Source organism: Dermacentor variabilis, chromosome 3 (assembly GCF_050947875.1).
Source record: "Dermacentor variabilis isolate Ectoservices chromosome 3, ASM5094787v1, whole genome shotgun sequence".
Lineage (NCBI taxonomy): Eukaryota > Metazoa > Arthropoda > Arachnida > Ixodida > Ixodidae > Dermacentor > Dermacentor variabilis.
Genome location: NC_134570.1, coordinates 79,636,849 through 79,765,500, shown reverse-complemented (window position 1 = coordinate 79,765,500; position 128,652 = coordinate 79,636,849). Strand labels below are relative to the sequence as shown.

At 44.8% G+C, this 128,652-nt stretch overlaps 2 protein-coding genes, 76 non-coding genes and 3 pseudogenes across 78 annotated transcripts; 79 read left to right on the top strand and 2 right to left on the bottom strand.

Annotated features, from left to right (window-relative positions):
• Nucleotides 1-8,724: 8,724 nt before the first annotated feature.
• On the bottom strand, nt 8,725-19,469 carry LOC142574010 (chitinase-like protein 3). The gene is made up of 6 exons (XM_075683204.1): nt 19,222-19,469; nt 18,026-18,126; nt 16,649-16,754; nt 14,460-14,657; nt 10,978-11,100; nt 8,725-9,903 (listed from the first exon to the last, which is right to left on the bottom strand). The coding sequence occupies exons 1-6, from the start codon at nt 19,456-19,458 to the stop codon at nt 9,748-9,750; spliced, it is 921 nt and encodes a 306-aa protein (XP_075539319.1). The 5' UTR covers nt 19,459-19,469; the 3' UTR covers nt 8,725-9,747.
• A 2,146-nt stretch (nt 19,470-21,615) lies between these two features.
• Nucleotides 21,616-119,121, bottom strand: LOC142574577 (uncharacterized). Its single transcript, XM_075683627.1, has 3 exons — nt 118,860-119,121; nt 111,590-111,693; nt 21,616-21,896 (listed from the first exon to the last, which is right to left on the bottom strand). The coding sequence occupies exons 1-3, from the start codon at nt 119,027-119,029 to the stop codon at nt 21,616-21,618; spliced, it is 555 nt and encodes a 184-aa protein (XP_075539742.1). The 5' UTR covers nt 119,030-119,121.
• TRNAL-AAG (transfer RNA leucine (anticodon AAG)) lies at nt 27,006-27,087 on the top strand. Its single transcript has one exon. It is a non-coding gene; the product is annotated as a tRNA-Leu (tRNA).
• Nucleotides 27,752-27,833, top strand: TRNAL-AAG (transfer RNA leucine (anticodon AAG)). Its single transcript has one exon. It is a non-coding gene; the product is annotated as a tRNA-Leu (tRNA).
• Nucleotides 28,501-28,582, top strand: TRNAL-AAG (transfer RNA leucine (anticodon AAG)). The gene has a single exon. It is a non-coding gene; the product is annotated as a tRNA-Leu (tRNA).
• Nucleotides 34,133-34,214, top strand: TRNAL-AAG (transfer RNA leucine (anticodon AAG)). The gene has a single exon. It is a non-coding gene; the product is annotated as a tRNA-Leu (tRNA).
• On the top strand, nt 34,947-35,028 carry TRNAL-AAG (transfer RNA leucine (anticodon AAG)). The gene has a single exon. It is a non-coding gene; the product is annotated as a tRNA-Leu (tRNA).
• Nucleotides 35,695-35,776, top strand: TRNAL-AAG (transfer RNA leucine (anticodon AAG)). The gene has a single exon. It is a non-coding gene; the product is annotated as a tRNA-Leu (tRNA).
• TRNAL-AAG (transfer RNA leucine (anticodon AAG)) lies at nt 36,443-36,524 on the top strand. The gene has a single exon. It is a non-coding gene; the product is annotated as a tRNA-Leu (tRNA).
• On the top strand, nt 38,687-38,768 carry TRNAL-AAG (transfer RNA leucine (anticodon AAG)). The gene has a single exon. It is a non-coding gene; the product is annotated as a tRNA-Leu (tRNA).
• TRNAL-AAG (transfer RNA leucine (anticodon AAG)) lies at nt 39,435-39,516 on the top strand. Its single transcript has one exon. It is a non-coding gene; the product is annotated as a tRNA-Leu (tRNA).
• TRNAL-AAG (transfer RNA leucine (anticodon AAG)) lies at nt 40,183-40,264 on the top strand. Its single transcript has one exon. It is a non-coding gene; the product is annotated as a tRNA-Leu (tRNA).
• TRNAL-AAG (transfer RNA leucine (anticodon AAG)) lies at nt 40,928-41,012 on the top strand. Its single transcript has one exon. It is a non-coding gene; the product is annotated as a tRNA-Leu (tRNA).
• On the top strand, nt 41,679-41,760 carry TRNAL-AAG (transfer RNA leucine (anticodon AAG)). The gene has a single exon. It is a non-coding gene; the product is annotated as a tRNA-Leu (tRNA).
• TRNAL-AAG (transfer RNA leucine (anticodon AAG)) lies at nt 42,426-42,507 on the top strand. The gene has a single exon. It is a non-coding gene; the product is annotated as a tRNA-Leu (tRNA).
• Nucleotides 43,174-43,255, top strand: TRNAL-AAG (transfer RNA leucine (anticodon AAG)). Its single transcript has one exon. It is a non-coding gene; the product is annotated as a tRNA-Leu (tRNA).
• On the top strand, nt 44,669-44,753 carry TRNAL-AAG (transfer RNA leucine (anticodon AAG)). The gene has a single exon. It is a non-coding gene; the product is annotated as a tRNA-Leu (tRNA).
• On the top strand, nt 45,421-45,502 carry TRNAL-AAG (transfer RNA leucine (anticodon AAG)). The gene has a single exon. It is a non-coding gene; the product is annotated as a tRNA-Leu (tRNA).
• Nucleotides 46,168-46,249, top strand: TRNAL-AAG (transfer RNA leucine (anticodon AAG)). Its single transcript has one exon. It is a non-coding gene; the product is annotated as a tRNA-Leu (tRNA).
• TRNAL-AAG (transfer RNA leucine (anticodon AAG)) lies at nt 47,661-47,745 on the top strand. The gene has a single exon. It is a non-coding gene; the product is annotated as a tRNA-Leu (tRNA).
• Nucleotides 48,413-48,494, top strand: TRNAL-AAG (transfer RNA leucine (anticodon AAG)). Its single transcript has one exon. It is a non-coding gene; the product is annotated as a tRNA-Leu (tRNA).
• Nucleotides 49,554-50,862, top strand: LOC142574009 (uncharacterized; annotated as a pseudogene).
• TRNAL-AAG (transfer RNA leucine (anticodon AAG)) lies at nt 50,961-51,042 on the top strand. Its single transcript has one exon. It is a non-coding gene; the product is annotated as a tRNA-Leu (tRNA).
• On the top strand, nt 52,454-52,538 carry TRNAL-AAG (transfer RNA leucine (anticodon AAG)). The gene has a single exon. It is a non-coding gene; the product is annotated as a tRNA-Leu (tRNA).
• On the top strand, nt 53,206-53,287 carry TRNAL-AAG (transfer RNA leucine (anticodon AAG)). Its single transcript has one exon. It is a non-coding gene; the product is annotated as a tRNA-Leu (tRNA).
• On the top strand, nt 53,952-54,036 carry TRNAL-AAG (transfer RNA leucine (anticodon AAG)). Its single transcript has one exon. It is a non-coding gene; the product is annotated as a tRNA-Leu (tRNA).
• TRNAL-GAG (transfer RNA leucine (anticodon GAG)) lies at nt 54,704-54,785 on the top strand. The gene has a single exon. It is a non-coding gene; the product is annotated as a tRNA-Leu (tRNA).
• Nucleotides 56,200-56,284, top strand: TRNAL-AAG (transfer RNA leucine (anticodon AAG)). The gene has a single exon. It is a non-coding gene; the product is annotated as a tRNA-Leu (tRNA).
• Nucleotides 58,166-59,399, top strand: LOC142574007 (uncharacterized; annotated as a pseudogene).
• Nucleotides 59,498-59,579, top strand: TRNAL-AAG (transfer RNA leucine (anticodon AAG)). Its single transcript has one exon. It is a non-coding gene; the product is annotated as a tRNA-Leu (tRNA).
• Nucleotides 60,991-61,075, top strand: TRNAL-AAG (transfer RNA leucine (anticodon AAG)). The gene has a single exon. It is a non-coding gene; the product is annotated as a tRNA-Leu (tRNA).
• Nucleotides 61,743-61,824, top strand: TRNAL-AAG (transfer RNA leucine (anticodon AAG)). The gene has a single exon. It is a non-coding gene; the product is annotated as a tRNA-Leu (tRNA).
• Nucleotides 62,489-62,573, top strand: TRNAL-AAG (transfer RNA leucine (anticodon AAG)). The gene has a single exon. It is a non-coding gene; the product is annotated as a tRNA-Leu (tRNA).
• On the top strand, nt 63,241-63,322 carry TRNAL-GAG (transfer RNA leucine (anticodon GAG)). The gene has a single exon. It is a non-coding gene; the product is annotated as a tRNA-Leu (tRNA).
• Nucleotides 64,737-64,821, top strand: TRNAL-AAG (transfer RNA leucine (anticodon AAG)). The gene has a single exon. It is a non-coding gene; the product is annotated as a tRNA-Leu (tRNA).
• LOC142573808 (uncharacterized) lies at nt 66,703-67,927 on the top strand (annotated as a pseudogene).
• Nucleotides 68,036-68,117, top strand: TRNAL-AAG (transfer RNA leucine (anticodon AAG)). Its single transcript has one exon. It is a non-coding gene; the product is annotated as a tRNA-Leu (tRNA).
• Nucleotides 69,532-69,613, top strand: TRNAF-AAA (transfer RNA phenylalanine (anticodon AAA)). The gene has a single exon. It is a non-coding gene; the product is annotated as a tRNA-Phe (tRNA).
• Nucleotides 70,278-70,362, top strand: TRNAL-AAG (transfer RNA leucine (anticodon AAG)). The gene has a single exon. It is a non-coding gene; the product is annotated as a tRNA-Leu (tRNA).
• TRNAL-AAG (transfer RNA leucine (anticodon AAG)) lies at nt 71,030-71,111 on the top strand. The gene has a single exon. It is a non-coding gene; the product is annotated as a tRNA-Leu (tRNA).
• On the top strand, nt 71,780-71,861 carry TRNAL-AAG (transfer RNA leucine (anticodon AAG)). The gene has a single exon. It is a non-coding gene; the product is annotated as a tRNA-Leu (tRNA).
• TRNAL-AAG (transfer RNA leucine (anticodon AAG)) lies at nt 72,529-72,610 on the top strand. Its single transcript has one exon. It is a non-coding gene; the product is annotated as a tRNA-Leu (tRNA).
• On the top strand, nt 73,278-73,359 carry TRNAL-AAG (transfer RNA leucine (anticodon AAG)). Its single transcript has one exon. It is a non-coding gene; the product is annotated as a tRNA-Leu (tRNA).
• On the top strand, nt 74,776-74,857 carry TRNAL-AAG (transfer RNA leucine (anticodon AAG)). The gene has a single exon. It is a non-coding gene; the product is annotated as a tRNA-Leu (tRNA).
• TRNAL-AAG (transfer RNA leucine (anticodon AAG)) lies at nt 75,526-75,607 on the top strand. Its single transcript has one exon. It is a non-coding gene; the product is annotated as a tRNA-Leu (tRNA).
• TRNAL-AAG (transfer RNA leucine (anticodon AAG)) lies at nt 76,275-76,356 on the top strand. The gene has a single exon. It is a non-coding gene; the product is annotated as a tRNA-Leu (tRNA).
• On the top strand, nt 77,024-77,105 carry TRNAL-AAG (transfer RNA leucine (anticodon AAG)). Its single transcript has one exon. It is a non-coding gene; the product is annotated as a tRNA-Leu (tRNA).
• TRNAL-AAG (transfer RNA leucine (anticodon AAG)) lies at nt 77,774-77,855 on the top strand. Its single transcript has one exon. It is a non-coding gene; the product is annotated as a tRNA-Leu (tRNA).
• Nucleotides 78,523-78,604, top strand: TRNAL-AAG (transfer RNA leucine (anticodon AAG)). Its single transcript has one exon. It is a non-coding gene; the product is annotated as a tRNA-Leu (tRNA).
• TRNAL-AAG (transfer RNA leucine (anticodon AAG)) lies at nt 79,272-79,353 on the top strand. The gene has a single exon. It is a non-coding gene; the product is annotated as a tRNA-Leu (tRNA).
• On the top strand, nt 80,021-80,102 carry TRNAL-AAG (transfer RNA leucine (anticodon AAG)). Its single transcript has one exon. It is a non-coding gene; the product is annotated as a tRNA-Leu (tRNA).
• TRNAL-AAG (transfer RNA leucine (anticodon AAG)) lies at nt 80,770-80,851 on the top strand. Its single transcript has one exon. It is a non-coding gene; the product is annotated as a tRNA-Leu (tRNA).
• Nucleotides 81,519-81,600, top strand: TRNAL-AAG (transfer RNA leucine (anticodon AAG)). Its single transcript has one exon. It is a non-coding gene; the product is annotated as a tRNA-Leu (tRNA).
• On the top strand, nt 82,268-82,349 carry TRNAL-AAG (transfer RNA leucine (anticodon AAG)). Its single transcript has one exon. It is a non-coding gene; the product is annotated as a tRNA-Leu (tRNA).
• On the top strand, nt 83,017-83,098 carry TRNAL-AAG (transfer RNA leucine (anticodon AAG)). The gene has a single exon. It is a non-coding gene; the product is annotated as a tRNA-Leu (tRNA).
• On the top strand, nt 83,766-83,847 carry TRNAL-AAG (transfer RNA leucine (anticodon AAG)). Its single transcript has one exon. It is a non-coding gene; the product is annotated as a tRNA-Leu (tRNA).
• Nucleotides 84,516-84,597, top strand: TRNAL-AAG (transfer RNA leucine (anticodon AAG)). Its single transcript has one exon. It is a non-coding gene; the product is annotated as a tRNA-Leu (tRNA).
• On the top strand, nt 85,265-85,346 carry TRNAL-AAG (transfer RNA leucine (anticodon AAG)). The gene has a single exon. It is a non-coding gene; the product is annotated as a tRNA-Leu (tRNA).
• TRNAL-AAG (transfer RNA leucine (anticodon AAG)) lies at nt 86,014-86,095 on the top strand. Its single transcript has one exon. It is a non-coding gene; the product is annotated as a tRNA-Leu (tRNA).
• On the top strand, nt 86,763-86,844 carry TRNAL-AAG (transfer RNA leucine (anticodon AAG)). The gene has a single exon. It is a non-coding gene; the product is annotated as a tRNA-Leu (tRNA).
• Nucleotides 88,261-88,342, top strand: TRNAL-AAG (transfer RNA leucine (anticodon AAG)). The gene has a single exon. It is a non-coding gene; the product is annotated as a tRNA-Leu (tRNA).
• TRNAL-AAG (transfer RNA leucine (anticodon AAG)) lies at nt 89,010-89,091 on the top strand. The gene has a single exon. It is a non-coding gene; the product is annotated as a tRNA-Leu (tRNA).
• On the top strand, nt 90,507-90,588 carry TRNAL-AAG (transfer RNA leucine (anticodon AAG)). The gene has a single exon. It is a non-coding gene; the product is annotated as a tRNA-Leu (tRNA).
• On the top strand, nt 91,256-91,337 carry TRNAL-AAG (transfer RNA leucine (anticodon AAG)). The gene has a single exon. It is a non-coding gene; the product is annotated as a tRNA-Leu (tRNA).
• TRNAL-AAG (transfer RNA leucine (anticodon AAG)) lies at nt 92,005-92,086 on the top strand. Its single transcript has one exon. It is a non-coding gene; the product is annotated as a tRNA-Leu (tRNA).
• On the top strand, nt 92,754-92,835 carry TRNAL-AAG (transfer RNA leucine (anticodon AAG)). Its single transcript has one exon. It is a non-coding gene; the product is annotated as a tRNA-Leu (tRNA).
• On the top strand, nt 93,503-93,584 carry TRNAL-AAG (transfer RNA leucine (anticodon AAG)). Its single transcript has one exon. It is a non-coding gene; the product is annotated as a tRNA-Leu (tRNA).
• Nucleotides 94,252-94,333, top strand: TRNAL-AAG (transfer RNA leucine (anticodon AAG)). Its single transcript has one exon. It is a non-coding gene; the product is annotated as a tRNA-Leu (tRNA).
• TRNAL-AAG (transfer RNA leucine (anticodon AAG)) lies at nt 95,001-95,082 on the top strand. The gene has a single exon. It is a non-coding gene; the product is annotated as a tRNA-Leu (tRNA).
• TRNAL-AAG (transfer RNA leucine (anticodon AAG)) lies at nt 95,751-95,832 on the top strand. The gene has a single exon. It is a non-coding gene; the product is annotated as a tRNA-Leu (tRNA).
• TRNAL-AAG (transfer RNA leucine (anticodon AAG)) lies at nt 96,500-96,581 on the top strand. The gene has a single exon. It is a non-coding gene; the product is annotated as a tRNA-Leu (tRNA).
• TRNAL-AAG (transfer RNA leucine (anticodon AAG)) lies at nt 97,249-97,330 on the top strand. Its single transcript has one exon. It is a non-coding gene; the product is annotated as a tRNA-Leu (tRNA).
• Nucleotides 97,999-98,080, top strand: TRNAL-AAG (transfer RNA leucine (anticodon AAG)). The gene has a single exon. It is a non-coding gene; the product is annotated as a tRNA-Leu (tRNA).
• On the top strand, nt 98,748-98,829 carry TRNAL-AAG (transfer RNA leucine (anticodon AAG)). The gene has a single exon. It is a non-coding gene; the product is annotated as a tRNA-Leu (tRNA).
• Nucleotides 99,497-99,578, top strand: TRNAL-AAG (transfer RNA leucine (anticodon AAG)). Its single transcript has one exon. It is a non-coding gene; the product is annotated as a tRNA-Leu (tRNA).
• On the top strand, nt 100,246-100,327 carry TRNAL-AAG (transfer RNA leucine (anticodon AAG)). The gene has a single exon. It is a non-coding gene; the product is annotated as a tRNA-Leu (tRNA).
• On the top strand, nt 101,744-101,825 carry TRNAL-AAG (transfer RNA leucine (anticodon AAG)). The gene has a single exon. It is a non-coding gene; the product is annotated as a tRNA-Leu (tRNA).
• Nucleotides 102,493-102,574, top strand: TRNAL-AAG (transfer RNA leucine (anticodon AAG)). The gene has a single exon. It is a non-coding gene; the product is annotated as a tRNA-Leu (tRNA).
• On the top strand, nt 103,241-103,322 carry TRNAL-AAG (transfer RNA leucine (anticodon AAG)). Its single transcript has one exon. It is a non-coding gene; the product is annotated as a tRNA-Leu (tRNA).
• On the top strand, nt 103,991-104,072 carry TRNAL-AAG (transfer RNA leucine (anticodon AAG)). The gene has a single exon. It is a non-coding gene; the product is annotated as a tRNA-Leu (tRNA).
• Nucleotides 104,740-104,821, top strand: TRNAL-AAG (transfer RNA leucine (anticodon AAG)). Its single transcript has one exon. It is a non-coding gene; the product is annotated as a tRNA-Leu (tRNA).
• Nucleotides 119,122-128,652: the final 9,531 nt, after the last annotated feature.

The following is a 128,652-nucleotide window of genomic DNA, read 5'->3' as shown; positions in this document are numbered from 1 at the left end:
AATGGGCTTCAGCCCCACCCCCTGAAATGTTTTGTGTTGTCATGCAGAACCGACCAGAACAACCCCCGGCGCCAGAAATCATTCTGGAGTTTGTCTAGAATGCCTTTTCTCGCGCACAAAAAGACATTTCGGCACGAACATTGCGAGCTCGGGCTGGATTTCGTGGCAACGCCCAAGAACTGGTAGTCACATAACACAAGAAGCCCCATCCGAGCCCAATGTTTCCTTTTTGTTTTTGTTGCGTTTCGCCTGCAACACATGGTTTTGCCGGCGCGACTGCGGCGGGGCGGCAGACATTTTGGCCCGATCGTCGTCGCCGCAACGCTCATCGGCAGGTGTTTCCAGGCGCGACTGCGGCGATGCGACCGCAAAGGATCACCCTCTCATTCCAGTCATTGTGCCCGAACCAGGCGATGCGACCGCAAAGGATCATCCTCTCATTACAGTCATTGTGCCCGACCGGCAGCGCTACGACAGGGTGCTACGAGATCGTGCTCGACATGGTGCTACGGCAGCGCTACGACAGGGTGCTACGAGATCGTGCTCGACATGGTGCTACGGCAGCGCTACGACAGGGTGCTACGAGATCGTGCTCGACATGGTGCTACGGCAGCGCTACGACAGTGTGCGTCACCATTAGCCCATTGTACATTCACGTGCTCGTCTTTTGAGGGGTTCCTTCTTGCCCTCAACTGCGAGAGTATAAAAACAGCTGCCCCCGGACGCCAAAAGGAGGGCTCCGATTTCTTCTGTTGAGTAAAGTGCTCTCCCGTCTCTCTACTTCGGTCAACCTGACCGCCAACTCTTTGCGATGTTAAAATAAACAAGTTGTTTTGTTGTTACCAGTCGACTCATGCTTTGCCGGGACCTTCGGATGCTTCCAGTTGTACCCCAGGCCGCCAGGCCAACGCTACCCTTGGGGCTTGCGACCCACGTACAACCACGGGCGTCAGCGCCGAGTTCCCAACAACCGATCGTACCAGCGGTGCGATCAAAACATCTGGTTGCCAGCGGTGAGATCGCCTACGACTTCAAACAACTGTCTGCCAGCGGTGAGATCGCGACAACGGAGGCCAGCAGCGAAGAGATGCAGTTGACTGTATGCTGAGCAGCTCAACGACGATCCGGGAGCAGTGCAACGAGCCCTGTGTGACGACTGGTTGCCTGCAGCGGAACGACTGCGCGGAATTCCTGCCTGCAAGGTTTGGTGAGTGCGGGACTTTCTTCTTCTGAGCTTTGCCAGGCTTTTGTTAGTGTCAGAAACAGAGCTGGTAATTGTGGTTGTCGTTGCTGCCGGGTTAGTTTACGGCAAGACAATAGTAAGCAGTAGAGAAAGCAGCATTCAGAGCAGCCATGGATTTGAAGTCGTTGCGCAAACCGAAATTGTTGGAGCTTGCAAGAGAGTTGGGTCTGGATGTCTCAGACAAACTAAGAAAACCTGAACTGCTAAAGGCTATTCTTGAGTTAGAGGCTGAGGATGACGAGCTGTCGGAATGCCTTGAGACCATTGAAGAGAGGGAGACTGCAAAAGAAAAAGAAGAGCGTGAACGTAAAGAACAGAAAGAGCGAGAGCAACAAGAGCGTGACCGTCAACACGCTTTGGAAATGAAGCGTCTTGAGGTAGAGATGGAACGCGCTCGTAATGGAAGTCAGGCACACGGTGCAGGAGAACGCGTATTGTTCAAAATGACTGACCTAATGCGGCCGTTTAAGCTTGGAGAGGACATTGGTTTGTTCCTGGTTAACTTTGAGCGAACGTGCGAGAAGCAGGGGTTCTCTCGGGAAACGTGGCCACAGCGCTTGCTCACTTTGTTACCCGGCGAGGCGGCCGACGTAGTCGCTCGCTTGGATAGAGAGGAAGCAGAGGATTTCGACAAAGTAAAATCGAGTCTGCTAAAAAAGTACCGGCTGTCTGCGGAGGCGTTCCGTCGGAAGTTTCGGGAAAATGAGAAAGGCAGAAGTGAGTCATATACAGAGTTTGCGTATAGGCTTATGTCGAACATGCAGGAGTGGCTCAAAGAAGAGAAAGCGTTTGGTGACCACGATAAAGTTCTGCAGTGTTTCGGGCTAGAACAGTTTTATAGTCGGTTACCGGAGAACGTGCGATACTGGGTCTTGGATAGGCCAGACGTTTGTACGGTGGCTAAAGCCGCTGAGCTAGCCGAGGAGTTTGTGACGCGTCGGGCTCGCGGAGCTAAGGACGGTCAAAAGGGTGAATTTGGCTCGAAGTTTGAGAGGCCGAAGTTCACGCCCATGAGATTAAAGGGGGACACGCGTAGTGCGGATGCGAGTGAAAGCAGTCCGACCAAACGTAAAGAGACGGCGGCAGCCAAACGCAGAAAGCGGTTCGAGATGAGGCGAGCGGGCGTTTGTTATACGTGCCAGAAGCCGGGTCACTTTTCGGCGCAGTGTCCGGAAACAACACCAAAAGTTGTGTTTTTTTCAATAGGCAGCACTGACGAGAACATGAAGCTTCTCGAGCCTTACATGCGAGACCTCCTCGTGAACGGGAAAGAGTGCCGAGTGCTTCGCGATTCCGCAGCTACGATGGATGTAGTTCACCCGTCCTACGTAGAAACCCATATGTTCACGGGCGAGTGCGCGTGGATCAAGCAAGCCGTGGAAGCTCATAGCGTGTGTCTGCCAGTAGCAAAGGTGCTTATTGAAGGACCTTTCGGAGCGCTTGAGAGGGAGGCGGCAGTGTCATCTATGCTGCCACCCCAGTACCCGTACCTATTTTCAAACAGGTCCGATCACCTCCTGCGCGAGAAGGGGCTTTTGTTTGGTGAAGCTAGTGTTCAGGCCTTAACCAGGTCGAAGGTTCGGGAGCTCGCTGCAAAGGCGGTAGTTGCGGGGCCGACGTTATCAAAGAACGAAAAAGGGTCAGAGGCGCAGCAAGCTGATATTCCGAGCACGCCCGAACTGAATAAACTTGAGTCTGTAACGTTAAAGGCGCCAGATACTGGAGAGGAAACGCCCGACGCGGGAAAGTTAGAAGAGCTATCTACTGATTTGCTCATCGCGCCTACGTCAGACGGACTTGATAGGTTGCTAAAAGTCAGCCGGACGGCTTTGATAGCCGAGCAAAAAAAGGATGGCAGCCTGGAAAACGTGCGCTGCAATGTCAAAGAAGGTATCGCCAGGAAAACTGCGCGTTTTGTGGAAAGAGGTGGAGTCCTGTACCGGAAGTATCTAGACCGCAGAGGAGTGGAGTTCGATCAGCTGATCGTGCCTCAATGCTATCGTCAGGATCTGTTGCGCTTGTCACACGGGGGTTCGTGGTCCGGACACCTTGGAGTTAAGAAAACTAAGGACCGTCTCTTGCAAGAGTACTATTGGCCAGGGTGTTTTCGGGACGCAGACCATTTCGTGAGGACATGTGACACTTGTCAGCGGGTGGGCAAACCAGGGGACAAATCGAGGGCGCCGTTGAAATTGGTACCTATCATTACGGAGCCTTTTAGACGGCTCGTTATTGATACTGTGGGACCTCTGCCGGTAACAGCCACGGGGTACAGACACATTTTGACTGTGATCTGCCCAGCGACAAAGTTCCCTGAAGCAGTGCCGCTTAAAGAACTCAGCTCAGTTGAGATAGTTAATGCACTACTGTCCATATTTGCGCGAGTTGGTTTCCCTGCGGAAATCCAATCAGATCAGGGCACAGTGTTTACTAGCGCTTTGACGACAACTTTTCTCGAAAGGTGTGGGGTAAAGCTGTGACACAGCTCAGTGTACCACCCACAGTCGAATTCCGTTGAGAAGCTCCACTCCGTCATGAAGCGCGTGTTGAGAGCATTGTGTTTTGAACATCGAACTGACTGGGAGCTGTGTCTGCCTGGGGTGATGTTTGCTTTAAGGACCGCGCCGCATGCGGCTACGGGGTTTTCGCCAGCTGAACTGGTGTACGGTCGCTCGCTTCGATCTCCGCTTCGCATGCTTCGAGAATCGTGGGAAGGTAGGGGCGACGACCCAGTCGTGGTGGAGTACGTACTTAAGCTCCTCGAACGCTTAAGAAGGGCACAGGAGTTGTCAGGTGAAGCAATGACAAAGGCCCAGCAGAGGGCCAAGGTTTATTATGATCGGACAGCCAGGGCCCGTCGTTTTGAGGTGGGCGATGAGGTCATGATATTGCGCACATCGCTAAACAACAAACTAGACGTGCAGTGGGAGGGCCCAGCACGAATTGTTCAGAAACTGTCGGACGTTAACTACGTGGTAAGTCTGCCAGGAAAGCGGAAAGCACAGCAAGTTTACCACTGTAATCTGCTCAAACCTTATAGACAAAGGGAAGCAGTGGTGTGCATGATGGTAAACGTTCCTGAAGAGCTTCCGGTAGAGCTTCCGGGACTAGGCTCAGTGACGAACAGGGAAGACACCGGTCAAGTCATTAGTGACCTTATCAGTAAAGCACCGCTGTCGCCTGAGCAGAAAACCGAACTACACCAGCTATTACATGAGTTTCAAGGTCTGTTCTCTGAGAGGCCTGGTAGGACTTCTGTACTTACTCATGATATAGAACTTACCTCCCCAGAGCCAGTACGATCCAAGGCGTATCGGGTGTCACCCCGCCAGAGCGATATTATGGAGGCTGAGGTAAAGAAAATGCTACAGCTCGGTGTTATTGAGGCAGGTGAGAGTGATTATACCTCCCCTTTGATTTTAGTTGAGGTACCGGGCAAGGAACCTCGTCCTTGCGTCGACTACCGCAGGCTTAATTCCATCACTAAGGATCAAATTTATCCGATCCCTAACATCGAGGAGCGCCTTGAGAAAGTTAGTAGCGCTCAGTTTATTTCCACCCTAGATCTTGTCAGGGGTTATTGGCAGGTTCCACTTACAGAAGAGGCTAGTAGGTATGCGGCGTTCATTTCACCAATGGGAACATTCCGTCCTAAAGTGTTGAGTTTTGGTTTGAAGAACGCGCCATACGGTTTTTCAAGCCTCATGGATAAAGTGTTGCGGGGACAGCAAGAATTCGCTTTACCGTATCTAGACGACGTAGCGATATTCTCCGCATCCTGGTCTGAGCATATGGCACACTTGCGGGCAGTGCTAACCCGCCTGCGCGAAGCGGGCTTGACAGTAAAGGCTCCTAAGTGCCAGTTAGCACAGGCCGAGGTTGTCTACCTCGGTCACGTGATTGGTCAGGGTCGTCGCCGCCCCTCTGAAATAAAAGTGGCCGCTGTGCGAGACTTTCCGCAACCGCGCACCAAGACCGATATTCGGTCGTTCTTGGGTGTCGCCGGCTACTATCAGAGGTACATCCCTAGGTACTCTGATATCGCGGCTCCCCTGACGGATGCTCTAAGAAAAACAGAGCCTCAAACAGTCGTCTGGGACGAGACAAAGGAAAGAGCTTTTAGCGCCCTAAAGAGTGCCCTAACGAGCCAGCCTGTGCTACGATCGCCAGACTATACAAAAGGGTTCGTTGTTCAGTGCGATGCTAGTGAGCGAGGCATGGGCGTTGTACTGTGCCAACGGGAAAATGGAGAAGTAGAACACCCCGTCCTGTATGCTAGTCGTAAGCTGACCAGTCGTGAGCAGGCGTATAGCGCCACCGAGAAAGAGTGTGCGTGTCTCGTGTGGGCCGTTCAGAAATTGTCATGCTATTTAGCCGGCTCGAGGTTTATCATTGAGACGGATCACTGCCCTCTCCAATGGCTGCAGACCATCTCTCCCAAAAATGGCCGCCTCCTGCGCTGGAGCCTCGCTTTACAACAATATTCCTTTGAGGTGCGTTACAAAAAGGGGAGTCTCAACGGTAACGCCGATGGCTTAAGTCGAAGCCCCTAACGTAGGAATCAGCCTCAAAATTGTTTGTTACTGATGTTTTTCTTCCTGAGGCAGGATTTTTTTTTAACATATTGCTTTTGTTTAGTGTTTCAAAGTGATGATATGCTTTCTAGTGCAATTTTTCAATTTGTGGACGCGTTCTGAGTGATGCTAGACTACTGTAAGGAACTAGGCAGTGGTATAAAAAGGGGAAAGAGCCTGGCAGGGCTTAGTGAGGGTTGTGCCGTGCTTGCTGACTGAGCGGTTGAGTTTCAGCGTAGTTCTAACGCTTGCCGGGAACGAGAACAAAAATGTGAACTCTCCCGAAGTCACTTTGCAGTGTCCCGTGCGAACCTGAACGAGAGAACGAGGCCTTCTCTGTGCGCTGCGCTCAAGAAACGTCGAGGGACGCCCGACTTCGGTTATGAGCATCATCGAGCGACATCCCTCCGGACAGCGGATGCAGTCCCCTGTCCATCGGGATCTCCTTCCCCCGGCGGGGCGGTCTGTTGCGTTTCGCCTGCGACACGTGGTTTTGCCGGCGCGACTGCGGCGGGGCGGCAGACATTTTGGCCCGATCGTCGTCGCCGCAACGCTCATCGGCAGGTGTTTCCAGGCGCGACTGCGGCGATGCGACCGCAAAGGATCACCCTCTCATTCCAGTCATTGTGCCCGAACCAGGCGATGCGACCGCAAAGGATCATCCTCTCATTACAGTCATTGTGCCCGACCGGCAGCGCTACGACAGGGTGCTACGAGATCGTGCTCGACATGGTGCTACGGCAGCGCTACGACAGGGTGCTACGAGATCGTGCTCGACATGGTGCTACGGCAGCGCTACGACAGGGTGCTACGAGATCGTGCTCGACATGGTGCTACGGCAGCGCTACGACAGTGTGCGTCACCATTAGCCCATTGTACATTCACGTGCTCGTCTTTTGAGGGGTTCCTTCTTGCCCTCAACTGCGAGAGTATAAAAACAGCTGCCCCCGGACGCCAAAAGGAGGGCTCCGATTTCTTCTGTTGAGTAAAGTGCTCTCCCGTCTCTCTACTTCGGTCAACCTGACCGCCAACTCTTTGCGATGTTAAAATAAACAAGTTGTTTTGTTGTTACCAGTCGACTCATGCTTTGCCGGGACCTTCGGATGCTTCCAGTTGTACCCCAGGCCGCCAGGCCAACGCTACCCTTGGGGCTTGCGACCCACGTACAACCACGGGCGTCAGCGCCGAGTTCCCAACAACCGATCGTACCAGCGGTGCGATCAAAACATTTTGTTTTTTTGTTTCTTTCCTGGTAATAATTAGAGCAATTCCGTGCTTTCAGCTCTATTCACTCAAACTTTGTGACAACGTACTTTGTAAGGTGCAATAAGCCTATGTATGCATAAACTAAAGCGGCTTGTTGCATGTATTCTACAAGAGTTTGCGATTGACTATGAAATTTGCAGCACGTTGTATCGCGTTAGTGTGCGCACTCTCAAAGGGACGATTTCATTAGGAACCCTACCGGACTTCCCTGGCCATGACTGCTGGGTACTGTTGAGTGGTGCTAGTTTTGATGAATAGCTTACAACTGAAAAAAAAAGCATTAATTACGCGCACGATGGTGGAATCGAGTCTCTGTCTCCCGGCACAGCAGCCCCATGCTTTAACTACTAGCACAGTGGCTTGATGCTAGCACGGGTCAATATAGCACATTGTGTAGCATGTGTGTGACAGCACGCGAGTGCGTGCCGTTTTCGCCTACACTGAAGACGCAGGAAGGAAATGTGGAAATTTAGATTACCTGACTAAGCGCTCCGCGAAAACTCAGCTACATAGGCTCCAAGGTGTGTGTTGGACCTGCGAAAATTGTTTTTCTATATTCAACCCTTCTATCCCTAGTATCATCTTTTATTTCCTTTACCCTTTATTCCAGCACAGCGTGGCCCACCATGTACACTGCCTAATTGCGCTGATGTTCCCTCTTCTTTTTTTTTTCTACTCCTTGGTTTCTTGAATCTTTTGGAACAAAGGCATGCAAGACAATGTGTGAAACTAAACTATATTAAGCCCTACTTAGCTGAAATATGGAAGATGGGCATGTTTTTGGCAACTTAACCACCACGGGGAAAGAAGTCTGGCGTAATCCCCTTGGGTTGAAGATATGAGCTGTGTCCGACTAGTAATAATATTGCCTTTATAACAAATGCTTTCATTATGAAATCTTATAAAATGAGTACCTCCTCCAATCCCACAAAGTAACATCTTCGAAAATTATCGCCGCGGTTCCAGTGACTAATACATTATTCGTAGCAAAGCTGGAAGCTACTTTCCGAAATATTTAGCGCATTCATCAACAAAGTTTTTGTGTGTTCGAAGGTTTCAAGATGACAACCCTTCAGTTGGGACATGAGAAACGCAAAAAAGATAATAATCAGAGGCCAGGCCAGGTCTGTTCTGGCCTGTATGAACGGTGTAAGAACGTTGCCATAGATTTTTTCCGTAAAAAAATTGCGCATGGCCAGAGAGGCTGGACTGAAAGCATTGTCATGGTAAAGGACAATGGTCTCTGAAGGTTGAGCACCAATCGCAAACTGTTCGTCACTTGCCTGACTATTAAACGTCCCCTTAGTTTCCTGAATATTAATATCCAATATAAATGACGAAATTATGCCCGCTTTCGAGTAAGAAAAAATGGCAGAGGACACAATTACGCTGTATCTTGCGCAATGTATCCGAGTTCTTTTTCTACTAAACGGTTGCGTACGTCCCTTAGTGATCTCGCCATAACGTTTTGTTGACATTTCTATTGGAATATAATGATCCTACCATATGACAATCGGTTATCGTTCAGGTAAAGTGCTACCCAAATTATCCTGTAAGTTGTCGCTGTGCGTATTGATCCTTTTTTTTTTGAACAAGTAAAAAAAAATATACATTAATGACCTGTGACATCAATTCGGCCTTACGACGAATTTCTTACGACAGACGTCTCGATGGTCAAATAGCTAATTATTTAGGGATTGTCTTTTTAACCATAAGCTACGAAACATAAATATTGATAAGTAAAAGACAGGTGGTAGGGAAGTCAAGTCTGCTCGGCAGAAATGGTTCGACTGGGGTGAAACTTGAGGCGCAAATCCCGAAAATCTGCTACAAAACTGACGCAGCCTGACGCATGCCATGAGAAATATATTGAAAGAGTGTGGAGGGATACTTTATCACATTTGGCACTTTTTAACGCGCTAACCTGTGGGAGCCCCGAAAGCGTAGCTCAGCAACGTCCCATATTGTCCCACACGCAAGTACACAGGGGCACGACAACGTACGCCTTTTCTACAGCTGGGTAAGGCCTAGTGCACCTCAAGGAGCATCGCGTATTCTGCGTAACTCAACAAAGCAGTCATGACAATTGGCCTGATTTTGCTGCCACACTTTTTTTTCATTGACTCAGGTACTGAAATCAACATAAACATAGTTGGACCAACAGCCCATCTGACTAATTCCTGGCTTGAAATGTGCTGAATATATTCTTAGTCAGCCCTGGAAATAGAATATGGTAGTTACACACTACATTGCAATAACCCTTTGCTGTAAACCAACGCAATCAAAATTTCGTCAGGGCAAAAATAACATCTTACAAGCGATATCACAAAAAAATTGCAGCTCAATGATAAACACACGTGTTCAGTAAGGTAGCACTTCCGATGACAGACTAAAATTTAGGAGCAATCTTAGTCCTAGTGGTATATATGTGCCATATTTTCGCGCCGATATATTCAGTAAGGCTTTCGTCACAAAAATTTACATCTCAGGTTATTTATACGCGCTGTTCGATGCTTCTGCGAAAATTCGATAGAGCGCACGTAAAAAAATCGCTAATAATGTTGCGGTTGTTATCTTTCACGTTAAGAAATATTGGCAAGGAATTAACTAATTTGGCGCTCCCATCGTATCCCTCCTCTTGGATGGCAGTCAGTGGTTAGATGGTCACTGTTTGCGTCTTGGCATGACTCGACAATGTTTCATCTGCTGGGCCACCGTCTTCGTGAGCACCATCCTTCGTTTGCATACTGTGTTCCAGTCGTCCATCTCCATGTTCTTGATGGCTATGCCCGCCAAACCACGATCGAGCGCATATATAACCTGCGTTCGGCAAATAACGACATTCGTCCGGCAAACATACTTATGAAGAAACACTGCTCCCAATAATAACGCAATAAAGCACAACCGGCCTTTCCAAGTTTTATTACTATGCACTCCTACAACGCTTTGCTTGGAACAATGTTTGACAACTTGAATCTATAATAAAAAAGAAACGTCTATGGCAAACACTTATTTGAGTTTGCTGGAACAAAAGGGTGGTGTAGCATCCCGCACGAAATTAACAACACACAAAACTTGCTACGGAAACTGGAAAAGTGTTACTTTGAACCATTACTTTCTTCCTGCTGGGTTGGCGGGGTTATTGCATTCAAACTTTCATAATAGCTGTGTAACTCTTTTTAACCTGTCAGAATGTGCTTATTGCCAAGTGGTTTATTTTGCTATCACTCAACTAATTTTATTTTTTGAAGAGCTTCATTCTGACGTCTGTAAGCTTTGCTGTAATATTTTATTTTTCGCAGTTGATGTTGTGCCCTATATGTTCTTTTTTATATTTTTTTCCCTTAATCCCAAGTTCATTTCAACTCAGCGATGTACTGACAATTTCTTGCTATATTTTTAATGGCCCCAGTACACATTGAATATGGGGTCATGCATATTGTGCTTATTTCGTGAATATTACTACTCAATAATAACTACGAATTCAGAACTCGCTCAGCGATGGAATCACGTGTCTTGCCGCACAAAGGGAAAAAGATAACGTGAAGAAAACAAACGAGATAGTTGGAAATGGAAATGGAATTTATTGAGAAACAGATATAGTGAAAACTTGATTTAACGAACCCCGATTCTACGACATGTTCGACCTAATGAAGGGTGGTCAGTTCCCCGACGCATATTGAGAGAGCCTAATGCGCAGAAAATGTCGAATGGACAAATTAAACTGAACCTCTCGCCCCGTTGACCAAAGCGTAGAGGAAGAATACGGGCGAAAAAACACAGGTCCCAGGAAAAAAAATGCTGTGTTCTAAGCGCCTCGAAAAGTATTCAAGTATTGCTACAGGAAACGCATTATACGATGTCGGTTTTAGACGGATTATCTACGATACTCACCTTCTGTCTGATGCTCCAGGCATTGTCGTAGCCCACCCAGTAGAGACCCCTGTTGGCTACGGGGCAGCTGGCATCCCTGTTGACTGCGTGCTTCCACGGCTCACTGTGGATCATCACGCAGATCTGCGGGGCGTATGAAATACGGTGTTTTAAAGCTTTTAGCCGGGAAAGGAGCGCGACTCCAAAGTTTACGCTTTAGAAGCCGACGAGAGCTTTAGCTCGCATGTCAGATTCTCGTCAGGGACGTCCGCCTTCCGATTGGAGTGAAATGCATGCGACAGCGCTCGTATACCGGGGGTTTGGATTTCCGTCGATGGTCAGGATTATCTCCAAGACACCTCCACTATGGCTACCCTTAAAGCCAACAATGCAGCTTCGTGACGTCAGGCCCCGTGTATGCTCACTGCCGCATGATTGAAAGGTGGGCAAGTTGGTGTTGATGCATATCGATGCTTGGGTAGCACGGCCTCGCACGGACAAAAGAGGATAGGAGAGAATGCATTTAACACGATAGACATTGCTTGTGCGGTGTATATTCGTCCTCTCTTTTATTTTTTGCACGTGTTACGTCACCCTGTCAAGACGTACCCGTGAATGCGCAATATTTAAGCAGATCACGCAGCCTTGCGCCAGTTACCGCCATCCAGGTGCTCCGGTCAGCGAATATGGCAGTGCACTTGGACGCTTCAGGTTGAACCTGTTCTTGCTTTCGTGTTATTTGCGTTTGTAGTCAATAAAGGTTCCTACGCGCTGTCACCTTAGTTCGTTTTTTTAAATCCATAAGGAACAATAGGTGAGTCACCGCACTCTCCGAGGTCAGAGCTCAATTTTAACGGTTATTAAGCGACTGCATGGGAAGGGGAGGGGATGACGCGCTTGGCTTTTCCATTTGCGCAACGGTTGTCGTGACAAAATTGATCCGCTGGTAGGCTCTCGGCGCAATGCGATAAACAGGCGCTGAAACTGACACCTGGTGCATAGTTTTATTTATTGATTCGGATTACTAAATAGAGAAATGACTATGCGGCTTCAGATTGATACAGGAACTATAAGAAAGAAAAAAAAAACATGCGCACACTTTACATCAGGCGATTAACGCGAGGCGAACGTCAGACGGCGCAGACATGCTGCTCCCGCAAGAAGGAGAGCGCCTTCCTATAGACCGGGCAACGGAGAGCCGCCGACGATTACGTAATTTATCGAAGTGATTCTTTAATTAGCTGTTTCCTATGACAATTAACTTACGACGTGAAATCTATTCGTGTTCTACGTTTTCAAACGTCCTGCGTCTATGTCGAAGGACGCCGTCGGCTGTTTACAAGTGAAAACGATACTTGGGGGATAGAATTCGGATACTATGGCAGACAACTCGAGTTAGCGTCATCCCCACGTTTGGCGCCGTTCGGATTAATTCTTTTTTTTTTACCACGTGGGAGCTTTTAGCCTCCGCCCTACAGCTTTGGTGCACGAGCACATATTGTATTCGCATTCGAATGTGGCCGCCACAGCTAGAAATGGAAGGCGCGACTTCACGTTTAGCCGCAGGACACCGTTAGCCCCCGTTGGGGGTGCAGAGTGAATCGCTGCGCGTATCGCTGAGCGTGAATCGCGGTGAGATCGCGGGATTCGCTGAACACTTGTAAGTAAACAAACACATTAGGGAGCCTTAAAATTGTAGCCTACTCAAGCTACATACGCACCCAAAGCCTGTTTCGGTCACTTTGTAATTTTGTTTGTGTGTGTGTCTGTGTGTGTTCTTCTTACCTCAGCCTAATAGCATCTCCCAACGTTGGGCCCATATAGTATCAGTATGGGTCTAACGTTAGAGGGCGCTTTAATTAGGACTTCCACATTCGGCAGACGATGCGGCAGCTTTTAGTTGCGTCGTCTGCTTGGGTCAAAGGAAAGAGCATTTCAGTAAGTTACATGTTCGGACACTTTCCTGGTTCGCACTAGCTGCGCACGTTATCTTCTGCGTTCTCATACCTTTGCCTGCAGAGTTTAGCTCTCATGCATCCCGCGGATATGAATATTCCCCTATGTGAATCAGTGGCGATCATTCGCTTCATTCAAAAAATGAAAGTGTCAATTCATTCTCATATATTGCTTTAACAGAAGCAACTTCTTCCCATGGCATCACGGTAGCATCTAGATAACTTAAACATGGCATCCACATAACGCGACATAATATGCCTACATTAATGTAAAGTCACACATTGTCAGAAATACATGAATTCAACAGATATTGAAGTCCTGAGGGAAAGCACAGAAGTAATTGACTCTTCTTTTCCCCCTATGCTTTCTTTGGTTTCATTGTGTGTTGGCTTCACATCGTTGGAACCAACAAGAAATCGAGAGCCTGGGTTGTCTCTATCCGCGTATCTCATCACATAACACTTAATATTAGCACTTAACAATAAATCGACCTTACATTCTTAGACAAATGTGCGCCCTTTGGGGTGTATATTTGTCACACAACGAGTATCGTCATCTGTCTTGCATGCATCTCCTTTCTTGAAAACGCTGCACTCGCTACGTTCCCGTCGAGAATATTCTGTCATGCTGATAGCGCGCATGCTGTTCGTGACTTGGAAGTACCGGGCTCGCAGCGTTAAGGAAAGGAAATGCGGACAAGACAGACGACGATTATCGTTGTGCGGCAAGATACGACCCAAAGGGTGTAATCTTGTGTAAGAGTCTAGAGGAAAACATTAAACCAGCCTAAACGGATAAAGTATTCTTTTTGAACCCCGTATTCGTTAACTCTATGGCTAGAGGTTGGTTATTACAAAAGAAAATGAAGGCGAAACGTTATTCTTTAATTTCATGCCCAAACCTCAACGCCGGTATGTCCGTGTGACGACATGAATTTTAGAATACTAAGCTGTTGGGCTAGTTGGTTTGACATGATTTTTGCGCTCTCCTTTGCAAAAAAAGTCATGGATCTTGAATTGTTTTCTCGTATTTGAGCCGTTGTTGCTCAGTAAACGTTCTTTCGCTAACTTGCTAAGTTCAGTCCTTGACTCCTTTGCGATAAATTGTAGCTAATCTTTAGCGATAAAAAGTTACCTAGGCTCAATCAGTCGGCGTAACCATTGACGACGCCATGGTGAGCTGGAACGGAAACTTCAAGGTGGCGTCGATACCTGTATTTCGTTCTTGCGCCTTTTCTAACTTACCAAGCCACCCCAGCGCCTTTCTTTCTTTCTTTCTTTCTTTCTTTCTTTCTTTCTTTCTTTCTTTCTTTCTTTCTTTCTTTCTTTCTTTCTTTCTCTCTCTCTTTCTTTCTTTCTTTATCTCGCAGACGGGTAGTTTACTAATACAAGTCAAATCTTTTTTCTCTTTGGTGTCTATCTAGCACAACCATCTATATACCCCAAAAAATAGCTTAGCGCCCACCGATTTCAACAGTGCGCGGTATTCCACTGCACGTTCTTCGTTTTGGTTCCAAGCTGCCGAGTTTCGACTGCAAGGCCTCGTACCTCGAAGAACGACAGAATCCCTCTGATGTGCGTGTAGGGGCCGCCGACGCTCATGTTCGAGGCGAGCTTTCCCGGCACGCCGAGCTCGGCATCGTCGATGCTCTTGTTCAAAATGAACTCGTGGCCAGAGTAGGAGATGCTGGCCACCAGGCGATCCGTGCTGCCGGTGGCGGTCACCACGGTGTCGATGACGTTGTCCTGCGCGTCCAACACAGTGCACGGAGCATTGTGACGAGACGAACTCAGGGGCGACGCTCCACTGCATTGTTTATTATTATTATTATTATTGTTATTATTATTATTATTATTATTATTATTATTATTATTATTATTATTATTATTATTATTATTATTATTATTATACAGAGGAACGTCCTAACTATAGTCACTTATAATCAATACGGACGCCCTGTGAATGTCTTAAACTCCACAACCAAATGTCCCACAAACGTACTTTGGACGATTGGTAACACAGAACGTCCCAGAAGCGTCCTACATCTTGACAAAAATGTCTCTAGTATGTACTCGGGATTATGCAATAAAAATAATTCATATTTGAACATCTCTTGGACGTCCGAATATACCAATAGGATGTTCGTGGGACGTTTCTATGAACGCCAATCCGCGTCCATGGGACGATCCCATGGACATCCAAGAATGATCCACAGGTTTCTTAGATATGTCCTGGGGACGTCCGAATGCCCCTTTTCGGATCTCTGCTGGACATCTGTAGGACGTTGATGGTCCAATGGGATGGTGCCCAGAATTTCGCATACATGGCGCCCATAAGTCATTTACTTACTCTCCAAGCCTGGCGTGCGATTTCGAAGAGTGCGGGAAACAACGCAATTGAAGCCATGAGCGCGTCGTACCTGTGCTTTTCGTGCCTGCCGATGGGCGGTGATATGAGTATGCACAAGCGAGACGTCCCGCGCCTAGCTCACGACCTCGCCGTTAAGTGGCGCTGCAATCCCACAAGTTTGTCTTTTTAGGTTTCGGAGCGTACGAAATGAGAAGCGACCTAGGAAACTCCGCGACGTTATCCGTAATAATCTGTCGTCGAACAGGCCTGAGACTGAGCGGTAGCCGTTTTACACAGTGATTCGCTGCGAACGAAGCGAGCTCCACAACGGCAACGCCAAATTCAGTTCCAAGCGTTGGGCAGGATCGCCGCCACGTTGCCATAGTGTTTACGTAAACCGCGCAAAAGCTGCTAACGTTAAATCTGAAAAATAGCTTGTGTGATCAAAACGTTATGGGTTGGTTAACTTTTCGAGCCCACCACTCCGCAAGCCAGTTATTACCCTAAACACGCTAAACTAAAACAGTTTATTTTCTCACTGCCTCTACCAGCGTTCGCAAGCGACTCCGCCTCAGGCTTCTCCCTTATCGAAGCCCAGGACCCACGTGACATTCACGTCATAACAACGCCCACTTTATAATTTTTTCTTTCATTCCGCACCTTTCTTTTTTACTTTTATTTTCCTTTTATTTTTTATTCTGTGCGGCGCATTTCCAGAGCTGGTTTCGTACGCTCTGCGTTTTACAAGAATACCAGTTCGCGTGGCTGCTTATCTGTACTGGTTATCTGGCGGCAGCTACGACTTATCTCTGCTGACGGGGAGAACGGCTCTCCCCAGAAGAAACGGCGCAGGCCGAAGAACAAAGCAGACCGAGCCTACTGGACATAATGCAACTACGATATATTGCATCAGAACATGGGTGCCACCAAAAACACAACGAGAAGGCCTGATCTTGCTTACGCGCCTCAAGAATAACCGAAATTTTTTATACGCTTCTTACAGGTACAATAAACACCCAAAACCGTTTCTTTTTTACAACACAGCTTCTGCCACGCGTGTAATGTGTGCGCGTGTAAGTTTGCGTAGAGTTTCCCAAGATTGTTATTTATTTATTTATTTATTTATTTATTTATTTATTTTACATTGTCTTACACGCAGATAAGGTATTGGATGGCAAATCTGAAGAAAGAGAGCAATGTGCCTCACGTATATACATAGGTTGTACGTAGGCCTAAGGCAGGATCCTCCAGCACTTTACCGCCACATGAATTAAACTAGAATTTCGAAACAATATTTCACTGATTTAAAAAGTTTCGCAGTCGCTCTTAGGTGTCCCTTAAGAACCGATCAAATCGCAGCACGCGGGTGGCAGTTGTTCGGACGCACCCAAGAGATGTCGCTTGGCTTCGGCCCGTACAGAGGGCTCGGGAACGCAGTTATCTTGTCATCCTTGATCAGGTTGTGAGTGCCCATGATAAGTATGTCGACGTTTCTGTTGGAGAGCGCAAATTTGAAACGTCTTACACAAGTCGAATAAGTGTGCAGTGTGGGGAACGCGAAAGAAAACAACTAGTCTATACAGAATTTCTCACGCGCGCACAGTCCCAAAAACTTATGTGAACGGTCTACACCAAAGGGCGCAGATTTTCGTTATTTTCTAGTATGTATATCTATGAAAAAACAGGCCATAGCCTCTTACAGCCTTGTACGTTTCCGTTGACCGTTTTTGAAAACTTTATCCACGCGAGACATTTGGAAGCCTCACGTAATACACTAGGCCGAAACAAGTGGCCACGCTAGCGATTTTTTTTGTATACAAGTATATCGCCATACATTCCAGAGTGCGCGTGACAATACGCCTTTCTTTCGCAATGCCATTAAATTATAGGGTTTCACGTGCCAAAACCACTTATTATGAGGCACGCCGTAGTGCAGGACTCCGAAAATTTCGACCACCTGGGGTTCTTTAACGTGCACCTAAATCTAAGTGCACGGGTGTTTTCGCATTTCGCCGTATCGAAATGCGGCCGCCGTGGCCGGGATTCCATCCCGTGACCTCGTGCTCAGCAGCCGAACGCCATAGCCACTCAGCAACCACGACGAGTTCGCAATGCCATTGCGAAAGCGACAAAGGTCAGAGTATAGACATACAAAGCGTGCGCCAATTTGAATACCCTGCGCTTATTAAGAGTGGAAAATCGATGTAATACAACAAGTGGTGTTAAGTGGGCGGGGTGACAGGCTCGGAATCAATTTTGACGACCACTTCATTATATGACGTCCTGCTCTATCGTCCTAAGTATACTAGTTCTTGCAATACGCCCGAATCGGAATGTAGCCTCCTCGGCTGGAATGGAACAGTCGACCTCGTAGCAACGGGACGACAGCCACTCAGACACCGCCGCGCGGTGTGTAATGGAAGAAATCGACTGAAACTGGAACAACAAAAGCAGTGGACACCTGGCATAAGAACATCGTCGATGCGGTCCGATTGCAACGTGCGGCTCATGGTATAGCTCGAAATAAAGGGCAGTTTAAGACTGCTGTTCCGTGCGTTTTTTCTGTCTTTGATTCTTCAGCTCACAAAACTATGTCGAACAAACGAACCCTTACTGAGTTGCTTGGGAATCATGACGCATTGCAAGTGTAAGCGTGAGGGGGGTTAAACATTGATTTTATCAAGAAGCAAGTGAAAAACATTCTGCGTTGATTTCCCACCGGGATCACGATTAACACCTAAAGAAAACGCATATGAATGCTCACTTCACGAGTTCTTTGTAGTCAAGTCCATCGTTGAAACCTTTGGTGAAATACACATTCGCTGCCAGTAAGTACTTGTGCTGGGACAAGCCTGGTTTCAGACCCTGAAACAGCGCCGAATTTAACAAATTTGAGAAGCAAAGTCATCAGAGTGGTGATTGGGGATGTGATATGTCCTAGCCTTCTCGGGATGCAAACACGCACACACACACGCACGCACGAACAGACACACACACACACGCACACACAAAAGGCGAAACGACAAGATCAAATATTAGCTGTATACATGCACTTTACGTGCATGTATACTCCAAACTGGGAGCGCAGCGAGGTTTGGTCGCTAGACGGTCACGGGACCGTCTAGTGGTAACAGTGGTAACCGCGCCTGGCGACCGGTGTGCCAACGCGTCCGCAGCGACAGCATAGTTGGACTAGAGTGCACGCGCGTGGTGCATACGCATAGCAGTCTGGCCGTGACAATAGCTCGCTGTGACATTGTTTTCCCCCGGTTGTGGCTTCTTTCAGCGGCGCTGTGGCCTGCTTACGCCAAACAGGGGCGGCAGTGTATCATTGTGTCACGTCGAATTGAAGGTTGATACACGGAGAGCAAGGCATCTGCTTGTGCTAATCCGGCGCCTAAGAGTTTCGTCGGAAGTATAGTTCCGATGAAATCTGTCACGTTTACGCAATAACTAGCTCTGCAAGGCGTTTCTTCTGCGGGGGCAATGTGTCGAAGCCAGATGCCACCGCTTGTCGATGTCGGGCTTAAACGTTCAGTGGAGCCACACCACGGTGCCCAAGCTAACGTGATGCTTGCTCCGAGATAGCGTAAAGAAAACGTTCAATCGGGAAGTTGGAGCCTTGCTTGGATTTCAAGCGACCTATGCATCTATCGGTTCTAAACAAAAAGGATCAGAGCGTGACCAATCGAATACACCATTAATAAATTTCCCCGTTCTCTCTATGAACAGTGTAATCTACAAGGCAGCGCCGCTTTTAGAGAAAAGTGATCGCTGGTCTTAAATAACAGTTTTGGGTGAACTGGCGACGCGTAACACTAACCGTACCGTATATACTGAGCGTGCAGAATACGAGAACGCGTCTTCGGCAATGTTACAACCGGGAAAGCGCAGTATACCGAGGGACGTAATAACGAACTTGTGCGGCATTGCGCATTTGCACGCTCTTCCAGGGCTCACCTTGATCATTTGCATGTAATGGTTACTGCTGTCAAGTTTGCTGGAAGGGTTGTAGACGTCCAGGCTTAGTCCCAAGAAGCCGTAGCTCTCCAGGAAGGCCTGCATGGCGCTTGCGAACATGTCGAGTTTCGGCGACTCCGAAGGAAAAAGGGTCGCCTCTATGCTCTCGGTGTCTTTTGGATTGCGAGATCGTAGCTCGGCCAACACGGTGGTTTGTGTGTGTGTCGCCTGTTCCATGAACTTCGGCAGCAGCTCTGCGCAGGGCGTTAGCGATTTCCGTCACGAATTAGGAGCAGCAGCCATTTATGCAGGCTGATCTTTCTTCAGCGCTGGCTCGAATGGCTTCGAGTTCTTTCTGGCTTAGTAAATCCGTGAGAATCATAACAATAACCAACTTACAATTTCAGCACCGTGTACTGCAGACCTAGCGTAACAGTAAGCTTGATCTTGGGCACAAATCGACGTTTTACGACAAAGCACAAAAGAACATTATACGCCTGTTCTCACGGTTTTCAGAAAAGAAAAATGAAGAATTAGATCACTGACGAGGTTTCAATTTTAAGGGAACGTGACGAATGCCATGAACAATGTCACGGGAAATTTTTACCTGTGTGCGTCAGTTATCGGTTAAGAAAAACTCACACACCCTAATTTTTGGATCATTTAAGAGGCGTTATATAAAACGCTTCAAAAGTTTCCCCGCTTCCGGAGAAGTGCCAACAATACAGGAGATATCATACTTAGCAGAAATGGTGGCCGCCTAGCTCTAAAGGGACGTGTTCCCGAAGTTTGAAATGTGTAGGTGAATGTATTTTCAAGATAGTACTTGCTGAATGCTTGCCTTCTCCCGATTTTTCCGCGCTGTGCGAGGCATGTATATATTTGCTTTTCATCTGTCACTTCAGTGAACTATGCGAGGCATGGTGTTTAACATTTCGTTGAAGTACCAAGCATGTTGCGAGTTACGAACAAAAGAAGTGAAATTCGGGGTCGGGAACAAACAGCGCTCGAACGAGATGAAGTGAGGGCGATAGACAAACCGCGGATCTAACAACCCCTGGTTTAATGCGGGTGAATGCAGTACATATAAAACGCAGGCTCAGCGCAGAAGACCAACAAAAACACGGCATCTGTGCCGGGATAGCAATGAAATCACCCCATCGGGTGCATCCTCATAGCAAGCTGCCACGTCTTTAACGAACAGTTAATGCCAAGTTTTAACAAACAGTTACGCAACCCAGCTGTGTGCAGCTACAGCTACGTGCCAACCAGCCAAGACCAGCGCACTCCTTCTCTGCACTCGTTCTCTGCATAGTAGAGATAAACGGTCAACACAAATGCCGACTATCTAGAGGTTTGCGAGGCTTAGGTATTCGAACTGCGGTAGTCTATTTCCGTATAGGCGGAAGTGCTCCGCTTTTCTATACTTTATTTAGGTAGGTGACAAGTTAGCAAAAATCCGGCTGAGTAAAGTTATGTACAAAGGTATATTGAATATTTTTTGTGCCAGAGACTGTATTGCACCTTATCGAATTTAGTGCTGCTTTAAGCTCCGTATGAGTGATCGAGCCATTTAAGTAGTCTAGATTATTGCGTTGACCAGAATAGTTCCGATATACTGGGGTATCGGGAGCAGGAACCTAACGCTACTGCAGGTGCCCCACGCATTCTGGTCAGCCATGCATGTTTTTTGTAGTGAGCGACAAATATATCTAGAACGATCTGAGCCAACTGAGCGCGACATTCCAGGTTGTATATGACGAAAAAGAATACCCCAAGTGCGGGTGGTACAAAGTGTGCAACGAAGGTTGTTACAGACAGTGTACCAGTCAATACTAGTTAGCTTGATAGCATACTGAGAAACCTGCAATGCGTTCTGTTCAATTATTTGCTTCAGTTTGCAGTTATAACGCGGAAAGGAGGGTGTTATTCGGGTCCCTCAAGAACACAGGACTTCCTCACAGTTCTCTTCAGGACATTGCTTTCCCGCGCGGGAACCGATTGTGTAGGAAGGAGGTCTCTCGCCTTCTGTTAAATTACCTACAGGACACGGATTTGGCTTCCACATGGTGAACTGAGGAGTGACCATTTGTAATTGGGAGGTCTGTGTCTGATTATGTGATTCATTTATTTTAAGCGTCGCTACGGTGGAGCAATTGCCGGCAGCAACTGCAAGGCTAATCCCACCAGTAGCCTACAACTCAACTCAACTCAACTATGACGTTGTCGACATCTGCGAATCGGTCCATGACGGGCATCACACAGTTTCAGCACAGTTGACATCGGGGGTGTCCAGAGTGGTTGCGGGGAATCGGAAGGACTCACAGTTTCCCATTTTAAAATCAATCAATCAATCAATCAATCAATCAATCAATCAATCAATCAATCAATCAATCAATCAATCAAGTCGTTCAATGTGAGCTCACTGATGGCCAGGTCCGTCCTGCGGAAATCTAGGACCCCTCCCGCGTCTTTGTCGATCACTACGTCCGAGTAGACCAGGTGAGTGCAGGCCTCCGAGAACGGCGCTCTCTCCAGGTCCATCACCACGCTGGCATCCCATTCGCTCGAGGTGGGGTCGTAGAAGCAGACCACGAGGCACTCGCCCTGACTTCCATCGCCACCTGGACGCTCGATTACCTCGTGAACCTCGGACTGGAAGATCTTCCACTTCACTGCGTTGGAGCCAGACAGCAAGATTCGAGGACAGCGAGAGCTGAGCGCCCACTGGTACAACGATCTATTACGTAGTGCTTATTGAAAAACTGAAGTTGTACAGCGAGAACAGGCAAGACATTTAGGTTTACACAGACGATGTACACGGGCATTGTTTTGAAAGCGAAGCCTACTTTTCCCACCCTCCCGGGTTTCGCCTGTCTACTGCCGGATCGGTCAGTACCTTGGCGATAATTCTTGTGGATATACCGAGGTTATGTGAGTGCCGAATGCAAATACTAGCAAATGAACCTATATAATCCCTGTACTCGAACCAACCAACCAAGTGCCTCTTTGTTCTGCGTAATAAAGAAAATTATATAACAGCTAAAGAGATAACGTCGGTTCATAGGTATCTCTATATCCCACTTAATTCTTAATGAATTAAGGCATTATATTCAATGTATTATTTGATTTACTTGATATTCTTCGTTTTAACCATTCAGTACATGCTACTGCGCATGTGCTTATTCTTGGCCAATCCTCCAGCACTATAGGTGTATGCCACGGTGACACAGGAGGCACAAAATCCTTAAACGTATTTACGCATGCATCTTACTCGTCTGTGCCTGTACACCTGTCATCATCATACCTTCCTCGGAATACGTCGTCTTCGTCCAAAACACATCGCCTGAGTAGACATATTGCACTCTGGATGCGCCTGATAGTTCGGCAGAGCTTGTGACCGATGTAATGCATGCATGCATGCACTTCGCTCCACATTGATTCTAACATCTGCGTTGGATCGGCAGTTTCTTTCTTTCTTTCTTTCTTTCATTCTTTTCTTCTTTCTTTCTTCCTTTCTTTCTTTTTCTTTCTTTCTTTCTATTCGCGCTACACAACCTTAGCCCGCGAACGAATTTCATTGGAGCGCTTACGTGAAACAGCTAGGTTACCATGGTTATAGTTTTCTACAGGTAAACATGTAGCTGAAAAAAAAAAGAATGTAAAGCCGATGCAAGACGACCACATGAGGCTGCATGGAGTACTTACCGTATCGACGAGTTCTTGCGTAGAAACAGCGAATGTGGCTTAAATAAGAGCCGGTTAGACAGGGCTCTTGCAGCTAAACTTGATTCTAGCTCACTCTTGCTCATAATTCACTCATTATAGCAATTAGCAATAACAGCTGTAGAAATTAGTATTAGCAATCAGCAATAGTTTACTGTGACAGCAGCATTCCTGCCAGCCACCGCTTTTTTTCTTTTGTTTTTCTGTCAGCAGTTGCTTATCGCAAACGCACGACGCTTTTTGACACCATACGCGGTGTGGTAGCTCAGATGCCGATAGATTTAAAAGCAAGCGAAGTATATTGTTAACATCAACCTGAAAAAGGCTTCCTGTAGCTTTCCTCTCTTTCATCCCCATTCTCCTTCGTTCCCTAACATAATTAGCTACCTAAATATCCTATCTAATAACTAACTTCACAAGAATGTGCTGTTGGGCTAGGCTTGCCCGTATGGCGCACGAGACGAATCTGAAAGTAACGAAACCTCTTCTTTCTTTTAAGGCAGGTGGGAGGGACGCGGAAGCGTGCGCCACACTACAGTCGCCATCGGCACACCAAGCAGCGTCCTCGCGTGAAGTTTTTGTCTGCTCGCTGGTTTCGATTTATATTGAGCTTCTGTCACCGCCTGCTTTGCTTTTGTGATGGTGAATGTCATGGAAAATCTGTGCATCAAGATGTGTTCTCTACTGGAAAATTTTTTATTATCAAAGATCTCGTTCCTTTCCAATTTGAACCACGAGGTTCAGGCAAGCAGCCGGCATTTTTAAGTTGAAGTGCCCAAGCGGTCGCGGGATGCAGTTTGATGAAAACTCCACAACTTTAGGAACCCCGGCGAGTGGCTCGGGCATCACGTTGTTACCACCCACACTTAGCATTGCGACTGCAGCACTTTTAGACAAAAAAAAAATGATTTGACAACGCCGTCTTGCCTAACCCTTTACTCGATCGCCGTATTTTGCCCCTTGAGCCTTATTTCTAAGGCTGAAACGTGAGCTTAAAGATAAGCGTTCTCAAGATGTGAAGGAGATGGACAAGAAAATAACTGAAGCGCTGAGGGTCATCAGTGTGCAAATATCGCTGAACAGTTGTGAACAATGAATAACGTGCCGGGACAAGTTCATTGCGTCCCAGAGAGAGTACTGGGCAAATGAATAATGTCTGGAATGTTTGAAGAAATATTGCAAATAAAAATAAACTATTGTCGTTACTTCTGGGTTCCCCATTGTCGTGCTATCTTTCGGCGCAAGAACGGGACAAATAGAGAAGACAAAAGAGAGTGTTTCGCCTTGCGTTTTGTCTATTTGCTTGTTCCGTTATTGCGCTAGAAAATTATTTGCCTCCAATTATTATGTTTACGGCCATGATAGCAATAACGATCATTTAGGCCCATTTGAAAAGACCACCTTCATTTGTTTGCCACCCACGGCCTTAGCTACAGCTGTTCTCGTCACGTATATATATATATGAATGAGAAGAAACGACGTTAACCTAAGGGCCCGATTTTTATAATTCATACGAAGCCAACAAAGACACAAAGGACACCATAGGAGAAATTACTTGTACTTACTAATTGAATTAAAGCAATTATAAATTAATGGCAACGAGAGCCGGTGACAAAGCAACTTGCCGCAGGTGGTGAACGATGGATCGAGCGAAAGCGTCGGATCGTTCCCCACCTGCGGCAAGTCGTTTTTTCATGTGGTGACGCATGCGGTAGACAGGATGTTCGACATGCACTACCATGGGCGTCTGAAGTGGCGCTCGTTAATACTCCGAGGGTAAGTTCTAGCAGATAAGCATGAATACCCCAGAAAGTTGACGGGAAAACGGTGCCGCGGTAGTTAAGTTGGTAAGAGCACCGCACGGATAATGCGATGACGTGGCTTCGTATGCCACCTCCAGTTATTTTCTCATCTACCTTCATTTCCATTTATTTATCATTTCTGTAATTCATATAAAAACTGCAGATAATTTCCCCTATACTGCACTTGGTCTCATTGTTTGCTGGCTTCAAAAAATTTCACTTTATATATGTATATAGTGAGGCAGTACCTTCTCTCTCTATATATAAATAAATCATTACCTCTGGTGATTGCTCCCGAGATCTGAATATGCGGAAGTGTAATTTCACATAGAATGCTGCATGTGCTTTATTATAAAGAAAAATCCGGTAGAGTTTTTCTACTCTCCCTATTTCTTTTGTAACAATGGCGTAATATTCCAGAGATGACTCAAAACAGATATCTTTCAGCAATGCGGAAAAGCCATGACGAACTTCTACAGCACTGGTAAGCTTAAGATACCGTAAGGCCCCATACTGAAACAGAACTGTGCATGTATTATTGCATACTTACGTATTTGCGGTCCGCCTGCAAAAGAAAACCAAACGGGGTTCGCGTAAGACATTAACATTCTGCATGCGACAGTGAAAGCACGCCGGAAGCGCACAGTAAATGTAACTAATGCTAGTAGCCGCATTTAGCTGCGTCATAGTCACTAAGTGGAGAAACGTCGCGATGAGTCGTCAGCGGCTCTAGCCGGTGCTCACGATTTCCCGATATTAGGCGCCCCAGTCCTAAGCTCCGCAATTGAGACTGGATGCTTAGGGGAAAGAAAGCTTAGCACATCGGGGTTCCTGCAGCCGCCATTAAAATAATTATCAGCAAATATTACGAGAATCCATGTCTATTTTTGTTCCAAATCGCATGAAACCTTGTATAGCCGTGTGAAGAGCTCTCATTTAAACCTTACCTCTGTGCCGTTATAAGTAGTCACCAAATATACAAAACTTCCAAGCCTTCGTGTGGCGTGTGTATGTGTTTTCGTGGGCTAACTGCAACTGACATGTTTTTTTTTCTTTATGAAATCTAGCGTCTGCGTGTGTAGCGCGTGTAAGATATGTCCTGTGCAATTAAAGGTAAACTTGATTTACATATACAGCAGTGATTAAAACTGTTTGAAACCCGCTCGTGTATTCGCAAATACTTCTTCTGGATCCGGCAAGGTGAACGATGGTTAATCAAAGGGAAAACTGTCATCCACACAAATGGAGCACGAAGCTACCGAGGAGGAAAATCCGCGCGGATTACTTTTAATTAATTTCTGGGGTCTATCGGTGCCCTTAATAAGCTTGTCGATGGCTTTGTTGCCAACAGGCGTTACCGGCCTATTTCAGTGGGCAAAACCGGGATCTTCTATGTAACTAGCGAAAGGCTGTGTACAGTTTCCAAACTGTGGAAAATTATATTCGATGGGGCAGGGGTGTGACTAAGGCTATAAATCTGACTCAACTCGACTATGCATTCTTAAAGATCCCTTTATTATGCCTTTCGATTTAAAGAGCTCTGCTGCTTGCGATCGAGCGTTTCACGCGCCATTTCCTGCGCACATTCGTCCAACCCTGTAATAGTAAACACTTATGAAATGTGCGAAAACCTGCGCTTGTGTTAGGCCCTTCTGACTACAAACAACCTCGTTTCGGTCGTCGCTGTTCTGTCAGATCACGAAACTCTCCCATAATGAATTGTGAACGCGTTACTCGAATATCGCTTGTTCAATTATGTGCACATATGTTTACTCACATAATTTTTTTCACACAGAGTAAATAAACTTTTACTAAACGCTCAAGTTTTTCTAAACACTCACGCGCTAAGAAACCTGCTCCGTAGTGCCTAGGCTGAATCATATATTCCAGGAGCAAAGGCCCCCAGATTTTCTCTCTCACGCCCGCGTTAACTAGCGCCTCCGATCAAAGGGCTGGGGAACCCCCAAATGAACGTCTCGAGCAGTGGCCTGCAATTGTCTAGTACACTCTAGCTGCCGTCAACCGCCTCTGAACGTGATCCACTTGGCGCCAAACTGCGACACTCCCCGGGCAGGGTGCCCGACCTTGTTTTCTTCCAGCTCCGAGAGAAGGCGCGACAGGCGCGACAAAAACGAGGTCGCGTGGCGTGCGACTCGTTGCGTACAGCCGCCAGCGACACGTGTAGCACGCCACGCGACACGTGTCGCGAGCGGCTCCAGGCAAAGAGTCGCACGCTCCGGCAACTGCGCACATGGCGGTAGCGTGGCCGAGCGGTCTAAGGCGCTGGTTTAAGGCACCAGTCTCTTCGGGGGCGTGGGTTCGAATCCCACCGCTGCCAACAACATTTTGCTTGGACGCCTGAATTTTGATTACAGCGGCATGTCGTATCTTGGGTCTTTGAATGTGGGGCGGGAACGGAAATGCCATTATAATACTGCACTATTATTAGTAAGCACAGCATCGCCATTCTCACGTCTACGTTACTTTGTTTAGCGCAATGCACAGCTCCAGAAGTTAATCTCTAAAGATGAACGAGAAACACCTTTGAACTAAGTCCAAAAGATTGTTGTTTAGATACTTTTATTGCATTCAAATCCGTGCATGTCACCTGACGTAATTACGCTTATCTAATGATTGGAATATTTTATTTATCTTTAACTATGAAGATTATGTTTATCTGCAACCCCTACGAAACCGGGCGGTAACATATAGCCACCTTGCCAGGTTGAGCTAATCAGGTTTTACTGCATCTTTGGCAGTCTATATGATTTTGCGTAGCTCTTCTTGATGTTTCGTAATCAAAACCGTTAAGCAGCTAAGCGTACTAAAGTCGTGTATTCATACTGTGGAGAGCTGTCTTCCGTAGGTATTTGATATATTTCCCGTGCATTTTTTACTATTGAGAAGGAGCACACAAAGTATTTCTTCAGCGCCTTGTTTATAGGCGTTCGAGGCCAGCAAACATTGGAATTGCAATAAAATTCATTTAAGCCGCTGTTGGCGGTAGCGTGGCCGAGCGGTCTAAGGCGCTGGTTTAAGGCACCAGTCTCTTCGGGGGCGTGGGTTCGAATCCCACCGCTGCCAACAACTTTTTGCTTGGACGCCTGAATTTTGATAGCAGCGGCATGTCGTATCTAGGGTCTTTGAAAGTGGGGCGGGAACGGAAATGCCATTATATTAGTGCAATATTATGATTAGTAAGCACAGCATCGCCATTTTCGCTTCTATGTTACTTTGTTTAGCGCAATGCACAGCTCCAGAAGTTCATCTGTAACGATGAACGAGAAATACCTTTGAAAGCAGTCCCAAAGATTGTTCTTTAGATATTTTCGTTGCATTCAAATCCATGCAAGTCACCTGACGTATTTACGCGTATCTAATGATTGGAATATTTTATTTATCTTTAACTATGATGATTATGTTTACCTGCAACCCCTACGAAACGGAGCGGTAACATAAAGCCACCTTGCCAGGTTGAGCTAACCAAGTTTTACTGCATCTTTGGCAGTCTATATGATTTGCCGTAGCTCTTCTTGATGTTTCCTAATCAAAACCTTTAAGCAGCTAAGCGTACTAAAGTCGTGTAATTATACTGTAGAGAGCTGTCTTCCGTAAATATTTGATATATTTCCTGTGCATTTTTTACATTTGGGAAGGAGCACACAAAGTGTTTGTTCAACGCCTTGTTTATAGCCGTTCTAGGCCAGCAAACATTGGAATTGCAACAAAATTCATTTACGCCGCTGATGGCGGTAGCGTGGCCGAGCGGTCTAAGGCGCTGGTTTAAGGCACCAGTCTCTTCGGGGGCGTGGGTTCGAATCCCACCGCTGCCAATAACATTTTGCTTGGCCGCCTTAATTTTGATAGCAGCGGCATGTCGTATCTTGGCTCTGTTAATGTGGGGCCGGAAAGGAAATGCCATTGTAATAGTGCACTATTATGATTGTTAAGCACAGCATCGCCATTTTCACGTCTATTTTACTTTGTTTAGCGCAATGCTCAGCTCCAGAAGTTCATCTGTAACGATGAACGAGAAATACCTTTGAAAGAAGCCCCACAGATTGTTGTTTAGATATTTTCGTTGCATACAAATCCATGCATGTCACCTGACGTATTTACGCTTATCTAATGATTGGAATATTTTGTTTATCTTTAACTATGATGATTATGTTTACCTGCAACCCCTAGGAAACGGGGCGGTAACATATAGCCACCTTGCCAGGTTGAGCTAACCAAGTTTTACTGCATTTTGGCAGTCTATATGATTTTCCGTAGCTCTTCTTGATGTTTCCTAATCAAAACCGTTAAGCAGCTAAGCGTACTAAAGTCGTGTAATCATACTGTGGAGAGCTGTCTTCCGTAGGTATTTGATATATTTCCTGTGCATTTTTTACATTTGAGAAGGAGCACACAAAGTATTTCTTCAGCGCCTTGTTCATAGGCGTTCTAGGCCAGCAAACTTTGGAATTGCAATAAAATTAATCTAAGCCGCTGATGGCGGTAGCGTGGCCGCGATTCTGCTTCCGGCAGCCGAGCTGAGCGGTCAGCAGAATCATGGGCTCCAGTGGAGCAGCGACAGCGGCCACTTCTGGCCGCGGAACCAGGCTAAACGACGATAAGGATTATGCCTTTATTTTGCCGCAACTGCCTAAAGGTCAAGTAGTGATTAATACCGTCTTTTTGCACGGTGATGTACGTGCGAGACCGTACAAGGTGGAAGATTTCAGGGACGCCCTTCTGTCGACGGGCCTGCTGCCTAATGTGGTATGCATAGGGGCGTACCAGATCAACCACGTCTGGGCAGTGACCTTCAACGATGCGACTGCCACAAGAAGAATGCTGGACCTTAAGGAACTTCAAGTTAAGGGACGACGATGCGTCATCGTTGACCCGCAGGATCAGCAGGTGAAGCTAAGGCTTCACTGGCTGCTGTACGGCGTTGCCGACGAGGACGTTCGGACGGCATTCGCGGCGTTCGGCAAGGTGGAGGAGGTGAGCCGGGAGCGATGGCGCGTCGAAGGCATGGCAACGAAGACCTCAACCACCAGGACCGTCATTCTCAAATTGAAAAGCGGCATGAAAGTGGAGGACCTGCCACATCAGATACGCGTCGGCGGAGAGTTGGCCTTGATCGTCGTGCCCGGTCGAGCGATGCAGTGCCTGCGCTGCCACGGCACGGGACACGTCCGCCGTGAGTGCAGAGTCCCCCGATGTACCTTATGTAGACGTTTCGGCCACGTAGACGATGACTGCGTAAGATCTTATGCCACCGTAACAGGTCCAGTAGCTAGTGACGTTGCGGCAGAGCACGTCATGGACGTGGCCGAAGCGGAGGACGCTGCTAAAGGAACGCTAGACAAGGTCTCGACAGCGACAGCCAGTGGGACGACGCCTTTGGGCGTGGTCAGCAAGGTGGCTGATACTACCGTGAAGCCGAGTGGGATGCTGCAGGTCGCGACCGCTGAGGTCCAGTCTACGCGGAGCAGTAGTGAGGACCCGCCCGACAACGATGCGACGGCAATGCAGCAGGAGGAGGCCGTCCTCGACTGCGACCGGACTTCGACTCTTGGAGCGCCAGTCAAGCGCCCCCATGACCAGACTAAGGACCGCAACGACGGTGCGACCGGCACCAGCGAAGGGCCGCCGACAAAGACACCTCTTGGGAGGCGCACGAGCTTGAAACCAAAGCCGAACGTCCCACCTGAGAGAAAGCCTGCGGACAAAGTGGCGCCCACAAACAACGCCGGGAAGGCGGGAGGTCCCGGAGGCGGCTTGCCGAGGGCTGGTCGTGAACGGTAAGCACCATGCTCCGGGCCTACTTTTTTCTTTAGCTCAACATGGCACAGATACCGTCCCTTAATATTGCCACTTTAAACGTGAGAGGGTTGGCGGCTAGTCGTAGGCGAAGTCAGGTGCTACGGTTGGTCACTGACCACGATATAGACGTACTAGCCGTCCAGGAGACTAAGGTTGACGGGGAGGAGGAGACCGGGAGCATGGTGCGCCGTTTCACGACCAGGTATTTTGCGGTGGTAAGCCATGCCTTAGGCACCGCTGGGGGGTGCATTCTTTTTGTGAAGAAGCTGCCTGGACTGCACATTCAAAGTATTTTTCTTGTCAGTCTGGAAGGCTTGTTTTTTGTGATATTATTTTGTGTGATGTTCAGTTCCGCGTCATATGTGTATATGCGCCGAATTCAGTAGACGAGCGCGCCCTTTTCTTTTCGAACCTTTCGCAGTATGTTCGATGTGATAAGCGCGTTATACTGCTAGGAGACTTTAATTGTGTAATGAGCGCTAGAGATAGAGCCAATAATGCTGGTGTGCGGGACAGAAGCAGTGAAATCTTATCAAAACTAATTAGTGAAAATGAACTTGAAGACGTTTTTGAGTGTCTGGAAGGGGGGCGTGATGTGACTTTTACACGTTTTCAGGGCAGTAGCCATGCGCGGTTGGACCGAATCTACATTTCGCTGGATACAATTCCAAGATGCCACGGTTATTGTGTAGTACCCATATCGTTCTCAGATCATTGTCTCGTAAAATGTAATGTCGGTATAGGGAAAAGCAAACATGCGTTTAATTGGGAGATCTGGAAAATGAATGCGTTGTTATTAAATGATGAATCTTTCGTAAAGGGAGTACGGGATGCTGTTAATGAAATACGCGAAGATGCAGCTGAAACAATAGCAGAAAAGTGGGAATGTTTTAAACAAAAGGTTAAAATGAAAGCCATAGAAAGGTCAAGTTGTCTTAAATTTGAGAGGGAATATAATGAAAAGGGTTTGCGAACACTACTTCAGCAGCTGATAACGCTTGAGTGCAGAGAGCCTGGTCTGTACAAAGACGATGTGCGCAGCGTCAAGGAAAAGCTTGAACAGATCGACAAAGAACGTTACCAAGGTGCCATCGTGCGAGCAAGAGCAGATTCACTAGCGGCAGGGGAGACGCCCACTAAAAGGGCGCTCGGGTTAGAGAAGGCTCACGGACGACAAAACCATGTCGATAACCTTTTAATCAATGGAGCCGTTGTTGACGATAACGAGAGCATAGCCCACGCCTTCTTCCAGTACTACCAGTCGCTCTTTGCATTTCAGGAAGCGAATTTAGAGGGTTTCAAAGCAGACTTTCTGCATCGCATGCCGCGTTTGAGTGATGAAACTAAGGAGCGATTAGAAGGGAAGATAAGGGAAAGGGAAGTCGAAAAGGCAATCGACGACTTGAACTTGGGCAAGTCACCGGGACCAGACGGACTCAGTGCGGCGTTATATAAGACATTTAAAAGAGAACTGGCCCCTATATTAGTAGGAGTATTTAATGATGCGTACGTGCAGAAATCATTGCCACCTTCTTTTGGGAAAGCGCACACCATTCTAATTCCGAAGAATGATAAATTAGATAAACTGAGATTAGTATCATCCTACAGGCCCATATCACTAACAAACATTGATTATAAGATATTTATGAAGATCTTAGCGACTAGACTTCAAGGCGTAATAAAGGAAATAGTCGCAGACCATCAAACATGTGGAATCAAAGGGCGCTCAATTTTTTCGAACATCCATAAGATGCGGTGTGTGCTCGAGTGCTGTGACGTCACTGGTGGCGGCGTTGCAGTTCTTCAGCTTGATCTTGAGAAAGCGTTCGATTGTGTTGCTCACGTTATTTTGTTCGCCATACTGGATCATGTTAATGTCGGTACCATCATCACTGAGGGCGTGGCCTTGGCGTACCAGAACTGCACTACAAGGTTAATTGTTAACAAGTCTCTGGGGGCCCCCATTAACATCATGCGTTCAGTGCGCCAAGGCTGTCCCCTCAGTACTCTGTTATTTGCTATCTACATAGAAGCAATGTGTGTAGCGATCACCGCAAACAACAATATACGTGGTTTTAGATTAGCAGAAACCGAAGTGAAGCTGCTAGCGTATGCTGACGACGTTGCAGTGTGTTGCACAGACGAACCAAGTGTGACTGAAACAATTGCTGTAGTAAAACATTTCTGTGACGTCACGGGCAGCAGAGTCAATTGGGGCAAATCCCTCGGGCTGTGGCACGGGGAGTGGTTTTCAGCACCGGAGTACTTCGCTAATGTCAAGTGGGTGAAAACTCCGACGAAGTATCTTGGTGTTCCCCTCGATAGGTACAAGAGCAGCGATGAGTACTGGAGGAACCAAACTAATGAAACGAAACAAAAAGTGGACAAATGGACAAGCACTAACCAGTCTATTTTTTCAAGGGCAACAATTTGTAATATGTTTTTTATAGCGAAGTTATATTATGTTATGCAAGTGCTGCATTGTTCTAGAGCAAATGTGCAAAGGCTGCACAGAGTGTTTGCGGTCTTCATCTGGAGTTCATCATGGGAGAGATGTAGCCGAACAAATTTGTTCAGAAGGGTGAAGGACGGGGGTGTGGGCTTGATGCATCTTTTTGTTCGACAACTTGTCAACCGCTTTTTGTTTTTTCGAGATGTGCGAGATCCGTTTCTGCGCACCGTATGTCAGATCAGGTTGAGCGACGCATTGCCGACACATGTTGTTAGTACGGCAAGCATGACCGGAAAACTTCGAGGTTATTTTAAGGAAGTGGTCGACAGCGTGCGTTTCCTGTCAGTTCGTTTTTCAAATGATTATCTGTTTGAAGTTAAAAGGAAAAAACTGTATAATGATGTGTGCGACATTGTGTTCCCAGTGCCGTTATACAGAACCATATACAGTGGAGGGCCAGGACAAGACGTCCTTAAACGGGTGAAACGAATGCAGGTGCCACCGGGGGTTAAAACCTTCTTTTTTAAGCTCCACACAGGAACGCTCTCTGTGAAAACGTTTGTGGAAGAACGAGGCTGTCTTGTGCCGTGGGGATCCCACTGCTTGATCTGTCAGAAGCCGGAGACCATTGATCACGTTTTCTTGCATTGCTGGGCGGCTGTTTTCCCTTGGGACGTGCTAAAGCGAACGCTGAAAAAGGAGTTACCGGTGGACCCCCAAGGGATCAGGTATCTGCCAATTAAAGATGAAGACGGAGTACCGTATGATCTTATTATGCTGAACGCCCTCCACTCTATATGGCGAGCTCGCATGGCCGGGTACCATTGCGACGTCGACGCTCGGCCAGCGCGTATGTATTTCAGAGAGTGTATGTCCTTATTTATTGAAATGCAGAAAATGCAGAAACCGGATTGGCTGTCGAGGCTCGAACCTCTGACAGTCATGAAGGAATTTTAATTTGACAACGTCAGTCCTATGCGGATAGACGGCTTTGTAGCGCTTTTTTGTTTCTCGCCTTCGTTTTCTCTTTCAAGAGGCTTGCATTTGTGTCATGAGTGTGAAATTCATATGTACGATGTTATATTGAAAACCGGTAATAAATAAAATAAAAAAAAGTAGCGTGGCCGAGCGGTCTAAGGCGCTGGTTTAAGGCACCAGTCTCTTCGGGGGCGTGGGTTCGAATCCCACCGCTGCCAATAACTTTTGCTTGGCCGCCTTAATTTTGATAGCAGCGGCATGTCGTATCTTGGCTCTGTGAATGTGGGGCCGGAAAGGAAATGCCATTGTAATAGTGCACTATTATGATTAGTAAGCACAGCATCGCCATTTTCACGTCTATTTTACTTTGTTTAGCGCAATGCGCAGCTCCAGAAGTTAATCTGTAACGATGAACGAGAAATACCTTTGAAAGAAGTCCCACAGATTGTTGTTTAGATACTTTCGTTGCATTCAAATCCATGCATGTCACCTGACGTACTTACGCTTATCTAACGATTGAAATATTTTATTTATCTTTAACTATGACGATTATGTTTATTTGCACCCTCTACGAAACCGGGCGGTAACATATAGCCAACTTTCCAGGTTGAGCTAATCAGGTTTTGCTGCATCTTTGGCAGTCTGTATCATTTTGCGGAGCTCTTCATGAAGTTTCCTAATCAAAACCTTTAAGCAGCTAAGCGTACTAAAGTCGTGTAATCATACTGTAGAGAGCTGTCTTCCGTAAATATGATATATTTCCTGCGCATTTTTTACATTTGGGAAGGAGCACACAAAGTGTTTCTTCAGCGCCTTGTTTATAGCCGTTCTAGGCCAGCAAACATTGGAATTGCAATGAAATTCATTTTAGCCACTGATGGCGGAGCTGATTCTCTTTTCACAATGTATTCGCATGGCATTTCTGTAACGAGGAAATAAAGAAAAAAAAAAGTAGCGTGGCCGAGCGGTCTAAGGCGCTAGTTTAAGGCACCAGTCTCTTCGGGGGCGTGGGTTCGAATCCCACCGCTGCCAATAACTTTTTGCTTGGCCGCCTTAATTTCGATAGCAGCGGCATGTCGTATCTTGGGTCTTTGAAAGTGGGGAGGGAGCGGAGATGCCATTATAATAGTGCAATATTATGATTAGTAAGCACAGCATCGCCATTTTCACGTCTATGTTACTTTGTTTAGCGCAATGCACAGCTCCAGAAGTTAATCTGTAATGATGAACGAGAAATACCTTTGAACTAAGTCCCAAAGATTGTTCTTTAGATATTTTCGTTGCATTCAAATCCATGCATGTCACCTGACGTATTTACGCGTATCTAATGATTGGAATATTTTATTTATCTTTAACTATGATGATTATGTTTACCTGCAACCCCTACGAAACGGAGCGGTAACTTATAGCCACCTTGCCAGGTTGAGCTAACCAAGTTTTACTGCATTTTGGCAGTCTATATGATTTTCCGTAGCTCTTCTTGATGTTTCCTAATCAAAACCGTTAAGCAGCTAAGCGTACTAAAGTCGTGTAATCATACTGTGGAGAGCTGTCTTCCGTAGGTATTTGATATATTTCCTGTGCATTTTTTACATTTGAGAAAGAGCACACAAAGTATTTCTTCAGCGCCTTGTTTTTAGGCGTTCGAGGCCAGCAAACATTGGAATTGCAATAAAATTCATTTAAGCCGCTGATGGCGGTAGCGTGGCCGAGCGGTCTAAGGCGCTGGTTTAAGGCACCAGTCTCTTCGGGGGCGTGGGTTCGAATCCCGCCGCTGCCAACAACTTTTTGCTTGGACGCCTGAATTTTGATAGCAGCGGCATGTCGTATCTTGGGTCTTTGAAAGTGGGGCGGGAACGGAAATGCCATTATATTAGTGCAATATTATGATTAGTAAGCACAGCATCGCCATTTTCGCTTCTATGTTACTTTGTTTAGCGCAATGCACAGCTCCAGAAGTTCATCTGTAAAGATGAACGAGAAATACCTTTGAACTAAGTCCCAAAGATTGTTCTTTAGATATTTTCGTTGCATTCAAATCTATGCAAGTCACCTGACGTATTTACGCGTATCTAATGATAGGAATATTTTATTTATCTTTAACTATGATGATTATGTTTACCTGCAACCCCTACGAAACGGAGCGGTAACTTATAGCCACCTTGCCAGGTTGAGCTAACCAAGTTTTACTGCATTTTGGCAGTCTATATGATTTTCCGTAGCTCTTCTTGAGGTTTCCTAATCAAAACCGTTAAGCAGCTAAGCGTACTAAAGTCGTGTATTCATACTGTGGAGAGCTGTCTTCCGCAGGTATTTGATATATTTCCTGTACATTTTTTACATTTGAGAAGGAGCACACAAAGTATTTCTTCAGCGCCTTGTTTATAGGCGTTCTAGGCCAGCAAACATTGGAATTGCAATAAAATTCATTTAAGCCGCTGATGGCGGTAGCGTGGCCGAGCGGTCTAAGGCGCTGGTTTAAGGCACCAGTCTCTTCGGGGGCGTGGGTTCGAATCCCACCGCTGCCAACAACTTTTTGCTTGGACGCCTGAATTTTGATAGCAGCGGCATGTCGTATCTTGGCTCTGTGAATGTGGGGCCGGAAAGGAAATGCCATTGTAATAGTGCACTATTATGATTAGTAAGAACAGCATCGCCATTTTCACGTCTATTTTACTTTGTTTAGCGCAATGCGCAGCTCCAGAAGTTAATCTGTAACGATGAACGAGAAATACCTTTGAAAGAAGTCCCAAAGATTGTTCATTAGATATTTTCGTTGCATTCAAATCCATGCAAGTCACCTGACCTATTTACGCGTATCTAATGATTGGAATATTTTATTTATCTTTAACTATGATGATTATGTTTACCTGCAACCCCTACGAAACGGAGCGGTAACACAAAGCCACCTTGCCAGGTTGAGCTAACCAAGTTTTACTGCATCTTTGGCAGTCTATATGATTTGCCGTAGCTCTTCTTGATGTTTCCTAATCAAAACCTTTAAGCAGCTAAGCGTACTAAAGGCGTGTAATCATACTGTAGAGAGCTGTCTTCCGTAAATATTTGATATATTTCCTGTGCATTTTTTACATTTGGGAAGGAGCACACAAAGTGTTTGTTCAACGCCTTGTTTATAGCCGTTCTAGGCCAGCAAACATTGGAATTGCAATAAAATTCATTTAAGCCGCTGATGGCGGTAGCGTGGCCGAGCGGTCTAAGGCGCTGGCTTAAGGCACCAGTCTCTTCGGGGGCGTGGATTCGAATTCCACCGCTGCCAACAACTTTTTGCTTGGACGCCTGAATTTTGATAGCAGCGGCATGTCGTATCTTGGCTCTGTGAATGTGGGGCCGGAAAGGAAATGCCATTGTAATAGTGCACTATTATGATTATTAGGCACAGCATCGCCATTTTCACGTCTATTTTACTTTGTATAGCGCAATGCGCAGCTCCAGAAGTTAATCAGTAACGATGAACGAGAAATACCTTTGAACTAAGTCCCAAAGATGTTCTTTAGATATTTTCGTTGCATTCAAATCCATGCATGTCACCTCACGTACTTACGCTTATCTAACGATTGAAATATGTTATTTATCTTTAACTATGATGATTATGTTTATTTGCACCCTCTACGAAACCGGGCGGTAACATATAGCCAACTTTCCAGGTTGAGCTAATCAGGTTTTGCTGCATCTTTGGCAGTCTGTATGATTTTGCGGAGCTCTTCATGACGTTTCTTAATCAAAACCTTTAAGCAGCTAAGCGTACTAAAGTCGTGTAATCATACTGTGGAGAGCTGTCTTCCGTAGGTATGTGATATATTTCCTGTGCATTTTTTACATTTGGGAAGGAGCACACAAAGTATTTCTTCAGCGCCTTGTTTATAGGCGCTCTAGGCCAGCAAACATTGGAATTCCAATAAAATTCATTTAAGCGGATGATGGCGGTAGCGTGGCCGAGCGGTCTAAGGCGCAGGTTTAAGGCACCAGTCTCTTCGGGGGCGTGGGTTGGCATCCCACCGCTGCCAACAGCTTTTTGCTTGGACGCCTGAATTTTGATAGCAGCGGCATGTCGTATCTTGGCTCTGTGAATGTGTGGCGGGAACGGAAATGCCATTATATTAGTGTACTATTATGATTAGTAAGCACAGCATCGCCATTTTCACGCCTAGTTTACTTTGTTTAGCGCAATGCGCAGCTCCAGAAGTTAATCTGTAACGATGAACGAGAAATACCTTTGAAAGAAGTCCCAAAGATTGTTCTTTAGATATTTTCGTTGCATTCAAATCCATGCAAGTCACCTGACGTATTTACGCGTATCTAATGATTGGAATATTGTATTTATCTTTAACTATGATGATTATGTTTATTTGCACCCTCTACGAAACCGGGCGGTAACATATAGCCAACTTTCCAGGTTGAGCTAATCAGGTTTTTCTGCATCTTTGGCAGTCTGTATGATTTTGCGGAGCTCTTCATGAAGTTTTCTTATCAAAACCTTTAAGCAGCTAAGCGTACTAAAGTCGTGTAATAATACTGTAGAGAGCTGTCTTCCGTAAATATGATATATTTCCTGTGCATTTTTTACAATTGGGAAGGAGCACACAAAGTGTTTCTTCAGCGCCTTATTTACAGCCGTTCTAGGCCAGCAAACATTGGAATTGCAATGAAATTCATTTAAGCCGCTGATGGCGGTAGCGTGGCCGAGCGGTCTAAGGCGCTGGTTTAAGGCACCAGTCTCTTCGGGGGCGTGGGTTCGAATCCCACCGCTGCCAACAACTTCTTGCTTGGACGCCTGAATTTTGATAGCAGCGGCATGTCGTATCTTGGGTCTTCGAAAGTGGGGCGGGAGCGGAAATGCCGATAAAATAGTGCGATATTATGATTAGTAAGCACAGCATCGCCATTTTCACGTCTATGTTACTTTGTTTAGCGCAATGCACAGCTCCAGAAGGTAATCTGTAAAGATGAACGAGAAATACCTTTGAGCTAAGTCCCAAAGATTGTTCTTTAGATATTTTCGTTGCATTCGAATCCATGCATGTCACCTGACGTATTTACGCGTATCCAATGATTGGAATATTTTATTTATCTTTAACTATGATAATTATGTTTACCTGCAAACCCTACGAAACGGGGCGGTAACATATAGCCACCTTGCCAGGTTGAGCTAACCAAGTTTTACTGCATTTTGGCAGTCTATATGATTTTGCGTAGCTCTTCTTGATGTTTCCTAATCAAAACCTTTAAGCAGCTAAGCGTACTAAAGTCGTGTAATCATACTGTGGAGAGCTGTCTTCTGTACGTATTTGATATATTTCCTTTGCATTTTTTACATTTGGGAAGGAGCACACAAATCATTTCTTCAGCGCCTTGTTTATAGCCGTTCTAGGCCAGCAAACATTGGAATTCCAATAAAATTCATTTAAGCGGATGATGGCGGTAGCGTGGCCGAGCGGTCTAAGGCGCTGTTTTAAGGCACCAGTCTCTTCTGGGGCGTGGGTTCGAATCCCACCGCTGCCAACAACTTTTTGCTTGGACGCCTGAATTTTGATGGCAGCGGCATGTCGCATCTTGGGTCTTTGAAAGTTGGCGGGAACGGAAATGCCATTATAATAGTGCAATATAATGATTAGTAAGCACAGCATCGCCATTTTCGCTTCTATGTTGCTTTGTTTAGCGCAATGCACAGCTCCAGAAGTTAGTCTGTAAAGATGAACGAGAAATACCTTTGAACTAAGTCCCAAAGATTGTTCTTTAGATATTTTCGTTGCATTCAAATCCATGCATGTCACCTGACGTATTTACGCGTATCTAATGATTGGAATATTTTATTTATCTTTAACTATGATAATTATGTTTACCTGCAACCCCTACGAAACGTGGCGGTAATATATAGCGACCTGGCCATGTTGAGCTTATCAGGTTTTACTGCATCTTTGGCAGTATATATGATTTTGCGTAGCTCTTCTTGATGTTTCCTAATTAAAACCTTTAAGCAGCTAAGCGTACTAAAGTCGTGTAATCATACTGTAGAGAGCTGTCTTCCGTAAATATCTGATATATTTCCTGTGCATTCTTTACATTTGAGAAGGAGCACACAAGGTATTTCTTAAGCGCCTTGTTTATAGCCGTTCTAGGCCAGCAAACATTGGAATTGCAATAAAATTCATTTAAGCCGCTGATGGCGGTAGCGTGGCCGAGCGGTCTAAGGCGCTGGTTTAAGGCGCCAGTCTCTTCGGGGGCGTGGGTTCGAATCCCACCGCTGCCAACAACTTTTTGCTTGGACGCCTGAATTTTGATAGCAGCGGCATGTCGTATCTTGGGTCTTCGAAAGTGGGGCGGGAGCGGAAATGCCACTGTAATAGTGCACTATTATGATTATTAAGCACAGCATCGCCATTTTCACGTCTATTTTACTTTATTTAGCGCAATGCGCAGCTCCAGAAGTTAATCAGTAACGATGAACGAGAAATACCTTTGAACTAAGTCCCAAAGATGTTCTTTAGATATTTTCGTTGCATTCAAATCCATGCAAGTCACCTGACGTATTTACGCGTATCTAATGATTGGAATATTTTATTTATCTTTAACTATGATGATTATGTTTACCTGCAAACCCTACGAAACGGAGCGGTAACATATAGCCCCCTTGCCAGGTTGAGCTAACCAAGTTTTACTGCATCTTTGGCAGTCTATATGATTTGCCATAGCTGTTCTTGATGTTTCCTAATCAAAACCTTTAAGCAGCTAAGCGTACTAAAGTCGCGTAATCATACTGTGGAGAGCTGTCTTCCGTAGGTATTTGATATATTTCCTGTGCATTTTTTACATTTGGGAAGGAGCACACAAAGTATTTCTTCAGCGCCTTGTTTATAGGCGTTCTAGGCCAGCAAACATTGGAATTCCAATAAAATTCATTTAAGCGGATGATGGCCGTAGCGTGGCCGAGCGGTCTAAGGCGCTGGTTTAAGGCACCAGTCTCTTCGGGGGCGTGGGTTCCAATCCCACCGCTGCCAACAACTTTTTGCTTGGACGCCTGAATTTTGATAGCAGCGGCATGTCGTATCTTGGCTCTGTGAATGTGGGGCCTGGAAGGAAATGCCATTGTAATAGTGCACTATTATGAGTAGTAAGCGCACCATCGCCATTTTCACGTCTATTTTACTTTGTTTAGCGCAATGCGCAGCTCCAGAAGTTAATCTGTAACGATGAACGAGAAATACCTTTGAAAGAAGTCCCAAAGATTGTTCTTTAGATATTTTCGTTGCATTCAAATCCATGCAAGTCACCTGACGTATTTACGCGTATCTAATGATAGGAATATTTTATTTAGCTTTAACTATGATGATTATGTTTACCTGCAACCCCTACGAAACGGAGCCGTAACATATAGCCACCTTGCCAGGTTGAGCTAACCAAGTTTTACTGCATTTTGGCAGTCTATATGATTTTCCGTAGCTCTTCTTGATGTTTCCTAATCAAAACCGTTAAGCAGCTAAGCGTACTAAAGTCGTGTATTCATACTGTGGAGAGCTGTCTTCCGTAGGTATTTGATATATTTCCTGTACATTTTTTACATTTGAGAAGGAGCACACAAAGTATTTCTTCAGCGCCTTGTTTATAGGCGTTCTAGGCCAGCAAACATTGGAATTGCAATAAAATTCATTTAAGCCGCTGATGGCGGTAGCGTGGCCGAGCGGTCCGAGGCGCTGGTTTAAGGCACCAGTCTCTTCGGGGGCGTGGGTTCGAATCCCACCGCTGCCAACAACTTTTTGCTTGGACGCCTGAATTTTGATAGCAGCGGCATGTCGTATCTTGGGTCTTCGAAAGTGGGGCGGGAGCGGAAATGCCACTGTAATAGTGCACTATTATGATTATTAAGCGCAGCATCGCCATTTTCACGTCTATTTTACTTTATTTAGCGCAATGCGCAGCTCCAGAAGTTAATCAGTAACGATGAACGAGAAATACCTTTGAACTAAGTCCCAAAGATGTTCTTTAGATATTTTCGTTGCATTCAAATCCATGCATGTCACCTGACGTATTTACGCGTATCTAATGAGTGGAATATTTTATTTATCTTTAACTATGATAATTATATTTACCTGCAACCCCTACGAAACGGAGCCGTAACATATAGCCACCTTGCCAGGTTGAGCTAACCAAGTTTTACTGCATTTTGGCAGTCTATATGATTTTCCGTAGCTCTTCTTGATGTTTCCTAATCAAAACCGTTAAGCAGCTAAGCGTACTAAAGTCGTGTATTCATACTGTGGAGAGCTGTCTTCCGTAGGTATTTGATATATTTCCTGTGCATTTTTTACATTTTGGAAGGAGCACACAAAGTATTTCTTCAGCGCCTTGTTTATAGCCGTTCTAGGCCAGCAAACATTTGAATTGCAATAAAATTCATTTAAGCCGCTGATGGCGGTAGCGTGGCCGAGCGGTCTAAGGCGCTGGTTTAAGGCACCAGTCTCTTTGGGGGCGTGGGTTCGAATCCCACCGCTGCCAATAACTTTTTGCTTGGCCGCTTTAATTTTGATAGCAGCGGCATGTCGTATCTTGGCTCTGTGAATGTGTGGCGGGAACGGAAATGCCATTATATTAGTGCACTATCAGGCTTAGTAAGCACAGCATCGCCATTTTCACGTCTATTTTACTTTGTTTAGCGCAATGCGCAGCTCCAGAAGTTAATCTGTAACGATGAACGAGAAATACCTTTGAAAGAAGTCCCAAAGATTGTTCTTTAGATATTTTCGTTGCATTCAAATCCATGCAAGTCACCTGACGTATTTACGCGTATCTAATGATTGGAATGTTATATTTATCTTTAACAATGATGATTATGTTTACCTGCAACCCCTACGAAACGGAGCCGTAACATATAGCCACCTTGCCAGGTTGACCTAACCAAGTTTTACTGCATTTTGGCAGTCTATATGATTTTCCGTAGCTCTTCTTGATGTTTCCTAATCAAAACCGTTAAGCAGCTAAGCGTACTAAAGTCGTGTATTCATACTGTGGAGAGCTGTCTTCCGTAGGTATTTGATATATTTCCTGTGCATTTTTTACATTTGGGAAGGAGCACACAAAGTATTTCTTCAGCGCCTTGTTTATAGGCGTTCTAGGCCAGCAAACATTGGAATTCCAATAAAATTCATTTAAGCGGATGATGGCGGTAGCGTGGCCGAACGGTCTAAGGCGCTGGTTTAAGGCACCAGTCTCTTCGGGGGCGTGGGTTCGAATCCCACCGCTGCCAACAACTTTTTGCTTGGACGCCTGAATTTTGATAGCAGCGGCATGTCGTATCTTGGCTCTGTGAATGTGGGGCCGGAAAGGAAATGCCATTGTAATAGTGCACTATTATGATTAGTAAGCACAGCAGCGCCATTTTCACGTCTATTTTACTTTGTTTAGCGCAATGCGCAGCTCCAGAAGTTAATCTGTAACGATGAACGAGAAATACCTTTGAAAGAAGTCCCAAAGATTGTTCTTTAGATATTTTCGTTGCATTCGAATACATGCAAGTCACCTGACGTATTTACGCGTATCTAATGATTGGAATATTGTATTTATCTTTAACTATGATGATTATGTTTATTTGCACCCTCTACGAAACCGGGCGGTAACATAGAGCCAACTTTCCAGGTTGAGCTAATCAGGTTTTGCTGCATCTTTGGCAGTCTATATGATTTGCCGTAGCTCTTCTTGATGTTTCCTAATCAAAACCGTTAAGCAGCTACGCGTACTAAAGTCGTGTATTCATACTGTGGAGAGCTGTCTTCCGTAGGTATTTGATATCTTTCCCATGCATTTTTTACATTTGAGAAACACCACACAAAGTATTTCTTCAGCGCCTTGTTTATAGGCGTTCTAGGCCAGCAAACATTGGAATTGCAATAAAATTCATTTAAGCCGCTGATGGCGGTAGCGTGGCCGAGCGGTCTAAGGAGCTGGTTTAAGGCACCAGTCTCTTCGGGGGCGTGGTTTCGAATCCCACCGCTGCCAACAACTTTTTGCTTGGACGCCTGAATTTTGATAGCAGCGGCATGTCGTATCTTGGCTCTGTGAATGTGGGGCCGGAAAGGGAATGCCATTGTAATAGTGCTCCATTATGATTAGTAAGCACAGCATCGCCGTTTTCACGTCTATTTTACTTTGTTTAGCGCAATGCGCAGCTCCAGAAGTTAATCTGTAACGATGAACGAGAAATACCTTTGAAAGAAGTCCCAAAGATTGTTCTTTAGATATTTTCGTTGCATTCAAATCCATGCAAGTCACCTGACGTATTTACGCGTATCTAATGATTGGAATATTTTATTTATCTTTAACTATGATGATTATGTTTTTCTGCAAACCCTACGAAACGGAGCGGTAACATATAGCCCCCTTGCCAGGTTGAGCTAACCAAGTTTTACTGCATCTTTGGCAGTCTATATGATTTGCCGTAGCTGTTCTTGATGTTTCCTAATCAAAACCTTTAAGCAGCTAAGCCTACTAAAGTCGCGTAATCATACTGTGGAGAGCTGTCTTCCGTAGGTATTTGATATATTTCCTGTGCATTTTTTACATTTGGGAAGGAGCACACAAAGTATTTCTTCAGCGCCTTGTTTATAGGCGTTCTAGGCCAGCAAACATTGGAATTCCAATAAAATTCATTTAAGCGGATGATGGCCGTAGCGTGGTCGAGCGGTCTAAGGCGCTGGTTTAAGGCACCAGTCTCTTCGGGGGCGTGGGTTCGAATCCCACCGCTGCCAACAACTTTTTGCTTGGACGCCTGAATTTTGATAGCAGCGGCATGTCGTATCTTGGCTCTGTGAATGTGGGGCCTGAAAGGAAATGCCATTGTAATAGTGCACTATTATGAGTAGTAAGCGCACCATCGCCATTTTCACGTCTATTTTACTTTGTTTAGCGCAATACGCAGCTCCAGAAGTTAATCTGTAACGATGAACGAGAAATACCTTTGAAAGAAGTCCCAAAGATTGTTCTTTAGATATTTTCGTTGCATTCAAATCCATGCAAGTCACCTGACGTATTTACGCGTATCTAATGATTGGAATATTTTATTTATCTTTAACTATGATGATTATGTTTACCTGCAACCCCTACGAAACGGAGCGGTAACATATAGCCACCTTGCCAGGTTGAGCTAATCAAGTTTTGCTGCATCTTTGGCAGTCTGTATGATTTTGCGGAGCTCTTCTTGATGTTTCCTAATTAAAACCTTTAAGCAGCTAAGCGTACTAAAGTCGTGTAATCTAACTGTAGAGAGCTGTCTTCCGTAGGTATTTGATATATTTCCTGTGCATTTTTTACATTTGGGAAGGAGCACACAAAGTATTTCTTCAGCGCCTTGTTTATAGGCGTTCTAGGCCAGCAAACATTGGAATTCCAATAAAATTCATTTAAGCGGATGATGGCGGTAGCGTGGCCGAACGGTCTCAGGCGCTGGTTTAAGGCACCAGTCTCTTCGGGGGCGTGGGTTCGAATCCCACCGCTGCCAACAACTTTTTGCTTGGACGCCTGAATTTTGATAGCAGCGGCATGTCGTACCTTGGCTCTGTGAATGTGGGGCCGGAAAGGAAATGCCATTGTAATAGTGCACTATTATGATTAGTAAGCACAGCAGCGCCATTTTCACGTCTATTTTACTTTGTTTAGCGCAATGCGCAGCTCCAGAAGTTAATCTGTAACGATGAACGAGAAATACCTTTGAAAGAAGTCCCAAAGATTGTTCTTTAGATATTTTCGTTGCATTCGAATACATGCAAGTCACCTGACGTATTTACGCGTATCTAATGATTGGAATATTGTATTTATCTTTAACTATGATGATTATGTTTATTTGCACCCTCTACGAAACCGGGCGGTAACATAAAGCCAACTTTCCAGGTTGAGCTAATCAGGTTTTGCTGCATCTTTGGCAGTCTATATGATTTGCCGTAGCTGTTCTTGATGTTTCCTAATCAAAACCTTTAAGCAGCTAAGCGTACTAAAGTCGTGTAATCATACTGTAGAGAGCTGCCTTCCGTAAATATGATATATTTCCTGTGCATTTTTTACATTTGGGAAGGAGCACACAAAGTGTTTCTTCAGCGCCTTGTTTATAGCCGTTCTAGGCCAGCAAACATTGGAATTGCAATGAAATTCATTTAAGCCGCTGATCGCGGTAGCGTGGCCGAGCGGTCTAAGGCGCTGGTTTAAGGCACCAGTCTCTTCGGGGGCGTGGGTTCGAATCCCACCGCTGCCAATAAACTTTTGCTTTTCCGCCTTAATTTTGATAGCAGCGGCACGTCGTATCTTGGGTCTTTGAAAGTTGGCGGGAACGGAAATGCCATTATAATAGTGCAATATTATGATTAGTGAACACAGCATCGCCATTTTCGCTTCTATGTTACTTTGTTTATCGCAATGCACAGCTCCAGAAGTTAATCTGTAAAGATGAACGAGAAATACCTTTGAACTAAGTCCCAAAGATTGTTCTTTAGATATATTCGTTGCATTCAAATCCATGCAAGTCACCTGACGTATTTACGCGTATCTAATGATAGGAATATTTTATTTATCTTTAACTATGATGATTATGTTTACCTGCAACCCCTACGAAACAGAGCGGTAACATATAGCCACCTTGCCAGGTTGAGCTAACCAAGTTTTACTGCATTTTGGCAGTCTATATGATTTTCCGTAGCTCTTCTTGATGTTTCATAATCAAAACCGTTAAGCAGCTAAGCGTACTAAAGTCGTGTATTCATACTGTGGAGAGCTGTCTTCCGTAGGTATTTGATATCTTTCCCATGCATTTTTTACATTTGAGAAGCACCACACAAAGTATTTCTTCAGCGCCTTGTTTATAGGCGTTCTAGGCCAGCAAACATTGGAATTGCAATAAAATTCATTTAAGCCGCTGATGGCGGTAGCGTGGCCGAGCGGTCTAAGGAGCTGGTTTAAGGCACCAGTCTCTTCGGGGGCGTGGTTTCGAATCCCACCGCTGCCAACAACTTTTTGCTTGGACGCCTGAATTTTGATAGCAGCGGCATGTCGTATCTTGGCTCTGTGAATGTGGGGCCGGAAAGGGAATGCCATTGTAATAGTGCTCCATTATGATTAGTAAGCACAGCATCGCCGTTTTCACGTCTATTTTACTTTGTTTAGCGCAATGCGCAGCTCCAGAAGTTAATCTGTAACGATGAACGAGAAATACCTTTGAAAGAAGTCCCAAAGATTGTTCTTTAGATATTTTCGTTGCATTCAAATCCATGCAAGTCACCTGACGTATTTACGCGTATCTAATGATTGGAATATTTTATTTATCTTTAACTATGATGATTATGTTTTTCTGCAAACCCTACGAAACGGAGCGGTAACATATAGCCCCCTTGCCAGGTTGAGCTAACCAAGTTTTACTGCATCTTTGGCAGTCTATATGATTTGCCGTAGCTGTTCTTGATGTTTCCTAATCAAAACCTTTAAGCAGCTAAGCGTACTAAAGTCGCGTAATCATACTGTGGAGAGCTGTCTTCCGTAGGTATTTGATATATTTCCTGTGCATTTTTTACATTTGGGAAGGAGCACACAAAGTATTTCTTCAGCGCCTTGTTTATAGGCGTTCTAGGCCAGCAAACATTGGAATTCCAATAAAATTCATTTAAGCGGATGATGGCCGTAGCGTGGTCGAGCGGTCTAAGGCGCTGGTTTAAGGCACCAGTCTCTTCGGGGGCGTGGGTTCGAATCCCACCGCTGCCAACAACTTTTTGCTTGGACGCCTGAATTTTGATAGCAGCGGCATGTCGTATCTTGGCTCTGTGAATGTGGGGCCTGAAAGGAAATGCCATTGTAATAGTGCACTATTATGAGTAGTAAGCGCACCATCGCCATTTTCACGTCTATTTTACTTTGTTTAGCGCAATACGCAGCTCCAGAAGTTAATCTGTAACGATGAACGAGAAATACCTTTGAAAGAAGTCCCAAAGATTGTTCTTTAGATATTTTCGTTGCATTCAAATCCATGCAAGTCACCTGACGTATTTACGCGTATCTAATGATTGGAATATTTTATTTATCTTTAACTATGATGATTATGTTTACCTGCAACCCCTACGAAACGGAGCGGTAACATATAGCCACCTTGCCAGGTTGAGCTAATCAAGTTTTGCTGCATCTTTGGCAATCTGTATGATTTTGCGGAGCTCTTCTTGATGTTTCCTAATTAAAACCTTTAAGCAGCTAAGCGTACTATAGTCGTGTAATCTAACTGTAGAGAGCTGTCTTCCGTAAATATCTGATATATTTCCTGTGCATTTTTTACATTTGAGAAGGAGCACACAAAGTATTTCTTCAGCGCCTTGTTTATAGGCGTTCTAGGCCAGCAAACATTGGAATTGCAATAAAATTCATTTAAGACGCTCATGGCGGTAGCGTGGCCGAGCGGTCTAAGGCGCTGGTTTAAGGCACCAGTCTCTTCGGTGGCGTGGTTTCGAATCCCACCGCTGCCAATAACTTTTTGCTTGGCCGCCTTAATTTTGATAGCAGCGGCATGTCGTATCTCTGGTCTTTGAATGTGGGGCGGGAACGGAAATACCATTGTAATAGTGCACTATTATGATTAGTAAGCATAGTATCGCCATTTTCACGTCTATGTTACTTTGTTTAGCGCAATGCACAGCTCCAGAAGTTAATCTGTAAAGATGAACGAGAAATACCTTTGAACTAAGTCCCAAAGATTGTTCTTTAGATATTGTCGTTGCATTCAAATCCCTGCAAGTCTCCTGACATATTTACGCGTATCTAATGATTGGAATATTTTATTTATCTTTAACTATGATGATTATGTTTACCTGCAACCCCTACGAAACGGAGCGGTAACATATAGCCACCTTGCCAGGTTGAGCTAACCAAGTTTTACTGCATCTTTGGCAGTCTATATGATTTGCCGTAGCTCTTCTTGATGTTTCCTAATCAAAACCTTTAAGCAGCTAAGCGTACTAAAGTTGGATAATCATACTGTGGAGAGCTGTCTTCCATAGGTATTTAATATATTTCCTGTGCATTTTTTACATTTGGGAAGGAGTACACAAAGTATTTCTTCAGCGCCTTGTTTATAGGCGTTCTAGGCCAGCAAACGTTGGAATTCCAATAAAATTCATTTAAGCGGATCATGGCGGTAGCGTGGCCGAGTTGATAGACCTTCCTTTAATTTTAGAATACTGTAATGACCTAGGTGAACACTGTGCCATGTTACAGTTAGATATGCAAAAGGCTTTCGACCGTGTGGCCCATAAAATTCTTTTCAGTATTCTAGAACACATAAAGGTAGGGGATTTGATCTTAGATGGGGTAAAGATGTGCTATCAAGACTGTACCGCCAGCCTCATTATAAACAAGGAGGTTACCAAAACCTTTAGTGTCCGGTCATCTGTGCGCCAGGGGTGTGGTTTGTCGCCTCTTTTATTCGCGATTTACCTAGAGCCGCTTTGTAGGAAAATCAAGAATGACAATAGAATATCGGGTTTCAGAGTGCAGTCCGCGGAAGTGAAAGTGCTGATATACGCGGATGACATCGCGTTGTTTTGTCGGGATAAAGAAAGCATCGAAATCGCGGTCGCAGAGGCTTTATCATACTGCAGAATGACAGGCAGTGCTATAAACTTTGATAAATCCCTAGGGGTATGGATCGGCAACTGGGAAGACCATCCGAGTACGTTTGCAAATATCCGCTGGTCAGTCACGCCGGCAAAGTACCTAGGGGTGCCGCTTGAGCACTACCGTGACGCCGTTGATTACTGGAATGCCGAAACTGAAAGGGTTCGTGAAGGTACACTTAAATGGGGAGGCCGCAATTTCTCTATGTTTGCTCGTGCGACAGTGTGCAACCTGTTTGCCGTCGCTAAAATTTCTTACGTGCTCCAAGTGTTGTGCATGTCAAGGGCTAACATACAACGTTTACACAGAGTACTCGCAGTGTTTGTATGGGGTTCAAGCTGGGAGCGCACGAGTCGCACTAATCTCTTTCGTTCGGTTAAAAATGGAGGATTAGGTCTGGCACATTTGTTCATTAAGCAGATTGTGTCGAGGTTTGTTTTCTTACGGGACCAAAATGACCCATTTTTATTAACTATGTTTCAAACAAGGCTGAGCGAAGCTATACCTGAGTTTATTGTATCGTCACATCGGTGCAGTCAAGGCAGAGCGCGTGGTTTCTTAAAAGAGGTAGTCTTGGCTTTTCAGCTGTTAAAGGTTCGGTTTTCCATGGAATACTTAAGTAGGGTACCACGAAAGCGCTTATATAAGGACCTGGTAGACACAATGTTGCCGGTGCCATTGTATCGCTCGATGTTCTGCATTGGACCTGAAAAGGACGTACTAAAAAGAGTAAAACGAATGCCAGTACGCCCGTCGGTAAAGTCCTTCTTTTTCCAGCTTCACACCAATACTTTACCTGTGAAACCATGGCTAGATGAAAAAGGCCTTTCCGTGCCTTGGAGCGTCAACTGTTTACTATGCCAAAAACCCGAAACAGTAGAACACATTTTTCTTGACTGCTGGGATGCTGTGTTCCATTGGGACATCTTACAGAGAACACTAAGGAAGGACTTGCCGATTACTCCATATGGGATTCGTTTCTTGCCTACTCTAAATGAAGACAATGTACCCTATGACATGTTCATGCTGGTGTCCTTACATAGTTTATGAAAAACTAGAATGGCTGTGAGACATGCTGAAGTAAATGCCCGGCCTGTTAGAGAATACTTCATTGAAAGCATTTGTCATATTAAGGAAATGTATAATTTGCAAAAAGAAAAACCAACATGGCTCAGTGTGATGACTGAGCTAGCGAATTTCAAGCGTTTTTAGCCCTGTGACTGCCAACCAGTGGCGGAGTTTTTGTCGTGTCCGTTGTGTATTGATAAAATGTCTTGTTTTGTAGCCTTGTTGCCACGTCAGTAATAAAGAAAAAAAAAAGTAGCGTGGCCGAGCGGTCTAAGGCCCTGGTTTAAGGCACCAGTCTCTTCGGGGGCGTGGGTTCGAATCCCACCGCTGCCAGCAACTTTTTGCTTGGACGCCTGAATTTTGATAGCAGCGGCACGTCGTATCTTGGGTCTTTGAAAGTTGGCGGGAACGGAAATGCCATTATAATAGTGCAATATTATGATTAGTAAACACAGCATCGCCATTTTCGCTTCTATGTTACTTTGTTTAGCGCAATGCACAGCTCCAGAAGTTAATCTGTAAAGACGAACGAGAAATACCTTTGAACTAACTCCCAAAGATTGTTCTTTAGATATTTTCGTTGCATTCAAATCCATGCAAGTCACCTGACGTATTTACGCGTATCTGATGATAGGAATATTTTATTTATCTTTAACTATGATGATTATGTTTACCTGCAACCCCTACGAAACAGAGCGGTAACATATAGCCACCTTGCCAGGTTGAGCTAACCAAGTTTTACTGCATTTTGGCAGTCTATATGATTTTCCGTAGCTCTTCTTCATGTTTCCTAATCAAAACCGTTAAGCAGCTAAGCGTACTAAAGTCGTGTATTCATACTGTGGAGAGCTGTCTTCCGTAGGTATTTGATATCTTTCCCGTGCATTTTTTACATTTGAGAAGCACCACACAAAGTATTTCTTCAGCGCCTTGTTTATAGGCGTTCTAGGCCAGCAAACATTGGAATTGCAATAAAATTCATTTAAGCCGCTGATGGCGGTAGCGTGGCCGAGCGGTCTAAGGAGCTGGTTTAAGGCACCAGTCTCTTCGGGGGCGTGGTTTCGAATCCCACCGCTGCCAACAACTTTTTGCTTGGACGCCTGAATTTTGATAGCAGCGGCATGTCGTATCTTGGCTCTGTGAATGTGGGGCCGGAAAGGAAATGCCATTGTAATAGTGCACCATTATGATTAGTAAGCACAGCATCGCCGTTTTCACGTCTATTTTACTTTGTTTAGCGCAATGCGCAGCTCCAGAAGTTAATCTGTAACGATGAACGAGAAATACCTTTGAAAGAAGTCCCAAAGATTGTTCTTTAGATATTTTCGTTGCATTCAAATCCATGCAAGTCACCTGACGTATTTACGCGTATCTAATGATTGGAATATTTTATTTATCTTTAACTATGATGATTATGTTTACCTGCAAACCCTACGAAACGGAGCGGTAACATATAGCCCCCTTGCCAGGTTGAGCTAAGCAAGTTTTACTGCATCTTTGGCAGTCTATATGATTTGCCGTAGCTGTTCTTGATGTTTCCTAATCAAAACCTTTAAGCAGCTAAGCGTACTAAAGTCGCGTAATCATACTGTGGAGAGCTGTCTTCCGTAGGTATTTGATATATTTCCTGTGCATTTTTTACATTTGGGAAGGAGCACACAAAGTATTTCTTCAGCGCCTTGTTTATAGGCGTTCTAGGCCAGCAAACATTGGAATTCCAATAAAATTCATTTAAGCGGATGATGGCCGTAGCGTGGCCGAGCGGTCTAAGGCGCTGGTTTAAGGCACCAGTCTCTTCGGGGGCGTGGGTTCGAATCCCACCGCTGCCAACAACTTTTTGCTTGGACGCCTGAATTTTGATAGCAGCGGCATGTCGTATCTTGGCTCTGTGAATGTGGGGCCTGGAAGGAAATGCCATTGTAATAGTGCACTATTATGAGTAGTAAGCGTACCATCGCCATTTTCACGTCTATTTTACTTTGTTTAGCGCAATGCGCAGCTCCAGAAGTTAATCTGTAACGATGAACGAGAAATACCTTTGAAAGAAGTCCCAAAGATTGTTCTTTAGATATTTTCGTTGCATTCAAATCCATGCAAGTCACCTGACGTATTTACGCGTATCTAATGATTGGAATATTTTATTTATCTTTAACTATGATGATTATGTTTACCTGCAACCCCTACGAAACGGAGCGGTAACATATAGCCACCTTGCCAGGTTGAGCTAATCAGGTTTTGCTGCATCTTTGGCAGTCTGTATGATTTTGCGGAGCTCTTCATGAAGTTTCCTAATCAAAACCTTTAAGCAGCTAAGCGTACTAAAGTCGTGTAATCATACTGTGGAGAGCTGTCTTCCGTAGGTATTTGATATATTTCCTGTGCATTTTTTACATTTGAGAAGGAGCACACAAAGTATTTCTTCAGCGCCTTGTTTATAGGCGTTCTAGGCCAGCAAACATTGGAATTGCAATAAAATTCATTTAAGCCGCTCATGGCGGTAGCGTGGCCGAGCGGCCTAAGGCGCTGGTTTAAGGCACCAGTCTCTTCGGGGGCGTGGGTTCGAATCCAACCGCTGCCAACAACTTTTTGCTTGGACGCCTGAATTTTGATAGCAGCGGCATGTCGTATCTTGGGTCTTTGAATGTGGGGCGGGAACGGAAATGCCATTATATTAGTGTACTATTATGATTAGTAAGCACAGCATCGCCATTTTCACGCCTAGTTTACTTTGTTTAGCGCAATGCGCAGCTCCAGAAGTTAATCTGTAACGATGAACGAGAAATACCTTTGAAAGAAGTCCCAAAGATAGTTCTTTAGATATTGTCGTTGCATTCAAATCCATGCAAGTCTCCTGACATATTTACGCGTATCTAATGATTGGAATATTTTATTTATCTTTAACTATGATGATTATGTTTACCTGCAACCCCTACGAAACGGAGCGGTAACATATAGCCACCTTGCCAGGTTGAGCTAACCAAGTTTTACTGCATCTTTGGCAGTCTATATGATTTGCCGTAGCTCTTCTTGATGTTTCCTAATCAAAACCTTTAAGCAGCTAAGCGTACTAAAGTTGGATAATCATACTGTGGAGAGCTGTCTTCCATAGGTATTTAATATATTTCCTGTGCATTTTTTACATTTGGGAAGGAGTACACAAAGTATTTCTTCAGCGCCTTGTTTATAGGCGTTCTAGGCCAGCAAACGTTGGAATTCCAATAAAATTCATTTAAGCGGATCATGGCGGTACCGTGGCCGAGCGGTCTAAGGCCCTGGTTTAAGGCACCAGTCTCTTCGGGGGCGTGGGTTCGAATCCCACCGCTGCCAGCAACTTTTTGCTTGGACGCTTGAATTTTGATAGCAGCGGCACGTCGTATCTTGGCTCTGTGAATGTGGGGCCGGAAAGGAAATGCCATTGTAATAGTGCACCATTATAATTAGTAAACACAGCATCGCCGTTTTCACGTCTATTTTACTTTGTTTAGCGCAATGCGCAGCTCCAGAAGTTAATCTGTAACGATGAACGAGAAATACCTTTGAAAGAAGTCCCAAAGATTGTTCTTTAGATATTGTCGTTGCATTCAAATCCATGCAAGTCTCCTGACATATTTACGCGTATCTAATGATTGGAATATTTTATTTATCTTTAACTATGATGATTATGTTTACCTGCAACCCCTACGAAACGGAGCGGTAACATATAGCCACCTTGCCAGGTTGAGCTAACCAAGTTTTACTGCATCTTTGGCAGTCTATATGATTTGCCGTAGCTCTTCTTGATGTTTCCTAATCAAAACCTTTAAGCAGCTAAGCGTACTAAAGTTGGATAATCATACTGTGGAGAGCTGTCTTCCGTAGGTATTTAATATATTTCCTGTGCATTTTTTACATTTGGGAAGGAGCACACAAAGTATTTCTTCAGCGCCTTGTTTATAGGCGTTCTAGGCCAGCAAACGTTGAAATTCCAATAAAATTCATTTAAGCGGATCATGGCGGTAGCGTGGCCGAGCGGTCTAAGGCGCTGGTTTGAGGCACCAGTCTCTTCGGGGGCGTGGGTTCGAATCCCACCGCTGCCAGCAACTTTTTGCTTGGACGCCTGAATTTTGATAGCAGCGGCATGTCCTATCTTGGCTCTGTGAATGTGGGGCCGGAAAGGAAATGCCATTGTAATAGTGCACCATTATAATTAGTAAACACAGCATCGCCGTTTTCACGTCTATTTTACTTTGTTTAGCGCAATGCGCAGCTCCAGAAGTTAATCTGTAACGATGAACGAGAAATACCTTTGAAAGAAGTCCCAAAGATTGTTCTTTAGATGTTTTCGTTGCATTCAAATCCATGCAAGTCACCTGACGTATTTACGCGTATCTAATGATTGGAATATTTTATTTATCTTTAACTATGATGTATATGTTTATTTGCACCCTCTACGAAACCGGGCGGTAACATATAGCCAACTTTCCAGGTTGAGCTAATCAGGTTTTGCTGCATCTTTGGCAGTCTGTATGATTTTGCGGAGCTCTTCATGAAGTTTCCTAATGAAAACCTTTAAGCAGCTAAGCGTACTAAAGTCGTGTAATCATACTGTAGAGAGGTGTCTTCCGTAGGTATTTGATATATTTCCTGTGCATTTTTTTACATTTGAGAAGGAGCACACAAAGTATTTCTTCAGCGCCTTGTTTATAGGCGTTCTAGGCCAGCAAACATTGGAATTGCAATAAAATTCATTTAAGCCGCTGATGGCGGTAGCGTGGCCGAGCGGTCTAAGGAGCTGGTTTAAGGCACCAGTCTCTTCGGGGGCGTGGTTTCGAATCCCACCGCTGCCAACAACTTTTTGCTTGGACGCCTGAATTTTGATAGCAGCGGCATGTCGTATCTTGGCTCTGTGAATGTGGGGCCGGAAAGGGAATGCCATTGTAATAGTGCTCCATTATGATTAGTAAGCACAGCATCGCCGTTTTCACGTCTATTTTACTTTGTTTAGCGCAATGCGCAGCTCCAGAAGTTAATCTGTAACGATGAACGAGAAATACCTTTGAAAGAAGTCCCAAAGATTGTTCTTTAGATATTTTCGTTGCATTCAAATCCATGCAAGTCACCTGACGTATTTACGCGTATCTAATGATTGGAATATTTTATTTATCTTTAACTATGATGATTATGTTTACCTGCAACCCCTACGAAACGGAGCGGTAACATATAGCCCCCTTGCCAGGTTGAGCTAACCAAGTTTTACTGCATCTTTGGCAGTCTATATGATTTGCCGTAGCTGTTCTTGATGTTTCCTAATCAAAACCTTTAAGCAGCTAAGCGTACTAAAGTCGCGTAATCATACTGTGGAGAGCTGTCTTCCGTAGGTATTTGATATATTTCCTGTGCATTTTTTACATTTGGGAAGGAGCACACAAAGTATTTCTTCAGCGCCTTGTTTATAGGCGTTCTAGGCCAGCAAACATTGGAATTCCAATAAAATTCATTTAAGCGGATGATGGCCGTAGCGTGGTCGAGCGGTCTAAGGCGCTGGTTTAAGGCACCAGTCTCTTCGGGGGCGTGGGTTCGAATCCCACCGCTGCCAACAACTTTTTGCTTGGACGCCTGAATTTTGATAGCAGCGGCATGTCGTATCTTGGCTCTGTGAATGTGGGGCCTGAAAGGAAATGCCATTGTAATAGTGCACTATTATGAGTAGTAAGCGCACCATCGCCATTTTCACGTCTATTTTACTTTGTTTAGCGCAATACGCAGCTCCAGAAGTTAATCTGTAACGATGAACGAGAAATACCTTTGAAAGAAGTCCCAAAGATTGTTCTTTAGATATTTTCGTTGCATTCAAATCCATGCAAGTCACCTGACGTATTTACGCGTATCTAATGATTGGAATCTTCTTTAACTTTAACTATGATGATTATGTTTACCTGCAACCCCTACGAAACGGAGCGGTAACATATAGCCACCTTGCCAGGTTGAGCTAATCAAGTTTTGCTGCATCTTTGGCAATCTGTATGATTTTGCGGAGCTCTTCTTGATGTTTCCTAATTAAAACCTTTAAGCAGCTAAGCGTACTATAGTCGTGTAATCTAACTGTAGAGAGCTGTCTTCCGTAAATATCTGATATATTTCCTGTGCATTTTTTACATTTGAGAAGGAGCACACAAAGTATTTCTTCAGCGCCTTGTTTATAGGCGTTCTAGGCCAGCAAACATTGGAATTGCAATAAAATTCATTTAAGACGCTCATGGCGGTAGCGTGGCCGAGCGGTCTAAGGCGCTAGTTTAAGGCACCAGTCTCTTCGGTGGCGTGGTTTCGAATCCCACCGCTGCCAATAACTTTTTGCTTGGCCGCCTTAATTTTGATAGCAGCGGCATGTCGTATCTCTGGTCTTTGAATGTGGGGCGGGAACGGAAATACCATTATAATAGTGCACTATTATGATTAGTAAGCATAGTATCGCCATTTTCACGTCTATGTTACTTTGTTTAGCGCAATGCACAGCTCCAGAAGTTAATCTGTAAAGATGAACGAGAAATACCTTTGAACTAAGTCCCAAAGATTGTTCTTTAGATATTGTCGTTGCATTCAAATCCCTGCAAGTCTCCTGACATATTTACGCGTATCTAATGATTGGAATATTTTATTTATCTTTAACTATGATGATTATGTTTACCTGCAACCCCTACGAAACGGAGCGGTAACATATAGCCACCTTGCCAGGTTGAGCTAACCAAGTTTTACTGCATCTTTGGCAGTCTATATGATTTGCCGTAGCTCTTCTTGATGTTTCCTAATCAAAACCTTTAAGCAGCTAAGCGTACTAAAGTTGGATAATCATACTGTGGAGAGCTGTCTTCCATAGGTATTTAATATATTTCCTGTGCATTTTTTACATTTGGGAAGGAGTACACAAAGTATTTCTTCAGCGCCTTGTTTATAGGCGTTCTAGGCCAGCAAACGTTGGAATTCCAATAAAATTCATTTAAGCGGATCATGGCGGTAGCGTGGCCGAGTTGATAGACCTTCCTTTAATTTTAGAATACTGTAATGACCTAGGTGAACACTGTGCCATGTTACAGTTAGATATGCAAAAGGCTTTCGACCGTGTGGCCCATAAAATTCTTTTCAGTATTCTAGAACACATAAAGGTAGGGGATTTGATCTTAGATGGGGTAAAGATGTGCTATCAAGACTGTACCGCCAGCCTCATTATAAACAAGGAGGTTACCAAAACCTTTAGTGTCCGGTCATCTGTGCGCCAGGGGTGTGGTTTGTCGCCTCTTTTATTCGCGATTTACCTAGAGCCGCTTTGTAGGAAAATCAAGAATGACAATAGAATATCGGGTTTCAGAGTGCAGTCCGCGGAAGTGAAAGTGCTGATATACGCGGATGACATCGCGTTGTTTTGTCGGGATAAAGAAAGCATCGAAATCGCGGTCGCAGAGGCTTTATCATACCGCAGAATGACAGGCAGTGCTATAAACTTTGATAAATCCCTAGGGGTATGGATCGGCAACTGGGAAGACCATCCGAGTACGTTTGCAAATATCCGCTGGTCAGTCACGCCGGCAAAGTACCTAGGGGTGCCGCTTGAGCACTACCGTGACGCCGTTGATTACTGGAATGCCGAAACTGAAAGGGTTCGTGAAGGTACACTTAAATGGGGAGGCCGCAATTTCTCTATGTTTGCTCGTGCGACAGTGTGCAACCTGTTTGCCGTCGCTAAAATTTCTTACGTGCTCCAAGTGTTGTGCATGTCAAGGGCTAACATACAACGTTTACACAGAGTACTCGCAGTGTTTGTATGGGGTTCAAGCTGGGAGCGCACGAGTCGCACTAATCTCTTTCGTTCGGTTAAAAATGGAGGATTAGGTCTGGCACATTTGTTCATTAAGCAGATTGTGTCGAGGTTTGTTTTCTTACGGGACCAAAATGACCCATTTTTATTAACTATGTTTCAAACAAGGCTGAGCGAAGCTATACCTGAGTTTATTGTATCGTCACATCGGTGCAGTCAAGGCAGAGCGCGTGGTTTCTTAAAAGAGGTAGTCTTGGCTTTTCAGCTGTTAAAGGTTCGGTTTTCCATGGAATACTTAAGTAGGGTACCACGAAAGCGCTTATATAAGGACCTGGTAGACACAATGTTGCCGGTGCCATTGTATCGCTCGATGTTCTGCATTGGACCTGAAAAGGACGTACTAAAAAGAGTAAAACGAATGCCAGTACGCCCGTCGGTAAAGTCCTTCTTTTTCCAGCTTCACACCAATACTTTACCTGTGAAACCATGGCTAGATGAAAAAGGCCTTTCCGTGCCTTGGAGCGTCAACTGTTTACTATGCCAAAAACCCGAAACAGTAGAACACATTTTTCTTGACTGCTGGGATGCTGTGTTCCATTGGGACATCTTACAGAGAACACTAAGGAAGGACTTGCCGATTACTCCATATGGGATTCGTTTCTTGCCTACTCTAAATGAAGACAATGTACCCTATGACATGTTCATGCTGGTGTCCTTACATAGTTTATGAAAAACTAGAATGGCTGTGAGACATGCTGAAGTAAATGCCCGGCCTGTTAGAGAATACTTCATTGAAAGCATTTGTCATATTAAGGAAATGTATAATTTGCAAAAAGAAAAACCAACATGGCTCAGTGTGATGACTGAGCTAGCGAATTTCAAGCGTTTTTAGCCCTGTGACTGCCAACCAGTGGCGGAGTTTTTGTCGTGTCCGTTGTGTATTGATAAAATGTCTTGTTTTGTAGCCTTGTTGCCACGTCAGTAATAAAGAAAAAAAAAAGTAGCGTGGCCGAGCGGTCTAAGGCCCTGGTTTAAGGCACCAGTCTCTTCGGGGGCGTGGGTTCGAATCCCACCGCTGCCAGCAACTTTTTGCTTGGACGCCTGAATTTTGATAGCAGCGGCACGTCGTATCTTGGGTCTTTGAAAGTTGGCGGGAACGGAAATGCCATTATAATAGTGCAATATTATGATTAGTAAACACAGCATCGCCATTTTCGCTTCTATGTTACTTTGTTTAGCGCAATGCACAGCTCCAGAAGTTAATCTGTAAAGACGAACGAGAAATACCTTTGAACTAACTCCCAAAGATTGTTCTTTAGATATTTTCGTTGCATTCAAATCCATGCAAGTCACCTGACGTATTTACGCGTATCTGATGATAGGAATATTTTATTTATCTTTAACTATGATGATTATGTTTACCTGCAACCCCTACGAAACAGAGCGGTAACATATAGCCACCTTGCCAGGTTGAGCTAACCAAGTTTTACTGCATTTTGGCAGTCTATATGATTTTCCGTAGCTCTTCTTCATGTTTCCTAATCAAAACCGTTAAGCAGCTAAGCGTACTAAAGTCGTGTATTCATACTGTGGAGAGCTGTCTTCCGTAGGTATTTGATATCTTTCCCGTGCATTTTTTACATTTGAGAAGCACCACACAAAGTATTTCTTCAGCGCCTTGTTTATAGGCGTTCTAGGCCAGCAAACATTGGAATTGCAATAAAATTCATTTAAGCCGCTGATGGCGGTAGCGTGGCCGAGCGGTCTAAGGAGCTGGTTTAAGGCACCAGTCTCTTCGGGGGCGTGGTTTCGAATCCCACCGCTGCCAACAACTTTTTGCTTGGACGCCTGAATTTTGATAGCAGCGGCATGTCGTATCTTGGCTCTGTGAATGTGGGGCCGGAAAGGAAATGCCATTGTAATAGTGCACCATTATGATTAGTAAGCACAGCATCGCCGTTTTCACGTCTATTTTACTTTGTTTAGCGCAATGCGCAGCTCCAGAAGTTAATCTGTAACGATGAACGAGAAATACCTTTGAAAGAAGTCCCAAAGATTGTTCTTTAGATATTTTCGTTGCATTCAAATCCATGCAAGTCACCTGACGTATTTACGCGTATCTAATGATTGGAATATTTTATTTATCTTTAACTATGATGATTATGTTTACCTGCAAACCCTACGAAACGGAGCGGTAACATATAGCCCCCTTGCCAGGTTGAGCTAAGCAAGTTTTACTGCATCTTTGGCAGTCTATATGATTTGCCGTAGCTGTTCTTGATGTTTCCTAATCAAAACCTTTAAGCAGCTAAGCGTACTAAAGTCGCGTAATCATACTGTGGAGAGCTGTCTTCCGTAGGTATTTGATATATTTCCTGTGCATTTTTTACATTTGGGAAGGAGCACACAAAGTATTTCTTCAGCGCCTTGTTTATAGGCGTTCTAGGCCAGCAAACATTGGAATTCCAATAAAATTCATTTAAGCGGATGATGGCCGTAGCGTGGCCGAGCGGTCTAAGGCGCTGGTTTAAGGCACCAGTCTCTTCGGGGGCGTGGGTTCGAATCCCACCGCTGCCAACAACTTTTTGCTTGGACGCCTGAATTTTGATAGCAGCGGCATGTCGTATCTTGGCTCTGTGAATGTGGGGCCTGGAAGGAAATGCCATTGTAATAGTGCACTATTATGAGTAGTAAGCGTACCATCGCCATTTTCACGTCTATTTTACTTTGTTTAGCGCAATGCGCAGCTCCAGAAGTTAATCTGTAACGATGAACGAGAAATACCTTTGAAAGAAGTCCCAAAGATTGTTCTTTAGATATTTTCGTTGCATTCAAATCCATGCAAGTCACCTGACGTATTTACGCGTATCTAATGATTGGAATATTTTATTTATCTTTAACTATGATGATTATGTTTACCTGCAACCCCTACGAAACGGAGCGGTAACATATAGCCACCTTGCCAGGTTGAGCTAATCAGGTTTTGCTGCATCTTTGGCAGTCTGTATGATTTTGCGGAGCTCTTCATGAAGTTTCCTAATCAAAACCTTTAAGCAGCTAAGCGTACTAAAGTCGTGTAATCATACTGTGGAGAGCTGTCTTCCGTAGGTATTTGATATATTTCCTGTGCATTTTTTACATTTGAGAAGGAGCACACAAAGTATTTCTTCAGCGCCTTGTTTATAGGCGTTCTAGGCCAGCAAACATTGGAATTGCAATAAAATTCATTTAAGCCGCTCATGGCGGTAGCGTGGCCGAGCGGCCTAAGGCGCTGGTTTAAGGCACCAGTCTCTTCGGGGGCGTGGGTTCGAATCCAACCGCTGCCAACAACTTTTTGCTTGGACGCCTGAATTTTGATAGCAGCGGCATGTCGTATCTTGGGTCTTTGAATGTGGGGCGGGAACGGAAATGCCATTATATTAGTGTACTATTATGATTAGTAAGCACAGCATCGCCATTTTCACGCCTAGTTTACTTTGTTTAGCGCAATGCGCAGCTCCAGAAGTTAATCTGTAACGATGAACGAGAAATACCTTTGAAAGAAGTCCCAAAGATAGTTCTTTAGATATTGTCGTTGCATTCAAATCCATGCAAGTCTCCTGACATATTTACGCGTATCTAATGATTGGAATATTTTATTTATCTTTAACTATGATGATTATGTTTACCTGCAACCCCTACGAAACGGAGCGGTAACATATAGCCACCTTGCCAGGTTGAGCTAACCAAGTTTTACTGCATCTTTGGCAGTCTATATGATTTGCCGTAGCTCTTCTTGATGTTTCCTAATCAAAACCTTTAAGCAGCTAAGCGTACTAAAGTTGGATAATCATACTGTGGAGAGCTGTCTTCCATAGGTATTTAATATATTTCCTGTGCATTTTTTACATTTGGGAAGGAGTACACAAAGTATTTCTTCAGCGCCTTGTTTATAGGCGTTCTAGGCCAGCAAACGTTGGAATTCCAATAAAATTCATTTAAGCGGATCATGGCGGTACCGTGGCCGAGCGGTCTAAGGCCCTGGTTTAAGGCACCAGTCTCTTCGGGGGCGTGGGTTCGAATCCCACCGCTGCCAGCAACTTTTTGCTTGGACGCTTGAATTTTGATAGCAGCGGCACGTCGTATCTTGGCTCTGTGAATGTGGGGCCGGAAAGGAAATGCCATTGTAATAGTGCACCATTATAATTAGTAAACACAGCATCGCCGTTTTCACGTCTATTTTACTTTGTTTAGCGCAATGCGCAGCTCCAGAAGTTAATCTGTAACGATGAACGAGAAATACCTTTGAAAGAAGTCCCAAAGATTGTTCTTTAGATATTGTCGTTGCATTCAAATCCATGCAAGTCTCCTGACATATTTACGCGTATCTAATGATTGGAATATTTTATTTATCTTTAACTATGATGATTATGTTTACCTGCAACCCCTACGAAACGGAGCGGTAACATATAGCCACCTTGCCAGGTTGAGCTAACCAAGTTTTACTGCATCTTTGGCAGTCTATATGATTTGCCGTAGCTCTTCTTGATGTTTCCTAATCAAAACCTTTAAGCAGCTAAGCGTACTAAAGTTGGATAATCATACTGTGGAGAGCTGTCTTCCGTAGGTATTTAATATATTTCCTGTGCATTTTTTACATTTGGGAAGGAGCACACAAAGTATTTCTTCAGCGCCTTGTTTATAGGCGTTCTAGGCCAGCAAACGTTGAAATTCCAATAAAATTCATTTAAGCGGATCATGGCGGTAGCGTGGCCGAGCGGTCTAAGGCGCTGGTTTGAGGCACCAGTCTCTTCGGGGGCGTGGGTTCGAATCCCACCGCTGCCAGCAACTTTTTGCTTGGACGCCTGAATTTTGATAGCAGCGGCATGTCCTATCTTGGCTCTGTGAATGTGGGGCCGGAAAGGAAATGCCATTGTAATAGTGCACCATTATAATTAGTAAACACAGCATCGCCGTTTTCACGTCTATTTTACTTTGTTTAGCGCAATGCGCAGCTCCAGAAGTTAATCTGTAACGATGAACGAGAAATACCTTTGAAAGAAGTCCCAAAGATTGTTCTTTAGATGTTTTCGTTGCATTCAAATCCATGCAAGTCACCTGACGTATTTACGCGTATCTAATGATTGGAATATTTTATTTATCTTTAACTATGATGTATATGTTTATTTGCACCCTCTACGAAACCGGGCGGTAACATATAGCCAACTTTCCAGGTTGAGCTAATCAGGTTTTGCTGCATCTTTGGCAGTCTGTATGATTTTGCGGAGCTCTTCATGAAGTTTCCTAATGAAAACCTTTAAGCAGCTAAGCGTACTAAAGTCGTGTAATCATACTGTAGAGAGGTGTCTTCCGTAGGTATTTGATATATTTCCTGTGCATTTTTTTACATTTGAGAAGGAGCACACAAAGTATTTCTTCAGCGCCTTGTTTATAGGCGTTCTAGGCCAGCAAACATTGGAATTGCAATAAAATTCATTTAAGCCGCTGATGGCGGTAGCGTGGCCGAGCGGTCTAAGGAGCTGGTTTAAGGCACCAGTCTCTTCGGGGGCGTGGTTTCGAATCCCACCGCTGCCAACAACTTTTTGCTTGGACGCCTGAATTTTGATAGCAGCGGCATGTCGTATCTTGGCTCTGTGAATGTGGGGCCGGAAAGGGAATGCCATTGTAATAGTGCTCCATTATGATTAGTAAGCACAGCATCGCCGTTTTCACGTCTATTTTACTTTGTTTAGCGCAATGCGCAGCTCCAGAAGTTAATCTGTAACGATGAACGAGAAATACCTTTGAAAGAAGTCCCAAAGATTGTTCTTTAGATATTTTCGTTGCATTCAAATCCATGCAAGTCACCTGACGTATTTACGCGTATCTAATGATTGGAATATTTTATTTATCTTTAACTATGATGATTATGTTTACCTGCAACCCCTACGAAACGGAGCGGTAACATATAGCCCCCTTGCCAGGTTGAGCTAACCAAGTTTTACTGCATCTTTGGCAGTCTATATGATTTGCCGTAGCTGTTCTTGATGTTTCCTAATCAAAACCTTTAAGCAGCTAAGCGTACTAAAGTCGCGTAATCATACTGTGGAGAGCTGTCTTCCGTAGGTATTTGATATATTTCCTGTGCATTTTTTACATTTGGGAAGGAGCACACAAAGTATTTCTTCAGCGCCTTGTTTATAGGCGTTCTAGGCCAGCAAACATTGGAATTCCAATAAAATTCATTTAAGCGGATGATGGCCGTAGCGTGGTCGAGCGGTCTAAGGCGCTGGTTTAAGGCACCAGTCTCTTCGGGGGCGTGGGTTCGAATCCCACCGCTGCCAACAACTTTTTGCTTGGACGCCTGAATTTTGATAGCAGCGGCATGTCGTATCTTGGCTCTGTGAATGTGGGGCCTGAAAGGAAATGCCATTGTAATAGTGCACTATTATGAGTAGTAAGCGCACCATCGCCATTTTCACGTCTATTTTACTTTGTTTAGCGCAATACGCAGCTCCAGAAGTTAATCTGTAACGATGAACGAGAAATACCTTTGAAAGAAGTCCCAAAGATTGTTCTTTAGATATTTTCGTTGCATTCAAATCCATGCAAGTCACCTGACGTATTTACGCGTATCTAATGATTGGAATCTTTTTTAACTTTAACTATGATGATTATGTTTACCTGCAACCCCTACGAAACGGAGCGGTAACATATAGCCACCTTGCCAGGTTGAGCTAATCAAGTTTTGCTGCATCTTTGGCAATCTGTATGATTTTGCGGAGCTCTTCTTGATGTTTCCTAATTAAAACCTTTAAGCAGCTAAGCGTACTATAGTCGTGTAATCTAACTGTAGAGAGCTGTCTTCCGTAAATATCTGATATATTTCCTGTGCATTTTTTACATTTGAGAAGGAGCACACAAAGTATTTCTTCAGCGCCTTGTTTATAGGCGTTCTAGGCCAGCAAACATTGGAATTGCAATAAAATTCATTTAAGACGCTCATGGCGGTAGCGTGGCCGAGCGGTCTAAGGCGCTAGTTTAAGGCACCAGTCTCTTCGGTGGCGTGGTTTCGAATCCCACCGCTGCCAATAACTTTTTGCTTGGCCGCCTTAATTTTGATAGCAGCGGCATGTCGTATCTCTGGTCTTTGAATGTGGGGCGGGAACGGAAATACCATTATAATAGTGCACTATTATGATTAGTAAGCATAGTATCGCCATTTTCACGTCTATGTTACTTTGTTTAGCGCAATGCACAGCTCCAGAAGTTAATCTGTAAAGATGAACGAGAAATACCTTTGAACTAAGTCCCAAAGATTGTTCTTTAGATATTGTCGTTGCATTCAAATCCCTGCAAGTCTCCTGACATATTTACGCGTATCTAATGATTGGAATATTTTATTTATCTTTAACTATGATGATTATGTTTACCTGCAACCCCTACGAAACGGAGCGGTAACATATAGCCACCTTGCCAGGTTGAGCTAACCAAGTTTTACTGCATCTTTGGCAGTCTATATGATTTGCCGTAGCTCTTCTTGATGTTTCCTAATCAAAACCTTTAAGCAGCTAAGCGTACTAAAGTTGGATAATCATACTGTGGAGAGCTGTCTTCCATAGGTATTTAATATATTTCCTGTGCATTTTTTACATTTGGGAAGGAGTACACAAAGTATTTCTTCAGCGCCTTGTTTATAGGCGTTCTAGGCCAGCAAACGTTGGAATTCCAATAAAATTCATTTAAGCGGATCATGGCGGTAGCGTGGCCGAGTTGATAGACCTTCCTTTAATTTTAGAATACTGTAATGACCTAGGTGAACACTGTGCCATGTTACAGTTAGATATGCAAAAGGCTTTCGACCGTGTGGCCCATAAAATTCTTTTCAGTATTCTAGAACACATAAAGGTAGGGGATTTGATCTTAGATGGGGTAAAGATGTGCTATCAAGACTGTACCGCCAGCCTCATTATAAACAAGGAGGTTACCAAAACCTTTAGTGTCCGGTCATCTGTGCGCCAGGGGTGTGGTTTGTCGCCTCTTTTATTCGCGATTTACCTAGAGCCGCTTTGTAGGAAAATCAAGAATGACAATAGAATATCGGGTTTCAGAGTGCAGTCCGCGGAAGTGAAAGTGCTGATATACGCGGATGACATCGCGTTGTTTTGTCGGGATAAAGAAAGCATCGAAATCGCGGTCGCAGAGGCTTTATCATACCGCAGAATGACAGGCAGTGCTATAAACTTTGATAAATCCCTAGGGGTATGGATCGGCAACTGGGAAGACCATCCGAGTACGTTTGCAAATATCCGCTGGTCAGTCACGCCGGCAAAGTACCTAGGGGTGCCGCTTGAGCACTACCGTGACGCCGTTGATTACTGGAATGCCGAAACTGAAAGGGTTCGTGAAGGTACACTTAAATGGGGAGGCCGCAATTTCTCTATGTTTGCTCGTGCGACAGTGTGCAACCTGTTTGCCGTCGCTAAAATTTCTTACGTGCTCCAAGTGTTGTGCATGTCAAGGGCTAACATACAACGTTTACACAGAGTACTCGCAGTGTTTGTATGGGGTTCAAGCTGGGAGCGCACGAGTCGCACTAATCTCTTTCGTTCGGTTAAAAATGGAGGATTAGGTCTGGCACATTTGTTCATTAAGCAGATTGTGTCGAGGTTTGTTTTCTTACGGGACCAAAATGACCCATTTTTATTAACTATGTTTCAAACAAGGCTGAGCGAAGCTATACCTGAGTTTATTGTATCGTCACATCGGTGCAGTCAAGGCAGAGCGCGTGGTTTCTTAAAAGAGGTAGTCTTGGCTTTTCAGCTGTTAAAGGTTCGGTTTTCCATGGAATACTTAAGTAGGGTACCACGAAAGCGCTTATATAAGGACCTGGTAGACACAATGTTGCCGGTGCCATTGTATCGCTCGATGTTCTGCATTGGACCTGAAAAGGACGTACTAAAAAGAGTAAAACGAATGCCAGTACGCCCGTCGGTAAAGTCCTTCTTTTTCCAGCTTCACACCAATACTTTACCTGTGAAACCATGGCTAGATGAAAAAGGCCTTTCCGTGCCTTGGAGCGTCAACTGTTTACTATGCCAAAAACCCGAAACAGTAGAACACATTTTTCTTGACTGCTGGGATGCTGTGTTCCATTGGGACATCTTACAGAGAACACTAAGGAAGGACTTGCCGATTACTCCATATGGGATTCGTTTCTTGCCTACTCTAAATGAAGACAATGTACCCTATGACATGTTCATGCTGGTGTCCTTACATAGTTTATGAAAAACTAGAATGGCTGTGAGACATGCTGAAGTAAATGCCCGGCCTGTTAGAGAATACTTCATTGAAAGCATTTGTCATATTAAGGAAATGTATAATTTGCAAAAAGAAAAACCAACATGGCTGAGTGTGATGACTGAGCTAGCGAATTTCAAGCGTTTTTAGCCCTGTGACTGCCAACCAGTGGCGGAGTTTTTGTCGTGTCCGTTGTGTATTGATAAAATGTCTTGTTTTGTAGCCTTGTTGCCACGTCAGTAATAAAGAAAAAAAAAAAGTAGCGTGGCCGAGCGGTCTAAGGCCCTGGTTTAAGGCACCAGTCTCTTCGGGGGCGTGGGTTCGAATCCCACCGCTGCCAGCAACTTTTTGCTTGGACGCCTGAATTTTGATAGCAGCGGCACGTCGTATCTTGGGTCTTTCAAAGTTGGCGGGAACGGAAATGCCATTATAATAGTGCAATATTATGATTAGTAAACACAGCATCGCCATTTTCGCTTCTATGTTACTTTGTTTAGCGCAATGCACAGCTCCAGAAGTTAATCTGTAAAGACGAACGAGAAATACCTTTGAACTAACTCCCAAAGATTGTTCTTTAGATATTTTCGTTGCATTCAAATCCATGCAAGTCACCTGACGTATTTACGCGTATCTGATGATAGGAATATTTTATTTATCTTTAACTATGATGATTATGTTTACCTGCAACCCCTACGAAACAGAGCGGTAACATATAGCCACCTTGCCAGGTTGAGCTAACCAAGTTTTACTGCATTTTGGCAGTCTATATGATTTTCCGTAGCTCTTCTTCATGTTTCCTAATCAAAACCGTTAAGCAGCTAAGCGTACTAAAGTCGTGTATTCATACTGTGGAGAGCTGTCTTCCGTAGGTATTTGATATCTTTCCCGTGCATTTTTTACATTTGAGAAGCACCACACAAAGTATTTCTTCAGCGCCTTGTTTATAGGCGTTCTAGGCCAGCAAACATTGGAATTGCAATAAAATTCATTTAAGCCGCTGATGGCGGTAGCGTGGCCGAGCGGTCTAAGGAGCTGGTTTAAGGCACCAGTCTCTTCGGGGGCGTGGTTTCGAATCCCACCGCTGCCAACAACTTTTTGCTTGGACGCCTGAATTTTGATAGCAGCGGCATGTCGTATCTTGGCTCTGTGAATGTGGGGCCTGGAAGGAAATGCCATTGTAATAGTGCACTATTATGAGTAGTAAGCGTACCATCGCCATTTTCACGTCTATTTTACTTTGTTTAGCGCAATGCGCAGCTCCAGAAGTTAATCTGTAACGATGAACGAGAAATACCTTTGAAAGAAGTCCCAAAGATTGTTCTTTAGATATTTTCGTTGCATTCAAATCCATGCAAGTCACCTGACGTATTTACGCGTATCTAATGATTGGAATATTTTATTTATCTTTAACTATGATGATTATGTTTACCTGCAACCCCTACGAAACGGAGCGGTAACATATAGCCACCTTGCCAGGTTGAGCTAATCAGGTTTTGCTGCATCTTTGGCAGTCTGTATGATTTTGCGGAGCTCTTCATGAAGTTTCCTAATCAAAACCTTTAAGCAGCTAAGCGTACTAAAGTCGTGTAATCATACTGTGGAGAGCTGTCTTCCGTAGGTATTTGATATATTTCCTGTGCATTTTTTACATTTGAGAAGGAGCACACAAAGTATTTCTTCAGCGCCTTGTTTATAGGCGTTCTAGGCCAGCAAACATTGGAATTGCAATAAAATTCATTTAAGCCGCTCATGGCGGTAGCGTGGCCGAGCGGCCTAAGGCGCTGGTTTAAAGCACCAGTCTCTTCGGGGGCGTGGGTTCGAATCCAACCGCTGCCAACAACTTTTTGCTTGGACGCCTGAATTTTGATAGCAGCGGCATGTCGTATCTTGGGTCTTTGAATGTGGGGCGGGAACGGAAATGCCATTATATTAGTGTACTATTATGATTAGTAAGCACAGCATCGCCATTTTCACGCCTAGTTTACTTTGTTTAGCGCAATGCGCAGCTCCAGAAGTTAATCTGTAACGATGAACGAGAAATACCTTTGAAAGAAGTCCCAAAGATAGTTCTTTAGATATTGTCGTTGCATTCAAATCCATGCAAGTCTCCTGACATATTTACGCGTATCTAATGATTGGAATATTTTATTTATCTTTAACTATGATGATTATGTTTACCTGCAACCCCTACGAAACGGAGCGGTAACATATAGCCACCTTGCCAGGTTGAGCTAACCAAGTTTTACTGCATCTTTGGCAGTCTATATGATTTGCCGTAGCTCTTCTTGATGTTTCCTAATCAAAACCTTTAAGCAGCTAAGCGTACTAAAGTTGGATAATCATACTGTGGAGAGCTGTCTTCCATAGGTATTTAATATATTTCCTGTGCATTTTTTACATTTGGGAAGGAGTACACAAAGTATTTCTTCAGCGCCTTGTTTATAGGCGTTCTAGGCCAGCAAACGTTGGAATTCCAATAAAATTCATTTAAGCGGATCATGGCGGTACCGTGGCCGAGCGGTCTAAGGCCCTGGTTTAAGGCACCAGTCTCTTCGGGGGCGTGGGTTCGAATCCCACCGCTGCCAGCAACTTTTTGCTTGGACGCTTGAATTTTGATAGCAGCGGCACGTCGTATCTTGGCTCTGTGAATGTGGGGCCGGAAAGGAAATGCCATTGTAATAGTGCACCATTATAATTAGTAAACACAGCATCGCCGTTTTCACGTCCATTTTACTTTGTTTAGCGCAATGCGCAGCTCCAGAAGTTAATCTGTAACGATGAACGAGAAATACCTTTGAAAGAAGTCCCAAAGATTGTTCTTTAGATATTGTCGTTGCATTCAAATCCATGCAAGTCTCCTGACATATTTACGCGTATCTAATGATTGGAATATTTTATTTATCTTTAACTATGATGATTATGTTTACCTGCAACCCCTACGAAACGGAGCGGTAACATATAGCCACCTTGCCAGGTTGAGCTAACCAAGTTTTACTGTATCTTTGGCAGTCTATATGATTTGCCGTAGCTCTTCTTGATGTTTCCTAATCAAAACCTTTAAGCAGCTAAGCGTACTAAAGTTGGATAATCATACTGTGGAGAGCTGTCTTCCGTAGGTATTTAATATATTTCCTGTGCATTTTTTACATTTGGGAAGGAGCACACAAAGTATTTCTTCAGCGCCTTGTTTATAGGCGTTCTAGGCCAGCAAACGTTGAAATTCCAATAAAATTCATTTAAGCGGATCATGGCGGTAGCGTGGCCGAGCGGTCTAAGGCGCTGGTTTAAGGCACCAGTCTCTTCGGGGGCGTGGGTTCGAATCCCACCGCTGCCAGCAACTTTTTGCTTGGACGCCTGAATTTTGATAGCAGCGGCATGTCCTATCTTGGCTCTGTGAATGTGGGGCCGGAAAGGAAATGCCATTGTAATAGTGCACCATTATAATTAGTAAACACAGCATCGCCGTTTTCACGTCTATTTTACTTTGTTTAGCGCAATGCGCAGCTCCAGAAGTTAATCTGTAACGATGAACGAGAAATACCTTTGAAAGAAGTCCCAAAGATTGTTCTTTAGATGTTTTCGTTGCATTCAAATCCATGCAAGTCACCTGACGTATTTACGCGTATCTAATGATTGGAATATTTTATTTATCTTTAACTATGATGTATATGTTTATTTGCACCCTCTACGAAACCGGGCGGTAACATATAGCCAACTTTCCAGGTTGAGCTAATCAGGTTTTGCTGCATCTTTGGCAGTCTGTATGATTTTGCGGAGCTCTTCATGAAGTTTCCTAATGAAAACCTTTAAGCAGCTAAGCGTACTAAAGTCGTGTAATCATACTGTAGAGAGGTGTCTTCCGTAGGTATTTGATATATTTCCTGTGCATTTTTTTACATTTGAGAAGGAGCACACAAAGTATTTCTTCAGCGCCTTGTTTATAGGCGTTCTAGGCCAGCAAACATTGGAATTGCAATAAAATTCATTTAAGCCGCTCATGGCGGTAGCGTGGCCGAGCGGCCTAAGGCGCTGGTTTAAGGCACCAGTCTCTTCGGGGGCGTGGGTTCGAATCCAACCGCTGCCAACAACTTTTTGCTTGGACGCCTGAATTTTGATAGCAGCGGCATGTCGTATCTTGGGTCTTTGAATGTGGGGCGGGAACAGAAATACCATTATAATAGTGCACTATTATGATTAGTAAGCATAGCATCGCCATTTTCACGTCTATGTTACTTTGTTTAGCGCAATGCACAGCTCCAGAAGTTAATCTGTAAAGATGAACGAGAAATACCTTTGAAAGAAGTCCCAAAGATTGTTGTTTAGATACTTTCGTTGCATTCAAATCCATGCATGTCACCTGACGTATTTACGCTTATCTAAAGATTGGAATATTTTATTTATCTTTAACTATGATGATTATGTTTACCTGCAACCCCTACGAAACGGGGCGGTAACATATAGCCACCTTCCCAGGTTGAGCTAACCAAGTTTTACTGCATCTTTGGCAGTCTATATGATTTTCCGTAGCTCTTCTTGATGTTTCCTAATCAAAACCTTTAAGCAGCTAAGCGTACTAAAGACGTGTAATCATACTGTGGAGAGCTGTCTTCCGTAGGTATTTGATATATTTCCTGTGCATTTTTTACATTTGAGAAGGAGCACACAAAGTATTTCTTCAGCGCCTTGTTTATAGGCGTTCTAGGCCAGCGAACATTGGAATTGCAATTAAATTCATTTAAGCGGATGATGGCGGTAGCGTGGCCGAGCGGTCTAAGGCGCTGGTTTAAGGCACCAGTCTCTTCGGGGGCGTGGGTTCGAATCCCACCGCTGCCAACAACTTTTTGTTTGGACGCCTGAATTTTGATAGCAGCGGCATGTCGTATCTTGGCTCTGTGAATGTGTGGCGGGAACGGAAATGCCATTATATTAGTGCACTATTATGATTAGTAAGCACAGCATCGCCATTTTCACGTCTATTTTACTTTGTTTAGCGCTATGCGCAGCTCCAGAAGTTAATCTGTAACGATGAACGAGAAATACCTTTGAAAGAAGTCCCAAAGATTGTTCTTTAGATATTGTCGTTGCATTCAAATCCATGCAAGTCTCCTGACATATTTACGCGTATCTAATGATTGGAATATTTTATTTATCTTTAACAATGATGATTATGTTTACCTGCAACCCCTACGAAACGGAGCGGTAACATATAGCCACCTTGCCAGGTTGAGCTAACCAAGTTTTACTGCATCTTTGGCAGTCTATATGATTTGCCGTAGCTCTTCTTGATGTTTCCTAATCAAAACCTTTAAGCAGCTAAGCGTACTAAAGTTGGATAATCATACTGTGGAGAGCTGTCTTCCGTAGGTATTTATTATATTTCCTGTGCATTTTTTACATTTGGGAAGGAGCACACAAAGTATTTCTTCAGCGCCTTGTTTATAGGCGTTCTAGGCCAGCGAACATTGGAATTGCAATAAAATTCATTTAAGCGGATGATGGCGGTAGCGTGGCCGAGCGGTCTAAGGCGCTGGTTTAAGGCACCAGTCTCTTCGGGGGTGTGGTTTCGAATCCCACCGCTGCCAATAACTTTTTGCTTGGCCGCCTTAATTTTGATGGCAGCGGCATGTCGTATCTCTGGTCTTTGAATGTGGGGCGGGAACGGAAATACCATTATAATAGTGCACTATTATGATTAGTAAGCATAGTATCGCCATTTTCACGTCTATGTTACTTTGTTTAGCGCAATACACAGCTCCAGAAGTTAATCTGTAACGATGAACGAGAAATACCTTTGAAAGAAGTCCCAAAGATTGTTCTTTAGATACTTTCGTTGCATTCAAATCCATGCATGTCACCTGACGTATCTACGCTTATCTAAAGATTGGAATATTTTATTCATCTTTAACTATGATGATTATGTTTACCTGCAACCCCTACGAAACGGGGCGGTAACATGTAGCCACCTTGCCAGGTTGAGCTAACCAAGTTTTACTGCATCTTTGGCAGTCTATATGATTTGCCGTAGCTCTTCTTGATGTTTCCTAATCAAAACCTTTAAGCAGCTAAGCGTACTAAAGACGTGTAATCATACTGTGGAGAGCTGTCTTCCGTAGGTATTTGATATATTTCCTGTGCATTTTTTACATTTGAGAAGGAGCACACAAAGTATTTCTTCAGCGCCTTGTTTATAGGCGTTCTAGGCCAGCAAACATTGGAATTGCAATAAAATTCATTTAAGCCGCTCATGGCGGTAGCGTAGCCGAGCGGCCTAAGGCGCTGGTTTAAGGCACCAGTCTCTTCGGGGGCGTGGGTTCGAATCCAACCGCTGCGAACAACTTTTTGCTTGGACGCCTGAATTTTGATAGCAGCGGCATGTCGTATCTTGGGTCTTTGAATGTGGGGCGGGAACGGAAATACCATTATAATAGTGCAATATTATGATTAGTAAGCATAGCATCGCCATATTCACGGCTTTGTTACTTTGTTTAGCGCAATGCACAGCTCCAGAAGTTAATCTGTAAAGATGAACGGGAAATACCTTTGAAAGAAGTCCCAAAGATTGTTCTTTAGATATTGTCGTTGCATTCAAATCCATGCAAGTCTCCTGACATATTTACGCGTATCTAATGATTGGAATATTTTATTTATCTTTAACTATGATGATTATGTTTACCTGCAACCCCAACGAAACGGGGCGGTAACATATAGCCACCTTGCCAGGTTGAGCTAACCAAGTTTTACTGCATCTTTGGCAGTCTATATGATTTGCCGTAGCTCTTCTTGATGTTTCCTAATCAAAACCTTTAAGCAGCTAAGCGTACTAAAGTTGGATAATCATACTGTGGAGAGCTGTCTTCCGTAGGTATTTAATATATTTCCTGTGCATTTTTTACATTTGGGAAGGAGCACACAAAGTATTTCTTCAGCGCCTTGTTTATAGGCGTTCTAGGCCAGCAAACGTTGAAATTCCAATAAAATTCATTTAAGCGGATCATGGCGGTAGCGTGGCCGAGCGGTCTAAGGCGCTGGTTTAAGGCACCAGTCTCTTCGGGGGCGTGGGTTCGAATCCCACCGCTGCCAGCAACTTTTTGCTTGGACGCCTGAATTTTGATAGCAGCGGCATGTCCTATCTTGGCTCTGTGAATGTGGGGCCGGAAAGGAAATGCCATTGTAATAGTGCACCATTATGATTAGTAAGCACAGAATCGCCGTTTTCACGTCTATTTTACTTTGTTTAGCGCAGTGCGCAGCTCCAGAAGTTAATCTGTAACGATGAACGAGAAATACCTTTGAAAGAAGTCCCAAAGATTGTTCCTTAGATATTTTCGTTGCATTCAAATCCATGCAAGTCACCTGACGTATTTACGCGTATCTAATGATTGGAATATTTTATTTATCTTTAACTATGATGTATATGTTTATTTGCACCCTCTACGAAACCGGGCGGTAACATATAGCCAACTTTCCAGGTTGAGCTAATCAGGTTTTGCTGCATCTTTGGCAGTCTGTATGATTTTGCGGAGCTCTTCATGAAGTTTCCTAATGAAAACCTTTAAGCAGCTAAGCGTACTAAAGTCGTGTAATCATACTGTAGAGAGGTGTCTTCCGTAGGTATTTGATATATTTCCTGTGCATTTTTTTACATTTGAGAAGGAGCACACAAAGTATTTCTTCAGCGCCTTGTTTATAGGCGTTCTAGGCCAGCAAACATTGGAATTGCAATAAAATTCATTTAAGCCGCTCATGGCGGTAGCGTGGCCGAGCGGCCTAAGGCGCTGGTTTAAGGCACCAGTCTCTTCGGGGGCGTGGGTTCGAATCCAACCGCTGCCAACAACTTTTTGCTTGGACGCCTGAATTTTGATAGCAGCGGCATGTCGTATCTTGGGTCTTTGAATGTGGGGCGGGAACGGAAATACCATTATAATAGTGCACTATTATGATTAGTAAGCATAGCATCGCCATTTTCACGTCTATGTTACTTTGTTTAGCGCAATGCACAGCTCCAGAAGTTAATCTGTAAAGATGAACGAGAAATACCTTTGAAAGAAGTCCCAAAGATTGTTGTTTAGATACTTTCGTTGCATTCAAATCCATGCATGTCACCTGACGTATTTACGCTTATCTAAAGATTGGAATATTTTATTTATCTTTAACTATGATGATTATGTTTACCTGCAACCCCTACGAAACGGGGCGGTAACATATAGCCACCTTCCCAGGTTGAGCTAACCAAGTTTTACTGCATCTTTGGCAGTCTATATGATTTTCCGTAGCTCTTCTTGATGTTTCCTAATCAAAACCTTTAAGCAGCTAAGCGTACTAAAGACGTGTAATCATACTGTGGAGAGCTGTCTTCCGTAGGTATTTGATATATTTCCTGTGCATTTTTTACATTTGAGAAGGAGCACACAAAGTATTTCTTCAGCGCCTTGTTTATAGGCGTTCTAGGCCAGCGAACATTGGAATTGCAATAAAATTCATTTAAGCGGATGATGGCGGTAGCGTGGCCGAGCGGTCTAAGGCGCTGGTTTAAGGCACCAGTCTCTTCGGGGGCGTGGGTTCGAATCCCACCGCTGCCAACAACTTTTTGTTTGGACGCCTGAATTTTGATAGCAGCGGCATGTCGTATCTTGGCTCTGTGAATGTGTGGCGGGAACGGAAATGCCATTATATTAGTGCACTATTATGATTAGTAAGCACAGCATCGCCATTTTCACGTCTATTTTACTTTGTTTAGCGCTATGCGCAGCTCCAGAAGTTAATCTGTAACGATGAACGAGAAATACCTTTGAAAGAAGTCCCAAAGATTGTTCTTTAGATATTGTCGTTGCATTCAAATCCATGCAAGTCTCCTGACATATTTACGCGTATCTAATGATTGGAATATTTTATTTATCTTTAACAATGATGATTATGTTTACCTGCAACCCCTACGAAACGGAGCGGTAACATATAGCCACCTTGCCAGGTTGAGCTAACCAAGTTTTACTGCATCTTTGGCAGTCTATATGATTTGCCGTAGCTCTTCTTGATGTTTCCTAATCAAAACCTTTAAGCAGCTAAGCGTACTATAGACGTGTAATCATACTGTGGAGAGCTGTCTTCCGTAGGTATTTGATATATTTCCTGTGCATTTTTTACATTTGAGAAGGAGCACACAAAGTATTTCTTCAGCGCCTTGTTTATAGGCGTTCTAGGCCAGCGAACATTGGAATTGCAATAAAATTCATTTAAGCGGATGATGGCGGTAGCGTGGCCGAGCGGTCTAAGGCGCTGGTTTAAGGCACCAGTCTCTTCGGGGGCGTGGGTTCGAATCCCACCGCTGCCAGCAACTTTTTGCTTGGACGCCTGAATTTTGATAGCAGCGGCATGTCCTATCTTGGCTCTGTGAATGTGGGGCCGGAAAGGAAATGCCATTGTAATAGTGCACCATTATGATTAGTAAGCACAGAATCGCCGTTTTCACGTCTATTTTACTTTGTTTAGCGCAGTGCGCAGCTCCAGAAGTTAATCTGTAACGATGAACGAGAAATACCTTTGAAAGAAGTCCCAAAGATTGTTCTTTAGATATTTTCGTTGCATTCAAATCCATGCAAGTCACCTGACGTATTTACGCGTATCTAATGATTGGAATATTTTATTTATCTTTAACTATGATGTATATGTTTATTTGCACCCTCTACGAAACCGGGCGGTAACATATAGCCAACTTTCCAGGTTGAGCTAATCAGGTTTTGCTGCATCTTTGGCAGTCTGTATGATTTTGCGGAGCTCTTCATGAAGTTTCCTAATGAAAACCTTTAAGCAGCTAAGCGTACTAAAGTCGTGTAATCATACTGTAGAGAGCTGTCTTCCGTAAATATTTGATATATTTCCTGTGCATTTTTTTACATTTGAGAAGGAGCACACAAAGTATTTCTTCAGCGCCTTGTTTATAGGCGTTCTAGGCCACCAAACATTGGAATTGCAATAAAATTCATTTAAGCCGCTCATGGCGGTAGCGTGGCCGAGCGGCCTAAGGCGCTGGTTTAAGGCACCAGTCTCTTCGGGGGCGTGGGTTCGAATCCAACCGCTGCCAACAACTTTTTGCTTGGACGCCTGAATTTTGATAGCAGCGGCATGTCGTATCTTGGGTCTTTGAATGTGGGGCGGGAACGGAAATACCATTATAATAGTGCACTATTATGATTAGTAAGCATAGCATCGCCATTTTCACGTCTATGTTACTTTGTTTAGCGCAATGCACAGCTCCAGAAGTTAATCTGTAAAGATGAACGAGAAATACCTTTGAAAGAAGTCCCAAAGATTGTTGTTTTGATACTTTCGTTGCATTCAAATCCATGCATGTCACCTGACGTATTTACGCTTATCTAAAGATTGGAATATTTTATTTATCTTTAACTATGATGATTATGTTTACCTGCAACCCCTACGAAACGGGGCGGTAACATATAGCCACCTTCCCAGGTTGAGCTAACCAAGTTTTACTGCATCTTTGGCAGTCTATATGATTTTCCGTAGCTCTTCTTGATGTTTCCTAATCAAAACCTTTAAGCAGCTAAGCGTACTATAGACGTGTAATCATACTGTGGAGAGCTGTCTTCCGTAGGTATTTGATATATTTCCTGTGCATTTTTTACATTTGAGAAGGAGCACACAAAGTATTTCTTCAGCGCCTTGTTTATAGGCGTTCTAGGCCAGCGAACATTGGAATTGCAATAAAATTCATTTAAGCGGATGATGGCGGTAGCGTGGCCGAGCGGTCTAAGGCGCTGGTTTAAGGCACCAGTCTCTTCGGGGGCGTGGGTTCGAATCCCACCGCTGCCAACAACTTTTTGTTTGGACGCCTGAATTTTGATAGCAGCGGCATGTCGTATCTTGGCTCTGTGAATGTGGGGCCGGAAAGGAAATGCCATTGTAATAGTGCACTATTATGATTAGTAAGCACAGCATCGCCATTTTCACGTCTATTTTACTTTGTTTAGCGCTATGCGCAGCTCCAGAAGTTAATCTGTAACGATGAACGAGAAATACCTTTGAAAGAAGTCCCAAAGATTGTTCTTTAGATATTGTCGTTGCATTCAAATCCATGCAAGTCTCCTGACATATTTACGCGTATCTAATGATTGGAATATTTTATTTATCTTTAACTATGATGATTATGTTTACCTGCAACCCCTACGAAACGGAGCGGTAACATATAGCCACCTTGCCAGGTTGAGCTAACCAAGTTTTACTGCATCTTTGGCAGTCTATATGATTTGCCGTAGCTCTTCTTGATGTTTCCTAATCAAAACCTTTAAGCAGCTAAGCGTACTATAGACGTGTAATCATACTGTGGAGAGCTGTCTTCCGTAGGTATTTGATATATTTCCTGTGCATTTTTTACATTTGAGAAGGAGCACACAAAGTATTTCTTCAGCGCCTTGTTTATAGGCGTTCTAGGCCAGCGAACATTGGAATTGCAATAAAATTCATTTAAGCGGATGATGGCGGTAGCGTGGCCGAGCGGTCTAAGGCGCTGGTTTAAGGCACCAGTCTCTTCGGGGGCGTGGGTTCGAATCCCACCGCTGCCAGCAACTTTTTGCTTGGACGCCTGAATTTTGATAGCAGCGGCATGTCCTATCTTGGCTCTGTGAATGTGGGGCCGGAAAGGAAATGCCATTGTAATAGTGCACCATTATGATTAGTAAGCACAGCATCGCCGTTTTCACGTCTATTTTACTTTGTTTAGCGCAATGCGCAGCTCCAGAAGTTAATCTGTAACGATGAACGAGAAATACCTTTGAAAGAAGTCCCAAAGATTGTTCTTTAGATATTTTCGTTGCATTCAAATCCATGCAAGTCACCTGACGTATTTACGCGTATCTAATGATTGGAATATTTTATTTATCTTTAACTATGATGTATATGTTTATTTGCACCCTCTACGAAACCGGGCGGTAACATATAGCCAACTTTCCAGGTTGAGCTAATCAGGTTTTGCTGCATCTTTGGCAGTCTGTATGATTTTGCGGAGCTCTTCATGAAGTTTCCTAATGAAAACCTTTAAGCAGCTAAGCGTACTAAAGTCGTGTAATCATACTGTAGAGAGCTGTCTTCCGTAAATATTTGATATATTTCCTGTGCATTTCTTACATTTGGGAAGGAGCACACAAAGTGTTTCTTCAGCGCCTTGTTTATCGCCGTTCTAGGCCAGCAAACATTGGAATTGCAATGAAATTCATTTAAGCCACTCATGGCGGTAGCGTGGCCGAGCGGTCTAAGGCGCTGGTTTAAGGCACCAGTCTCTTCGGGGGCGTGGTTTCAAATCCCACCGCTGCCAATAGCTTTTTGCTTGGCCGCCTTAATTTTGATAGCAGCGGCATGTCGTATCTCTGGTTTTTGAATGTGGGGCGGGAACGGAAATACCATTATAACAGTGCACTATTATGATTAGTAAGCATGGTATCGCCATTTTCACGTCTATGTTACTTTGTTTAGCGCAATGCACAGCTCCAGAAGTTAATCTGTAAAGATGATCGAGAAATACCTTTGAACTAAGTCCCAAAGATTGTTGTTTAGATACTTTCGTTGCATTCAAATCCATGCATGTCACCTGACGTATCTACGCTTATCTAAAGATTGGAATATTTTATTCATCTTTAACTATGATGATTATGTTTACCTGCAACCCCTACGAAACGGGGCGGTAACATATAGCCACCTTGCCAGGTTGAGCTAACCAAGTTCTACTGCATCTTTGGCAGTCTATATGATTTGCCGTAGCTCTTCTTGATGTTTCCTAATCAAAACCTTTAAGCAGCTAAGCGTACTAAAGACGTGTAATCATACTGTGGAGAGCTGTCTTCCGTAGGTATCTGATATATTTCCTGTGCATTTTTTACATTTGAGAAGGAGCACACAAAGTATTTCTTCAGCGCCTTGTTTATAGGCGTTCTAGGCCAGCAAACATTGGAATTGCAATAAAATTCATTTAAGCCACTCATGGCGGTAGCGTGGCCGAGCGGTCTAAGGCGCTGGTTTAAGGCACCAGTCTCTTCGGGGGCGTGGTTTCAAATCCCACCGCTGCCAATAGCTTTTTGCTTGGCCGCCTTAATTTTGATAGCAGCGGCATGTCGTATCTCTGGTTTTTGAATGTGGGGCGGGAACGGAAATACCATTATAACAGTGCACTATTATGATTAGTAAGCATGGTATCGCCATTTTCACGTCTATGTTACTTTGTTTAGCGCAATGCACAGCTCCAGAAGTTAATCTGTAAAGATGATCGAGAAATACCTTTGAACTAAGTCCCAAAGATTGTTGTTTAGATACTTTCGTTGCATTCAAATCCATGCATGTCACCTGACGTATTTACGCTTATCTAAAGATTGGAATATTTTATTTATCTTAAACTATGATGATTATGTTTACCTGCAACCCCTACGAAACGGGGCGGTAACATATAGCCACCTTCCCAGGTTGAGCTAACCAAGTTTTACTGCATCTTTGGCAGTCTATATGATTTTCCGTAGCTCTTCTTGATGTTTCCTAATCAAAACCTTTAAGCAGCTAAGCGTACTAAAGACGTGTAATCATACTGTGGAGAGCTGTCTTCCGTAGGTATTTGATATATTTCCTGTGCATTTTTTACATTTGAGAAGGAGCACACAAAGTATTTCTTCAGCGCCTTGTTTATAGGCGTTCTAGGCCAGCGAACATTGGAATTGCAATAAAATTCATTTAAGCGGATGATGGCGGTAGCGTGGCCGAGCGGTCTAAGGCGCTGGTTTAAGGCACCAGTCTCTTCGGGGGCGTGGGTTCGAATCCCACCGCTGCCAACAACTTTTTGTTTGGACGCCTGAATTTTGATAGCAGCGGCATGTCGTATCTTGGCTCTGTGAATGTGGGGCCGGAAAGGAAATGCCATTGTAATAGTGCACTATTATGATTAGTAAGCACAGCATCGCCATTTTCACGTCTATTTTACTTTGTTTAGCGCAATGCGCAGCTCCAGAAGTTAATCTGTAACGATGAACGAGAAATACCTTTGAAAGAAGTCCCAAAGATAGTTCTTTAGATATTGTCGTTGCATTCAAATCCATGCAAGTCTCCTGACATATTTACGCGTATCTAATGATTGGAATATTTTATTTATCTTTAACTATGATGATTATGTTTACCTGCAACCCCTACGAAACGGAGCGGTAACATATAGCCACCTTGCCAGGTTGAGCTAACCAAGTTTTACTGCATCTTTGGCAGTCTATATGATTTGCCGTAGCTCTTCTTGATGTTTCCTAATCAAAACCTTTAAGCAGCTAAGCGTACTAAAGTTGGATAATCATACTGTGGAGAGCTGTCTTCCGTAGGTATTTAATATATTTCCTGTGCATTTTTTACATTTGGGAAGGAGTACACAAAGTATTTCTTCAGCGCCTTGTTTATAGGCGTTCTAGGCCAGCAAACGTTGGAATTCCAATAAAATTCATTTAAGCGGATCATGGTGGTAGCGTGGCCGAGCGGTCTAAGGCGCTGGTTTAAGGCACCAGTCTCTTCGGGGGTGTGGTTTCGAATCCCACCGCTGCCAATAACTTTTTGCTTGGCCGCCTTAATTTTGATGGCAGCGACATGTCGTATCTCTGGTCTTTGAATGTGGGGCGGGAACGGAAATACCATTATAATAGTGCACTATTATGATTAGTAAGCATAGTATCGCCAATTTCACGTCTATGTTACTTTGTTTAGCGCAATGCACTGCTCCAGAAGTTAATCTGTAAAGATGAACGAGAAATACCTTTGAACTAAGTCCCAAAGATTGTTGTTTAGATACTTTCGTTGCATTCAATTCCATGCATGTCACCTGACGTATCTACGCTTATCTAAAGATTGGAATATTTTATTCAACTTTAACTATGATGATTATGTTTACCTGCAACCCCTACGAAACGGGCCGGTAACATGTAGCCACCTTGCCAGGTTGAGCTAACCAAGTTTTACTGCATCTTTGGTAGTCTATATGATTTGCCGTAGCTCTTCTTGATGTTTCCTAATCAAAACATTTAAGCAGCTAAGCGTACTAAAGACGTGTAATCATACTGTGGAGAGCTGTCTTCCGTAGGTATTTGATATATTTCCTGTGCATTTTTTACATTTGAGAAGGAGCACACAAAGTATTTCTTCAGCGCCTTGTTTATAGGCGTTCTAGGCCAGCAAACATTGGAATTGCAATAAAATTCATTTAAGCCGCTCATGGCGGTAGCGTAGCCGAGCGGCCTAAGGCGCTGGTTTAAGGCACCAGTCTCTTCGGGGGCGTGGGTTCGAATCCAACCGCTGCCAACAACTTTTTGCTTGGACGCCTGAATTTTGATAGCAGCGGCATGTCGTATCTTAGGTCTTTGAATGTGGGGCGGGAACGGAAATACCATTATAATAGTGCAATATTATGATTAGTAAGCATAGCATCGCCATATTCACGGCTTTGTTACTTTGTTTAGCGCAATGCACAGCTCCAGAAGTTAATCTGTAAAGATGAACGAGAAATACCTTTGAAAGAAGTCCCAAAGATTGTTCTTTAGATATTGTCGTTGCATTCAAATCCATGCAAGTCTCCTGACATATTTACGCGTATCTAATGATTGGAATATTTTATTTATCTTTAACTATGATGATTATGTTTACCTGCAACCCCTACGAAACGGAGCGGTAACATATAGCCACCTTGCCAGGTTGAGCTAACCAAGTTTTACTGCATCTTTGGCAGTCTATATGATTTGCCGTAGCTCTTCTTGATGTTTCCTAATCAAAACCTTTAAGCAGCTAAGCGTACTAAAGTTGGATAATCATACTGTGGAGAGCTGTCTTCCGTAGGTATTTAATATATTTCCTGTGCATTTTTTACATTTGGGAAGGAGCACACAAAGTATTTCTTCAGCGCCTTGTTTATAGGCGTTCTAGGCCAGCAAACGTTGAAATTCCAATAAAATTCATTTAAGCGGATCATGGCGGTAGCGTGGCCGAGCGGTCTAAGGCGCTGGTTTAAGGCACCAGTCTCTTCGGGGGCGCGGGTTCGAATCCCACCGCTGCCAGCAACTTTTTGCTTGGACGCCTGAATTTTGATAGCAGCGGCATGTCCTATCTTGGCTCTGTGAATGTGGGGCCGGAAAGGAAATGCCATTGTAATAGTGCACCATTATAATTAGTAAACACAGCATCGCCGTTTTCACGTCTATTTTACTTTGTTTAGCGCAATGCGCAGCTCCAGAAGTTAATCTGTAACGATGAACGAGAAATACCTTTGAAAGAAGTCCCAAAGATTGTTCTTTAGATGTTTTCGTTGCATTCAAATCCATGCAAGTCACCTGACGTATTTACGCGTATCTAATGATTGGAATATTTTATTTATCTTTAACTATGATGTATATGTTTATTTGCACCCTCTACGAAACCGGGCGGTAACATATAGCCAACTTTCCAGGTTGAGCTAATCAGGTTTTGCTGCATCTTTGGCAGTCTGTATGATATTGCGGAGCTCTTCATGAAGTTTCCTAATGAAAACCTTTAATCAGCTAAGCGTACTAAAGTCGTGTAATCATACTGTAGAGAGGTGTCTTCCGTAGGTATTTGATATATTTCCTGTGCATTTTTTTACATTTGAGAAGGAGCACACAAAGTATTTCTTCAGCGCCTTGTTTATAGGCGTTCTAGGCCAGCAAACATTGGAATTGCAATAAAATTCATTTAAGCCGCTCATGGCGGTAGCGTGGCCGAGCGGCCTAAGGCGCTGGTTTAAGGCACCAGTCTCTTCGGGGGCGTGGGTTCGAATCCAACCGCTGCCAACAACTTTTTGCTTGGACGCCTGAATTTTGATAGCAGCGGCATGTTGTATCTTGGGTCTTTGAATGTGGGGTGGGAACGGAAATACCATTATAATAGTGCACTATTATGATTAGTAAGCATAGCATCGCCATTTTCACGTCTATGTTACTTTGTTTAGCGCAATGCACAGCTCCAGAAGTTAATCTGTAAAGATGAACGAGAAATACCTTTGAAAGAAGTCCCAAAGATTGGTGTTTAGATACTTTCGTTGCATTCAAATCCATGCATGTCACCTGACGTATTTACGCTTATCTAAAGATTGGAATATTTTATTTATCTTTAACTATGATGATTATGTTTACCTGCAACCCCTACGAAACGGGGCGGTAACATATAGCCACCTTCCCAGGTTGAGCTAACCAAGTTTTACTGCATCTTTGGCAGTCTATATGATTTTCCGTAGCTCTTCTTGATGTTTCCTAATCAAAACCTTTAAGCAGCTAAGCGTACTAAAGACGTGTAATCATACTGTGGAGAGCTGTCTTCCGTAGGTATTTGATATATTTCCTGTGCATTTTTTACATTTGAGAAGGAGCACACAAAGTATTTCTTCAGCGCCTTGTTTATAGGCGTTCTAGGCCAGCGAACATTGGAATTGCAATAAAATTCATTTAAGCGGATGATGGCGGTAGCGTGGCCGAGCGGTCTAAGGCGCTGGTTTAAGGCACCAGTCTCTTCGGGGGCGTGGGTTCGAATCCCACCGCTGCCAACAACTTTTTGTTTGGACGCCTGAATTTTGATAGCAGCGGCATGTCGTATCTTGGCTCTGTGAATGTGGGGCCGGAAATGAAATGCCATTGTAATAGTGCACTATTATGATTAGTAAGCACAGCATCGCCATTTTCACGTCTATTTTACTTTGTTTAGCGCTATGCGCAGCTCCAGAAGTTAATCTGTAACGATGAACGAGAAATACCTTTGAAAGAAGTCCCAAAGATTGTTCTTTAGATATTGTCGTTGCATTCAAATCCATGCAAGTCTCCTGACATATTTACGCGTATCTAATGATTGGAATATTTTATTTATCTTTAACTATGATGATTATGTTTACCTGCAACCCCTACGAAACGGAGCGGTAACATATAGCCACCTTGCCAGGTTGAGCTAACCAAGTTTTACTGCATCTTTGGCAGTCTATATGATTTGCCGTAGCTCTTCTTGATGTTTCCTAATCAAAACCTTTAAGCAGCTAAACGTACTAAAGTTGGATAATCATACTGTGGAGAGCTGTCTTCCGTAGGTATTTATTATATTTCCTGTGCATTTCTTACATTTGGGAAGGAGCACACAAAGTATTTCTTCAGCGCCTTGTTTATAGGCGTTCTAGGCCAGCAAACGTTGGAATTCCAATAAAATTCATTTAAGCGGATCATGGCGGTAGCGTGGCCGAGCGGTCTAAGGCGCTGGTTTAAGGCACCAGTCTCTCCGGGGGCGTGGGTTCGAATCCCACCGCTGCCAGCAACTTTTTGCTTGGACGCCTGAATTTTGATAGCAGCGGCATGTCCTATCTTGGCTCTGTGAATGTGGGGCCGGAAAGGAAATGCCATTGTAATAGTGCACCATTATGATTAGTAAGCACAGCATCGCCGTTTTCACGTCTATTTTACTTTGTTTAGCGCAATGCGCAGCTCCAGAAGTTAATCTGTAACGATGAACGAGAAATACCTTTGAAAGAAGTCCCAAAGATTGTTCTTTAGATATTTTCGTTGCATTCAAATCCATGCAAGTCACCTGACGTATTTACGCGTATCTAATGATTGGAATATTTTATTTATCTTTAACTATGATGTATATGTTTATTTGCACCCTCTACGAAACCGGGCGGTAACATATAGCCAACTTTCCAGGTTGAGCTAATCAGGTTTTGCTGCATCTTTGGCAGTCTGTATGATTTTGCGGAGCTCTTCATGAAGTTTCCTAATGAAAACCTTTAAGCAGCTAAGCGTACTAAAGTCGTGTAATCATACTGTAGAGAGCTGTCTTCCGTAAATATTTGATATATTTCCTGTGCATTTCTTACATTTGGGAAGGAGCACACAAAGTGTTTCTTCAGCGCCTTGTTTATCGCCGTTCTAGGCCAGCAAATATTGGAATTGCAATGAAATTCATTTAAGCCACTCATGGCGGTAGCGTGGCCGAGCGGTCTAAGGCGCTGGTTTAAGGCACCAGTCTCTTCGGGGGCGTGGTTTCAAATCCCACCGCTGCCAATAACTTTTTGCTTGGCCGCCTTAATTTTGATAGCAGCGGCATGTCGTATCTCTGGTTTTTGAATGTGGGGCGGGAACGGAAATACCATTATAATAGTGCACTATTATGATTAGTAAGCATGGTATCGCCATTTTCACGTCTATGTTACTTTGTTTAGCGCAATGCACAGCTCCAGAAGTTAATCTGTAAAGATGATCGAGAAATACCTTTGAACTAAGTCCCAAAGATTGTTGTTTAGATACTTTCGTTGCATTCAAATCCATGCATGTCACCTGACGTATCTACGCTTATCTAAAGATTGGAATATTTTATTCATCTTTAACTATGATGATTATGTTTAGCTGCAACCCCTACGAAACGGGGCGGTAACATATAGCCACCTTGCCAGGTTGAGCTAACCAAGTTCTACTGCATCTTTGGCAGTCTATATGATTTGCCGTAGCTCTTCTTGATGTTTCCTAATCAAAACCTTTAAGCAGCTATGCGTACTAAAGACGTGTAATCATACTGTGGAGAGCTGTCTTCCGTAGGTATTTGATATATTTCCTGTGCATTTTTTACATTTGAGAAGGAGCACACAAAGTATTTCTTCAGCGCCTTGTTTATAGGCGTTCTAGGCCAGCAAACATTGGAATTGCAATAAAATTCATTTAAGCCGCTCATGGCGGTAGCGTGGCCGAGCGGCCTAAGGCGCTGGTTTAAGGCACCAGTCTCTTCGCGGGCGTGGGTTCGAATCCAACCGCTGCCAACAACTTTTTGCTTGGACGCCTGAATTTCGATAGCAGCGGCATGTCGTATCTTGGGTCTTTGAATGTGGGGCGGGAACGGAAATACCATTATAATAGTGCACCATTATGATTAGTAAGCATAGCATCGCCATTTTCACGTCTATGTTACTTTGTTTAGCGCAATGCGCAGCTCCAGAAGTTAATCTGTAAAGATGAACGAGAAATACCTTTGAACTAAGTCCCAAAGATTGTTGTTTAGATACTTTCGTTGCATTCAAATCTATGCATGTCACCTGACGTATTTACGCTTATCTAAAGATTGGAATATTTTATTTATCTTTAACTATGATGATTATGTTTACCTGCAACCCCTACGAAACGGGGCGGTAACATATAGCCACCTTGCCAGGTTGAGCTAACCAAGTTTTACTGCATCTTTGGCAGCCTATATGATTTTCCGTAGCTCTTCTTGATGTTTCCTAATCAAAACCTTTAAGCAGCTAAGCGTACTAAAGACGTGTAATCATACTGTGGAGAGCTGTCTTCCGTAGGTATTTGATATATTTCCTGTGCATTTTTTACATTTGAGAAGGAGCACACAAAGTATTTCTTCAGCGCCTTGTTTATAGGCGTTCAAGGCCAGCAAACGTTGGAATTCCAATAAAATTCATTTATGCGGATCATGGCGGTAGCGTGGCCGAGCGGTCTAAGGCGCTGCTTTAAGGCACCAGTCTCTTCGGGGGCGTGGGTTCGAATCCCACCGCTGCCAGCAACTTTTTGCTTGGACGCCTGAATTTTGATAGCAGCGGCATGTCCTACCTTGGCTCTGTGAATGTGGGGCCGGAAAGGAAATGCCATTGTAATAGTGCACCATTATGATTAGTAAGCACAGCATCGCCGTTTTCACGTCTATTTTACTTTGTTTAGCGCAATGCGCAGCTCCAGAAGTTAATCTGTAACGATGAACGAGAAATACCTTTGAAAGAAGTCCCAAAGATTGTTGTTTAGATATTTTCGTTGCATTCAAATCCATGCAAGGCACCTGACGTATTTACGCGTATCTAATGATTGGAATATTTTATTTATCTTTAACTATGATGTATATGTTTATTTGCACCCTCTACGAAACCGGGCGGTAACATATAGCCAACTTTCCAGGTTGAGCTAATCAGGTTTTGCTGCATCTTTGGCAGTCTGTATGATTTTGCGGAGCTCTTCATGAAGTTTCCTAATGAAAACCTTTAAGCAGCTAAGCGTACTAAAGTCGTGTAATCATACTGTAGAGAGCTGTCTTCCGTAAATATTTGATATATTTCCTGTGCATTTCTTACATTTGGGAAGGAGCACACAAAGTGTTTCTTCAGCGCCTTGTTTATCGCCGTTCTAGGCCAGCAAACATTGGAATTGCAATGAAATTCATTTAAGCCACTCATGGCGGTAGCGTGGCCGAGCGGTCTAAGGCGCTGGTTTAAGGCACGAGTCTCTTCGGGGGCGTGGTTTCAAATCCCACCGCTGCCAATAATTTTTGCTTGGCCGCCTTAATTTTGATAGCAGCGGCATGTCGTATCTCTGGTTTTTGAATGTGGGGCGGGAACGGAAATACCATTATAATAGTGCACTATTATGATTAGTAAGCATGGTATCGCCATTTTCACGTCTATGTTACTTTGTTTAGCGCAATGCACAGCTCCAGAAGTTAATCTGTAAAGATGATCGAGAAATACCTTTGAACTAAGTCCCAAAGATTGTTGTTTAGATACTTTCGTTGCATTCAAATCCATGCATGTCACCTGACGTATCTACGCTTATCTAAAGATTGGAATATTTTATTCATCTTTAACTATGATGATTATGTTTACCTGCAACCCCTACGAAACGGGGCGGTAACATATAGCCACCTTGCCAGGTTGAGCTAACCAAGTTCTACTGCATATTTGGCAGTCTATATGATTTGCCGTAGCTCTTCTTGATGTTTCCTAATCAAAACCTTTAAGCAGCTAAGCGTACTAAAGACGTGTAATCATACTGTGGAGAGCTGTCTTCCGTAGGTATTTGATATATTTCCTGTGCATTTTTTACATTTGAGAAGCAGCACACAAAGTATTTCTTCAGCGCCTTGTTTATAGGCGTTCTAGGCCAGCAAACATTGGAATTGCAATAAAATTCATTTAAGCCGCTCATGGCGGTAGCGTGGCCGAGCGGCCTAAGGCGCTGGTTTAAGGCACCAGTCTCTTCGCGGGCGTGGGTTCGAATCCAACCGCTGCCAACAACTTTTTGCTTGGACGCCTGAATTTCGATAGCAGCGGCATGTCGTATCTTGGGTCTTTGAATGTGGGGCGGGAACGGAAATACCATTATAATAGTGCACCATTATGATTAGTAAGCATAGCATCGCCATTTTCACGTCTATGTTACTTTGTTTAGCGCAATGCGCAGCTCCAGAAGTTAATCTGTAAAGATGAACGAGAAATACCTTTGAACTAAGTCCCAAAGATTGTTGTTTAGATACTTTCGTTGCATTCAAATCCATGCATGTCACCTGACGTATTTACGCTAATCTAAAGATTGGAATATTTTATTTATCTTTAACTATGATGATTATGTTTACCTGCAACCCCTACGAAACGGGGCGGTAACATATAGCCACCTTGCCAGGTTGAGCTAACCAAGTTTTACTGCATCTTTGGCAGTCTATATGATTTTCCGTAGCTCTTCTTGATGTTTCCTAATCAAAACCTTTAAGCAGCTAAGCGTACTAAAGACGTGTAATCATACTGTGGAGAGCTGTCTTCCGTAGGTATTTGATATATTTCCTGTGCATTTTTTACATTTGAGAAGGAGCACACAAAGTATTTCTTCAGCGCCTTGTTTATAGGCGTTCTAGGCCAGCAAACGTTGGAATTCCAATAAAATTCATTTAAGCGGATCATGGCGGTAGCGTGGCCGAGCGGTCTAAGGCGCTGGTTTAAGGCACCAGTCTCTTCGGGGGCGTGGGTTCGAATCCCACCGCTGCCAGCAACTTTTTGCTTGGACGCCTGAATTTTGATAGCAGCGGCATGTCCTATCTTGGCTCTGTGAATGTGGGGCCGGAAAGGAAATGCCATTGTAATAGTGCACCATTATGATTAGTAAGCACAGCATCGCCGTTTTCACGTCTATTTTACTTTGTTTAGCGCAATGCGCAGCTCCAGAAGTTAATCTGTAACGATGAACGAGAAATACCTTTGAAAGAAGTCCCAAAGATTGTTCTTTAGATATTTTCGTTGCATTCAAATCCATGCAAGTCACCTGACGTATTTACGCGTATCTAATGATTGGAATATTTTATTTATCTTTAACTATGATGTATATGTTTATTTGCACCCTCTACGAAACCGGGCGGTAACATATAGCCAACTTTCCAGGTTGAGCTAATCAGGTTTTGCTGCATCTTTGGCAGTCTGTATGATTTTGCGGAGCTCTTCATGAAGTTTCCTAATGAAAACCTTTAAGCAGCTAAGCGTACTAAAGTCGTGTAATCATACTGTAGAGAGCTGTCTTCCGTAAATATTTGATATATTTCCTGTGCATTTCTTACATTTGGGAAGGAGCACACAAAGTGTTTCTTCAGCGCCTTGTTTATCGCCGTTCTAGGCCAGCAAACATTGGAATTGCAATGAAATTCATTTAAGCCACTCATGGCGGTAGCGTGGCCGAGCGGTCTAAGGCGCTGGTTTAAGGCACCAGTCTCTTCGGGGGCGTGGTTTCAAATCCCACCGCTGCCAATAACTTTTTGCTTGGCCGCCTTAATTTTGATAGCAGCGGCATGTCGTATCTCTGGTTTTTGAATGTGGGGTGGGAACGGAAATACCATTATAATAGTGCACTATTATGATTAGTAACCATGGTATCGCCATTTTCACGTCTATGTTACTTTGTTTAGCGCAATGCACAGCTCCAGAAGTTAATCTGTAAAGATGATCGAGAAATACCTTTGAACTAAGTCCCAAAGATTGTTGTTTAGATACTTTCGTTGCATTCAAATCCATGCATGTCACCTGACGTATCTACGCTTATCTAAAGATTGGAATATTTTATTCATCTTTAACTATGATGATTATGTTTACCTGCAACCCCTACGAAACGGGGCGGTAACATATAGCCACCTTGCCAGGTTGAGCTAACCAAGTTCTACTGCATCTTTGGCAGTCTATATGATTTGCCGTAGCTCTTCTTGATGTTTCCTAATCAAAACCTTTAAGCAGCTAAGCGTACTAAAGACGTGTAATCATACTGTGGAGAGCTGTCTTCCGTAGGTATTTGATATATTTCCTGTGCATTTTTTACATTTGAGAAGGAGCACACAAAGTATTTCTTCAGCGCCTTGTTTATAGGCGTTCTAGGCCAGCAAACATTGGAATTGCAATAAAATTCATTTAAGCCGCTCATGGCGGTAGCGTGGCCGAGCGGCCTAAGGCGCTGGTTTAAGGCACCAGTCTCTTCGGGGGCGTGGGTTCGAATCCAACCGCTGCCAACAACTTTTTGCTTGGACGCCTGAATTTTGATAGCAGCGGCATGTCGTATCTTGGGTCTTTGAATGTGGGGCGGGAACGGAAATACCATTATAATAGTGCACTATTATGATTAGTAAGCATAGCATCGCCATTTTCACGGCTATGTTACTTTGTTTAGCGCAATGCACAGCTCCAGAAGTTAATCGGTGAAGATGAACGAGAAATACCTTTGAACTAAGTCCCAAAGATTGTTGTTTAGATACTTTCGTTGCATTCAAATCCATGCATGTCACCTGACGTATTTACGCTTATCTAAAGATTGGAATATTTTATTTATCTTAAACTATGATGATTATGTTTACCTGCAACCCCTACGAAACGGGGCGGTAACATATAGCCACCTTCCCAGGTTGAGCTAACCAAGTTTTACTGCATCTTTGGCAGTCTATATGATTTTCCGTAGCTCTTCTTGATGTTTCCTAATCAAAACCTTTAAGCAGCTAAGCGTACTAAAGACGTGTAATCATACTGTGGAGAGCTGTCTTCCGTAGGTATTTGATATATTTCCTGTGCATTTTTTACATTTGAGAAGGAGCACACAAAGTATTTCTTCAGCGCCTTGTTTATAGGCGTTCTAGGCCAGCGAACATTGGAATTGCAATAAAATTCATTTAAGCGGACGATGGCGGTAGCGTGGCCGAGCGGTCTAAGGCGCTGGTTTAAGGCACCAGTCTCTTCGGGGGCGTGGGTTCGAATCCCACCGCTGCCAACAACTTTTTGTTTGGACGCCTGAATTTTGATAGCAGCGGCATGTCGTATCTTGGCTCTGTGAATGTGGGGCCGGAAAGGAAATGCCATTGTAATAGTGCACTATTATGATTAGTAAGCACAGCATCGCCATTTTCACGTCTATTTTACTTTGTTTAGCGCAATGCGCAGCTCCAGAAGTTAATCTGTAACGATGAACGAGAAATACCTTTGAAAGAAGTCCCAAAGATAGTTCTTTAGATATTGTCGTTGCATTCAAATCCATGCAAGTCTCCTGACATATTTACGCGTATCTAATGATTGGAATATTTTATTTATCTTTAACTATGATGATTATGTTTACCTGCAACCCCTACGAAACGGAGCGGTAACATATAGCCACCTTGCCAGGTTGAGCTAACCAAGTTTTACTGCATCTTTGGCAGTCTATATGATTTGCCGTAGCTCTTCTTGATGTTTCCTAATCAAAACCTTTAAGCAGCTAAGCGTACTAAAGTTGGATAATCATACTGTGGAGAGCTGTCTTCCGTAGGTATTTAATATATTTCCTGTGCATTTTTTACATTTGGGAAGGAGTACACAAAGTATTTCTTCAGCGCCTTGTTTATAGGCGTTCTAGGCCAGCAAACGTTGGAATTCCAATAAAATTCATTTAAGCGGATCATGGCGGTAGCGTGGCCGAGCGGTCTAAGGCGCTGGTTTAAGGCACCAGTCTCTTCGGGGGTGTGGTTTCGAATCCCACCGCTGCCAATAACTTTTTGCTTGGCCGCCTTAATTTTGATGGCAGCGACATGTCGTATCTCTGGTCTTTGAATGTGGGGCGGGAACGGAAATACCATTATAATAGTGCACTATTATGATTAGTAAGCATAGTATCGCCATTTTCACGTCTATGTTACTTTGTTTAGCGCAATGCACAGCTCCAGAAGTTAATCTGTAAAGATGAACGAGAAATACCTTTGAACTAAGTCCCAAAGATTGTTGTTTAGATACTTTCGTTGCATTCAATTCCATGCATGTCACCTGACGTATCTACGCTTATCTAAAGATTGGAATATTTTATTCATCTTTAACTATGATGATTATGTTTACCTGCAACCCCTACGAAACGGGCCGGTAACATGTAGCCACCTTGCCAGGTTGAGCTAACCAAGTTTTACTGCATCTTTGGCAGTCTATATGATTTGCCGTAGCTCTTCTTGATGTTTCCTAATCAAAACATTTAAGCAGCTAAGCGTACTAAAGACGTGTAATCATACTGTGGAGAGCTGTCTTCCGTAGGTATTTGATATATTTCCTGTGCATTTTTTACATTTGAGAAGGAGCACACAAAGTATTTCTTCAGCGCCTTGTTTATAGGCGTTCTAGGCCAGCGAACATTGGAATTGCAATAAAATTCATTTAAGCGGATGATGGCGGTAGCGTGGCCGAGCGGTCTAAGGCGCTGGTTTAAGGCACCAGTCTCTTCGGGGGCGTGGGTTCGAATCCCACCGCTGCCAACAACTTTTTGTTTGGACGGCTGAATTTTGATAGCAGCGGCATGTCGTATCTTGGCTCTGTGAATGTGGGGCCGGAAATGAAATGCCATTGTAATAGTGCACTATTATGATTAGTAAGCACAGCATCGCCATTTTCACGTCTATTTTACTTTGTTTAGCGCTATGCGCAGCTCCAGAAGTTAATCTGTAACGATGAACGAGAAATACCTTTGAAAGAAGTCCCAAAGATTGTTCTTTAGATATTGTCGTTGCATTCAAATCCATGCAAGTCTCCTGACATATTTACGCGTATCTAATGATTGGAATATTTTATTTATCTTTAACTATGATGATTATGTTTACCTGCAACCCCTACGAAACGGAGCGGTAACATATAGCCACCTTGCCAGGTTGAGCTAACCAAGTTTTACTGCATCTTTGGCAGTCTATATGATTTGCCGTAGCTCTTCTTGATGTTTCCTAATCAAAACCTTTAAGCAGCTAAGCGTACTAAAGTTGGATAATCATACTGTGGAGAGCTGTCTTCCGTAGGTATTTAATATATTTCCTGTGCATTTTTTACATTTGGGAAGGAGCACACAAAGTATTTCTTCAGCGCCTTGTTTATAGGCGTTCTAGGCCAGCAAACGTTGAAATTCCAATAAAATTCATTTAAGCGGATCATGGCGGTAGCGTGGCCGAGCGGTCTAAGGCGCTGGTTTAAGGCACCAGTCTCTTCGGGGGCGTGGGTTCGAATCCCACCGCTGCCAGCAACTTTTTGCTTGGACGCCTGAATTTTGATAGCAGCGGCATGTCCTATCTTGGCTCTGTGAATGTGGGGCCGGAAAGGAAATGCCATTGTAATAGTGCACCATTATAATTAGTAAACACAGCATCGCCGTTTTCACGTCTATTTTACTTTGTTTAGCGCAATGCGCAGCTCCAGAAGTTAATCTGTAACGATGAACGAGAAATACCTTTGAAAGAAGTCCCAAAGATTGTTCTTTAGATGTTTTCGTTGCATTCAAATCCATGCAAGTCACCTGACGTATTTACGCGCATCTAATGATTGGAATATTTTATTTATCTTTAACTATGATGTATATGTTTATTTGCACCCTCTACGAAACCGGGCGGTAACATATAGCCAACTTTCCAGGTTGAGCTAATCAGGTTTTGCTGCATCTTTGGCAGTCTGTATGATATTGCGGAGCTCTTCATGAAGTTTCCTAATGAAAACCTTTAATCAGCTAAGCGTACTAAAGTCGTGTAATCATACTGTAGAGAGGTGTCTTCCGTAGGTATTTGATATATTTCCTGTGCATTTTTTTACATTTGAGAAGGAGCACACAAAGTATTTCTTCAGCGCCTTGTTTATAGGCGTTCTAGGCCAGCAAACATTGGAATTGCAATAAAATTCATTTAAGCCGCTCATGGCGGTAGCGTGGCCGAGCGGTCTAAGGCGCTGGTTTAAGGCACCAGTCTCTTCGGGGGTGTGGTTTCGAATCCCACCGCTGCCAATAACTTTTTGCTTGGCCGCCTTAATTTTGATGGCAGCGACATGTCGTATCTCTGGTCTTTGAATGTGGGGCGGGAACGGAAATACCATTATAATAGTGCACTATTATGATTAGTAAGCATAGTATCGCCATTTTCACGTCTATGTTACTTTGTTTAGCGCAATGCACAGCTCCAGAAGTTAATCTGTAAAGATGAACGAGAAATACCTTTGAACTAAGTCCCAAAGATTGTTGTTTAGATACTTTCGTTGCATTCAATTCCATGCATGTCACCTGACGTATCTACGCTTATCTAAAGATTGGAATATTTTATTCATCTTTAACTATGATGATTATGTTTACCTGCAACCCCTACGAAACGGGCCGGTAACATGTAGCCACCTTGCCAGGTTGAGCTAACCAAGTTTTACTGCATCTTTGGCAGTCTATATGATTTGCCGTAGCTCTTCTTGATGTTTCCTAATCAAAACATTTAAGCAGCTAAGCGTACTAAAGACGTGTAATCATACTGTGGAGAGCTGTCTTCCGTAGGTATTTGATATATTTCCTGTGCATTTTTTACATTTGAGAAGGAGCACACAAAGTATTTCTTCAGCGCCTTGTTTATAGGCGTTCTAGGCCAGCGAACATTGGAATTGCAATAAAATTCATTTAAGCGGATGATGGCGGTAGCGTGGCCGAGCGGTCTAAGGCGCTGGTTTAAGGCACCAGTCTCTTCGGGGGCGTGGGTTCGAATCCCACCGCTGCCAACAACTTTTTGTTTGGACGGCTGAATTTTGATAGCAGCGGCATGTCGTATCTTGGCTCTGTGAATGTGGGGCCGGAAATGAAATGCCATTGTAATAGTGCACTATTATGATTAGTAAGCACAGCATCGCCATTTTCACGTCTATTTTACTTTGTTTAGCGCTATGCGCAGCTCCAGAAGTTAATCTGTAACGATGAACGAGAAATACCTTTGAAAGAAGTCCCAAAGATTGTTCTTTAGATATTGTCGTTGCATTCAAATCCATGCAAGTCTCCTGACATATTTACGCGTATCTAATGATTGGAATATTTTATTTATCTTTAACTATGATGATTATGTTTACCTGCAACCCCTACGAAACGGAGCGGTAACATATAGCCACCTTGCCAGGTTGAGCTAACCAAGTTTTACTGCATCTTTGGCAGTCTATATGATTTGCCGTAGCTCTTCTTGATGTTTCCTAATCAAAACCTTTAAGCAGCTAAGCGTACTAAAGTTGGATAATCATACTGTGGAGAGCTGTCTTCCGTAGGTATTTAATATATTTCCTGTGCATTTTTTACATTTGGGAAGGAGCACACAAAGTATTTCTTCAGCGCCTTGTTTATAGGCGTTCTAGGCCAGCAAACGTTGAAATTCCAATAAAATTCATTTAAGCGGATCATGGCGGTAGCGTGGCCGAGCGGTCTAAGGCGCTGGTTTAAGGCACCAGTCTCTTCGGGGGCGTGGGTTCGAATCCCACCGCTGCCAGCAACTTTTTGCTTGGACGCCTGAATTTTGATAGCAGCGGCATGTCCTATCTTGGCTCTGTGAATGTGGGGCCGGAAAGGAAATGCCATTGTAATAGTGCACCATTATAATTAGTAAACACAGCATCGCCGTTTTCACGTCTATTTTACTTTGTTTAGCGCAATGCGCAGCTCCAGAAGTTAATCTGTAACGATGAACGAGAAATACCTTTGAAAGAAGTCCCAAAGATTGTTCTTTAGATGTTTTCGTTGCATTCAAATCCATGCAAGTCACCTGACGTATTTACGCGCATCTAATGATTGGAATATTTTATTTATCTTTAACTATGATGTATATGTTTATTTGCACCCTCTACGAAACCGGGCGGTAACATATAGCCAACTTTCCAGGTTGAGCTAATCAGGTTTTGCTGCATCTTTGGCAGTCTGTATGATATTGCGGAGCTCTTCATGAAGTTTCCTAATGAAAACCTTTAATCAGCTAAGCGTACTAAAGTCGTGTAATCATACTGTAGAGAGGTGTCTTCCGTAGGTATTTGATATATTTCCTGTGCATTTTTTTACATTTGAGAAGGAGCACACAAAGTATTTCTTCAGCGCCTTGTTTATAGGCGTTCTAGGCCAGCAAACATTGGAATTGCAATAAAATTCATTTAAGCCGCTCATGGCGGTAGCGTGGCCGAGCGGCCTAAGGCGCTGGTTTAAGGTACCAGTCTCTTCGGGGGCGTGGGTTCGAATCCAACCGCTGCCAACAACTTTTTGCTTGGACGCCTGAATTTTGATAGCAGCGGCATGTTGTATCTTGGGTCTTTGAATGTGGGGCGGGAACGGAAATACCATTATAATAGTGCACTATTATGATTAGTAAGCATAGCATCGCCATTTTCACGTCTATGTTACTTTGTTTAGCGCAATGCACAGCTCCAGAAGTTAATCTGTAAAGATGAACGAGAAATACCTTTGAAAGAAGTCCCAAAGATTGTTGTTTAGATACTTTCGTTGCATTCAAATCCATGCATGTCACCTGACGTATTTACGCTTATCTAAAGATTGGAATATTTTATTTATCTTTAACTATGATGATTATGTTTACCTGCAACCCCTACGAAACGGAGCGGTAACATATAGCCACCTTGCCAGGTTGAGCTAACCAAGTTTTACTGCATCTTTGGCAGTCTATATGATTTGCCGTAGCTCTTCTTGATGTTTCCTAATCAAAACCTTTAAGCAGCTAAGCGTACTAAAGACGCGTAATCATACTGTGGAGAGCTGTCTTCCGTAGGTATTTGATATATTTCCTGTGCATTTTTTACATTTGAGAAGGAGCACACAAAGTATTTCTTCAGCGCCTTGTTTATAGGCGTTCTAGGCCAGCGAACATTGGAATTGCAATAAAATTCATTTAAGCGGATGATGGCGGTAGCGTGGCCGAGCGGTCTAAGGCGCTGGTTTAAGGCACCAGTCTCTTCGGGGGCGTGGGTTCGAATCCCACCGCTGCCAACAACTTTTTGTTTGGACGCCTGAATTTTGATAGCAGCGGCATGTCGTATCTTGGCTCTGTGAATGTGGGGCCGGAAATGAAATGCCATTGTAATAGTGCACTATTATGATTAGTAAGCACAGCATCGCCATTTTCACGTCTATTTTACTTTGTTTAGCGCTATGCGCAGCTCCAGAAGTTAATCTGTAACGATGAACGAGAAATACCTTTGAAAGAAGTCCCAAAGATTGTTCTTTAGATATTGTCGTTGCATTCAAATCCATGCAAGTCTCCTGACATATTTACGCGTATCTAATGATTGGAATATTTTATTTATCTTTAACTATGATGATTATGTTTACCTGCAACCCCTACGAAACGGAGCGGTAACATATAGCCACCTTGCCAGGTTGAGCTAACCAAGTTTTACTGCATCTTTGGCAGTCTATATGATTTGCCGTAGCTCTTCTTGATGTTTCCTAATCAAAACCTTTAAGCAGCTAAACGTACTAAAGTTGGATAATCATACTGTGGAGAGCTGTCTTCCGTAGGTATTTATTATATTTCCTGTGCATTTTTTACATTTGGGAAGGAGCACACAAAGTATTTCTTCAGCGCCTTGTTTATAGGCGTTCTAGGCCAGCAAACGTTGGAATTCCAATAAAATTCATTTAAGCGGATCATGGCGGTAGCGTGGCCGAGTGGTCTAAGGCGCTGGTTTAAGGCACCAGTCTCTTCGGGGGCGTGGGTTCGAATCCCACCGCTGCCAGCAACTTTTTGCTTGGACGCCTGAATTTTGATAGCAGCGGCATGTCCTATCTTGGCTCTGTGAATGTGGGGCCGGAAAGGAAATGCCATTGTAATAGTGCACCATTATGATTAGTAAGCACAGCATCGCCGTTTTCACGTCTATTTTACTTTGTTTAGCGCAATGCGCAGCTCCAGAAGTTAATCTGTAACGATGAACGAGAAATACCTTTGAAAGAAGTCCCAAAGATTGTTCTTTAGATATTTTCGTTGCATTCAAATCCATGCAAGTCACCTGACGTATTTACGCGTATCTAATGATTGGAATATTTTATTTATCTTTAACTATGATGTATATGTTTATTTGCACCCTCTACGAAACCGGGCGGTAACATATAGCCAACTTTCCAGGTTGAGCTAATCAGGTTTTGCTGCATCTTTGGCAGTCTGTATGATTTTGCGGAGCTCTTCATGAAGTTTCCTAATGAAAACCTTTAAGCAGCTAAGCGTACTAAAGTCGTGTAATCATACTGTAGAGAGCTGTCTTCCGTAAATATTTGATATATTTCCTGTGCATTTCTTACATTTGGGAAGGAGCACACAAAGTGTTTCTTCAGCGCCTTGTTTATCGCCGTTCTAGGCCAGCAAATATTGGAATTGCAATGAAATTCATTTAAGCCACTCATGGCGGTAGCGTGGCCGAGCGGTCTAAGGCGCTGGTTTAAGGAACCAGTCTCTTCCGGGGCGTGGTTTCAAATCCCACCGCTGCCAATAACTTTTTGCTTGGCCGCCTTAATTTTTATAGCAGCGGCATGTCGTATCTCTGGTTTTTGAATGTGGGGCGGGAACGGAAATACCATTATAATAGTGCACTATTATGATTAGTAAGCACAGCATCGCCGTTTTCACGTCTATTTTACTTTGTTTAGCGCAATGCGCAGCTCCAGAAGTTAATCTGTAACGATGAACGAGAAATACCTTTGAAAGAAGTCCCAAAGATTGTTGTTTAGATACTTTCGTTGCATTCAAATCCATGCATGTCACCTGACGTATCTACGCTTATCTAAAGATTGGAATATTTTATTCATCTTTAACTATGATGATTATGTTTAGCTGCAACCCCTACGAAACGGGGCGGTAACATATAGCCACCTTGCCAGGTTGAGCTAACCAAGTTCTACTGCATCTTTGGCAGTCTATATGATTTGCCGTAGCTCTTCTTGATGTTTCCTAATCAAAACCTTTAAGCAGCTATGCGTACTAAAGACGTGTAATCATACTGTGGAGAGCTGTCTTCCGTAGGTATTTGATATATTTCCTGTGCATTTTTTACATTTGAGAAGGAGCACACAAAGTATTTCTTCAGCGCCTTGTTTATAGGCGTTCTAGGCCAGCAAACATTGGAATTGCAATAAAATTCATTTAAGCCGCTCATGGCGGTAGCGTGGCCGAGCGGCCTAAGGCGCTGGTTTAAGGCACCAGTCTCTTCGCGGGCGTGGGTTCGAATCCAACCGCTGCCAACAACTTTTTGCTTGGACGCCTGAATTTCGATAGCAGCGGCATGTCGTATCTTGGGTCTTTGAATGTGGGGCGGGAACGGAAATACCATTATAATAGTGCACCATTATGATTAGTAAGCATAGCATCGCCATTTTCACGTCTATGTTACTTTGTTTAGCGCAATGCGCAGCTCCAGAAGTTAATCTGTAAAGATGAACGAGAAATACCTTTGAACTAAATCCCAAAGATTGTTGTTTAGATACTTTCGTTGCATTCAAATCCATGCATGTCACCTGACGTATTTACGCTTATGTAAAGATTGGAATATTTTATTTATCTTTAACTATGATGATTATGTTTACCTGCAACCCCTACGAAACGGGGCGGTAACATATAGCCACCTTGCCAGGTTGAGCTAACCAAGTTTTACTGCATCTTTGGCAGTCTATATGATTTTCCGTAGCTCTTCTTGATGTTTCCTAATCAAAACCTTTAAGCAGCTAAGCGTACTAAAGACGTGTAATCATACTGTGGAGAGCTGTCTTCCGTAGGTATTTGATATATTTCCTGTGCATTTTTTACATTTGAGAAGGAGCACACAAAGTATTTCTTCAGCGCCTTGTTTATAGGCGTTCTTGGCCAGCAAACATTGGAATTGCAATAAAATTCATTTAAGCGGATGATGGCGGTAGCGTGGCCGAGCGGTCTAAGGCGCTGGTTTAAGGCACCAGTCTCTTCGGGGGCGTGGGTTCGAATCCCACCCCTGCCAACAACTTTTTGTTTGGACGCCTGAATTTTGATAGCAGCGGCATGTCGTATCTTGGCTCTGTGAATGTGGGGCCGGAAAGGAAATGCCATTGTAATAGTGCACTATTATGATTAGTAAGCACAGCATCGCCATTTTCACGTCTATTTTACTTTGTTTAGCGCAATGCGCAGCTCCAGAAGTTAATCTGTAACGATGAACGAGAAATACCTTTGAAAGAAGTCCCAAAGATTGTTCTTTAGGTATTGTCGTTGCATTCAAATCCATGCAAGTCTCCTGACATATTTACGCGTATCTAATGATTGGAATATTTTATTTATCTTTAACTATGATGATTATGTTTACCTGCAACCCCTACGAAACGGAGCGGTAACATATAGCCACCTTGCCAGGTTGAGCTAACCAAGTTTTACTGCATCTTTGGCAGTCTATATGATTTGCCGTAGCTCTTCTTGATGTTTCCTAATCAAAACCTTTAAGCAGCTAAGCGTACTAAAGTCGCGTAATCATACTGTGGAGAGCTGTCTTCCGTAGGTATTTAATATATTTCCTGTGCATTTTTTACATTTGGGAAGGAGCACACAAAGTATTTCTTCAGCGCCTTGTTTATAGGCGTTCTAGGCCAGCAAACGTTGAAATTCCAATAAAATTCATTTAAGCGGATCATGGCGGTAGCGTGGCCGAGCGGTCTAAGGCGCTGGTTTAAGGCACCAGTCTCTTCGGGGGCGTGGGTTCGAATCCCACCGCTGCCAGCAACTTTTTGCTTTACGCCTGAATTTTGATAGCAGCGGCATGTCCTATCTTGGCTCTGTGAATGTGGGGCCGGAAAGGAAATGCCATTGTAATAGTGCACTATTATGACTAGTAAGCACAGCATCGCCATTTTCCCGTCTATTTTACTTTGTTTAGCGCAATGCGCAGCTGCAGAAGTTAATCTGTAACGATGAACGAGAAATACCTTTGAAAGAAGTCCCAAAGATTGTTGTTTAGATATTTTCGTTGCATTCAAATCCATGCATGTCACCTGACGTACTTGCGCTTATCTAACGATTGAAATATTTTATTTATCTTTAACTATGATGATTATGTTTACCTGCAACCCCTACGAAACCGGGCGGTAACATATAGCCAACTTTCCAGGTTGAGCTAATCAGGTTTTGCTGCATCTTTGGCAGTCTGTGTGATTTTGCGGAGCTCTTCATGAAGTTTCCTAATGAAAACCTTTAAGCAGCTAAGCGTACTAAAGTCGTGTAATCATACTGTAGAGAGCTGTCTTCCGTAAATATTTGATATATTTCCTGTGCATTTCTTACATTTGGGAAGGAGCACACAAAGTGTTTCTTCAGCGCCTTGTTTATCGCCGTTCTAGGCCAGCAAACATTGGAATTGCAATGAAATTCATTTAAACTGCTGATGGCGGTAGCGTGGCCGAGCGGTCTAAGGCGCTGGTTTAAGGCACCAGTCTCTTCGGGGGCGTGGGTTCGAATCCCACCGCTGCCAACAACTTTTTGCTTGGACGCCTGAATTTTGATAGCAGCGGCATGTCGAATCTTGGCCCTGTGAATGTGGGGCCGGAAAGGAAATGCCATTATAATAGTGCACTATTATGATTAGTAAGCACAGCATCGCCATTTTCACGTCTATTTTACTTTGTTTAGCGCAATGCGCAGCTCCAGAAGGTAATCTGTAAGGATGAACGAGAAATACCTTTGAAAGAAGTCCCAAAGATTGTTCTTTAGATATTTTCGTTGCATTCAAATCCATGCAAGTCACCTGACGTATTTACGCGTATCTAATGATTGGAATATTTTATTTATCTTTAGCTATGATAATTATGTTTACCTGCAACCCCTACGAAACGGGGCGGTAACATATAGCCACCTTGCCAGGTTGAGCTAATCAGCTTTTACTGCATATTTGGCAGTCTATATGATTTTGCGTAACTCTTCTTGATGTTTCCTAATCAAAACCTTTAAGCAGCTAAGTGTACTGAAGTCGTGTAATCATACTGTGGAGAGCTGTCTTCTGTACGTATTTGATATATTTCCTTTGCATGTTTTTACATTTGGGAAGGAGCGCACAAATTATTTCTTCAGCGCCTTGTTTATAGCCATTCTAGGACAGCAAACATTGGAATTGCAATGAAATTCATTTAAGCCGCTGATGGCGGTAGCGTGGCCGAGCGGTCTAAGGTGCTGGTTTAAGGCACCAGTCTCTTCGGGGGCGTGGGTTCAAATCCCACCGCTGCCAACAACTTTTGGCTTGGACGCCTGAATTTTGATAGCAGCGGCATGTCGTATCTTGGCTCTGTGAATGTGGGGCCGGAAAGGAAATGCCATTGAAATAGTGCACTATTATGATTAGTATGCACAGCATCGCCATTTTCACGTCTATTTTACTTTGTTTAGCGCAATGCGCAGCTCCAGAAGTTAATCTGTAACGATGAACGAGAAATACCTTTGAAAGAAGTCCCAAAGATTGTTGTTTAGATATTTATGTTGCATTCAAATCCATGCATGTCACCTGACGTACTTGCGCTTATCTAACGATTGAAATATTTTATTTATCTTTAACTATGATGATTATGTTTATTTGCACCCTCTACGAAAGCGGGCGGTAACATATAGCCAACTTTCCAGGTTGAGCTAATCAGGTTTTACTGCATCTTTGGCAGTCTGTATGATTTTGCGGAGCTCTTCATGAAGTTTCCTAATCAAAACCATTAAGCAGCTAAGCGTACTAAAGTCGTGTAATCATACTGTAGAGAGCTGTCTTCCGTAAATATTTGATATATTTCCTGTGCATTTTTTACATTTCGGAAGGAGCACACAAAGTGTTTCTTCAGCGCCTTGTTTAAAGCCGTTCTAGGCCAGCAAACATTTGAATTGCAATGAAATTCATTTAAGCCGCTGATGGCGGTAGCGTGGCCGAGCGGTCTAAGGCGCTGATTTAAGGCACCAGTCTTTTCGGGGGCGTGGGTTCGAATCCCACCGCTGCCAACAACTTTTTGCTTGGACGCCTGAATTTTGATAGCAGCGGCATGTCGTATCTTGGCTCTGTGAATTTGGGGCCGGAAAGGAAATGCCATTATAATAGTGCACTATTATGAATAATAAGCACAGCATCGCCATTTTCACGTCTATTTTACTCTGTTTAGCGCAATGCGCAGCTCCAGAAGTTAATCTGTAACGATGAACGAGAAATACCTTTGAAAGAAGTCCCAAAGATTGTTCTTTAGATATTTTCATTGCATTCAAATCCATGCAAGTCACCTGACGTATTTACGCGTATCTAATGATTGGAATATTTTATTTATCTTTAACTATGATGATTATGTTTATTTGCACCCCCTAAGAAACCGAGCGGTAATATATAGCCACCTTGCCAGGTTGAACTAATCAGGTTTTTCTGCATCTTTGGCAGTCTATATGATTTTGCGTAGCTCTTCTTGATGTTTCCTAATCAAAACCTTTAAGCAGCTAAGCGTACTAAAGTCGTGTAATCATACTGTGGAGAGCTGTCTTCCGTAGGTATGTGATATATTTCCTGTACAGTTAATTCTTACATTTGGGAAGGAGCACACAAATATTTCTTTAACCCCTTGTTTACAGCCGTTCAAGGCGAAGAAACTTTGCAATTGCAATGACATTTATTTTAGCCACACATGGCGGTGGCGTGGCCGAGAGGCACTGATTTAAGGCACCAGTCTCTTCGGGGGCGTGGGTTCGAATCACACCGGTGCCAGGATTTTTTTGTTTGGTAATTTTGTTTAAACAGAGTTTGTCAACTGCTTTTATTGCTGCGCACTTAATGTACGGACTTAAGACCAATAATTACCAAAATTGTTCATAGTCCTGGCAATGTTCTGTTGGCCACACGCACACAGTTACTTGCCAACGCGAACCCTGGTGGTTTTCTAAGTGTTACGTATTCGTCCTGTCACGGTTACACCGAAGCATTCGAAGGCAGCGTCGTGGAATGGCGGTCTCTTTTAGGTGGAGGCCTGGTATTCCATAGCAACCATTGTGTGCTTTATTAAGCTGTCTTTTCTGCTTCAAAACTGCTGGCTTTGTGTAAACATTCATTGCCGCTTTACCATTATTCGGCCCAAGAGCCTTCAGTGTTTGCAATAGCACGCCTTGTGTGATGGTCCAATCAGATCGCTGTATTCAAGTATCACCAAGAACCAATCTTTATCCATTAATCTGCCAGTCATTCCGAATAACGTATTTGAGAACCAAAATAGGGTCACGTTCTTGTACGTTGGTCGGATGGGACAGGCCAACCCTGGACAGGCCCAATGGTGCAGGTTCCAAAGACGACGTCAGGCTTGTGTCTGCATATAGACTAGTATGATGAAGTAGCGCCGAGTCATCATATCGTACGAAAGTCGGACCGATGATATCATACAAACGGCTGCGCACATTCAGCCATCTCGACGGCGGTGAACGAGTTGTCTAGCTCCGTCTGCACAGCCAAATGCTTGTAAACGCGGTCGGTTTGGTTGGAGTGAAGCTGACTTGTCATTTGACCCGCTCGCGTCGATTTCAAGCGGAGCTCAGAAAGTCTAGTTCGCATAAGCTCGACGTAAGTGGAGGAAGCAATCGCAAAGTTCTTTTTCCTGCCACCACGCATTCTGTTTACCGTGTTATTGTGTAGCATTTTCACTAGCACCACCATACGTTTAGCAGGCTTCAAGAGGGGATAGAGATTTGAAACGTGGCAAGGATATGATGGCCCCGAGTGGGAATAACAAAAAATAAGAACACCCCACACTAGCATGACAAAAGGGATCTAAGCGCAGTCGAGGTCGGCAGAGAATTAGGTGTTGTGAAGAAATTTTTAAAAACTTTGAAGCGTAACATGTTTTCAACTCGCGCAGGGCTTATTAGAGACCACTGGGGTAGTCGTTGGTCTTGTAGTGGACATAGACTGATGAAGACGTCTTTACGTAACACATGCGTGGCTTTGCACTTACAGTGTATAAATCTACACATATTATCAGTAAATACCATGACGCATTTCTGCTGTACTGCTTGAATTCGTAGCATTCTACAGACGTCACTGCTTCTGTGAGCGGGGTATGTGGGGAGCTTTCGCACGCGCCGCAGAAAAAGGTGAAAGGCGGAGAGACCGCGGAAAAGCGGGAAACACTCAGAGACAAAGCTGCGCTGTGATTGTATGCAGGTACCGTTGACGTCACCACCGAAGCAGAAGTGGAGTGCAATGGCCAAACGCGGGAGAAGGTGAAGATTGAACAGGGTGCCCTCAATGTCCTCTTTGCCCACCGCTCCGGAGCGGGGGAAGAGGCGCGCATTGAGGCACTCTAGAGTGGAGAGGCATATGAGCGAAAGCGACTTCGAAGGGTAGAGCACCAAGAATAGCCGCGCTTGTGCTTCTTGTTTTGTTGTTCTTGTGTGCCGGTTAATTGCGTGCCACCAAAGGTAGCTTGCTGCTCCTTCATGCAGTGATGCCGATTGGACGGAAAGATGATCCGATGCAATGAACCAGTTGAATTGGATGGATGAGCCTAATAAATGGGAGATGCGCTGACGCTACTCGCTTTCTTCCTGCCGAACCGCACCGTTCGCGCCAGCCACAGAAATTACTCGATTCGTATTCGATTTGGTTCTGTAAATTATAAAGCACACTCTTAGTCAACACCTGAAAAACTGTTCCTAAAACATTTGTTTCAATTTACGCAGCGCAGAACTCCGCGCGTGCCCTTTCCGTCGCTCGCCTTTGCTGATCTCGAAGGCGGTGAAGTGGCACCACGTCTCAAAGCGCTATAGTTGCCACAGGGAACGATGCGAAAAACTAACGCACTCTTACTTTGATAACTATTATTCGACACGCGCCAAGTCAAAGCTCTGTAGCATGCTTGAGGGAAGGTCTAGTAAACTTGCTCTTCTTTCGTGAAATACGTGCGTTCTACTGGGTAAAGCATTGGGCTGCTGCGCGGGGTGACAGTGGGTTCGAATCCTACAATAAGACACGAAGTATTTATCCTATAGGTTTCTCGCATGAAAAAGAGTCCTTACAGAAAGTTGTCAATTGCAACATTTCTGGTTTACGCCTACTACAGTTACTGGCATCGTGTAGGCAATTTTAAAAAATCAATTACAATAGGCAACATTGCAAAGATGCCATTTTGCATTACCGCAAAAGTCGGTCTGGCTTCCTTGCAATCTTTTAATATCATATAACGAATTTAAAGTCAATCAAAGGAATTCTATCGGCAGCCCAAATACTTCAACATAAATGAACAAAAAACAGACTTCTAGTCGGTACTCGTAACCAGAACAAAATTTTCTGTATTTGCGAAGCTGTATCTTTTAGGAACCTGTATGGGCTTCATTTCGCTAAGTATGGACAGCTGGGTTAGTTGGTTATGATTAGCATTATGAAACATAGTTCCAGCGCACATTTGGACACGGACGAGGAGAGGTGTCCAAATGTGCGCTCGAACTATGTTTCATAATGCTAATCATAACCAACTAGCCCAGCTGTCCATACTTAGCGATATACTTTCTAGTGTCCAAATGTGCGCTGGAACTATGTTTCATAATGCTAATCATAACCAACTAGCCCAGCTGTCCATACTTAGCGATATACTTTCTAGAAGAAAGCGCAAGTGCGACAGCATGTTGCTCCAAAGCAAGTTACCTGCATCGGTGAGTGTGACTTGCCTGAAAGGGTTGCAGCAGTGCTAAGCCATGACCCTAAGTTTTCTATCGAGCCTAAAGAAGAACCGGTACGAATGCTGTCTATAGTCAGAAATGTGGCTGCGGCAGCCAGTTCAGATGAACAAGAGCGATGTATAGCTGAAGGCGTAGAGTCACTGCAACATAGACGTGCGCCTTTTGCTCCAAAATTACCTGTCAGATTCACTGTTAACTACTTGAAGAGCAAAGATCTTAACCTAGCAGTTGGGGACAAAGAGGGCGGCTTTGTTGTGATGCCAAAAGGTCTGTTCCTACAAAAACAAAAAAAAACAACAAAAAAACACTGGCGTTCGTGTTGTCTTTCTCTCCTCGTCCGTGTCCAAATGTGCGCTGGAACTATGTTTCATGGGCTTCATTTGTAGCTTTGCGCTAGTGTGAGATGGATGACACGTTTTCGTTTCGTGCAACTGCCTCCGCCACCTTGCAGATTTCTGCAGAACTGATTCGCCGCGCACGCCCCGCAAGGCATCCGAGATCGGGAGTCGAGCGTACGTGGCCCGCGGACCGTTGTTTGAAGGTGTACCTAATCTGTTGCAGTTGCCATGGGGTGAAGGGCAAGCACGCAGGGCCAAGGCCGAAAGGCTCTCGGCTTAATGCACTCAGAGTGCTCGCGTGCCCAGTGTTAAAAATATGGTGCGACCTCCTGTGTTCGTAAACGCGGCGCCATTTCTTTGGTGATAGAAGCGTCAGCACGGAACGTTCGCTTGGGGGCAAGAAACTGCTGCCGGAGCTCCACATAACGCCAGCGTTGTGATGGTGAGTGCTCGCGGTCTTCGAATATACACTGTTCATGTGTGTTTTTGGACGCTTGTTTGGTGCGTTAGCAAATGTTTACTGCAGTTTATACTCGCCAGGAAACTACGAGCCCTACATTGCGTAAAGACGAACACTTCGCTATCGCTCTCAATACTTTGCCTTTCGGACGAAACTGCGAGTTTTTGCTCATCAAAAAAAAAAAATTAATATACACCGAGGGAGCTGTGTTCGCTTCTTCTGGCCGCACTCGCGTGTGTCAGGCGCAGTGATAACACGAACGGAGCGTGGCAGTGTATAGGGACGTCACCACAGATTCCACTTCCTGGGTACTGAAACTGCAACTGGTTCGCTCAAATATAATGTGGCGAAATACTTGCACCTTCGTGGCGGGTGCCACTATTCTTTTCCAAGATTTGCATGGCTTACACTTTCAATTTCCGCAAAATAATAACAATAAGCAATTCGGCAGAACCCATCTCTCCATGACTTCGACGGTAGTGCATTTAGCGTCGAATCAATATAGCGACACAACGTATTGCCACCTTCCAAACGAGTTGTGTACGAGGCACATACTGCAGTGAGACTCCCCTTCAGGGCTTCCGTGACACTCGACCAGATCAAGCGGCGGCGCCGCGAAGCCGGCACATGGCATCCGAAATACATGGTGCGCCGGTGCCTGTGAGCGCTGAGAAAGGCGTCATGCGGCAACCGGGTTCATCTCCGGCGCTTCTTTCTAAACAGGCTCCGCCATCAAGTGATTCTGGCGAGAAGTCCGCCTTGCCTCCGAAAACGAGAATCGTGATGCACATTAACTATCTCCTGTTGGTATGTCCGCGCCTTGAAGTACAGCGCCGGAGACACAAGCCTGTCAGTTCCGCTCGTTTAACGACTGGATGTACCCGCCAACGCAGCTGGACGCTCGGGCTGTTATCGGCTCCTTCTGGGAGTTCGTGATGGCTGCGGACCTTCAGGGCAGATATTAATCCCTTCTCCCCCGTAGGCCTGCGTGCCAATTAACCCTTATAATAAAGGTTCTCATTCACTCACTGTTGCCTGCAAATGCTGAGAATTGTTCGCTCGCTTGGCCACACCCCCAGTGGCTCATAATTACTGAACCCAAGTTGGGCAGATGTTCATTGAAGAGCTGCCCATATCCAGTGCATTCATTGCGCGTATCGCTAAAGCGTTGGCGTTAAAGGCGTTCATTGAAAAGCGGCACATAATCAATGCATTTGCGGGGCAGGCTGATAATGCTTCGGGTTGTTGTCCTTGAGGAATCCTTATTACGTGTGTTTGATTCCGCTCTGAATTGGAGAAATTGATCGGATTATTTTTTGCCATTGTAGAGCTGCACCTCTTTTGGCATTTACCTAGTTACCCAAGCTGGCGTCTATGACACTCATTGAAGAACGGCACACACCTGCTGACACATACCCAGTGAAACAGGTTGACATCAAAAAGGTTCATCGAAGACCAACACAGACCGAGTGGCACATACCCACTACTACCGGTCGGGGCCAGAGTTTCTTCTTACAGTAGTGCCTATATACACAGTACCGCATCTACAGTGACTCACGTCGGGATGAAAGAGGTTTGTTCAATATCTGCACATATGTGCCTATTGCCACATACTCAGTGACCCAAGGGGCTCCAATGGTTGGTTTCGAACCCTGTTACCTCAGCACAGCAGCCCTATGCGCTATACATTAGACAGCTGACTACCCAGGGACTCACGTAGGTGGGAAAACCATATATGGGAAAACGGTTAGATACAAACATACACAGATACACTGATAGATAGATAGCCCCCGGAAAGCCCGTGAAGTACCCTAAGAATGCTAATTCAGTTAAAGTAGTATACGTTGAGAATGTCTAGTCACTAATAACTTCCTTAAAAGGTTGAGACGTGTTGCGTATGCTGGAATGAATAGGCCTTGAACGTGCGTCATTTGCGCCACCGCCAGCTATAGAGCAAGAACAACAGGTCCTACCGCGTAACTATAGTACAAGGACCGCCAGGATCAAACACTCTCCGTATAGTCACCCTCGGTATAGTAAACACCATATTTAAGAGCTTTGTCTTTACGAGCACGCTATATTTTAAACATTGCCTTATCACGAAGCCAAAACAAGCAATTTAATAGTTCACACTTAGTGCACGTGATGATCCTTTGTTCGTTTGTTTGTTTTGAATGTTTGAGAATTCACTCAGCTTCAAGGCTCATACTGCTCAGCAACAAAACTGACCCCCCTGAAGGCCAACGCATCGTTGATTCTATTACTCACTGTCCGCGAACATGAGGAAGTAGATCAACGCAGCCGCCAATGCCAGGTTTGCGAGAGCCAGCACCATGCTCAGGATCGCATAGAAGGACTCCAACGGATCTCTCCTGCGGCCAGTACATAGAAGTGAGTTACACCCTTGGACTTCGGCGACGCATGCGGCATGCATCTTGAGACAAGAAAGGGAACGGCAGTGCTGTAGCTATAGGTCGTAGCTATACTCTGCGTTTAGATGACGCTAGGCGATTTGTTGGTTATAATTCCATACCCGTGGGGTTTGAGCATGCTCTAAAAGGCACCATTTGAGATACTTGTCTCTCAAGCAACTCCTCATTGCAGGAATCGCTGAGAAGCGTTACAGATCCCACTTCTCCACCTCGTCCTACAGGATTGTGTACTCCTTGTATAGGTGGCCATACACTCGTTGTCATGTATGAAAACACAAGGCGCACGAACTTTGTTATATGGAAAGGTGATGAATTTTTGCAAAGAGGAAGGATCTATCTATCTATCTATCTATCTATCTATCTATCTATCTATCTATCTATCTATCTATCTATCTATCTATCTATCTATCTATCTATCTATCTATCTATCTATCTATCTATCTATCTATCTATCTATCTATCTATCTATCTATCTATCTATCTATCTATCTATCTATCTATCTATCTATCTATCTATCTGCCGGACTGTTACAACCAGCAGGTAATCACTGTATGCCGACGGGTGTTGTTTCTGATAGCTATGAGTACATTATTATTGCAACAACATATATGTACGAACAATTGTTGGGCGTTCGTGCAGTGGGTAGCCACCGCTGCCGGCGTGCTGTCACAGTATACGCCCACGCGTGGAGGGTCATAGAACGTCGCCAGAGACGCAAGAGATGCGCAGTGCGCATGGGAAGCCATCTCACGTTCCACACGGTCAAAGGCTCCCTAGCAGGCCTCCTAGCATTGCGTCAATTTGCCCGAAAGAACAACTAATTAATGGCGCATTCGGCAAATTGCACTGGGCTGTCCCGGTGGGTCGTTTTACCCGATCATTGTCGCACCAGGGCGCCCCAGTGCGCACCGGGGTACCATTTGGTGAGCTGGCCACAAGCCCAAGTGCACGCTCCATCACGCTCCGCTTAATCAGCTATGCCGGTAGCGTTCAGTCTTCCGCTACTGGAATGAGCGTTGTGAGCCCAGACACACGCCAGCGTTCCCCGCTGAGCAGCCGGGTGCGGACCGCATCCTGGTGCATTCAGGGGCAGGAACGGAAACGGATAGCAAATGAGCAAACGCAAACGTCCAGACACGAATGCGGACGGCTCTTACTTCAGTCTCGGCTTCACGTGCACCAGCAAGACCAGAAACGCAACACTGCTTGCGGCGTTCCTTATCACGCCAGTGTTGTGAGGCACCTGGTAGCCTGCAGCCCTGTTTCTGCTACGCAACAGCAGTTTCTTCGCGTGCTGCATACGCCGCTCCAGCACGTCTATCGTTTGAGTAATTGTTGAATACCGTCCGAGGAGCTTCAGTGCAACGCCAAACTTGATATCGGTTTTGATGCTTCGTCCTTCGGATGAAACAACCAATTTCAGAAAATGGAAAAGACGAATAATTAATTTTAAATGCAGTAGCATTTCTATGCTCACCCAACGAGGAAAACCGTCCGTCCGTCCATCCCTGTCCTTCCGTGACGTAAGACGGTCGCTCTTAATATAGGGCCCACAGCAGCGAGCTAATTCACCTTCGTGCTGCCTCTCGTTTCCACGCGAACTAAACGGCAAGAACACAGTGCTCACGATGTACTGGCCGCTTTGTCTCCATCGCCGATTGCTTTCAAGATAGCGCCCGCGTGGCCCCGCCATACGCAACCGCCGCTGGAGCACTATTGACCACGGTTCATAATAGTGCGACGACAGTGGATAAGGCGCTAAATAGCGATAACAGCTTATAATTATAGAAACGCGATCAGCCCACCTGGCACAACCACCTGCGGTAGGTTTCTTGCGCCATCGATTCACTTGCGCCGCCGTCGGCAGCAGTTCTCGTCGGCGCCGCGCTGTCGTTTATACTGCTCGGATCAAGTTACATAACATTCACAATGACAGCGCGCTGCGCGGAGATGAGCGAGTGGTCCGATGCCTACGCATACTTGGACAACTCCTAGAAGAGTTTCTGCGTAACTTCTTTATGCAAGTTTAATTATCTGTGAATAACTAACGTGCGTCAATACAGAAGTAGTGCAGGATGTCGAGGAATGACCGATAACCGCATTTAGATTATGCCAACCCCACTGCCAAAACCAGCGATTTCGAGTGTGAAACCAGCGCTTAATTTTTAAGCGTGAAATGCTTTTAGCTCCCATGGTCGGCGACCTTCAAGTGACTTTCATCCAAAAGCCAGAGCCGTTGCGAGAAGAAAACGAGATCAGCCGGGAACCACTCATAACTCTCGCCTCCAACCACTTGTACAGGACCGCATTACATACGCTAGTTATTGCCCAAAGAAGTTGCATAAAATATTACTTCCGAGTTCTTTCTAATGTTTGTCCACTATGTCACTCAACCTGTAACTTCTATAGTAGGCTGAAGTTCTATTTATGATTTCCAATAGCGAAGTTCAAAAGGCCCCCCAGATACAGGGCACCATACACTTCATTTTCATCTGTTGGCACTGAAACAGGGTTGGTTGTTCAACGTCAGTGGTCCGTAAGTTCCGCGGCACGGATTTTGCGTCGCCTCGAGAGATGGCGCCACGCTATACGTGGCGCCTCCTTCAGACGCTTTTCTCCTTCTAGCTGGGAAGTGCGCTCCGTCTCCCTGGCTTCTTTCGCTGCCTGTCCTGTCGCCTTCAGCCAGTTTTATTATTCTAGCTGTGCAACGCCCATACGGACCAGTGCACAGTATGGTGTAGTGCCGTCTGCCGTTGCGAACATGCACTACACCCATGTTAAGAGTGTGGCTAGTATCATCTCCAACCAATCTGCTTTGCCGGTTTTCATTTCATGCTTACATGTACTCGTGATTACGGGAGAGCCAGCAAATTTGTCTGTCTCTCCGCGTTGGCTCTTTCATGCTTCGCTGCTGTGCTTGTTAGCTCGGTCACACCGAGACTGACGCCGACGCAGGAATGGGTGCCTAATAGCTGCTCGCTAATATACGATGTGCTACATCGGCTGGACCGAACGTTGCAACTGCTGGGCCATGGATATAGAACCAAGTAAACGGCTGTTTACTTGGTTCTATCTAAGTGAAAGTAGGTTATAATAAAAGTAGTTTGTAGGCAACCGATGACTACGAGTTGTCGCCGTTGTCGCAGTGTTGTGGAGTCGACACAAACGCTGAAGTCGTTCAGACGCATTCTTACGGACTCCAGGAAGCCTGCCCATGATTGATATTAATGCACCGGTAACAAAGCTGAGGCAACGCGTGCACTCGCACTTTATAGTGTACAAAAAAATATAGCTAGAAGGTTCTGAGGCTCAAATATACACATTTTAGCATTGGCCAGGTACCCGCGCCGAGATCGTTTCCTTCCACCGAAGCTTAGGCCGATTCCGTCTAGACGTTATCGGCCCGTCTGGGTTCAGGACTTAACAAGTCTAACAAGGCTAAATCACTGTATGTTTTAGTTCTCGTGACAGCGTTCTTAAATAGACCGCTTTTTTCTTGTCTAGAGTGTCAGCACAAGAAGCGATGAGCGCCGATCTGACGCGTCATATGTGCTGTCGCCGAAGACTGTCAGCAGTAGCCTATGCCTCTCTGACTATAAGATATATGGCTACACGGACGTGTCGATTGAAACGCATCGTTGAACTAAGAAAAATGTTGCATATCCCTTGCGCGAAGAACAAGAAATGGCTATCAAAATCGGCAGTAACGGCCCATACGGCGTCCCGGGTTGGCGGTTTATTTAGGACTTTTTCTTGACGTTAAAATACCAGTCGCAAGAGAAAATCAGTGTTGGGGCACTTCCAGGCATACTACTGAATACGGATGACCTTTTCTTTCTGATACATACTTAAGCTTCAGTTGGGGCGATAGCGCATCTACTATGTCTGTGTGAGACATGTCTGCGAAACTGAAACTGCGCGTAGGTCTTGATATGGCAAATTATTCACAACTTGCCATGTACTGACGTGGGACAGTGGCAAAGTACCGACATTAGGATCTGTGCGCCAGACGATGGAACCCTGGCAGTTTTATATTTATTTCGAGGTTTTTTTTTATTGCACTAAAACGCTCTACGTTGCTTCCTGTATTTAAAAAAGATATATACGGTGGCCAGGCACTTCGTGTTTTACGCTCTAGAGGTGCTTTTCGCACCAGTACCCCGCGCCTCCCAGTATGCAGCGCCTGCCCAGCACCCCAGCATTCAGCGCGCGACACTGGCCCCATAATACGGCATGGCAGTGGACACTGAATACTGGCTTTTGCAATAGGGAATTCTCTCTCTTGCGTCTCATTTTAAAATTCGTAAGCATTTATATGCTTAACTAACGAGGAAAATCGTCTTTCTGTCCGTCCGTCCGTCCGCCACGTAAGACGAGCGCTTATAAGATAGGGATCGAAGGCAGCGAATGAATTCACCTTCGTGCTCCAAGCTTCAACGCGAACTCTTACGTAACTCTTACGAAGCTATCAGCACTCGGTGCTCTCTGCCCCCGCCGCAGATGGCTTTCAAGATAGGGTCCGCCATACGCAGCCGGCGCTTGAGTACGTTTGGTCACGGTTACTAATGGTTCGACGTGGATGGATAAGACGCTAAAGAGCGATAACGGCTTATAATGATATGCGCGTAATCAGCGCGAGTGGCACCGCCGCGTGCAGCGGTTTGCTTGAGTCGTCGATTCACCTTGTGCCGCCGTCCGCAGCAGTTCGTATCGCCGCAGCGCTGTCGTTTATATTGCTCGGCTCAATTATCATAAAATTTATAATGACACCCGGCTGCGTGGATATGAGTAAGTGGCACAATGCTTATGCATACCTAGACAACTCCCAGAGGCGTTTCTGCGTGAGCTTTATCTTTGACGAAAAAAAAGAAAGGCCAAGAAATTGTAAAAATTATCACGTGACAGCCTGTCCGCGTGCCAACGTGCACAACATAAATAGTACATTGTGCATCTTATGCACGTTGAAAGCCAGGGCTTTGCGTCTAAGAAACACAGAAGGTAATAATAATAATAATAATAATGATGAGAATAATAATAATAATAATAATAATAATAATAATAATAATAATAATAATAATAATAATAATAATAATAATAATAACAATGACAATAATAATAATAATAATAATAATAATAATAATAATAATAATAATAATAATAATAATAATAATAATAATAATAATAATAACATCTTCCATCTGTAAACATTGTGCTATAGAAGGCAGGGGAAAATATGATTATTTTTAGAAGGATACTACCCTCTGTACAGAAAGCACAGGGAGGGACTAGCACCATTTTAATCACGCAATACAATAAACTAAACCAGAAAAGTCGCTGTTTCGCCAGGAAGGGGAAGCATCGATTACGATAGCAAATTAGCGGACAGCTATACGAAGTAAGGATAGTTTTATCGGGCGTATAAGCTTGTAAACATTCGCCTATTAACTAAATTAACAAGCATGGTGTCAAACGCGCGCAAGTAAACATTAACGGATCTCGCTCGATGACCGCGGAAACTACAGCTGTCAAAACGCTGGAGTGAGGAAGCGCGGCAGCAGCAGCGAGAAAATTGACCTTCGGGCTGCCTCTCGCTCCAACGTGAACTAATTGGCGAACTCTGTCCCCATCGCAGGTAGCTTTCAAGATTGGGCCCGCACGGCCACGCGCAGTCGTGCCGTACGCAGCAGCCGCCGGACTAGAAGCCCCGCCCCTTTCCCTTCCCTCTCCCCGGTGCCTTGCGAGCGACGGAAGGCGGCGCACTTCCTCCCCGTTTTCCTCCTTTGTGCGCGCGAGATTGAGCCGCCATCGTTAGCTCATCCACGCATGCTTTCACTCGCACATACAGCATACGATGTTATTATTAGGCACGATGTTATCGCCTTCAGACTTTAGACGGAACCCCACGGCGACGGCGACTTCAGAAATGCGCCTGTAGTGTCCTTTAATGGTTAGTGCAATAAAACTAAAACAAAGCACCAACAACAGGTATGGGAGAAGGGCGCGGCTATTCGTTGTCAGTGCGATAGACCATAAGCCAGTATTTGATTATGTTTACAATTAGAGAAAGGAAAGGCTCCAAAAAAAAATATTAAGGAGTGCGGAAGAGCGATGTGACGAAAAAGGATATGTGTAACATTAAGAGAAAGGAATAAATTGGCGTGGATTAAGAGCAAACCAAGATAGCCGATATTCTAGTTTACAGTAAGAGAAAAATATGAATTTGGGAAGGCCACGTAGTGCATAGGACAGAAAACTGGTCGACCAGTATAGAGTTACAGAATGGGTGTCAAGAGAAAAGAAGCGCAGTCGAAGACGGCAGAGAATTGGGTGGGGTGAGGAAATTAGAAAGTTTGCAGGCGCAGGTTGTAATCACAGAGGAGTAATTACAGATCACATTCGTCCTGCAGTGGACATAAATATGCTGACGGTCATGATGATCATTTTCTAATATCTGCGGGTATTTTTGTTCTTGTGGAAAAAAAGAATCGCACAAGGGAAGGTTTGCTTTATGCTCTGTCATCTTTCATTTCTCAACATTCAAATTGACGTTTTATCACTTGCGTAAGATAATTAAGAGTTACATAATTAAACTTAATTGAATAACTATTTGTACCAAATGAAGAAAGTACTTATGATTAGCATGAACAGCGCCCATCAACAAGCAGTGACTGTCATTCGTATGATAACCTGCGCTATTCTTTAATTATTCGCTATGTTTAGTTGGGACAGCCAGTACATAAGTTATTGTTCCTGTGGCCCACCCTCCGCACCGCAGTACCACTGTGGGGAGGGAGTGTCACAGTACAACGTGGCTATATGCTTACTGCTCATTAAGCATGCTGTCACGTTGTAGTGAAGGCTATTCGAATGGACAAGACCTTTCCGCTGCACAATGCGCGACAACAGCATGCAACTTTCGAATACAGTAATGCGCGCCGTGCGTTCAATGACAAATCCACACAAGTGAGGATGCGCTGAAAGATACGGTCACCGTCACAAAGCCCAAACGATGTGCGCGCGATAACACACAGCGGTGCTACAGGCGCGGCAGCTAAGCGAGTGAAACGAGTGGTCCGAGGTAAATGATTCCCCGCTATACGCTTACTCGTTTTCCACCATCAGGTCGACCGACGACGACCGGCGCCTGGCCGACGAGAGCAAATCCGTGGCCTTGCTGCGCCGGCGAGCACCGACGGAGCTGCGCCGTCGTGCCAGGGACGCGCGCCGTAGCCCCACTGACGAACGCCGGCGGGAGACAGAGGCGCGACGGGACATCGAAGGACGCCGCGCTAGGGAGGGACGCCGCGTCACGGACGCCCGCCGTGAGACGGACGCGCGCCGAACGCTGGAACGACGGCGCCCTTCGGTTTTCGGCACGTGTTTCTCTTCGTCAGGAGGAGTCTTGATCATCACCCCCGATGGCCGCTTTTGCTTCTACGATAACAACGCAAAACGTTTCCGTTAGATCAAAGCCGTTGGAGAGGCACCCTATACGCATGTGGCATCAGCTATAACTTGTGATAGCCTTTCTTTTTTCAGAAGGTCCAAATTTAAAAAGATATGCCTGTGGCAGCAGATAGCACAATTATAAACCTTGATCTAAATTACTCGATGAAATCGGCCATTAGAAGTAGGGTAAATCAAGATGGTCCCATGAAATAATTTACATAATTGGGCTAATAACTGTTTAATTGGTTAATATAAGGCACGTATTTAAATCTACGAATTATAACTGGTGAGTTTGCAAGGCGTATCCACTTGGAACGAATTCACAGGACAGCGCTAGTTTTGAGATAATTTTTACAGTGTCCAATGAAATACATTAGCATTCTAGTTACTTCTTTTAAGTAAACGCTGTTTTATGCATTGAAGTACATTAAGGCATTTATTTAAAAGTAATGGGACTGTTAAACTTCTGTACCGCGTTTTGCAGCGTAGTCATCACGTGCCTGGCCCGCAAGACCCCTCCTTCCACTACGTGACCCACGTGATTCACGCCGACCACGGATCATACTGTCTCCCGGATCGACCCAGTTTACTATCGCATTATCTCACTATCGCAGTTTACTCGACAAGACGGCAACCGAACAGACGCATCAGACACCAAAGAATAAGGAATGCAAAGCCTCGCTTCAAATAAAGGAATGATGCGTTTGAAGCTCTACATTTGTTGTGGTGGGGATATTTAAGTACCATTTGTTGTTTCTTTGCGTAATCCCGCACGTAACAGAGCCACTCACTGGTACATCTGTAGGGCTAGCATATATAACAGAACACACGCATATATATATATATATATATATATATATATATATATATATATATATATATATATATATATATATATATATATATATATATATATATATATATACATATATATATATATTGTTACGTGTGGAAAGACAGACGAAAGAGGTTATTTACAGGCTTTTTACACTGAAGCCAGGCAGCCAGGCGGACACTCGCTCGCGCCAAGGGCACCGACCAACTTCATCGTCGTTCCCGCGGCGGCTCGTCTTTTGAGCATCGCTCGATGATATCGTAATACTACTACCCGGCGGCAAATTTAAAGCACCGTCACGGTGCTGTTAAATATCCAAGGCGCGTGGAGAGTTGTAGGGCTTGAGTCGGGCGACGTGGACAATGTCACTGGCTGTCACAGCGGAGGACGTAGCGGGCGTGGCTAGAATGATTTCATAGGTGACATCGGTCACTTTGCTGAGCACGCGATATGGGCCTGTGTAACAGGAAAGGAGTTTTTCACAAAGGCCAACTTTACGCGATGGTGACCGAAGCAACACGAGGGTGCCGGGCACAAAATGGACATCACGGTGACGGAGGTCGTAGCGCTGCTTCTATTTGTCTTGAGACACTTGTATAGACGAGCGCGCGCAAGTTGGCGAGCATGGTCAGCATGGGCGATTGCATCACGGGCATAATAGCTATAGTTGAAGCTATGGCGGACGGAAGTACAGTGTCCAGTGATAGCATCGGTTCGCGGCCATACAAGAGGTAAAACGGGGGAAAGCCAGCAGTTTCGATACGAGAAGAGTTGTACGCAAAGGTAATGTAAGATGGAGCCAGGTAACAGTCACGGTGGTCGTCTGAAACGTATTTGGATAGCTTGTCTGTAAGGGTGCGGTTCAAACGCTTAGTGAGGCCGTTCGTTTGGGGGTGGTAAATTTATACTGTATTGAGCAGGTACGCATGATGTTGTCGATGAATTTGGCCAAAAACCTACGCCCACGGTATGTTAGCAATTGACGGGGAGCACCATGCATCAAAATGATATCATGTAGGAGGAAGTGCGCAACATCAGTTGCGCAACTGGTCGGAACAGCGCTGGTTACGGCGTAGCGGATCGCGTAGTCCGCCACGACTGCAACGCACTTGTTTACTGATGTAGATTCCGGAAATGGGCCGAGGAAGTGTATGCCGACATGGTGGAAGGGCTCGGCAGGGATGTCAAGCGGCTGCAGGTAACCAGCAGGGAGCTGGGAAGGCTTCTTGCGTTGTTGGCAAAGTTCACAAGCGGCGACATAACGTCGTACGGAACGGCCAAGGCCCGGCCACAAAAAAAAAAGAGGCCACGACGTACACGGTCATAGGTTCGCGATACGCCGGGATGTCCTGCCGTTGCTGCGTCGTGAAGCTCTTCTAGAACGGTGGAGCGGAGGTGCTTATGTATTACAAGTAGGAACTCAGAGCCGCCCGGATGAAGGCTACGACGCTACAGAGTACCGTCGCGGAGTACGAAGAGGCGTAGAGCAGTATCGGCCGGAGAGTGTTCAAAACGGTCGATGAGTGCTCTGATGTAGGCGTCACGGCGTTGCTCGTCGGCGAAATGAATCAGCTGTGATACAGTGAATACGCAAGAAGCACTGGCAATATTGGAGGAGTCAGAGTCGTCAACAGGCTAACGCGACAAGCTGTCAGCCTCTTGGTGCAGACGGCCAGACTTGTACACCACGGGATATGAAAATACTTGTAGCCTTAAAGCCTATCGACCAAGCCGGCCTGTAAGATTCTTTAGCGATGAGAGCCAGCAGACACATGATTGTCAGTGACTACGGAAAAATGGCGACCGTAAAGGTAAGGACGGAGCTTCGCAACCACCCAGACAACAGCAAGGAATTCTCGTTCCGTAATGAAATAGTTGCGCTCCGATGGTGCTAGGAGGAGGCTCGCATAAGCAATAACGCGATCCTGGCCACGCTGACGCTAGGCTAACACGGCACCTATGCCATGACCGCTGGCATCTGTACGCAATTCTGCAGGGGCATCGGGGTCGAAGTGGGCGAGACTGGGTGGCGATGTTAGAAGAATGACGAGACGAGAGAAGGCAGCGGCTTCTGCAGTACCCCACTAGAATTGTACGCCTTTCTTCAAAAGATTAGTGAGGGGTCTAGCAATTGTCGCATAATCTGCAACAAAACCATGAAAGTACGAGCGTAGCCCTACAAAACTTCGAACGTCTGCGGCTGTCTTCGGAACCGGAAACTCTCGGACAGCTCGAGTTTTGTCGAGATCAGGCTGTATACTCCGGAAGCGTGGATGAGCTGGCCGAGAAGAGCAATTTGGCGGTGGCCAAAACGACATTTGGACGAGTTAAGTTGCAGCCTGACCTTTCGAAATACATCAAGTATAGTTGTTAGACGCCCAAGGTGAGTGTCGAACGTTGGTGAAAAGACGATGACGTCGTCGAGGTAGCAGAGGCATGTGGACGATTTAAAACCTTGGAGCAAGGAGTCCATCATACGCTAAAAGGTGGCAGGGGCGTTGCATAATACAAACGGCATTACTTCAAATTTGTATAGGCCATCAGGTGTGATAAACGCGGTTTTTTCTCTGTCCATACCGTCAACAGCAATCTGCCAGTATCCAGAACGAAGATCGATAGACGAGAAATAGCTGGAACCGTGTAGGTAGTCAAGGGCGTCCTCTATACGTGGGAGCGGGTAGACGTCCTCTTTAGTAATGTTGTTCAGATGACGGAAGTCTACACAGAAGCGCCACGTGCCGTCCTTTTTCTTAACCAACACCACAGGTGACGCCCAGGGACTCGAAGAAGCCTCAGTGATGTTTTTATCTAGCATTTTGTTCACTTCATATTGAATTACTCGATGTTCCGACGCAGAAACTCAATACGGTCGTCGGTGAATAGGCGTAGCATCGCCAGTAAGAATCCGATGCTTGACCGCGAGCTCCTGGCCTAAAGGGCGATCGTCGAAATCGAAAATATCTCCGTAGGACGATAACACTTAACAAAGGTCTTCAGCCTGCACGGAGGACAGGTCCGTCACAACCATTTTCTTTATGTTGTGATCAGCGCCCGAGGCTGCCGCGAGGGGCATGCTAAGCTCGCGAGAACCATCGGTCGATAACGCTGCCACGTATTGGTGGCCGAGACAATCAACGGTGGCAAGGCAAATACTTAGCGGTAGAATTTGCTTTGCCAATCCAAAGTTACAGACAGGCATGCGAGTGCGGTTCGCACTAATAGTAAGTATACTGTGAAGCACGGTAACGTCATACTGTATTGGAATGTCGGGCAGAGGAATGACGAGATACTCGCCATCAGGAACTGGTGGGAAAGACAACAGTTCAATGTAGGCTATTGACTTTGGCGGCAGGCGAAGAAAGCTGTTGGGGCGTAAGCGTTAGTGGGGTGCGTCAGAAGGTTCGGCGAGCATCGGCAACTAAAGGCGAAGGGTACTGGAAGAGCAGTCAATAAGAGCAGAATTCGCGGAGAGAAAATCGAGGCCAAGAATGAGGTCGTGGGGGCAATGAGCAATTACGGTGAAGAGGACAGGAGTACGGCGGCCGGTGATGCTGACACGTGCCGTACACATGCCGATGATAGGCACAGTACCGCCGTCCGCAACGCGGATGACGCGTGCCGACGGTGGGGTGAGGAGCTTTTTCAGTCGTCGTCGGAAGGCGGCATTCATAATAGAAAGATGTGCTCTTGTATCGATGAGTGCCGTGACAGGATAGCCGTCAACGTCATCATCAAGAAGGTTTCGGTTCGTAGGTAACGTCAGCAAAGTATTTGAGGGCGGTGTCGACAACGCTGGTTCACCTCCAGAAACCGCAGTGCCTAGTTTTCCGGCTGGATCCGGGAGGCGATAGGCGGCGAAGAGAAGCGACGGGGTTGGGGCGAACGAGACTGATGGCGTCGAGGTGAGGGTGAGCGTTTGTAGCGAAGGCCCGGAGCAGGAGCATCAGCGGCAGTGGGTTCATGGCGGTTGGTATAGGGAACACAAGGTCCAAAGGTGCGGGAATAAGTGGCGGCGTATGTCCGAGGAAGTGGTGGCCATCGGTTGCAGCAGTGACGAGTGACGTGGCCGATGCGACAGCAGTGGAAGCACATCGGCCTGTCATCAGGGGTACGCCATTCGGACGGGTTGCAGCGAGATGTGGCAGAAAAGGACTGCCGGGGACGAGGTGGGCTGCTAGGGAACTGGGGAACCGTGGGTGGAGGCGATGAACACACGGAGTTCAGACCCATGTTCTCAAATTCCTGTCTGATGATGGCCTGAATAATCGCAATGGTGGTTGCTGGCGGATCGGCAGGCGTTGTGGAGAAAGCTGGCGAACAGGCGGCCTCCAGCTCGCGGCGAACAATACGGGTTACGTCGTCACAGGTGGTGGTCTGACGCTGTCAACCCTCACATTGTCGACGTAGCAGCAGTGTTGGATAGCCGCGTAATGTGGTGTGAGATACGGCGGCTCTTAGCTTGTTCAAGGCTACGGCATTCTTATATGATGGCGTCGATAGTCGAGACATTGCCGAAAGCAAGCAAATTGAAACCGTCGTCGGCGATGCCTTTTAGCACATGTGGCACTTTATGTGCTTCGGACATATTATCGTCAGCTTTGCGGCATAGAGTCAAGGCGTCGAGGATGTAGGAAACGTACGGCTCTGTAGATGACTGAACACGAGACGCAAGAGCGCTTCTCGGGGCAACCTTGCGCCCAATGGGGTCGCCGAACCGTTCCCGTAGCTTTTCTTTGAAACTGTCCCAACTCGTTATCTAGTCGTCATGCGTTTGGTGCCACACGCGTGGGGTGCCGCCGAGATAAAAGATGATATTGGCGAGCATAATCGTTGGGTCCCACCTGTTATTAGCACTGGCGTATTCATAGAGCTTGATTCAGTCGTCAACATCCTGTCCCTCCAGGCCAGAGAACACATCTGGGTCGCGATATGGGGCAACCGTGACGATTGGAGCAGTCAGACAAGCCGAAGCTGTTGCAGAGGCGGGCTCGTCACCGGGAGGCATGGTGACAAGCTCGATGTGCAGACTACTTCGGAGTTCCGTGATGAGGACGGGGATCGCTAACCTCCACCAGAATATAACGTGCGGAAAGACACAGACGAAAGACGCCTTTTACAGGCTATTTACACTGGAGCCAGGCAGGCAGGCCGACGCTCGCGCCAAGGGCACTGACCAACTTCGTCGTCGTTCTCGCGGCGGCTCGTCTCTTGAGCATCGCCCTATGATATCGTAGTATATATATATATATATATATATATATATATATATATATATATATATATATATATATATATATATATATATATATGTGTGTGTGTGTGTGTGTGTGTGTGTGTCCAGGGTGTTCCAGCTAACTTTAGCCAGAGGTTTAAAATATGGCGATATACTCCAAGACAGCGCGACGAAACGCATATTTGTATCTGCTGTGTCACGTTATTTTTTGTATTTTGCTTAATTAGATAATTCGTCGAGATTAATTAACCAATTTCTGCAGCAACGAAGCTGGACGAAAATTCCGATTAGAAAGAAATTGCAATCGCTCACGCGGAAAGAAAAATGGTCCAGTGGACGTACCGCATATTCCTTTGCCCAGGCGGCTGACTCCTCCGGGGACATATCGTCCAACGGCGTGACGGGCAGGGCGGGCAGGTCGGCGGGCGGAGTCTTCTCCTCGGGTTTCTGCGCAGTCAAAGTTGTTCCATTCACTAATTCACCGTTTGCGATTTACTACAATTCTTGACGAACGCAATGAGCACTGATGTATCAGGCAGCTTTGTAGAGTTCACTGCTGCCAATTCTGTGTGATATGCTAATTAGTGGTTTAGCATAGCGCGCAGTATACCGTAAGGTTGGGACCGCATGGCGCGATTTTTGGTGCGATAGACGCGCGGCGAAGGGGTCCGGGCGTCGTTTCGACGAACGTGCCCATGAAAATCGCGTAGCCGCGTGGCGCTGTTCGGAGTTGAAAAGAACGCGTCGCGCCGCGTTGCCGCGCCCGCGTCTACCCATGACAGTGCAGTGCGAGTCTACGTCACGTCATAGGTCACGCATTAGTTCCCTTAACGTCACCAGATGGTGTTGCCCTCCGCGCATCTTGGTGGAGCCCGTATGAGCCCGCGGAGCAACCAGAGGGGAGCGCATCAGCGGAACATCCTGTAAACGCGGTGCGACGCGCACCCGTCGTGCTCACGTGGGTGCCGCAGCGGTGGAGCGGGCGTTCGCCTAGCGTCGCGTATTCGCGAGCGAAAAACGCAACGGGCGGCAAACGCCCTCGTTGCCGCCGACGCGCGAGCACACGTACGAAAAAAAGGAGCGGCGCTTCCGCGCCGCGTTTTCCGGGTTGCCAGACAACATAACTCTCAACGACATGTATTGTCTCTGTTACCGCATATATAATATGCCCTTAAACTTACAGAACACTACAATAAAAATAATCTCAGTGTAATTAGACAGCGACATTTCTTTCCGAAGTGTATTTATCAAGCTTAATTTCAAGCAGCAATATTGTGTGCGAAACTGCGACTATGTACCTTGCGCATGCTGAGAAGCCGCTGCTTGTTTACAACTTCACATATAAAATGGAGGGTCGGCCGCTTACTACCGAGCAGAAGAGGCGATTGCTACTATTAAGGGGGATGCTGATACTGAAGCAAGAAAAAATGCGGGTCAAGAGGTACATGTGGGTGCGGCCTGCCTGGTTGAGAAGAGAGCGAGCACCATACACTGGTAATATTATTAGCAAATTGTCTTGCCAGTATTAGCGATCAGACGCGACACTTCTCCACTTTAGTTATTAGGGCCTCGTTGAAGGTTTCTTTGTTCATTTTAGGTGAACACGATGCGCGAACCAACACGATGCGCGGACGAAATCACGGTAGCACACGTTTTCCTTGACGCGCGCGCCACTTCTGCCGAGAAAAAAAAAATTCCGCCAAGGAGGTTCCGTCGAGATGCGCAGAGAGCAGGGCCATCTGGTGGCAAAAAGAGAACCAAAATGCCACGCGACCAAATCCCACGTGACTTACCTGAAGTCTGATTGGTGGACGCGCCGCGCGACGCGTTTTTTTCTACTCCGAGCAGCAGCACGCGGCGGCGCGATTTCGTGACGGAACATGCTGGGCACGCGTCAAAATGACGCGCGCGTCCCACCATCCGCGCGTCAATCGCGCCTGAAATCGCCCCATGCGGTTACGCTGTTATCGTGGCTCACGGCTATCTAGCTTTATTTGTGCAAATTAGCAGCGGGTTGCACATGAAGACGCGGATGAGCCTGCATGCGCAAAGCTGACATGTGGTAATGATGACCGTAGAATGCGATACTACAATGCAGTCAGGTCGAAGCGACGCGCTTAGCTCAACAGACATTGTAAGGAATTAAAGTGTACTGAGCCTGCAGCCCAGCAGCGACGACGGCGCGCTTCGTAGACGTGGACCGACTGTTTGGAAGTAGGTGTGTCTAATTGAAAACACGGCATGCAGCATGGCGTGCGGGACTCCTATTGGCACTGTGTGGTTCGTTAAGTGTTGTTTCCCTGTGCATCACTTATGGTATCTTTGACTAGTCGCATCTATCCCTCGTAGCAGAGACGAGAAGATCCGGCGCTTTCCTAACTCAGAAGCAAAGGACAAGCGCGCAAGCCAGCCGAACGTGTGAGTCGTTCTCGGAGGAGGAAATGGCAGATCAGAAACCACGTGACTACTGCCAAACGTCAAATGTTTCGCCTCATGGAGCAGGAGGAGTGTCCGGCAAGCGGACACTCCTTGAAGCCACAGTGATGGATCAATACGTGACCTCTTGCTTCGAGATCACGGAGCAAGAATCGATATTTCCTAAGACGTTTGGTTCCCAGTAGCTATGCCAGTAGTGTTTATTCAGTGCGAGCTTGCTCAGCTGCCCAGACGTGGCTCTGCCTGCAAAGCAAGAACATCAAAATCAACCGCGAACTTTGACTGCGATCACGTGTTGGGCCGACAGGTATGGCTTCAATCGCGTTGCGTTATGCTCCCTCCTATTTTTAGAGCGCAGCTCCTTGGCGCCCGTATCCGCGTTTCGTGTCGCCGTCGGCCTCGCCGTAACCAAGGTCACCATACGTGCGCTGCTTTAGCTGCGCGCGCTCCTACTGCCATCTCTCGCGCGCGGTTCAAGTTTTGCTCTCCCCTTGTTCTCCAAAACCGGATCACGTGTTCTCGCGTATCCTCTCGGCCCCTTCCTCCGCGCAGCGCCGTTGCGGTGACTCTTGCTGCTACATTCCACTCCGCCCTCGCCGTCCCTTCTCCCGCTGTCGCGGCACTGCCGTGTTGCCGGCGGCGGGCGCTCCTTGCCACCTCGCGCATGATCCACGGCTCTCCGCTCCTCCGTCTCCGCGTCGCGTGGCTGTACGGCTCTCAGCCGTGTCTCGCGCTTCCCCGTTTGAGGGGCGCGTTCCTCAGTGGCATTTGTCGCCTCTGGCAGTGCTTGATCTTGGCTGTCCTTCACCCGCCTGCACTCTTGCCATATACCTCCCCTTACCTGGCTCAGGGCCGTTGTGGTGACTGGAAAGACAGTTATAGCATTTTGTCGTATTGCTTCTACTTCCCACCCCAACCTTGTGTGGCCACATTGAGACTTGTCTG

Coding starts and splice junctions, on each gene's coding strand:
- LOC142574010 (XM_075683204.1), bottom strand. CDS start 19,458: ATGGAACAGGCGACACACACACAAACCACCGTGTTGGCCGAGCTACGA. Junction 14,658..16,648: donor AGCCAAGCGACATCTCTTGG/GTGCGTCCGAAC, acceptor TTGGACGCGCAG/GACAACGTCATCGACACCGT. Junction 9,904..10,977: donor CCTGGAGCATCAGACAGAAG/GTGAGTATCGTA, acceptor TGCCGAACGCAG/GTTATATATGCGCTCGATCG.
- LOC142574577 (XM_075683627.1), bottom strand. CDS start 119,029: ATGTCCCGTCGCGCCTCTGTCTCCCGCCGGCGTTCGTCAGTGGGGCTA. Junction 111,694..118,859: donor GACCTGATGGTGGAAAACGA/GTAAGCGTATAG, acceptor TACTGGCCGCAG/GAGAGATCCGTTGGAGTCCT. Junction 21,897..111,589: donor CTTCCTCATGTTCGCGGACA/GTGAGTAATAGA, acceptor GCTCCAACGCAG/TGAAGTGGAAGATCTTCCAG.